Genomic DNA, 136568 nt, shown 5'->3' on the forward strand with positions numbered 1-136568 from the left:
CACTCAGCACCCAGTGCCAGTGCTCCCCCCCTCTGCAGCAGACCTGGCTGAGGCAGTCGGGGCTCTGGGAATCTGAGAACGTGTTGGGAAGATCACAGCTGTGTTACTGACACAGCCCCACTCTGCTTTGAGACACTGAAGCACCACGAGGGCAACTTTGATTATAAAGTGTTTCAAGCATCAGACATCCCCGTAATCACGGCAAGCAAAGCTTGACGTGACCTGAAGAGATTGATCATTCACCCTCTGCTTCCAGATATTGTTCCCAATGGATGAGAGCCTGATCTGTTCCCAAAGGTTTACAGACATGGAAATGCTGTTGAACTTCCCAGTGAACGCCTTGCAGGGTTCTGCTGTAACATCTCACTTTCAGTGGTGTTATTGACACCTCTGTCCCACTCTCAGTGGATGTGGGGAGCAGGATTTTCCCTTTATCTCTATAGCAGAGCTGTTCAGGTGCTGTTCTGTGTGGCAGCAGAGAAGGCATCTACCACAGGGGAAGGATTTCAGGTGTTGCACATACTGCATGAAAACACTGCTCCTTTTCACATCGGGATGATCTGAGATTGCTGCTTGTATCCAGCTGCCATTGATCACCATCAGCATCTGCTCTACTCCCCACAGGGGCAGATGGAAGATTTTGGGTCCTTTTTTTCCCCTCCCTAAAATCATAAGCATTGAAATTGTTTTCAAACTCTGCTCCTGTGTTGGGACTGATTCTGTTCCTATCTCACCTTTCCTGTGGTCAAAGGCAGAGAGACTCAGAGCTTTGGTTGGTGTCTTCTTTCTCCCCCTAAAACACCAGCAATGATGTTCGCAGGGGATGTAACTCTTACATGCTTTATTGTTCATCCTCCAACTGCATCTCAGCAGCTCTAAATATCAGTTTCAGTCTCCAACCCCACTGCCCAGGTTTGGCTTCTATCTCTCCTCTCTAGTGCTATTCCTGGACAGAACTCTGCCATTCTGTGAGCAGTGAGGCTTTCCCTGGCTCCTCATCCATCCCTGCTGCTTAAACCCACACAGTGTTCCCATATACCTACACATGGGACACCACTGATGTTCTGCCTGATGATCCTAACAGAGGATCTTCTGAGTGATGAGCATCACTTTATCCTCTCTTCTTGGTTCCAGCCTTTCTCCCTCTCTGGGCTTGCAGGAGTGGAACAGGTTTGTTCACCGTAGCAAAATGCCAGATATGTTTTTAAATGCCAGTAGACACATTTAACTGCAAAAAAAACACCACCCCAAACCCTGGGGCCTTTGCAAGCTCTTTGTGATCTTGATTAACGCAGCTCAGCAGTGTGGCTGTCTCTGCTGCTTTGTGACTGCCATTATGGGAAAATCAAAAGCTTAAACTAAGAAAAAACCCCCAAACAACACCCAAATCAATGAGAACCACGAGACGTGGGGCAAACTCTCTTTTACATTCCCACTTCTGTGTTTCTTTTATCTCAGGTGCTTATTCTGCACCCCAGGAGAAGAGAGCTATGGGATAGTGTAGCAAAAAGCTAATGGAACATCAGCGCATGAAAGGTTTGTTTGGAGCATAGAGCAATCTGGATAGAAATCCCTCAATTTCGCCTCTTGCCTCCGTGTAACTGTTTCAAATGGATGGATCTGAAACTGGCGCAGCATTAAAGCTACCTGTGCTCATCCTCGTTGAGCTGTGCCTTGTGGCAGCTCCATGAAACCCACCCTTAACCCATCTCAAAGCAAAGACAGAGCCGGAACCGAACAGCTGGAGAGATTAGAGTGGTGGAAACACAGGAAAGGAGAGGAAATAATCAGTCCCGATAAATCCCAGCTATAGAGCAGCAGGACGAGAAACGAGACGGCAAAGTCCCGGCACGGCGCCTGCCCAAGTGGCCGGTTCAGTAGCGTGAAATTATTTCCATCTTGTGCCCTTTTTGCTCCCTACCAGCACCTTTCCAGCAGCCCAGCAGTACTGGTGCCCCAGCACAAGCGGTGGGGAGCAGTTCAAGGTTTGGATTGTGAAATGACCTCTAGTTTTTAAAGTGACCCACAATAGAAACGGTCGCCGCGCGGTTCCCCACCTCCAGGGCTAAACTTGTTTTGGGTCTGAAGAATGAAGGGGAAATGGGATGGTGGTAGTGCTGAGCTTTTCATTGCCTCCTGCTTCAGCGAGCTGAGAAAGCAGAAGGGCAAAGAGCAGCAGCATTGGAGAGCAGCACTGGAGAGCCCTCCTTTATTAGGGGATTTAAATGGTGCATCAAAACATACAAGACCCCTGAATCTGTGCTCGTGTAGCACAAATCTGATATAAATGTATTTAGTTCGGATAGGAGGAAATCTGATACAAATACCTACCAGGAAAACTTTTTGATCCGTGCTTTATATGTGCTGCAAACACTTGGAGGGGGGTTAAAAAGATCAGCTCCTGCTTGGAATAAGGTCAGGGGGAGTTCAGCAACGGCAGGATCCATCTCCCACGATGCCTTCTGGGCTCCGTTTATCATTGCACCAACAGCAAAACTTCCCACCACCTTCACAGCCATGGATCTTTGCAGCCATCCGGAGGGGGGGGAATGGCTGCTCCAGATATCAGTCCCACAGCTTGCAACGATTTTGAGGAGGTAAAATAACAATTGGTCAAGTTAGGGAGGTCTGCTGGAAAGAAGTGGGGGTGTATCTGAAAGCTGCATTGAAAGGGGGGGGGGGGAATGAAAAATTAAAGGGACTCTTTGAACAGCACAATTTCAGGGCTCCTTCCAATCAGCATTTCCCACTTCCTTGCATTTGGGATTTACCTCTTAGCCAAAGCAAAAGGGCACGAAGCACCCAAACGAAACCAAATCATTTCCATCGTGGGGGAGAAAAAAGACAATTAAAAATGATTTAAAAGAATTACAGAGAAAGAAATCGATGCAAAGCAGCTTTGTTTTGCTGAAGTCTGAACAGCTTTCGGAACGTTTGCAAAGTCCCAGTGGAGAATTCAGGTTGCTGCTGCAAAAAATGCAAGTGTAGAGCACCCTGCCCTGCAGTGAGAGCAAAAGCAGCTCCCAGGCAGATGGGGGGGGGGGGGGGAAGAAAATAAGAGTTTGGTTGTGGTTTGCTGTTGTTTGGAAGGAGCCCCATCTTTCAGCAGCAGAACAAAAGGATTTTTTCACAATGAGAGCTGATGCTGCAGCCTGAGTTGATCGCAGTGCTTTGCTTTGCTTTTTGTCGGCAGTGTCCAGCAATGGGAGCCATCCCCACCCTCAATACTGCCCCCTGGGACCCCCCACACCCGCACAGCCCCCAACCCCAATCAGGGCAAAGGGGGCGTTTTCCCCCCGGGGCAGGATGCAGGGCAGCAAGCAGCCCTCGGGGATCAGAGCTGTGTCCAGAACACACAGAGAATCAGGATATTATTAATAATCGATGCCAAGCTGGAAATTTTGTTTTAAATCCAATTAGTGATTCGGCAGCAACTTGGATTCTCGACTGATTTGCGCGCTCCAGTTTTAATCAATGGGATCGAGCTCACGGAGAGGAGATTCCTTTTCCATTCACAAATGTTTTCCTCCTAATAGCAAATGAATAAAAGATGGTTTGAATTGGGATCTCGTGTAAGAGAGAGGAAATATTCCCCAACTGCACCCTCACGGCTCTCATTCAGCTCAGTTCTCACCTGTGTTTCAGGGACAGCCTTGCTCTGTGTTGGGCTTATTTCTGATGGCTGAGGTTTGTTTGTAACAGATTCTGCATGAATCAAATTGTGATTTTTTCCCCCCCTTTTCTATGATAGTGCTTCTATAAAATCCTTCAGCCCTTATTTATTTGATTGGAACTTAACCTATCCATGAAAGCTCAGGGAAATGAGCGTCGTTCAGAGCTTCAGGTGTTCCCCTGTGTTAACCAATTGGAAATGGAGCACCATCACCGGGCATTTAAAACCAAAAAGCAACCAAACCGAACCAAAAAAGGATCTAAACAAATTAAACCAAAATCAAATGGCAACTGCCAGAAAAGATACCAGGATGTGAACGTCTCCATTTCCCCACTTCTCTGCCACAGAGATCATTTCTGGTTTAATTTTCCTCTGCCTCAGAACAACAACAGTACTTCACCAATGGGCAGGAATTGCACCTTTCCATATCGAACCCTTGCACCCATGGGTGCATCATCCACCGTTCAGCTCCCACCTTTTGGGTTTTGTTTTGTTTTTTTTTAACCTTAATATGAAGTTCCCCCTAAACTCCTGTGTGACAACAGGGGTTGTTTGGTGTTGTAAAGTGATAATAAAAAGTCATGAAGGAGTTTCTCTGCTTTATTCCAAGGTGGAAATCTTCTATCAAAACAACGACAACAAATCAACCGTGCAACTCCCTCCCCCCCCAAAAAAAAGAAAACCCCCACACACCAAACAACCCCAACAGCTTTTAGCCTGGGTCACGTTTGGGGTATAAAATCACACGCAGCCTCACGTGGCTGCAGAGCATGGAGGGACCCATTGGAACGTGGTGTAAACTGCACAAAGAAATCCGCTCTTCAGAGGGAGCTCAAAGCAGCAGGGAAGTGCTGGGGGAGGAACGAGGCCACGCTACTGTTGGAAGTTGACAGCGCTCAGCTCCACGTATCCCACTGGATTATCGCTGCCGTTCCTGGGGAGGTTGAGCCCTTTTCCCCTTCTGGGGGGTTTTATAGAGCTTTGCCCTCCATGGGGCAGCTGGAACTGCAGGGCAGCTGCCCCTCCTCCTACCCAGGGCTGAGAGCAGCCCTATCACCCAGCAGCAGATCAATGATTTGGGCTCTGCTGTTTGCATTCCCTAAATACCTTACAACTGGAATGCTCCACCGAGGGAAGGAGGTTGACTGATAGCCTTCCTCGTTGTGGGTCTAAACGGAAGCCTTCTCTCTTTTCGTCAGGGCTTTTTGTTGTTGTGGTTGTTATTTTGGGCTTGGTTTCTTTCATTTCATTATTTAAGGGATGTGTTACACGGGGAAGGTGCTCTGTAAACCAACAACAACTATTCGGGTGTAGATTAGAGCTTGGATATGAAGCAGGCAGCAGTTGTGCCTGCTGTGTCCGTGGGTGAACACTCCACTTCCCAGCCACTTTGGGAGCTGCAGGAGATTTATTCCCAAATTTCATTGCTTGCTTCTTTCCACCTGTGAATGTAGACCTGAGCTTACAGCAAACTCCTCCGAAACACACACACAGACACAGCAGTTCCATCCAAAACCCCCTTTGGTGGATTCACTTTGTTGCTCTGAGCGATGCAGTTGGAAGGATGGCACCAAAGCGCCCACTGTGAACAGCATCTCTGTGTTTGCAAAGCTCAAACCCCAGGACAGCAGAATGCATCAGAGGAGGGAGAGCTGAAGGCTCTTCACTTTAAATTTCCCTGATCTTTATACGAGTTTCCTACAGTGAAACACCCCTGGGTAGATGCTCCTATTTCTAAAGCTTTACACACTCGACTTATACCACCAAATTTATTTACTAACAAATTCTCCACGTGGCTCTTCCTCCCAGCTTTGCTACAGAGGAGAGATGGACGATGAGAACCCGAAGAACAGCTCAGCACTGCGGGAAGGGAGGGAGGGGGGGTTCGTCCCGACCGCACTGCAGCGCTGTGCCACCCCCGGGTTGGGTACGGGGAGTGGGGGGGGGGGGGGGCGCAATGCTTGTATATCGCTCGGGTTAAACGCGCCCGGAACGCTTTTTTCTATAGAAGAAAAATTATTATTTAAATCGGGAAATTCTTTTTTCAATATATTTTTTTAATTTTTTTTTTTTTCTATTTTATTTTATTTTATTTTTTGATCGGGGGGACGGGGAGAACGGAACCTCCGGCCCGGCGGGTAAGGCAGGCAGGAGCGCGTTACATTTAATTGCAGGCACGGAGGGGCCGGCCCGTGCCTCTACATGCACGGGAGGGAGTCACGGCCGCCCCCGCCCCTCACCCGGCAGCCGCCTGCGCCGAGCCCCCGGCGCACCGGGGTCCCCCGCCCGCCCCGTCGGGGGAGGCAGCAGGAAGGCGGCCGGGTGGGTGGTGCTGGTGGTGGTGATGGTGGGGGGGGGTCGCTGCTATTTTCAATCCATCTCGAGCCTAAAAATAAAAAGCCTCCAGAAAAGGCGAAGAGGGAAAGAGGAGGGAGGGTTTCTAGGGACGGGGGGATGGGGGGCTGCTTCTCTCTGCCGACGGGACGCGTCGTCTCCCCCCCTCCCAACCCCCCCTACCCCGTGTCCCGGGGGGAGCGATCCCGCTGCACCGTGGGGCCCTTTTGTGCCAGGAGGAGCCTTCCCCCTTCCCCGAAGGCTTCCGCAGGGCTGCACATGAAGGGCTTAAAACAATACCGGGGACAATAGCCCTCCCCGGGGGCTCCTCCGCTCACCCCGCCGGGTCGGGCCGTTCCCCTGCAGCCCCGCTCCCCTGGCGCCAGGGGACCTCCCGGCCCCTTTGATGCTGAAGTTGGGGTTTTTTTTTAATTTTCTTTTTTTTTTCTTTCTTTTTTATTTTCTTTTTTTTTTTTCTCATTTTTTTTTTTTTCTTTTCTTTTTTTTTTTTTACACCCAGAAAAATCCCATTCAGGCACCGGGGGAAGAGGGGTGGGGGAGGGGAGAGATGGGGGGGGGGGGAGGGGCGCGATGGGGGCTGGAGGCTGCACAGATGGGAAAGTGCCTCCGACGGGACGGGACGGGCGGGGCCCGAAGGGTGGAGTGGGGGGTGATGAGGGTGGGGGGCGGGGGGGTGGTGTGAGGGGAACGCGGAGTAGGTGCGCTCCCCGTTCCGAAGAGGGGTGTGTGTATGTGTGGAGGTAAATAACGTAGTATTTAAATTAAAATAAATAATTAAGTGAAGGCTGCCCCCTCCCCCCCCACCCACCCACCCTCCTCCACTCCCCCGTCCGGCCCCTCCCCCCCGGGGGCCGGACCCTCCTGCATCACCACGTGGCTTCCTCCCGCAAACATTTTCACTCATTTTCCAGGTCGGTTTTATTTAGAGGCGGTGCCCGGCTGCCGAAAGGCGTCCGGTGACACTCCGGTGCCGCTCCGCCGCTTTGGGAGCCCCGCAGCCGGCGCCGCCACCGCCTCCTCCGCCGCCCTCCCCCATTACAGCCACCCCCCTCCCCTTCTTTAAGACCCCCCACCCCCAACAGCAGCAGCAGCCGCCGCCGCACCCCTCTGCGAGGAAAACTCCACCAAACGACCAAAAAAAAAAGAGAAAAAAACCAAAAAAAAAAACCCCACCCCGAAACAAACAAAAAAAAGGCAAAGGAGGGGGGAGGGAGTGTGCAAAGAAAAGGACCACCGAGCCTCAACCCCGGCTGTGGGGTGGCAGACGGCGGCCGCTGTCCGACGGTGCGGGCGTACGGTGGGAGCCCCTCCGGCAGCCGCGCTCCGAGCCCCGGCGCGCCGCCACCGCCCGCCCGCCGCCCCCCGCCGGCAGCCACCATGAACAAGCTGTATATCGGGAACCTAAATGAGAGCGTGACTCCGGCCGACTTGGAGAAAGTCTTCAACGACCACAAGATTTCCTTCAGCGGGCAGTTTTTGGTCAAGTCCGGTTATGCCTTTGTGGACTGCCCCGACGAGCAATGGGCCATGAAAGCCATCGAAACTTTTTCGGGTAAGCGGTGTCCTCCGACCCCTTTCGATTGGAGAACTGCGGGACCCCGTCGGGGTTCGGGTGGGGATTAAGGGGGGGGTTCGGGCCGTTACGCTCCGTCGGGGTTTGCATCAGCGAACGGGGCAGACCCCACTTCTCCCCTCGTAACTGCGAGCACTTGGGGGGGGGGGAGAGACGGAGAGGGGCCCCCGCAGCTCCCCACGGTTCCCCACGGCTTTAGGGGGGCTGCACGGTGCCCGTCCCGGCGGTGCTCGGCGCGGGGGTCCCGTCGCGACAGTGGCGGTGGGGTGGGACTTTGGGCCATTTTGATTTCAAACTGGGTTTCCTGGGGCATGTGATGCGCGGAGGAGCGCGAAGGTCGCCATGCTGCTCGCAAGACGGAGAGGGGGGGGTGGTGGGAAGAGAAGGAGGGGGGGGGTGGAAAGAAAAGCTCCCCGGGAAACAGTGAATTTTTGAAAACGTTGGAATATTTTCCCTTCGCTTAAAGCTGCTCCCTCCGGGTTCTCCCCATTGCTGCTCCCTTCTTCTTTTCCCTTCCCTCCCCCCCCAATTAATATATAAACCGGCGGTGTGGAAATCCGCCCCGTTTTCCAAGAGAAATCCATTCGTAGCGTGGAGTTAAACAATTTTTTGAGCCCCTTTTAATGGGGAAGTGGAATGATCTGGCCGGAGTTGTTGTGCACGACTCAAAAACGTGGAATTCGAGGAGGGGGGGGGAAAAATTGATCTCAAAATATTCTGCCTCGTTTTCTTTTCGCTCGGAGCGGAGCTGAATGAAGGACAGGATTAAATATTCCTAAGGAACGTTGTTCAGAACTCACCGCTCCGCATTAGAAGTCAGCCTTATATTTAATATAGCACACACTTATGATCACACACACGCACGAAAAAGCAGTTTTTTTTTTAATGGCAGCTTGTAGTGATTGGAATGAAATGGGAAGTTGCACATGATAGAATGTTACCCAAAGCTTTCTGACCACCCCCGCCCAGATCATACAAAACAGCCACATTTTGTTTTTAGGGAAAGTGGAGCTGCATGGAAAACAGCTAGAGATTGAACACTCAGTACCTAAAAAGCAAAGGTAATACGGTGTTTTAATTACTTTTTCTTTATGTTTTAATTTTTTTGGAGGGGGAGGAGGGGGGAAATAATAACGTAAGAGGAAGGAGGCAAAAAAAATTATATCCAAATATGTGCATGTGGAAGGAGATATGGTGGTGGTTTGGCTTTGGGTATGGCCCAGCGAGGTGAGGAACGGCTCTGAGGATCAGTTTTCCCTTTCTTATCTTTAGTGTATTTTTAAAGGAAACTTTTCTTTAGGATTATGTTTTACTTCAGTTTGTTTGTTAGGAAAAATAAAGACCAACAAACCCCAAAAAACAACCCTGGGGTCCCGACGTTTCGCCTTCCATTCACCCAAGTGATGAATGGCGTTTGGGGTTGGGATTTTCAAACTTGTGGCACTGGAAGAATTTCCCAGCGTTGCTCTATGAGAAGTTTCCCAAAACCTTTTGTTATTTCCACAGAACAGCCAAGTTTTTAAACACCCTCTTTGCTTATTTTGTCGTTTACGGGTGAAATTTACCCGGGATGGAGGGCCAGGGTTTAAAAACGAACATCAATAATTAAATAAAAATGGGGCTGTTTGCGTGTTGGTGTGTGGTTTTCAGCCCGGCTGTGTGGGGGTGCTGGTTTAGCTCCTACTTGCCCCCCAACTTGTTGTTTTTTGGGGCTGGAACCCCATTTCTTCATGCTTTTCCCAGGCGTCGCGGCCCAGCTCGGCCTACCCAGCCCTCCCCATCTTCTTGGCCCTTTGTTGCTGAGGGCGCGCGGGACGCTGGGCCTGGAGGGCCCTGAGGGTGCAGGCAGTGAACTGTTGGGCCCAGAGGGGGTTCACTGTTGTGTGTGGGGGTCTTTGGGATGATCCTGATCCCTTCCCCAGAGCTGGGTGAGCTCTCTTCAAGGCCTGGTGCCCGCGCTGGGCCATGCAGCCGCTCCGCCACGTGATGGAGTGGCCGCCCCGGCGCTCAACGTGGTGGAGAAGGAAACTCTTCCTTCCCAAACTCTGGGGTTTTTCTGCTGGCTGAGGACCCCTTTGGGGAGCCTGTGTAGACCCGGCCCCACTGGGAGGCTGTGGGGTTTGGCAGCAATCCTTTCCTCGCAGGGGGCCATGCCCCGCGGTGGAGCCGACCCTAAAGGCAGAACTCCATTTAATAATGTCCCCTGTAGGGTTTTCCATACCCTCCTCATGAAATGGGGATCGATATCAGTCGTTACAACGCTCGGAGTCTCCCTTTGGCTCCAGTATCAATGAATCGAAGTGTGTTATTGGAAAGGCAATTACCCTACGAAGGGTAATGTAATAATGCTCAAAAATAAATCAGAAAAAATAAAAAGGGGAGGGGGATGCGCCACGATTTCATAATTATTTGGAGTCCTTTTGGTGATCAATGGGTTGGGGGAACAGAGAAGATCTCAGAGTATTTCCTTGCTCCCCTCTTTTCCCCCCTCTGACTTTTGCTAAGAGCACTCCGGGAGAAATTCAATGGAAATGTAAATATTTCTTTGGCGTCTGTAATTCAAAGAAATGCTGGGTGAAACTTTACAATGGGTGGAAGCAAAGGGGGAAGGTTCGTTAGCGTGGTTTAATGAGAACCAGGAGAAGTGCAGTTCATTACGTCTGGTTGCTAAATCCTGGGCTGGGGGCGAGAGGGGGCTTTGGTTTGAGCCCCATAGCCCCCATCCGCCGCCTTTAAAGCTGCAGGAGCCATTTTTGCTGTTGACTTTCTTCATGTGCTTTGCTGGAAATCACTTCGTGATGGGGTGGCTGGATGCTTGGCGGGGCGGTTGCTACAGTTTCTTTGCCTCAGTTTTGGGATGTGAGTTTGTGTTTCTGGATCAGCGAAGGCAACTGTGGCACAGCTGTAAACTCTGCAGGTTGTTGGTGGACTTTCCTGCCTGCTTTGCTTTCCTCTTCTCTCCCTGGATCAAGGCTGAAATGATGGCACCCTTCTCCGTTTTGAAGTTGCCTTTTTTTTTCCTTCTTACTGCTTGTTTTTAAGACTGGATTTTCCAGTTTAAAGGCACATAGAGCAGGATATGGTTAATTAAGTGTGAGCAGAGAGGACAAAATCAGATGGGTTTTGGTGCGATCTAAAACAACCCACCTCCCCCACCCCCCCCTAAACCTCGTGTTTAGGTTTGCTTATTTTAGTGTAGGAACGTGGGAAAGAAAGCGATGGTCAATGATGTGCTTTGCAGATCACTAATAAAATAAAACTCAGCTTTATGGTTGTGTTTCTTCTCTCGATGAAATTGCAAATGCTGAAGTTTAGGAGCCGGGTTGAAATGCATACGATGAAATTACATGTTGTAAATAAATCTCCCCTGTTGGTGTATTTTCTTCATTAAGACCCCTCTTGTCTTTAAATGCTGCAGCAGAAATGGGTTAAAAAAGCAGAGGATTTGTTAATGTGGTGTGAGGGAGTGATCGGTGCATGCACCAAAATGCACAAGAAGGATAAACTGATTTAGAGCTGTTTAATTACAGATTTTTTTTCCCCCCTTAAATAACACTCAAAGCTGCAACTTATCTTAGTAATCATTGGGAGCTATATTGGGGAAAAAAGACAACAACAAAGCCTTAAAAAATCACTGTTAAAAAAGAGGGTCGTTGCTGTTAAATATGTTGTTTCGTTACCAACTCTTGAGTTTAAATAAGTTTAACCATTATTTGTTGCTGTTTTGGAGTTGTTTTTTTCCCTGTGACTTTGCTGTTGGAAAAATGTGGGGAAAGCTAAAAAAAGGTGGTTTCCAGAGTGTGGAAAAAATGGTTCCTGTTTGTTCTTTGGGAGGTTAAAAAGAATGAAAATAACGTGTTTTTAAGACAAAAAAGTTTGGTTTTTTCGAAGTTGAGATTAAAAGGAAAGTCAGTCTGGGGGTAGAGGTGGGAGCTTCAAACCTGAAAAGAGCTCAGTAGAGAGCATTAGAAAGAATGAATGAAGGAAGGAAGGAGGAGGGGCGAGGGGGGGAGAAAAAAAAGTGAATCCATCAAGCAGACATTCCAAATATGAGGAATGTGGAAGTGAGTCGACCAGAGAGAATGAAACCGAGTAATTGGGGGGGAAGAGGGAGTTGGGTTGATAAGAGGCAGTAGGCTTAAAGCTAGGCGGGTTTTGCTCGGGGTGTTCTGAATTAGAGGTCGTTCCTGAATCACTCGTGTTTCAGAAGGGTCAGCGAGTGGAGGTGGGAGTTATGAAATGGTGTTAAGGACGTGAAGGTGCACGGAGTTGGATGGAGAAACCCTAAAGCTGCGTTTTCTTTTAGTCCTCGTTTGAAATCTGTTTTGCTTGTTGGAGATGCGCCGCGTGCAATTAATCGGGATGGAAAAATGTGAGAGTTTTGATAGCGGCTTGCGTGCTCTCTTTGTTTGTAAATAGCAATCGGAAGATGTGCCTTTCTCCCCCTGTTTTACTTTAATGGTGTGGAAATTGAACGGGATGGGGGGAGGTGGGGTGGAAAAAAAGTTTGGTCGTTCTTCGTGACAAACAAAGGCGTTCTCTGGAATATCGAGACAAAAAAAACCCACATTCTTAATCCATTCCTAAGATAATTCCCTTTAAAACAGGTCTGTTTTACAAGTTACAGCCTTATTAAAAAATAATTAGGAACACCCTTCTGCACAGCAATGTTTGGAAATGGCGAGGCAGGAGGAGTGCTCCTTTCCAAGGATGTTTTAACGTGGTTCAGTTTGTTCCTATCTCTCTTGGTTTCCCCAAAAGGGTGGTGGTAATATTGAGTTCTTTAATTTAATCCGAATGCCCATTTTTTTTTTGAGCCGGGAGCTCCACGGTACTGAATTTGGATTGCTGAGATTGTTTGGAAATTAATCCCTTTTAACAATTTCCAGGTAGAAAAAAAAACTAGAAATAATTTGTAATTCAATTAGGGATTAATAATTTGTCAGCAAGTTTCGTCAATTAGGTTCAGAGCTGGGGTAATTGAACCAATTTTAACATACTGGGGAAAGAGGAATGTATTTAACAGTTAGCAGCCTGAAGTTAAAGAAATCCTCCTTGCTTCCCCCTTTCCAAGCAGGAGCAAGGACAAGAGATTGCAATTTAGCCACAAGTTCTGCAAGCCTCAAGTTTAGAACCCATTGAAGACGGGGTTTATCCTGCCCAGATGCCCTTTAAGTAGTTGAGTTTTTAGGAATTCAGAAGAATACATTTAGTGGCAGTGAAACGGAGCTGCCACATCGGTGGCGATTCTAAGGGCTGAGTTCCCATCTCCAGTTTAACCTGCGTTTCTGTCTTTGCCTTTTAGGTTAAAAAACAAGCAAACAGAGCTCAGAGATACGGGATAAGGGAAGTGGGGTTAAAGTACTTGCTTTGAAAACTGAGACCTTTCAGAATTAAACATAAATAAATAAATAAATGAGAGGATTTTTTTTGCCCCCCTCCTTTCCCAGCCCCTAGAAATGTTAACGTTTTCCAGAGTCAGCAGTAGGTTTGGGGGGGGGGGGTGGTTTAGGAGGATGGGGTTGGCCCAGGGCTCTGCAGTTTGGGGGGGAGGGGAGAGAGGGGGAGCAGGAGGAACCGCCTGCAGCCCCTTCCCCTCCACAGCACGTGCCTTGTTTCCAAATGTGCTGAATTTAGAAGTTGGGGATGTCTGCTTGCTGCTTCAAGGCAGCTAGGAAGGATTTCTTTTTTCTTTCCTAACCATGCTGCTGGTTTTATCGAGCAGCTGATTTGGAAGAGCTCTGTGGAGGTGGTGCTGTACCTGTGTGGCATGGGGAGAAACGGGAGCCTGAAGTGTAGCAAAGCACTGGGAGACACCAGATCTTCCTCCAGAAGTGAGGAAGGGACAAGAGATGAGCAGGAGAAAGGAGTTGTAGACCTGAGTTTGCAGTTTTCTTTTGAGGAAATGCATTTTGGAGGAGTTGCAGAGCCTTTTTTTGGAGGGTAAAAGGGGGGTTTGATTCAGCAGAGAAAGAAAAATGATCAAATGTTGTAGGTGAAAACTGTCATTTTTTCAGCATACCTGGAAGCACTGATAGCTTAAAGTGAAGGCGTGAGCTCCTAAGTCACCCTCCTGAACTGTATGAATCTTCCTGTTTGTGGGGGAGGGTTTCCCAGCCACCAAACAGACTGGGCAGAAAGAAGGGATATTTGGGGGGGTGGGGAGGGGAGAGGAACAGCACAAATGCAGTTGTGCAAGATTCATCCTTCCTCCTCCCTGCCAGGACCTGTGGGGCTGAGCCTTTTGTATCTTTAAGTCCTTATTCTGCCCAGTTTGGTGTGTTTGGAGAAGCTGGAGGGGGAAAAAAGAACCCAATGGGGGATGGGTGCAGGAAGGAGAATCCCTGAGTCCCTCCCACTTGGGTCCCTGAGCCCCGTTGTGGAACTGGTGGAGATGCTCCAGACCAAAGCGGGAGGGTTTGTACCACTCAGACATTGGTCCAGCCCCCAGGAAAAGGAATGTGTTCTTCCCTTGTGAAGTCTCAGGTGTGTTGTTTAAAGCTGGTGGTCTTAATGCCTAGGGTGCATCGTCTTTCTGATTTTAATCACCTACTGAATGGGAGAGGAAACTGCTTTGCCATCTGTTTGTGTTCAGCATCCCTTGCGCGCTCCTGAAGATGCTGGAGGGATCTTAGCAATTTTCAATTGAGAGATTAAAGTGAAAAAAATCGGGCTTTAATTGAAGCCCGCTCGTTTCTTTTTCCCCTGTGCAGAGCCAGCAACAAATGGGGGGGGGGGGGTGGCATTGTGGAAAGGGTCTTGCAGGGGCACCAGCTCTCTTCTGAGCCCTCTCTTAGCTTGATGCCTCTGTGTTGCCTCCTGCCAGCCCTCCCCATAGGTGACACTGCACAGCCCTGTCCCATCCCCTGGTGTCTGACTTCATTTGGAGAGCATGGGGTTTGGTGCTGGCACGCAGAGAGGAGGCTTTGTGGGCTCTGCAGGTGGATGCTTCTTCTCAGGAGCTGCAAGAAGAGGCAGAGGGGTGTTTCTAGAGCTTCTTGCTGGAGGAGATGTGCCAAGAGTTGGCGGGGCTCAAGGGGAGGGGTGTTGCTGGGGACAGCAGCCAGAAGGGCGCTGCCAAGGCAGTGGTACAGGAGCGAGAGCATCCCAAGCTGCTGCAGCCCTTAATGCCAAAGAGCAGAGGAGAGCAGCCTTTCTGCCAGAAAAAGAGAAAATAAACAAGCGGAGAAATCTGTCCGTCCGCTCGTCTCAGAGGAGCCCTCGCAATCCATCAGGAAATGGGTCATTTATTTTATTGTAACTGACACTTGGGAGCTCTGACATGGTCGGAGCTGAAATTTCACACTTTTCTGCCTGCTTTAATTGCCCGATCTGTGTAGAGGAAAGCAATAGAAAGGAACAAAACCGAATCCATGAGCAGCCCCGGAAGAATCAGGTTTGCAGTTTCCACGAGCGATCCGCCAGGTTGAGCTCCCCGTGCTGCAGTGCAACCATAATAAAAGCAGCAGCAAGCGGTGCAGCAGGAGCGTGTGTGCAGCTGGCAGGGCTCCATGCATGGAGCAGATCCTGCACCATCCAGTGGCACCACGGCGCAGTGTAAACAGCGCTGGAGATTACAGTGAAATTGATTTGCACTAAAAGAAGCAAGTTTGACTCGGATGAAGGTCCCACGTGGCAGCTTGCTGTTGTAAGTTGGAAGCGTAGCTCCTCGGGGAGCAGGCTCCTTGTTGGAGTATAGGACAGGTGGGGGAATGGAAATCCAGAGCCAAATGAAAGGGGTTGGGGGGGGGGGGGGGAATGCACTCAGGGCTGGATTTGTATTTGCATGTAGAGTCAGATGTTCCAAGCTGTGTTTAAGCATCTCAGGACAAGCTGGGTTTTCAGAAGTGATTAGCACCTGATGTATTGAGCACTCCTGAAAAACCTACCTGTTGTGGATCCCCCAGGTGATGGCCAGAAGGATCAAGCAGTGTTCTCTCTCTCTGTTGCTAGTACTCCAGAGGGTGCAGCTGCATTAGAGCCACTGAGGTGTGTGATGAATGCCCTGGGTTCAGGCTTTTGGATCCAGAAAAGTTGCTTGTCCCACTGCTTTTGTGCTTTTAGCTGCACTGAAAGCCATTGCACATAGTGCTTGGGCTGTAAGGCTTGTCGGATGAGGCATTTGGGAAGCATAGATCCTCCTGGTGAGCAAGCATTGAGAAGAGATCAGCATTCAGGGATTAAATATGATCTAGAGAGCACTGAGTTGCGCAGAGTTGGGGATGGAGTGGTACAAGAGTTCTGCTCTCACTTCTGTCTCTGTTTTCTCTGCCGTGTGTCACCTGCAAAGCAACTGCCTTTACTTACACTTGTGAGATTCAGGGCTGTGGGGTCAGACTTTCTGGGTAGGTTGTGTGCAGAGAAGCACCTGTAAGTAACTGAGATCCGTATTAAGATACCCCCCAAAATACCTGTAAGGTGTTGGGAAATGCTGTATCTTTAACAGGAAACCTTAAGGGATGGGATGAGCTCTGGTGTCCTGCCTTATATCCATGGATGTCAATATTATCCAGTTTATTTCTTGTTTAATACTGGTTGTGTCTAAGCAGACTTGGGCACCAGAGAGAGTAGCGTCTGTGTATACACACGTATATAAACATTTGCGAGTGTGTGTTTTCTTGTCTCTGGTTCAAGCCTCAGGCATAAAAGTATTTACAAACAAATCGATGGAATGATTAAAGAATAAAAGAAAGTTGTGATGTTCTCTGTAGGGAAGAAGCTGTGGCTGCTGCATGTGCTCTTATGGAGCTGTTTGCTGGGGAGTAATTGCAGAAGAAGCCAATGCCCTCAAATGAGTTTTGTGCTTTTAGATTCAGCTTCACAAGTCTCCAAAGGATGCGCTTTGAAATGGGGAAGTCGCCCTTTCAAAGTTGTTGCTCTTGTTTCAGTGCCGTAATGGGACATGTGCTGAAGTTGAGCCCAAGCACACAGCATTAGGTGGATGTCATGCAGTCACTGATGAGCATTTGGTTACAGCAGGACAAATAACCACCCTATTTCCCCCCCAACATCTGCAGCCCTTTGCCTATTAGCTTTCCATGTTCCCTGTGCCAAAGTCTTGGTGGGCTTTCAATGGCTTTGCTGAGGTGCTTCTATATGGGATGGGTGGCAGCAAAGTAGAAGAGCCCCAATCCTTGTGGTTTCCCAGCTGCTCTGTCTTATCCAAACTTCAGCTTTTTCTCCTCTTCATCCCAACCCTCTTGTTATAAATGCATGTCAAACAAAATGCAAAATGAAATAGACAAGTGTGAGATAGTTTTCCCTACATCTCTTCAGCTGCTCACCCAGCTTTGGTGTGGAGAATGAGGAGACCAGGGAGATCTGAGCACCCCTTGTGAGTCACCTTGTACCAAACACTGGGGACTGAAGGAATTTGTGCTGCAAATGGAAGAGGAAAAAGCCCCACTTTTTAATCTCATTTTTTGGTTCTCCTTGCCTTCCCTTAGGAGACACACAGAAGCATTTTGATGTCATTTATCAGTGGGGAAAAAAAGTGTAGTACTTTTAACCCGGTTTGGACTCAACCACAGATTTGGTCATGACACCAAACCCACCCTGTGGGATATGATGAGAAATGGGATAGGTGATGCCATGAGGGATGCAATGGGCAATGCTGTGTATGGTGGGCAATGCAGTGTGTGATGCCATGCTGGATGTGATGAGGGATGCAATGGGAGATGCCATGTGGGGTGCTTGCAGCTGTCTCACCCTCTGCAGGTTGTTGGAGGGCTGAAAAGCCTTGTGACACCTCATTGCCCAAACTGGGGTGACTGGCAGATCTGAGGATGGCAGTTTGGGTTTCAACGTGAGTTTTGGTGGAAGGGTCTCTGACTACTTGGATCATTGGGGGCTTGTCTGCATGCAGTGATTGTGCTGTTTTAACCTGATTTGGGTTGAAAACTGATTCAGTGCACAGCCCTGTGTGGTGACCAACTCATTGCCTTTGGACCCAGTTTTATCTGACAGATCTGTACCTACCAGGTAATGAGGGTTGCTGTCACACCTGAAGTTGGTGGGGACCTGAATCTGTGCAGCTCCCCTAAGCTTTAGTAGAATCCTTCCCATCTCCCCTGCTCAAACATCTGAGCTTGTGTTGTTTGTAGGGTCTCTGAGCCAATGCCCCACTGAAAATACAGAAGAAAAAGATGGTCCTGATCACTTGCTCTAAGCAAACTATGTGCAATGTGGTGTCACCTGTCAATCACCTGGTAGAGATACTTGAATATTAACAAATCAAAGTGGCTTAAGACCCATCATAGAGCATGTGGTGGTGGGTTTTGGGGTCCCCACTGGTATCAGCTACTTTGCAGTGCCTGAACTCGCTTTGAAGCAGCCCCAGTCCCACAGCACCATCAGAGCCACTGGAAACCAGTTAGAAAGGCTTTTTGGGAACTGGAAGAGGGCAGAAGTGCCCTCTGGTGGCAAAGAGGAGTGGGTGCCACCAGCTGAAACCATCTCCAGCATCCTAAAAGGGGGTGGTGACAAAGGGACGAGGGGTTGGGATGACCATGCTGTGGGTTTCGCACCATATCAGCTTTTATTTAATGCATTGTTGGGTTTAAAGGGAGGACAGCGGGAAACCTGGAGGGCTGGCATCTATTGTGCTGGTGGTTCCTGGAGGTGTGTGTGGGTGGGAGAGAATCCATGAATTGCACCTTTAGGGTCTTTTCAGCTCAAAATCAGTCATGGTGGGTGAAGGGCAGCACTCTGAATGTGGTCATAGTAAATCAGAAGTCAACAAAGAATGACACAAACCTTTAGGAGCTGGAAGTGCTGGCTTTGATGCTTGGAGGATGAGCAGATACTGCTGCAAGTTCCCTTGTCCCATTGCTTTAGTTATGCTGAGCTGCTCTCCAGGATGATGGTTTCAGACGTGCTTTGAGATATGCAAATGACAGGTGAGATGAGGGACAAGTCATCGTTCTTCTTTTCTACTCTGTGTGTAATATCTGCAGGAAAACTGCCTCAAAGCATTTTGTATGTTCCCACATTTGTTGTCCAGTCCGTGCTTGACTGCAGCCAGCACCAGCTCAAGGGTCAGATTGGATGAAGGTCAACTTATTTACAGTTTTAGGCCTTCTTAAGGGTTGAAAATCTCTTAACTTGTGTTACTGGCATCTCAATAGGAGTGGGTGTGAGCTGTAGTGGCTGGAGTTTGCCAGGAAGGAACTGGTGCATCCCAGTTGGATTTGGAACTGGTTTGTGGGATCCCACCAAGTGTAATTGGGTTTGGCTGTGGGATGTGTCCTGAGCACCAGAAAAAGTCTCTTTCAATAAAGGGCAACCTGCCAGCAAATTAGAACGGAAAGATAATGGGTGCATTGTATAAAACCCATCAGTCTTTCCTCTCTATTACTTACTATTCAATTTGTCCTGTCTGCAGATACTTGATGTATTGATTTGGCAAGGACTAACAGCAGAGGTCTGGGAGATCATTAGGATTCCTCTGGGTTTGCTGAAGATCAAGGTTTTGTGAGGCTTGTTTGAGATTTCTTGTGTCTTCAGAGGTGTGAGATGTTGGCCTTCAGCTGGGTTGACACGAGCTCCGTGGCAGCATCATCTACCTGGAGTCAGTGGGGGGATGGAATGAGGTGGCACAGCAGGCTCGTAAAAGAGGGAATATGGGATAGAATGTCTTATAGCTCTGGGCACTGACCAGTCCTTCCCTTTGGGCATCAACCACTCCTTCCCTCTATGCCTGAGCTGTAGCACTCCTTTCAAAAATGAGTTCTCCAGGCCTTTTGTGGGGTGTTCATGGACAACTTCTCATTCTTGGCATCTCCGTGAAAAATCTCATCAGTCATTAAGTGTGATTCCAAAAAAGAGCTAATGGGGAGAGGCCAATTAGACAGATTTATTAGTCCAAGATCAAATTCTGGTTGCTGGGATGATTGATGGGAAGGATTAATCATGTTGTGCATGCTTGCCAGAGATAACTGGCAGCCAGGGCGAGTGGGACCGTGTGAGGCTGTTGCACAGAGGATGCGTTCCTCTAAAACCCCAGGGCTGATTTACTTCTGTGCTTCTCCAGCTACTAGAGGCTGAGTGTCTTTGTTAACTTCCTAAGGGTATGATCTCAAGAGGGTTCTTTTCTGGATTAAATCTGCAAGGGATGAGCTTGAAAGAACACAAGATCTAGAATGAGGGGTGCAATAAGAGCCGTGTGTATCACAGTGGAGGATATTGCACTAAGTTGCTTTGCTGCTCCAGTTGCATTAAACTGAGGTCTAAAAGCGTCGTGGTTTTGCACAGGAGACCTGCAGTGCTGTTAAGTGATGGCTCCAAATCTCAGAGCTCTGCTTTGTGTACAAGTTTAGGAGAAGATTTTCCTGTGGTTCCTCCTCATGCCCACATTGAGGCCTTTTTTCTTACCAAACCACAAAGGCTACAAAAACCAAACCTGAACCTGCAGCACTTCTGGGAGGAGCAGAGGTTTGCGTTCAGAAGAAAGTTGGAAGGGACAGTGAAAATCAAAGGCAAAGTGGCTGAAGCCTGGGACAGATCCTGCCTGGGACAGCCCTGCTGGTGCTGGGCTGTGCTCAGAGGTGAGAGGTGTGATGTGTTGCTTCTCTCTCTGTGCTCTTATCTCACTGTCAATAAGTTGAGTACAGGGATGATGATATTCCCACCTCGCAGAGATGCTGGAAAATTGAAAGTATATCAATATATAAGGGGAAAAAACTCATGATTTCAGCTGCAACTTTTCTCTTGAGTCCCCCAGCAACGTTTGTGTCTTAGCAACCACATTTTCCTATTTAGAAGTGTTTAAAACATTAAGAACCACTACCAACAACACATTAAGCACGGGATTAAGTGCTTTCCTGAATCAAAGCTTAACTAGATAAATGAAATGCTGTTAATTGAATCAGGGATGTGCTGTTGTTTTTTTTTTTTCACCCCCTAAATTTGCATAACATTTGCATTTGATTGAATATCCATCGTGGATGTTGTTCAGTTCTAGTGGCTCTCCCCGTGTCTCTCCAGCTTTAGCCATTCTCTTGTTGCCCCCAGGAGCTCCAGAAATGGTTTTGGGAGGAGAAGGGATGCGGTTGGTGCCTGGCTGTGCTTTGCTGGAAGTGCTTGGTGCCCTGGTGCTCTCAATCACCTTTTGCTTTGAGGAAGCTGTGGTAGGGGGTGGAGAAAGGTCTGGGAGGGATTGGATGTAAGGGAGCATCCTACAGAAGCCTTGTGTTGTGTATGTGCAGCTCTGGTGCATCTTTGCAGCTTGACCCACCATTGCTGATGCTGTAACACAGGATGGGCTATGGCTGCTTATGGTACTTTGGTCTGGAACTTTCTCCAGCAGGAATTCACTAAACAGGCTTTGTGTTTTGGGACTAAAGTTAAATCAAATTGTCAGGATAAAATCTGGATCAATGGTCCCTTTCTCAACTCAAATCAGTTTGTAAGCTTTGGGGTCCCCTCCATCCCAAGCCATTCTGTGACTCCATGAAAAGCAGCATGACTGCATGTTCACTGCTGTGCTGGTGGGATGCCACCTCCAAGCACTTTCTGGAAGGAAGCACATCTGTAAGGTGAGGTGGAATGGGACGCACCTGAGTTTCATCCCAGCTGCTGCTACTTTGCCGTAGGTGCGATGATGCTCTTCTCCAAGCACCCAGCTCTTCCCCTGGCAATGCAGCAAGTAGCATCTCTACCTTTTAGAGCATGACCTGGAAAACATTCCTTGGAGCTTTTGCAAAAGGAAAGAGAAACCTTGAGCAAGAAGAGGCTGCCCTGATGGTGCTCTGCCATTGCTTGTGGCAGCCAGCCCCCATCCTGCTGGCTCCCAGCCTGGCTTGGAGCAGGTCAGTGCCCCCTGCATGGGTCCCTGTTGCTGCTTCTGTGCCAGTCCTGGGGGGAATGCCAGCAGTTTCTTAATGAAGGGCTCTGGCAACTCTCCTCGATGTGAAAGGAGATCCCAACAGCTGAATCTATTGTTGGGGTATTTCCCAATGAGATTGAAAAATTGAAAACAAACAAACAAAACCAGACCTAATTTGGGGTTGTCGCTGAGGGTTCTGCTTGTCTGTGTGACATACAGAACTGTGTGCCCAGTGGGATGGGCAGCTCTGAGTGTGCAGCTGCTGCTGAGGCACTGACAGCGATGCTGGGAGGGCTTTGGCTGCACTGGGATGCAATGAGAGTGGTCTCATCTTGGGTTCAGGGCTGTTGGGGAGCAGCAGAGGGCATTTTGTCAATGGATGGGGCTGGTTCTTCAAATAAGCAGCTTTGCTTTGGTTTGTGTGCTCTGGAAAAGAAGCTGTTGCTGGTATGCTTTTCTCATGAGCCATGTGCTCTGATGGACACAGGAAGGGAGGGCAAGAAGTCTCCATTGGATTGGCACTGGATAGATGAGGATACCTCCTCCATCCCCTGGAATCTCCAGATTGCTCTATAGCATTTTGTTCCATCAGTTTGAATGTTTTATCTTTCCAGCATGTCCTGGCTGGAGCTGGGCAGGGTTTGCTGAGAGCATCAGGCTGCTCAGTTCTTGATTTCCAAGGTGTCAGCTCCTAAGAAGAGCCAGGATGTCTGCATGGGGCTGCTGGGCAGCTCTGCAGGTCTGTCAGCGCTGTAAGACTGTGCCACAGTTGGCTGCTAACATCCCGTGGTCACAAAGAGCAGTGTGGGCATGAAGGTGACACAGAGATTCATTCCTACAACCTGCATTCACAACCGTTCCAGCTGCTCTCCCCTTTTTCCCCTGTGTGCAGACCCCCATCCGTTCACTCCCAGCTCGCATCTGAGGTCGTGTGCTGGGTTTGCAAGTGATGAGAGGAGCTCCAGCTCTGGCACATGGTGAATAAAAAGCTGGGAATCAGTGATGAGCGGAGTTATTTATTTGGAGTAAAGCCTTGTGCGGGGCAGAGGTCGGAGGCAGCAGAACTGGGCTGCTCCAAAGAGCGGCACTTCACGACAAGGGTTTAAATCCAGTCGGACCTGCTTACAAGCAAAGCAAATAGATGGGTTTATTTATTCATGACTTCCTCTGTAATTCTAACCACAGGGCTCCGAAGGAGCCAAAGCTGAGCAGGGGCTGCACTTCGGGAGGAAGATTTCCATGCGCTGCAGGGAACTGAGCCGGACCTCAGGGTTGAGTGATGCTGGTTCCAGTTGGGATGCTGCCCCATAGGGTGGCATGCAGCCCTTCTGCAGGACAGGCACTGATGGAGATGGGCAGTGAGCGCTCAGGGTGCTGGTTCTTCAGAGGGGCTTTTTCTTTTTCCTTTTTAAGGGGGGAGAAAATGAGATGCCACCAGCAGAATGACGGTGCGGGGACATAAATGGCTCTTTTCTCTCCGTGGTGCATTTCATTCTGGTCACGTATGTGAAGAACACATGCTCTGCCTGTGCGGATGCTTGGAGCTATCTGGAGAAGTTTCTGGGGCAGGGGGTGGGTGGTTGGAGACGTGGTTTCCTCCATCAGTTCAGATCTTTGTGACCCTCCCTGGACTGTGGCATTCTTTGCATTCTGAATTTCTTAATCTCTCTCTCCCATTCATTTTGGGATGTGGATTAGCATGTAAACAAGGGATCTGGTTTCATAGCGTGCTCCCCTCCCCCCTTTCTCCCTTCATCCCTCCTGATGTGATGCAGTTTTAAGGGTTCAGGACTTTTTTTTTTCCCCATCCACCCAGTTTGCCTTCATAGCAGTAACAAAATTTGGTGTTTTGGAGACTCCCCAATGGCACAATGGCACAAATATTTTGGATTTGAAACCCAGGTCCATGATGAGTGCAAGTCCAGAGGTGTTATCCTGAGAAGTGCTAATAGTGTTGAGCTGTGTTTGATGGTCATAGCATTCCATCTCCCTTTCCTTTAGGGATCTTGGAGTTCCGCACTCATTGAGCTTGCAGGCAGATACCATCTCCCACTGTGCTTAGATGCTCAGTTCAGGTTGGGCCTTAAATCAGATGCTGAGATTTAGATGGCTGGAATTAGAGGCAGCGATCACGGAGGGCATTTTGCAGTGACATTAGCTGGAGGGCAGAGGTTTAACCAAAGGGAATTGTGCTGATGTTTGTCCACACAAAGCTGCTGTCCTCCAAGGGTGTCCCTGGGTGTTTTTGCTGCAGGGTGAGTTGCTCTTGGGTGGCAGCAATGTGGCTGTGTGTGGTTGCTGGAGCTGCCCCAGAGACCCATAGCAATCCATGGCAGCACCTCCTGGGTCAATTTGGCATCAAGAAATCCACCCCAGAAATCCTATTTTAGGGGAAATTAGGTTTGAAAAAGCTAAAAATGTGTGTGGAGAAGTGACCAGAGACCATGTGGGATGCTGGAGCCAAGCTTCCAGGTGCCATGGGCATCCTCATGGTCTCCCTTTCGTGCTCCAGATTTGCTTTCAGGGTTAAATGACTGCATGGCTCCTTTCTTTTGCTTCCTAATCCTTGTAATCAATCTGGCAGAACTCAGTATTGGTAGCTGTGCCCATGCAGGAAGGTTGGTGGATCTTTGGGCATCTTGCTCACAGTGATGCTTGCAGTATAAATGTAGCGCCTAGTAGGGTGTAATTAATGGAGAGCCATCAGAAACCCTGGGAGCATGTGGGAATGTAAAGCTTGATTAGGTACATCAATGAGGAGCGGTTCAGTGTGAGATGGAGCCGTTGCTGACACCAAATCTGGCTTTTAATTGCTTTTCATTTCTTTCAGGAGCCGGAAAATTCAAATCAGAAATATCCCACCCCAGCTACGATGGGAGGTAAGGGGGTGAGGGAGCAGGGCATGAGCCTGAGATGCAAGGACTTACACTGGGAAGTGTGGGGCACATTTAAGGACTGACTCCCCTATGGGTTTCTGCACTTGGGTTTACAGTTGGTTCATCCTTTTCTCTGTTTTTAACTGGGTCTAATGGTGCTGTACCCTTGCATCCACGCAGCTATTTGTCTTCTATGCAGGATTCAATTCAGCTGGTGGAAGCAATGCAAGATCCACCAACAAAATCCCCATTAATAACAGCATTATATGATTTATCTATTATAGGAGCAATGCAGATCCTTCCTTCCAGCTGTTGGGACTTCTCCCTTTTCTTGCTGCTCTCCCGGCTCCGGGGCCTGTTGACCCAACATCCTGGGGCACACAGCAGCTTTGCTCATCTAATTGCTTGTGAAATCTGAATGACCAGAAAGTTTCCTTTATTGACTGACTGTGTTTCCTGGGTCTGTCCCGATTGTTGCAGTATAATGGGCTTTTTCTCTGTGTTCCCAGGTTCTGGATGGCTTGCTAGCACAATATGGCACTGTAGAAAACTGTGAGCAAGGTAAGACTGAAAGAAGGAGCCAACTTGGTGTTGTTTGAATGTTTTCTACCCTAGCTATTTGGGGCTGGAGGAGGAAGAGGACAGACACGTTGTTCTATGTCAGAGATACCCATGGCTAAAGACTGGGTCCTCTTGTTGCTTGGCCAAAACAAGACATCCCTGTGATAAAGCAGCATGGGCTGTACAGACATAGGCACTGTCCAATGGCCAAAGATCATGCATGATGGCCCAGGCTGCTCACGCTGGCTCTAATTTCTGCCTCTTTTCTTGCAGTGAACACAGACAGTGAGACTGCTGTGGTTAATGTCACCTACACAAACCGGGAGCAGACCAGGCAGTAAGTACCCCATAGCCACCCCATGGGCCACCATGGGAACAGAAAATGTGGGTGTGTTTTTGCTCTCAGGTCTGCAGCCTTTCTGTCCTTCTTTTTCTGCTTTACAAAGCATCTTTGGACCCTTTGCATCCTGCAGGGATGGGGTTATTTGTCTCTCTGTTCCGCTGTGGGGCATTGTAGCCCAAAACGGAGTCACTGAGCTCTTTCTGGAGACCTGCAGTTTGACTTCTCTCAGTAGAAGTCAGGAGAGCCGTGCAGAGCTGTGGCTTTTCTCTTGCTTTTCTCTTGCTGCCAGCCCCATCTATCGACAGCTTTCTGCTCTTGCAGCTGAAATACCCACCAATATATTGCAAGGCAGAGGAGAGCTGGGGATCATTCCCTGTTGGCAGCCACTGTTCCCATCCCCTTCCCAGGGCTGGTTGCTTGGAGGTTCCCCCCTTAAAGCAGTTTGATCCATCTGGACTGGGTGGGAAGTCCTGTCAGGTCCCCATGGCACTGATGAAGTCTTTGTGCCCCATTCCCAGTGCTTTCCCAATGGATGTTACATCCAGGCTTGACCCGTTTTGGGTAGATTTTGTCCCATTTTGGATGGGCTGGTGCTGATATGAAGTATAAAGGTAGGAAACCCCCTCACCCCAACCCTTTCTCTCCTTGCTCCAGAGCCATCATGAAGCTGAATGGGCACCAGCTGGAGAACCACGTGCTGAAAGTCTCCTACATCCCTGATGAGCAGTCTGTGCAGGGCCCAGAAAATGGGCGGCGGGGTGGCTTTGGGGCACGGGGTGCCCCCCGGCAGGGCTCCCCTGTCACTGCAGGGGCTCCAGTCAAGCAGCAGCCCGTGGACATCCCACTCCGTCTGCTGGTGCCCACACAGTATGTGGGTGCCATCATTGGCAAGGAAGGGGCCACCATCAGGAACATTACCAAGCAGACACAGTCCAAGTGAGTCCGTTCCCCTTCAATCTGCAGGGATGCTGGGGGAGCAGAGCAGCCAGCACATGCTGTGAAGCTGCAAAGCCTCTGCCCTGTGTCCCACTCCAGCATCGATGCTGTGCTTGCAGGATTGATGTGCACCGTAAGGAGAATGCAGGAGCTGCAGAAAAAGCCATCAGCATCCACTCCACCCCTGAGGGCTGCTCCGCTGCCTGCAAAATGATCTTGGAGATCATGCAGAAGGAGGCAAAGGACACGAAGACGTAAGGTTTTTCCCTACCCCTTCTGTGCATGTAGGTTGTATCCAGAGCTCCTTGCTGGGCTGTTACCATCCCAGCACTCAGAGCTCCAGTTTAGATGTGGGGAACCTTGCCTTGGGAGAACTGGGGGACTCTGAGCAAGGGGACGTGGTCTTCCCTTGTCACTCTGCACCCAATCCCTCTTCTCCCTGCTGTAACCTTTAATTTTGTTGTTTTCCCTTTCCTCTCTCAAGAGCTGATGAAGTGCCTCTAAAAATCTTGGCCCATAACAACTTTGTGGGGCGCCTGATTGGCAAAGAAGGGCGAAACTTGAAGAAAGTGGAGCAGGATACGGAGACAAAAATCACCATTTCATCGTAAGGCTCTTTTGCTGTCTTTGGTCTTTCCCAACCTGGGGTGGATGGAACTGGGAAGGCAGATATGGGGGATGTGAGGAAAGCAAAGAGATTCCTGCCAACCAGCTGGGAAAGCCAGACTGTGGCATGAGTGCTTTGATCCCCAAAGCTGTCTTGATATACCTTAGCATTATGTTTATTGAATGCTCCTCCTCTTCCCTTTGGAACTGTGCTGTGGTGCAGGCAGAACTGGGGTTCTATTCTTTAAGCATGTTTTTAGGGAAGGCAGCAAACCATGATGCTGCTCCTGCTCTGGCCAGCACTGGTGTAACTCTGGCTTCCCATCAGCTTGCAGGACCTGACCCTGTACAACCCTGAAAGAACAATCACAGTGAAGGGCTCCATTGAGAACTGCTGCAAAGCAGAGCAGGAGATCATGAAGAAAGTGAGAGAAGCCTATGAGAACGATGTCGCAGCCATGAGCGTGAGTGCGGCTCAGCTTCGGGACGGCAGCTCTGCCAGGCAGGGTTCCTGCCCTACCTCCCCTCCAGTGTGCTCTAAGAGGATGCCCTGGTACAAGCAATGAGCGTTTCTCTCCTCTCTCTTTCAGTTGCAATCTCATCTCATCCCTGGCCTCAACCTGGCTGCTGTTGGCCTTTTCCCTGCCTCCTCCAACGCAGTACCTCCTCCTCCCAGCAGTGTCTCTGGGGCTGCTCCATACAGCTCTTTCATGGTAGGTGCACAGCTGAGGATCCTTGTGCTTTCAGCATGGTCACATCCATTTGTGTGCAGGATTTGTGCTCTTCACCTGTTGCAAATGCAGTTGAGGGGGTGCTTGGCCAGTACCTATGATATGGGTGACGCTGCTGGGGGGATCTGGGGCATGGATCCTTGTGGTGAGCTCTGAGCAGTGGTTCTGTGCCCTCAGCCTCCAGAGCAGGAGACCGTACACGTCTTCATCCCTGCCCAAGCAGTTGGTGCCATCATTGGCAAGAAGGGCCAGCACATCAAGCAGCTCTCCCGGTTCGCAAGTGCCTCTATTAAGGTAGTGTCACCTCATTAAGGAGCAGCGTCCTGCCAGCACCCCTTGCTGAGCTGGGTGCCTTTCTGTTGCTGAAATCACCCTACAAACCTGGGTGATATGGCTGGGTGCTTCAGTGACTGTTTCTCTTCCCCCCTTCCAGATTGCACCCCCAGAGACGCCGGACTCCAAAGTGCGCATGGTGGTCATCACGGGCCCTCCAGAAGCTCAGTTCAAGGTCCCCCCCCACTTTCTTGCCATCATTGTGGGGTGTCAGGGTCACCTGGTGCTCCCTCCACCATCTCCTTCCATCCAGAGCAGGGTGGGGAGAAGCAGCACAGTCAGCCCTCCCCAGTGTGACACTGAGACCTGTCTTAACTCAGCACCAGCCCTCGTGGGGCTGAGATGGTTTAAAGCTCTAAGGAGCCAAGATTTGGGGAGGGAATCTGTTGTCCCTGGGTTGGAGGTATGTGGGAACAGAGTGCCTTGATGCTGCTCCTTCCCCTCTGCAGGCACAAGGCAGGATTTATGGGAAGCTGAAGGAGGAGAACTTCTTTGGGCCGAAGGAAGAAGTGAAGCTGGAGACGCACATCCGTGTCCCTGCCTCGGCTGCAGGGAGGGTTATTGGCAAAGGGGGCAAAACCGTAAGCAAAGCTGTGCTTGGAAGGGGTTTGGGAGCATTTGGGATGGGGGTCTTTCCCACACTGGGTGGTGATGTTGGTCTCTGTCCCTTCCCTGCAGGTCAATGAGCTGCAGAACCTGACGGCTGCAGAGGTGGTGGTTCCACGGGATCAGACCCCCGATGAGAACGAGCAGGTCATTGTGAAGATCATCGGGCACTTCTATGCCAGCCAGGTATGGTCCCAGCAGCTCGGTTCTGGTGGAGTCTCTGATGGCTCATACAGGGTTGTGTTCAGTGCTGCTTCCTCCTATGGGAGTGTTTTATGTGCTTTGCTGCTGCTGTTTGCTGTCCTCTTTGTGTGTTGATGTGGATTGGTGGGGGCAGGAGGGAGAGCTGGGTGAGGGGTACATGCACATGTATTCAGCATCTTCATCAGTGACCCCAGGGAAGGGGTAGAATGCACCCTCAACAAGCGTGATGATGGTGCAAAGCCGGGAGGAGTGGCTGACACAGAAGGCTGCAATGCTGTTTAGTGAGACCTGGACAAGCTGAGAGTTGGGCAGAGAGTAATGCGATGAGATTTAACAAGGACATGTGCAGGCTCTATGTCTGGGGAGGAATAACTGCAGCATTAGTACAGGATGGGGGCTGAGATGCTGGAAAGGAGCTCTGGTAGGAAGGACGTGGGGGTCCTGATGGCCAACAGGATGACCCTGGCTGACCAATGGTTTCCCATCCAGCCATATCTCTCGTGGCATTCAAGTACTGTTTTCCCTGCATTTCCCCTTTTGCTCCTTTCATCCACAGATGGCACAGCGTAAAATCCGGGACATCCTGGCCCAGGTGAAGCAGCAGCACCAGAAGGGACAGAGCGGCCAGCTGCAAGCGAGGAGGAAATGAGAGCAGCACTGACACCAATGTGAAAAGTGGAACAAGCCAATGCCAGGCTTAAGAGTGGCTGGGAATCAGTTACCATAGACAGATGCAATTGTTTTCATTAACTGGTCGACACTAAAAGGCAGTTTTGATTGGCTTTCAAGGCAAGAGGGATGGGGCTAAAGAACCAGACCCGCACCGTCTGACCCCTTTTTAGCTCCATATGCTGACACTGTACTGAACTGAAGCGGGAGGTGCTGCAGGGCTGGGGGATGGAGCCCAACACCAGGCACTGCACTCAGCCCCTGCAGGCACTGCCTGCCCTCATCTCAGGGCCTCTGGGGCTCCCCCCACCCCAGCTCTACCTCCCCATCCCTCCCTCAGTCCCTTCCCTGTGGCTGATGGATGTTCCCAGAGTGATGTTAAACCTTTGGGATCTGCTTTTTTTTTCCCTAATTCTTTTTGGGGTTTTTATTTTTCTCCCCCCCCCCCTTTTTTTTTTTTAATTTTCAATATTTTTTTTTTTTCCTTTTTTTCTTTTAATTTTTAAGATATTCCAGTGGACCATCACCAACCTCCCCCCCCCCCCTCTCCACTGGTAACAAGATCCATTGTCAGGGACTGAAGGAGGGAAGGGGGAAGGAAAACCCCATAGCACCAATTGGATTTGGATCCCCTGGGAGCTCTGCAACCTTCCATGCCAGCAGCACCCAAGGGTGGGCAGAAGGAGAGCTTTCCTCTCCCCTGTGCTGTGTGTGCAGTGCAGTGCTGTGCCTTCTGAAGCCTTAGGAACCAAGACAGGACCTCAGTTCTTTTTTTTCCAGGACAACTCTTTAGTTTTTCATTTGGTTGAATGTTTCTTTATGTTACATTGAATTACTTGAAAAGAGTTGATTTTTTTGGGGGGAGTTTTGGGCTTGTTTTCCCTTTTTTTTTTGGCCTTTGTGGGTTTTTTGCTTGTTTTGTTTTTGGCCTATGAACTAATGGCAGAATGGGATGCAGAGCTTTAACTGCAGAGGTGCTGGGAATGTACAAGGGAAGTGCTTTGCTTTTTTTTTTCCCCCCCTCCCTCTGAACAACAGCAATAAAACATAGGAACAAAGCACAACCCGTTTGGTAGGAAGCGTGAATGAACGTCCATCCTTCAGTAATCCATTTATGGGGAAATGAGAGCTAAAAAAAGATCTGGGGTTCAGAACCAAAAGGGATTTGGGGCTTTGCTGGGACTGGGGCTCAGCTTTCCCTCCCAGTACACATATGAGCCCTGAAATCCCATTGGTATCTCTTGTGTGTGGCTGAGCCCACTAAGTGAATCTTTTCTTTCCTAGGAGGGGGGGGGGAAAGCACTCAGGGGAATGGAGTATTTTCATTAGCAAAGCTGGGGGATGCTGGTTGGTGTTAACCCTCATGGGGCTGTTTGTGGTATATCCCAACCTCCCCCACCCCCGGCTGCCCCAAATCTCTCCAGATTGGGGCAAAACAAAACCCCACATTCTTTGAAATTTGGCATATCTGAAGATATATATATATTTTTTCTTCTTCTTTTTAAAACGAAGCCCACAATCACCACCACCCTCTTCTTTCTACAGCAGGAACAGCCCCCTCTTACACGACCGTACCAAATAGATCCGTCAAAAGAATGTAAGGTGGTTCCTGATTCCCGTCACTCTTAGGAGGATTTTATATTTTAGATATATTTTAATGGTTTGTTTTTAATATTTTGAGTATTGGGAAGGGACAGTAACTGCTGCGACCGCCCCATGTAGGGCCGGGTCTTGTCTCTATGGGGCTGTGTGTGCACCGTGCTGCCCTTATACCCGGCCCCATTGGGGGCTCAGTGCTGGTGCTGTCTCACAAACTGGGGAGCAAGGGGAGAAAGCAAAAAAAGCTCTGATCACATTGGGGACAGCGGGGCGAGCCCCGAAGGAGATGATAAGGAGGGAGGTGAGGGTGGGGGTTGGGGGGGAACGAACCTCGCACTGATTTCTGTACTATTTCTTCTTCAAGCCAGACTGATCCCATTGAGCTGAGATGGGACACAGCAGCGGTTACTGTCCCTGAGGGGGCACTGCAGCAGTGGGGTGAGGCCAGGAGTTGGGGTGAGGTATAGCCGTGTGTTTTGAGCAACAAGAGAGGGGAAAAAAAGACAAAACAAAGAGGGAAAAAAAAAGAAAGAAAAGGATAAAAAAAAAAAGCTACCTCAAGGTATGACGTTACCTCAGCAGTTGAATTTTTTTTTTGTTGTTTTTTTGGGGTTTTTTTTTTGGTTTTTTTTTGGTTTTTTTTTGTGGGGGGCTTGCTGGTATTTTATATATAAAAAAAAAAGGAAAAAAAAAAGCTGATAGTCTTGAATATTTTATTTTTTTAATGAAAAAGAGAAGTTAAGTTGTTGGTGATTTCTTGTGAGCCAGGAGAGCTGCGCCCGGGGTCCCCAGGTGTCATTGATGATGATGATGATGATGATGAGCTCTCTATGGAGAACGACAGAAATCTCAGCCATAGTGGAAATGATGGCAGCACGGATGGTGTTGGCCTTTCCCAAAGCCAGGCAGGAATGCCAACACAACATGCAAGCTGTTGGATGTCGCAGCTCTTTGAGACCTTGGACTAATGGGAGCCCGCTGATGTTTTTCAATTGCAAAGACTTTCTTTCTTTCTTTCTTCTTCTTTTTTTTCCCCCCCACGTGTGAAAACAAAGGAAGAGGAAACAAAACCAACAGCAAAACCACTGGATGACACAAAAGGTCCATCCAACTCCATTGGGAAACCAAACAGCTGAAGAGCTTGGGATTGGTAATCTTCCACTGTGGGCAATGAGGATGGAGTTGCCTCCACGAAGCACTCTTGGAACGGAGCTCAGCACCATATGGGGCACACTGAGCCACCCCAACCACCCAAGGTGGTGTCCTGCAGCCATATAGACCACCATAAAGCAAACCCATATGGAGCTCCATAAACCAAACCCATACGGAACTCCCCAGCGGTGCTGCCATGGAGGCAACGGCCGCCCGTCTTCTCCATGATGATGCTGGTAAACTCATTGCAGAGATTTGCCTCAGTTTTACCGAGGATAAAGCGAGTAAAAAAAAATAAGAAAAGGAAAAAAACAACAACAACAAAAAAAAGGGGGTGGGGGGGGAAAGGGCAGATAAATGGAAACCAACTTTTCTTCTACAAACGCACACGGAGGAGAGAGAGAGAAAGATAGAACGACCCTCACGAATAACAGGCACGGACCTCACCCTACATGCTTGAAAAGGTTCTTCTTCTCTTTACGTGCCATCTTGCTGTTATTATCACCGTCCCTGCAGGAAAACGACCCATTTTGCATTGGATGAGAACGTGGAAATGGAGGTGCATGGGGACGTGGGTGATCCCTTGCAGTGGGCGGTGGGCTGCCTATGGTCCCAGCTGGGGCTGCCATTGTGTCCTATAGGGAGATGGTTTCTCACTTGTGTTAATCTCTGGCTCTCTACTTCTTACAGCTCAGTGTTATTCAGACATCGGTGATGATAAGAACTGTATTGTTTGTTTTTTTTTCCCCACAGCAAGCTTTTTTGTTAGTTTGTTTTTGGTTTGGTTTTGATAACTGGTGCAAAGTGTATCATTGAGGAGAAAAAAAAGACCCATTTTCCCCCTCCCTCCCCCCCCTGTCCTGTTCCTCTGGTTGTTGCATGGATAAGATCCAGATCCAGACACGTAACCTAAACCTGATGGTGACTCAGGGAAACCTGTGATGCTTTCCCCCCATTGCTGTGCTGCCATCCCAGTGCCACCCCACGCTGCTCCCATTGCCATCCCCTTGTGGGAGCTGTGCTTTATGGTGCTGTCCCAAGGGCTGGGAGGTTCTCTAGGGGCTGCTTTGTTTTCCTAAGGGTGGCTGCTAGGAAGGGGCAAGGCTGCCTTTGGTGGTATCCCTTCAATCCCTGTTTAAATTCCTGCTGATGTCCCATGGAGTTCAATAGGACTCGTGCCTTTCTCCTGCCTGGATGCAGCAGGGATCCCTGCCCCAGGTCCCAGGGAAGGAGATGTGAGCTTTGAATCAGGGATGCCCATGAGCAGGAAGGGAGAAGGAACCCCGCTGCCTGTTAGCTGCTTACTTTGCACTGGGGAAGGGGGGTTGGGAAGCAGCTTAGGGGAAACCACCCCACTTTGAAAGCAAGAATATCACCCCCCCCCCCCACCTACTGAATGATAAAAATCTGATAGCAGCAGGGATCGGGCAGGTGCTCACTCATGGCACAGCTTTGCTAAGGACCAGAAGGGCAGCAGCATCCTCAGCTTCTGCCCCCTGAACCGCCCTTTGCTTTCCCTCCAGAAATCCTTTTGGGTTTATATATTTAATTTCTTTTGCATTGAGAAAAGCAGCAAGCCCAACCCTACCCTACTGTGGACTGTGAGTTTGGGGTGTTCCTCCCCTTGGGGGGGCTGAGCTTTGACTTGAGGATGTGGGGAACATCTAGGATATAGGAGAGAAAGGGGGGAATGGGAGCACGCTGGTGTTCTGCTCCCCAGGGCTGAGGAATTCCCATTGGTGCTGAGGGTGGAAAGGAAGCAAAAATAATGAGGAGAATTCCTCTGTGCCTCGGTTTCTCCTCGCTGGGGCTCATGCTGCTCACCTACCTCACAGGGTACTGCCCACAGCCCCCCGTGCCCCCCAAAGCACTTTGTGGTCCTCAGTGCCACGCACCGGGCAAAGTGATGCTGCGTGGGTGATGGGGTTTGTATTCATGCTGTCAGGATGTTGTGTTGTCTTTCAGCTGGAGGCAAATTAAAAACAAAACCAAATAAACCCCACCAAAAAAAAATAAATCAATCGATCCGATTTTGTTTGGTCCTTCCAAGCTCTGCCCGCTTTCTCAGTCCTCAGTGTGTGTCTGAGGCAATGGGGCTTCAGCAGCACTGGGTTTTACGGAGTCTTTTCTTTCTCTTTCCCTATTTTTATTTTAATTCTATTTTATTTTTCTCTGCTGTAGCTTCTGTTTCATTTGGATGAAGTCAGTGCGAGCCTGTAAAGAGTGCAGGTTCCTATAAGCATCCCTTGAGCCACCATCCTTTCAGCATCCCAGTAACGCTCTTGCTGTTAATGTTCCAGCCTGACCGTGGGCTGTGCGGATGAAGAGGTGAAGGATTTGGGCTGCGGGTTTGCTTTGGGAGCAGTGGTTGGCAGTGATTTTGTTCAGGAGGCTTCCATTCCATCTTGTTGGAAAGGGGGAGGATGATGCTGGGTGCCAGCAGGTGGAAGGGTCCAAGTGGGGGGGCAGAGCTGGGGGTCAGCATTGAGCTGAGTGATGCTTCAGCTCCTATCAGAGGTGTGAGCTTTGGTGGTGCTGAGTAGGAAGGGGAAAAACAGAGCCTGGCTCAGTGGACTCGGCCTTCCTTCATCATTTTGGTGGGTTTCTATTACTTTTTCCCCTTTTTCTTTGCAATATTTGTGATTCTGGATAAGCCCCAAAGGGAAACCAGAAGGCAGAGAAGCTCTTTGATGGTGAATTTTAGAGGACATGCACATGCTGCAGACGCACACATGCAAACTACCTCAGGGCTGAGCATTGGGCACAGGGGGGCTTTGGGCTCAGTTCACCCCCCAGACTCCAGGGCCATCCCAGAGGAGAACTGATGGGGAAGGCTGCTGGTTTGGTCACTGGGCAGTACATTGGGCCCATTGGAAATGAACCCATTGTTGCATTATGGAGCTTTGGGTACAGGGATGCTCCCATCAGGGATGCTGTGTTGGGCCATGGTGGCAAAGCAGTGGGTTACGAACTAGAAAGCATCAATGTGAGCTAATGATGAGAAGGGATATTTTTGCTTGGGGAGGTGGGGGAGGGAAATAACCAGCACCAAATTTGAGGCCTGTGTGACAGCTGTAGTGCAGAACCAAAGCCATTTTATTCTGACCCATTTGGGAAATGGTCTCTGTAAAGCAGCACAGGCTGTTATCCATAGGGATGCAGTGCTTGGGGCAGGGCATCCCGCAGGGCCCCATCCTTCCCATGTCACCCCCTCACTGCCAGTGGGGTCCCCCCTAGAAACCAGATAGGATTGTTTGGAATCAGAATGGAAACTGTGAGAATCACTGGAAGGGGTCAAAGTGTCCATTACCCAGCAGGTTCATTTGACACACATCTGGATTCAGTGCTGACATCAAACTTTGGTTGACTTCAGGAGGCAAAATCCAGTCCTCAGACCCAACATGTGCCTTCCCCTTCCCCTGATGCTGCCTTGGACCCAGCTTTGGGTGGCTGCATTGGAACCCAATGACTTCTGGGGTCACCCTACATAAGGCAAAGCCCCCGAGGAAGCCCTGAGGCCGGGGGTCTGCCTGCTCCACCACATCAGCCCTGTGGTGTGACCTCCTATATAGAACCAAGTCATTTTTTGTTTATCTACCTCTTAGTGACAATAGATTCAAACTAGATAGTGGCAACTCCACATGCTGTAGTTTAGAGGGGGAGATAGGGGAGGGGGGGAGGGATGAACTTACTCTTTTTCCAAAGAAAAGATGTTCTTTCAACATAGCATTTATGGGCTTGCTTTTCACTTTAAAGTGGTTGTTAGTTGTAAAAGCTTCAGACCTCAGCAGTCCGAACTCTTGGCTTGTGACTGATTTTTAATTGTATTTTGTTGTTTTTTTTAATGCTCCGACATCCGTTAACGTTTGTTTTGGTCTTTTCTTTTTTCCTTCCCCCTTTTGAACGTTGATGTTTTCTTCTCTCAACAGTAGAACTCCAGCAGCTCCCCAGCATTCCCTATCATGAATGGGTGGGAGATGCTTGGGCCAGCAGTCAATAGGGGTGGGTGGTACCAGATTGATGTCATCAGGTTGGTGGCACCGAGTTGGCTCTGAATTGGTGCCACCAACCCAGTCCAACCCAAGATGGTGGCATCAGACTGATGGCTCCCTGATGGTACCAGGTTGGTGGCGCTAAGTTCATGGAACCAGGTTGATGGGTGGCACCAAGTTGGCTCTGAATAGGTCCCACCAACCTGGATCAACCCAAGTTGGTGGCATCAGGCTAATGGCTCCCTGGTGGGTACCAGGTTGGTTATACCAGGTTGGTGACACTAAGTTGGTGGCATTGGGTTGGTGCCACTGGGCTGGTGACAACACGAGCACTGCCCTGAGCCTCCAGCCATACAATCTGATCCAACAGAGCCAGCTCTGGGCTCCCATTCACCCCACCTTCAAGAGCCACGGGACAAGCTGGCACCCGAGGGTGCTCACCACACCAATGGCCAAAGCACCATCTCCCAGTAGCCCCCCCTCAATGCCATTTCAGGCTGTTCTTCCGGACCATTGTACTATATGGGGCCAATGCTGGTATTCCTCCTCTTGGCTGTTTCTTTCTACCTTTCCCTTTGCCTGTCCCACCCCCCATCCTTCCCACGCTTGAGGCAGTTGCTTTGGGTGTGGAGGTAATAAGGATGGCGGATGGACCTCGGGCTTTATTTCTCTCCCAGTGAGGTTTGGCCACGAGCTGCTTTATTCCACTGCTTCATTAAGAAATAATAAATAATAATAAAAAAATTGAATAAAAAAAAAAAGGGGGGGGAAAAAAATACACAAAAAAAACCCCAATGCTGTTTTTTATCTATTTGGGAAGGGGGTAAAGAAGAAATAGAAGTGGGGGGGGGGGCGAGGGTTTGGGGTTGTCCCATAGCGGTGGTGGAACCCAACCCCATGTCACGATTCAATGGCGTTTAGAGGACGCTGGAATGCCATTTTCTCGCCGCTGGGTGGGGGGGTGACGGAGTCCCGGTTTAAAGGGGGAAAAGCAGCTTGGGGGGGGTGAAAGGGGAGGCGGCAATAGGGCCGTACGAAGCGGACCCCATTGGGACCGGCATTAGGGTCGGGGTCGGCTCGGACGCCCCGCGGCAGCGAGTAGAGCCTGAAGGCGCCGTGGCGCAACTCGTATGCCGTGGTCCCATGGTGTAATGGTTAGCACTCTGGACTTTGAATCCAGCGATCCGAGTTCAAATCTCGGTGGGACCTCCCGTATCTTTTTGCTTCTCGGCGTGGAGCTGGAGCGGCGGGAGAGCGGCGGTGATGCGGGGAGCGTTGCGGGATCGCCCCGCACTCACCTCCCCACCATCCCCCCCCCCCCCCCAACCCGCACCGGCGCCGCGCACCTCCCGGCCTCCATTTTGTGCGGGGGCGCCGGCGCTGTGATGCGCATGCGCGGGGGGGGGGGGGGGGGGGCGGTGTTAAATGAGTGGGTGGGAGCTAATCCAGGAGCTGGCTCCGATTGGGCGGGCGGGGCGACACTCACGACTTCGAGCGCTGCTATTGGCTGGGAGCTTCCCCCCTCCCTCCCTCTGCTATCGGGGGGGGGGTTCATTGATAAAGGCTGAGATGCGAGTGGGGGCGTTCAGAGCGGGTCGGGCTGGGGGTGATGCGGGATGTCCCGCATCCAGAGCCCTTTGCGGGGCTTCAGCCGGCTGCCTTCGATGAGCTCAGGGGATGCGGAGCTCTATGGGACCTCAACCGGGATGAGCGGCCGGGATGGGAGGTGTTGGCCCGGAGATGATGTTTATGGAGGCACAAGAAAAACAGAGAGACCGTGTTTGGAACCGAGTGGATTTATTCAGTATTTCCACCAGAGGAAGAACAAAACCTTTATTTCTCCCCTTTTCTTTGTGCCCCCCCCCCCACCCCCCCCCATCCCATCCCATCCCTGTGCCCCAATCTGCCCCGGTTTCTGTGCCATCCTTAAATAGAACCGTCCCGGTTCCGAGTCGATGATCCCTATCGATGGTGTCACATTGAGACTTTACAGCATCTCTGCTTTTCCTCCGGCTGCACGGAGCGGATGGTGAAACCGAAGCAGCACCTGGAGCAGCAGAACCGGACAGCAAAGCTCCGGGCTTTGATCAATTGTGGTTCCCCGAGTTGGACCCGGAGTCAGGTTGAGCTTTTTGATGGAGGTTTTGCTCCTTCCAGTGCCTCGTTTGGGTTATTTGGACCCCCCCTCCCCTTCAATAGCGCCTGTAGACGCATTGCGGGTGGGAGGTGCGATCTGTGAGCAGCGATGGCCCCGAGTTACGATGGAGGAGATGAAAGCATCAGACCCCTGGGGAGCCTCAGGGCAGCAGAGTGTGTTTGTCTGCCTGTGCCAGATGGGGAATGGAGGCACTGATAGGAGATAACGGGAGCGAGATGCCACCGGGGTGATTCTCTGCAGTAAAAGGGCTCAGCTCAGGGCTTCGGAACCTGCTTTGCTGCTCGGCTGCCAGGAGTTGGAGTCTATTTACAGCCCCACTTGTTTCAATACAGCCCTACACCCCCCACCCCCCGTACCAATAGGTAACAGCCGTACCCATTCCTATAGCCCTACCTGTGCCATTAAAGCCCACTTTGCTGCTGCCTGCTGCAAACCAACCCTGAGTCAGTGATGGGAGCACACAGACACGCTCTGCTCCATCCGCTGCACCTCATCTCTGGGATCAGAGGGGTGATATTTCTTCCTTTTCTTTTTTCCCCCCTCTATATTTTTTTCTGCTGCTACTTCAGATGCAACTACATTTTGTTTCGGTTCCCCTCGGTGCTGAGGTCAGACTATAGGGAAAGCAGGTTTCTGACAGTCTTGGCTTGAATATGGGAACGGCTCTGTGCCCAAAGCAGGGCGGTGCAGGAGGAGGAAGGATGTCAGCTTATCGTACAGCCACCCTTCTCTTTAAAGGGGTTCTTGTCCTCAGGGACACCTTTTAAAAGCGGGTCCTCTCCCGCCATGGATTCTATGTACTCCTTGAGCTCTTTGCCAGTCTTGGAGACCTGCAAGGAAGGAAGGAAGGAGACGCCCAATGTGGGTTATGGGAACAAGCAGCAGCTGCAGAGCTGCTCTTTTGCTCATCGTCTGCCTACAAATCCATGTGAGCCTCTGGGAGAGGGACCCACAGAGCTGCCCTTGGCTGTGGTGTGTCCCATCAGCATCCTCAGGGTGCCAAAGTTACCCCCAGTGTTGCGTTTTGGGGCAATACTCACCATTTGCCTCTCATTCTTCACCTCCTTCTTCAGCTGATCCAATTCCATTTTCAACAGTTCCTTCTCTGTCATATCCTGAGCCATTCTGCCCTGTAACCAACAGAGATGGCACGTGCTTGAAGTATAGTCAGGCTTGTCCTAAGGCACGTTAGGGACTGTTGCTTTTACCCTAATGCTACTGCAAATAACAGCTGATAACAGCCCTCCACTCCTTGTGCCAGCCCTGCAAGTGAGAGGTTGTGTTAACTGTGTCCCTTCACTGCCGTTACCTCTGTGTGCACAGAGACCTTCCATGCTGGGAGTTGAAAAAGCCCATCTTGTTTTTAACAAAGGTGCATCCGAGGGTTATAAGAGAGACTTGGAGAGTTGGCTTGTGCTGCTCCCATATTAAACCTCTTAAATCATAAAGAGGAATGCGATTAAGCAGCAACGTGTCTTGTCCCTGCTTTGGAAGGCATCGAGCTTCTGTTCCCCAAACCCTGCTGGTTTTGTGTGGCTGTTTTCATGGCATACATGCCCAGTGCTCCTCTCCCCATCAATGCTTATGGTGGATCCCGAGGAGATGAAAGATGCGGCTCAGCTGTGCTATCAGCTCATGGGGCTGATGGTAGCACCTGCAATGCCTTTGTGCCTGGAGGAAGCAGAGCCACTTACCTGTATGGATGAGGGGCTGCCCCTCTCACTGCTGGAGGTGTTCAGAAACCCATCGAGCTGCTGTCCTCTGTGCCTGCACTGTTCTGATTGAAGACTCCTTCAGATCTCCCAGCCTGCAGCAAGGAGCAGATGTCTTTGGTCCCTAAGCTGATAATAGACTCAGAAGAATAAGCTGGTCAGGTGTTGGGCATTAGCCTCAAAGCTCGGGGTAATCAGTGGTGGGGCCATAGGGGAGGGTGAGGGAGGAAGGGCAAGGTTGGAGATGAGCTTTATGGGGCACTCAACAGCCCCTGAGCTCCCACTGTGTGTGTTTGAGCCTATGCAGGCCCGGGGCCTGGCTGGGGGAGCAAAGGGAGCATCCCCTATGGGATGGAATGGAGAGGATGGGAGCTGGCATGAGGGGACTGGAGGGGGCCAGGAGGCAGCTGGGGTGGCTCTTGGCCATTAAGGGTGTGAGAAGCAGATCTGGTTCATCATTTCCCTCATCCACAGCATTAATTGCTGTGGGCAATTATGGACATTTGGCTCTTGCTTTGCCCATGTGAAGCACTGAAGCTGAGGACAGAGCTCAGGAGGCCCCGAGGAAGCATGAGGAGGAGGAGGAGGTGGTGGAGGGGGATTCCCAGCATGAGGGACCCTCCCAGTGCTGGGAAGTGAGAGTTTCCTGCCCTTGACCACGGCCTCTTGCACTGTCCGGTGCGGATGGGAAAAGCCATTAGCAAAGCACAAGGAGGGACGTGTTGTCCCAGCACACGGAGCCAAGCAGAAACTGATGGCTGCACCCAGCCTGAGAAGATGAGCTGGCAATGGAAGCACCACCCTGGGGCTAGATCTCCTCCTGCCAGTCCCATAAAGGCAAGGGGAAGGGTTAGGGTTAGGGTGCTGCCCACCGGGCTCCATCAGAGGATGAAGGTGCAAGCTCCAAGATACCAAATTTGGGCTGTCAGGAGCCAAACTGCAGCACTGTCCTGCAAATGGTGTCCTGCCCGTGGCCATGCTGCCTTCAGCCTCATGAAGAAGCCATGCCCCCTTGATGGGGCTGGTTGAATTAGGAGGGTGGGGGTGAGTAGCGAAGTGAAGAGCAGGTTGCATCACTCCAAGAGCTTTCAGGTTCCACCTGCAGGCCCCTCCGTGCCACCAAGCGGAGATGGGAGAGGTGACACAACCCACGGAGCATCCGCAAAGCGCTGCGTCAGCATCACCGCGAGCTTCAAAACGCGGCGCCTGAAAGGCTGGGGAGGAAGTGGGCTCCGGTCCCAGCGACTATGGCGGAGCCTCTGCAGCCCTGCGATGTCCCCGCAGCACGGCAGGGACTGCGTGATAACCACAGCAACCTGCAGCGTGTGGCCGAGTACTGCGAGAGCAACTACCTGCAGGTGGGGGGTGGGGATGTGTGTGGGGCTGGGGGGTGGATGGGATATGGGGAGGGGGTCTGTGGTGGTGGTGGTGATGGGGAGGATGGTGTGGGGGTGAAGGCTTTGCTGTTCCCATTCATTTCCTGCCCATCATTGAGAGCGCTCAGTGCTTCTCTTGTGCCTCAGTTTCCCCTCTGCTCAACCATCAGGGTTATGTGTGGGACGTGGGGGGGGTCTTCTGGGGCTTTTGGTGCAGGAGGGGAGCAGGGATGGCAGCTCAGGGTTTGGGAGATGCTGACAGTGCTCACTCCTTCCCAGCATAGGGTGGGCACTGGGCTCTGTGCTGTCCTCCTGCCCCCTATCCCTGTGACCTGCTGAGGGGTTGGCAAAGGGTTGGTTTGGCCCTATTGGACAGTGCCCTGACTGGGGGTCTCCTGGGTGCTTTAAGGACCCTACCTTGGTAGCCCCACTCCCCCATGGCAGACCCAAGGGGGTGCTGATGGTTGTGCCCCCACCCCATCTGGGGCTGTGACCCTGCACTCCCCGTCCCATGGCTGGGCATTGCTGCTGCCTCAGTTAAGCATCATCTACAGGACGGGGTTGTTTTGTCATGCTGAAGCTTCTGGCTGGTTCACAGCCCCCAGCTGCATCTCTGAAGGGGAAGCATGCAAAACAGTTCAGAGAACCGAGACTGCTCCCCCAGCTGCTGACGGCGGGGCTGGAACAGTCCCCAACAGCACAGACCCTCCTGATCCCCTCTATGCTTCTCCCACTGCACCCTGATGGTGCTGAGCATCGCTGAGTCCCGCTGCCTGAGCTGGAGGAACTGTGATGCATTTGGAAAGCAGAAGGAAGCCCCTATTGCTCCCTTGTGACCCTGGTGTGGATATGGTGGCGGCGGCACTTTGTGCTCTCAGTCACTTTGTGTTCACAGCTCATCACAGCTGTGTTTCACCCTCCAGGCAAGCGACAAGAGGAAGGCTCTGGAGGAGACGATGGCGTTCAGCACACAGTCCTTGGCCAGCGTGGCTTACCAAGTCAGCAGCCTGGCCACCACCTTCCTGCAGCTGCTGGACCTGCAGGCAGCCGAGCTGCAAAAGCTGGAGGCCAATGTCAGCTGTGTAGCCCAGGTGGGTTTGACCTCAGCCACTGCCATGGGTCTGTAGTGCTGTGGGGTTTGGGCCCTGAGAAAAGAGCAGCTCACAGTCCCTACTGGAGACCATCCTTTCCTGTGGTTTTAATGGCCTGTCAGCCCCCGCAGCACTTTGGTCACCCAAGAAGCTAAAGGACAAGTCTATCGAGGGGTGGGAAACTGTTCTTGAGGGGTTGTCTTGGTCTGGGTGCTTGGGGACCATGGCAGCCTCTGGGGAAGCCCCCAAGGAGCCACTGTGCAGCAGTCACATGGGCTCAGATGCTGTTATCTCCCCTTGGTGGACACTGGCCTTGTCCCCTTGGAGAACTGGGGACATTGATGCAGAGCCCTGCAGCCACTCGCCTTCTTCCTGACATTTGAAGGCTTCTTAGAGCCTTTCCTGCCACCTCCGCAGAGTGTTGACATGCACAAGGAGAAAGTGTCTCGTCGGGAGATCGGCGCTCTGACCGTCAGCAAGAGGTTCCCATCCCACCAGAAGATCACGTCCCCCCCCAACCCACCCTCCCTGGAGCCCTACTACAGGAAACCCCTCAACTTCAGCATCCTGGATGACATTGGTCACGGCATAAAGGTCAGCGTGGAGGGTGTCCCATGGGTAGATGGGGGCTTAGATGGGCCTTCTGTGACCTGATGGGGGCACAAACCCCTCCTGGATGGAGCAGGGGGGTCTGTCCATGCTTCCCCCAGCTCACTCCAGGACTTGTCCCAGCGGGGCTCATCTTGGGGCAGGAGGGGAATGGGACACTGTCAATGTCACAAAGGAACACAGTCCCAGAGTTGCTTGGCTAAGTCTGAGGCTGGGCTGCTGTGCTCCCCTGCCCCTGTAAGCTACCCCCCCTCACCGGAAGGCGTCTGTGGGTTTTCAGCAGCATCAGAGCCACGTGCACAGTGTGAAACCACTAAGGAGTCGGAGGGGAAGTGGCAGTGCTGGGGCTGCAGTTCCCACGGTGGCAATGCCAGACAGCAGCACCAATGTCTGCTTCTATCAGCTGGGGCAGCTCCCCACCGCCCCCCCCCCCCCCTCCATCCTTTTGAGAAGGGTTCAGCAAAGGCCTTGGGGGTGCTGTAAGGGTATGGTAGGCATGGGGTGCAATGAGCTTGTCATGTGTATGTGTTTTCTCCTGCCTGCAGGATCACAGTACCCAGCTGTCCAGGACAGGCACACTGTCTCGGAAAGGGATCAAGATAACCACACAGTCTGCAGGCACCATGGGGTGAGACCTCTGGGATGGTGTGCAGTAGGGAATCTTTAGCTCGGGTGGTCACTGAGCAGGGACAGAGCCATGGGGTGCACTGCCCAATGCAGCTGCCCTCTGTGTCCTGTCCTCATGCCAAGCCACCACCTGTCAGCATGGGCTCAGTGCCTGCTCTGTTGGCAGGAGGAGCACTCGTGTCCCTGAGCCCATCCAGCCCCCTGTGGTTCCCGAGGGAAAGCTCTCTGCAGCTTCATCTGCTTCCTCTCTGACATCAGTCAGGTACCAGCCTGGGCCAGGGGGGTGTCTGGAATACCCAGGGAGGGTTAATCAGTGGGTCTAGGGCAGCTGTGGTTACCCCCAGTGCATCTATTTGCAGAGAGGTTTTGATAAGCAATATCGTTTTAGAGAGCAGGAAATTCACTGTGTGTATCTAGAGCAAAATAACAGAGGTGGTTCCCAAGGGGGAAACTTAAGGCACAGGATGGGGAAATGGCTTTGAACACGGATGCTGGGGTGCCCTGCCCACGGTGACAGCACTGGGTGTCACCCTGTCCTAGCACAGGGCAGACAGTGTTCAAAGATGGGAGGGCTGAGACATGCCTTCCCCCTCCCACCCCCCCACATACACCCCTTTACCCTGACTCTGAATCCCCAGCTCTAGTGGAGGAGCCCCTGGGGAAGTCATCCCAGCACCACCCCCACCTCCACCCCTCCCGGGACCATCACCCACCCCAGCCGCAGTCACCATCCCACCACCTCCACCTCTCCCTGGGGATCTGCTCCCACCACCACCAGGGGACCTGGCTGTGCCCCCACTAGACTTCAGCCTTCCAGGTGAGTGCTGCAGTGTCTGGGGGGGGGTGTGCTCATTTCAAACACGAATGCTGTGCTCTGCTCCACATGGAGCCCCTTGACCCTCACTGAATTTCTTTTACAGCCCCCAATGACCCGGAGCCACCGCTGCCACCACCACCAGTATTGCCCAACTTTGAGGATTTCACCCCCCCGCCACCACCACCGGCTGCAGAGGAACCTCCCTGTGTCCCTCAGAGCTACTTGGATAAAGGTACAGCAGCTCCAGGGTCAGATCTGCTGGGATCCACCAGATTCTTTGGCCCTGGATGTGGTCACAGCACTGAGGATGTGACTGTCCCACTACAGGGCAGTGCAGAGGCTCAGCCCTTCTCTCCTGCCCATCTCAGCTGTCCCCACTCTGCTCCATGGCCTCTCTCCCCTTCTTTGCACAGTGCTGACCATCTACCCGTACACACGGCAGAAGGACAACGAGCTCTCCTTCGAGCCTGGTGCCCTCATCTATGTCACACGGAGGTACTCTGATGGATGGTGTGAAGGCATCCTGGGCGAGGAGGCAGGTTTCTTCCCTGGCAATTATGTGGAGCCCTTCTGAACATCAGGAGCAACCCGACCCCTCATCGCCCACCCAGCTCAGCTGTGTGCAGGAGGCGAGGGCTCCGCTTTGACTTTTGGCTTTGCACAGCTGCTGTTTTGCACAGCTCAGCCCTTTTGCTGCAGCCATGACACGGCCTCATGCCAGATGCTGCTGCCTGCACCCCACACATCCCCCTGCCTGCTCCCTGCACCTCTCCCACCCTTTATCTTTCTTTTAATGACACCAGCAATCGATGGTGATGATGATGCTGTGAAGGTTTAGCACTGAGGCAACTCCCCTCCCTGGCCCTCAAGCTGTTGGAAACGGGAGGGCAGCAAGCTCTGAAATCCCTTGGGTTGGCCCTGGTGCTGCTCCTAGACCCCTAGAACTGATGGTAGAGCAGGACCAAAGCTCAGTAATCACAAACGAGCACGAGGGGTAGAGCAGCTCTGGGGCAATAACCACAGATATTAATAACCCCTGCCCACAGCTGCTTGAGAGGAGGGTGAGCCAGGTCTAAATCTTGCACCAAAGGGGCTCCTGTAGGGTCCTGCAGAGCACTGCTCATAACCCAATCCCACCCTGCAGCTCCCAAGGCTTCCTGCCTCCTCCTGCAGCCTGAGGAAGAGAAACACCACGTGTGTGCACTTCAGAGCCATCTCACTCTCAGGTTTATGTTCTGGATACAAATAACTTGTGTATCTGTAATATATAGATATATCTATCTATATACATCTATATGTATATATATATATTTAATTCCATGGCTTTAAGTTCCACACAGTTGAACAGTGTCCAGAAGAGGAAGAACGAAGAAAAAGGAGGAAAGAAAAAATGAAATAAAGGAGGATCATCTCAGGGCTACTTTGGTTATTTCCTTACTGCTCTGATTTGTTGCCAGGGTTCCTATGCTTTGGAGTAGTTACAAGCCACTCTCAGGGGTCATTTAAGGCTGTGGATAAATCCAGGAAGAGCCAACGCCAGAGAGCAAAATACTGCAAGTCCCCGTCTACAGAGTGCAATCAGAATGGGCAGTTAACACTGTGGTGGGGTGAGAGGGTTTAACCTCTGGGGAGCTGATACCACAAGTGCTAAAGCACCTTCTATCTGCAGCTGGGAGAGGGGGGGGGGGATTTTAGCACCTCTGGACCAGGGCAGGTGCTCACAGGGCAGTCAATGCAACCCAGCAAAGATATGAACTGGGGATGAACAAGGGGGGCTGCTGCCCCAGAAGGGGAAGCAACAGGGGGAGGGAAGAGGAAGGTGAAATCAGGTCTTCTTCCTCAAGCAGGATGCAGCCATTCAGCCTCTGCCCCCCCCCCCCCAAACAATGGGGTGAGGGCAATGGGAGCTAAAGGAGGGTTGCTTTGTATTTCTTCAAGGTGTACCAACCTTCCAAAAGGTTTCTTTGATTTCTTATGACTTTTTTTTTTGTGTGTGTGTTCAGAAAATAAAGTCTGAAGGGATGATAAACTCCTTTGTGAGGCTCATCTGCTGAGCAAGGAATGGGGTGAATGGTGAACTGGGGAACCTGGGCAACACAAACTGCCCAGATTGAATTTACTTGTGGCTTCCTGGAGAGGCAAGGAGCCCTTGGAGCATTGGGTTGAAGGCAACAGCATGCAGCTCCTGCATGGAGAGGGGAGACGGGCAGGAGGTGAGAAGTCAAGAGGAAGCACGTGCAGGGCTCAGCCTGCAGGAGAGCTGGCTTCAGGATAGTAAAGAACTGCTCTTGAGGAGTCAAAAAGGGTAAAAACAACCCATACCATTAGTGTTGCCAACCACCAACAGCAGAGAAGCCATCTAAGCTGCATAGAGAAGACTTCATCTCAACGTGGCAGAGGGAAGAGAAAGGGGATGTGGGGGGAGAGAAAGTGCTTCAATCACTGGGGAGAGAGCTTAGAAGGCAGGAAAGCAGTCCAAGAATCAAAGTCCAAGTGAGCAGTGCCAAATAAACATGGGGTGCAGGACGTGACCTCCCAGCCTTCTCCCTTCCCAGCTGCTTATCATAAACAAGCCCATCCATCCTCAGCACTTCTTCTTGAGGAGCTCCTGCAGATAGCGGGCAACTTCAGTAGCTGATTCCCAGGGAACAACGGTGGCCTGGAAAGTTCCAGGCTGCTTCTTCTCCATCTCCTGGGTCATCTGGTGCATGGGGTAACCCTTCCGGGGGAAAGCAACATCAGCTGAAGTCAAAGTCACCGAAGGGCAGAAGTCATTGGCACCATCCCCAACGTAAAATACCCTCTCGAACTCCACCTCTTCCTGCGCCCTCTCGGCCAGGTACTCCGTTAGGATTTTGCGCTTGCACATATTGGCTGGGCAGTCAAGGCACTTGTGGCTGTGGTAGGGCCCCAAGGTGAAGTAACCCCTCTTGTCAAAGCTGGATGGGTTGCTGAAGATTTTACGGAAGAGGGAGTAAAAACCGGCCGCTCTCAGTTTGCATTCAATCCCAAACATGTTGGCATCGGAGATGAGGATGATCTCAAAGAGCTCGTGGTTCTTGGAGAGGAACTGGAAGAGGTCAGACATGCCTGGAGACAGGGGAATGTTCTCATAGACGGCCTTGAAGTCCCCCATCTTGACGCCCTGGTCCCCCATATAGGCCAGGACACGCTGCATGTACTCATTGTAGAAGCCCTCGCGGAAGCTCTGCCGTATGTGCTCAGGCAATGCCTGCCCCGGTGCTGCCCGCACGATGGAGTCATCACTGTTCTCATTGATGATGGTCTCATCAAAATCAAAGACCAGGAGGTACTTGGGAGGCCGGGAGCTGGCCATACCAACACCCTGCGGGGGGGGAGAAGAGCGCCCACAGTGAGCTGAGCATTTGGCTTTGGAGCCAAAGGCAACAAACACAAGAGGCTGCCAGCGTTGCAACGCAGCGTTTCTCTGCCAAATTATCCCTGCCCACGTTTTGCCATGCAGCTCATTAACCCAGCTGGGGGGCTTGGGGGTAATCCCCTGCTGACATACCTCAGCCCTGACCCTGGAGTGTTTATCCTTCTTATAAAGAGATCACTTTGCCACTGCTAATCCCTGTACTGCAGTCAAGGTGGTCAGTGTGCCAAGGACTGACACACGTCCTCCCGAGGGACATGGGGACAGCATTGGTGTGTTTCCATGGCTCCTGGGGAAGGGGCAAGGCAGACTTTGCTCCCCATCCCACTCCCATCACCCCCATGCAAAAGGATTTGTGTACCTGCAAACAAACCCCTCTTGCTGCCATCCTTGCAAGGACAAGAATGACTTTTTCCTTGGAAAAGACAAGACTTCTCAGGTTAATTTTTGCGCTGTCACCTGGATGTGGTTTCTCTTTGGGTTGGGCTCAGAGCTGAGGTCTGCCCTTCTCCCCAAAGTAAAACCACATTGCTGACAACGCACAGAGCTGGACAGCCTCAGCCCAGGCCCAGTGCCAAACCCAGCAGCCCCCGCTCACCGCCTGCCACCAATCAGACATGCAGGACAGGGACCTCACTTGTGTTCCCTGACCTTGAGGAAGAGACAGAGAGGTGAAAACATAGAGAATCACACTGACCTTAAACAGGCATGGCAGCCCAACACCCTCACAGCACCTTTTCATTTTAAGACCATCACTTTCCAAGCATCACTTTGCTGAAGGTTCTGTTTAGGGCTTTCTGCGTTGGGCTCCTCACTGCAAACCATAAGGGTAATGCTGGTTAATGGCTGCCATTTGCAGAGACGTGCAGCACGCTACGTGCCTGTGTCCTGCACTGAACTTCCAAGCTCATGACCTTTTGTACCAAGAGCTGAAGAATTAAATGACTCCGTAGGGAGCAATGTGAGTGGGCAGGGACCACTTAATGCGTCTGATCCCTCTTAGCTCTCCCAAGCACTCAGGCTTTGCCACACACGAATAACCCAACCCGGCAAACAACTTCCCGTTCCAAAAAAAATCGTCCCGATTTTCTTGCAGTCTAATTAGTTTGGGCTGCTCTTTTAAATGGAGCAATTATCTTGGAAGGAAAAGAAGGGAGCAGGCAGCTCTTGGTAGAGCCGTGCCAACCCGTTGCCTGCAGTGCAGGCACAGCCCCGGATCCGCGATCGTGCCGACCTCTTGTGGTGCTCGGGGAGAAAAACAGAGCGACAGAAAACCTCAGGATGCCAAAACTCCGAGTTCAGCCTGGTGGGAGACCAGGGCAGGAGGAATAACACACCAGGACGTGGGCAATTCCATGCTTTGCTGACTGAACGGAGGAGGATTTCAATGGTTTATGGGGTTTTTTTATATGTCAGCATCACTTTATGAAGAGTTTTTCTTTGTCTGTAGGGGATTTGTTTGGGAATCGAGTGGTTTTAAGGCCAGCACCGGGTTAGAAGGGCTTGAGTTGGAAAGGAATTGAGGATTATCCAGTTGCTTTGCCACGGGCTGGTTCTCCCACAACCTCAGGTTGTCCAAACCGACTTCAGTTTATAAGTACCCACCAAAAGATGGTGCGTATTCACAGGCATCGTTCATTTAAAACCAAATCAAGCCACAGCCAGCCTGGGGCTGAAATTCACCACTATGATTTTCAGGCCCAGAATCAAAGGGAAAAGAATAAACAGCACGGAAGATTAATTGTGACTTTGCATTTCTTTCTTTATATTCTAAATTGGTGCCAAAATCGTTTTGGTCTGAGCTTGAAGGACACAAAGAAAGAGCCCTGGAACAGCTGCATAAAGCCCCACGGAAACCAGCTTACAGGCAGCTCTAAAAGCTGAAGTCCCGGAGTTATGCTGTGCATAAAGAGCCGGGATTTCCTAAGCAATGGATGCTCTCTTTTTCCATCTAAAGAGAAGCATTGCACCCCTTTGCTCTGCAAGCAGCAAACTGCAACACCGCTCCCACCAGTGCTATTTATACGTGGAGATGACTCACCGGGCAGCTGCTTCCTGGGAGAGTGTCCTTCCACCTTCTGCAAAAGAAAAGGAGTCCTTCCAAACTGAAACGAAAGCGGCCGTGCTTCCTAACATTATTCAGAGCCTACAGGCTGGAACTGGAAAACAAATCAGACATTGGTTCATTAATGAGACTTGAATGCAAAAAAGGGTTAAACAAACTCAGTTCGGGACGAGGGTGAAAATGTCCCCAATAAAAGCAGGGAGATGTTGGTGTCACGCATAGATGAATCTCTCCGGGTCATTTATACTCCAAATCTCGATGTTTTCTATCCCTCCCATCCCCCTCAAGCATCCTCCCTCCCCCCATAGGAGCCCAGCGACATTTGCCACCTTCGTTATCTCCCCCGGAGCAGTCAGCGCTGTGTATCCCAGTGGAACTCTGCCCGGCCGTGGGATTTACAGCTTAATCCCATGATTTCGGGTTCAGAGCAGGACACGGCGCCGGGTTAGAGCAGCTCAGTGCTGCACCCACCCAACCCAGCGCTGCTGCAGGACCTGCTGGGCAATGGGGGCATCTCCCATCTGCCCAAGCACACTTCCATCACCCTGCTTACCCCACACCTCCGTTTTTGGTGGTTTTTAAGCTTAGTTGGTGTTTCTGGAGCAAACAATACGTCCTTTTCTAAACCCCAAACCCAACAGCTGACCTTCACCAAATCTCTTTGCCCACCCCATAGAGCTGCACTGAAGGAAAAGCAGAAGACAAAATGCCCCAAAAGCAAAAGGAGGGGAAAGCACCCCCCGTTGGTGGATGGGGAACCGTCCATAGGAACGATCCATTTTAGACACTTGTATTTTTCTCCCTGTCCGACAGCAAGAGGACGACGCAGTTCAAAGCGCCGCGATTAAAGCCTTGCTCTCTGCAAAAAGAAACCCCAACAAGCAACAAACCCGAAGCAGGCTGTTTCGGCCCCAAAATGCTACACCTGGATGGCAGACAGCCCCAAATCAGCTCCCGGACTGCGGTTCGCTCCCTGGGGATGGAGCTGCAGAGAGGCGCACGAAGAGGAGCGGCACCGGGAGCTGCCAGGACCGAACCACCGGGCACACAGAGCTGGGCCGGTGCTGGATGATGCGTGTTCGCTCCCCGGGTCCTGCCGGTATACGGGTGACAGCCGCAATGGGGCTGGCTCACGCATGATCGGTGCCTGAAGGCTTCTGCTCTATAGCAGTACCTCCCGGTACCGGCACCAGCCCTAACAGATTGACATCTCCCTGCACCGGCAGCACCAGCCATTGGAAACTATCACGGACTGGGCACCTCCTGGTACCGGTACCCTCCCTGCCGGTTCGGCATCTCCCGGTACCGGCTCCAGTCGCCCCCGTGCAGCGCTCCTCACAGCCTCCTACCGGAGTCGGCGTCTCTCGGTACCGGCAGCAGCCGTGCCGGTGTCGACTCATGTCTGAGCAGCCCCCAGGGCTTCCTTACCGGGTCGGAACCTCACGGGAGCGCACGGTTCACGCCGCAGAGCGGCGGAGCAGGGCCAGACACCGGCGGCTGGGGAGCGGCGCGGGGCCGGCGCCGCTGCCGGGGCTGCCGCGAGCGCGGCCCCTTTAAGGCGACGCAAACGAAGCCCCGGCGCGGCGCCACGGGACAACCGCAGTGCGAGTACGTCATCGCCCGCGCAGCCAATAGCAACCCGTCCTTAGCGCAGCCAGGAGGCGGGACTTACAGAAGTCCCGCCCCTTTCCCGTCGGGAGGGGGCGCAGGGAGCTGCGTTCCCCTCCCCAAATAAACGTCGGGGACGCGCACCCGCAGACAAGGGAGCGCGTCCGTAGCGTGACTTTGCCCCTAAAAAGTTACAGCAAAAATCAGCAATAAAGCGACAAGAACCTATTTCGCTTCTTTTTTTGGTCCCCGAGAAGCTTCGCCTTTTCGCTCTGCTTTGCAAAAAAAAAAACCAAACCAACAGGGGAGGCTCGGACCCAAAAATGCGACAATTCGCCCCAAACGACACCCGGGCGGGGTGAGGGCTCAGCCCTTCGGCGTTACCCTAAATGTCCCTTTTATCCACGGCGGGACCCCAAAATAGCCCTTTTTCTGGCCGGGCGCCGCCCGCAGCAAGGCTAATTTTGGGTGCTGGCTCCGCCGCAGGACATCGGATTGCAGAGTGCTGCAAAGCGAACCCACGCCCCGAATTCCACCCCCCCCCCCCCTTCCCGTGCCAGCAGGGCGGGGGGAGCCGTATCTGTGGTTGTGCAGGACGTGTAATTGGGGCCAGGACGTGTCATTGGGGCCGGGATCGCCAGTGATTACGGGGTGGGGGGGGGGGGGGGGAAAGCAAAGCGCTGCTTGTTCAAAGTCTGCACCGAGGGCGTGCGCAGGGAGGGGACGCAACAGCGTGGCATTGAAAAACACGCAGCCAAGTGGCTGCCAGAGGATGGGTTTTGTCCTGCTTTCTAATTTACGGCGGCTAAAGAAAGACGGGAGCCGCACAAATAGGGTAGTTCTGCGGTGCCAGCTGTGCTGCCGAGCGCTCCCTGCCCGCAGCCACAGGCGTAGCCCCGTCAATTCCCCCCCATTACTCTAAAATTCAGCCCCAGCCCGGAGCGTTCCTGCAGTCAAAGCATTGCTATTTTGAGCTCTAAAGGACTTTGCTTCTAATAGTTAAAGCACGCTGACCTCTATGCAGTGAGAGCTGCCTGCGGGCACCCCCGTCTTCCCCTCTGAAAGAATCCTGGTTTATCAAGGAACTGGTTTTATCATCTATTTAGTCTGAGACATCGGGGCTGTTGCAGCCCCCTGGGGTCACATCACCTCCCAAATACGCAGCAGGCTGCGTTCGAGTGACCATCAGTAGGTCCAAGGCAATGGGAAAGCCAACAAGGGTGTGTTGAACCCTTCATGCTGTCTCCTTCCCACTGAGCAGCACCGGGGCGAAGATCATTCCAGAAACATCACAGGGAGAGGAGTTTGGCAAGGGTGATCCTGTATGCCAGTGATTTTCCACTGCTAAAAATCCAGGAGAGCAAGTGAGGACGGCATGGCTCTGCATTGGGCTGCTCTGGTTCCTGGCAACCCCTGAACGGGAAGGCAACCCTCTTATGAACACACAATTTCCCCACAATGGGTGTAACATCCCTATGCTGAAGGACATTCACTGCTGTACGCTTCTCTCCAAGCCCGTCGTCCTGTTTTCTAACCAACAAGTGGATTGCATCAGCAAACCAGCAAGCCTACAACCACACACAACTGCCAGCCGCCCCATTGCTAACCATGGCCCTCCAGCAACACACAGCAGCACTCAGGTGAAGCCCAGAGCCCATGGGATCCATCTGGTTACTTGTCTCAGAGTCCTGCTCTCCTTGGATTACACCTTTTGGGGAACATGGAAGTAAAATTGCAGCTTTTCTCTATCCAGGTGGGGAACTCGGTTGTCTTTAAGGTACACAGACAAGGAACTGTCACCTTGTGCTATCTCCTTTCCAACACCGTCGTCTTACACGTTTCTTCCATAGCCATAAACATTTGCTGAGCAAATAACAAAAGCCCAACAAAGCACCACCAAAAAAACAAACCATCAAGGAGAGCAAAACTCCATTCCTTGCTTTTCACTGCAATGGGATGACCTCGCCATGCATCCAAATCTGCAACCCCTCCCCCCCCCCCCCACTGCAGCAGCTGGGACACGACACAGAGCTGGCAGCTGTGCTCACAGTTCAGGCTATTCCAGGTCTCCTGAGGTTCCTCCAACACAGGCTTCAATTTTGTACTGGTAATAAGCCCTAAAAAAGACTCGCCAGAGTGGCCAGGTAACACCAACCAGCAGGAGACAGGAATCCCACACCTTTTCCATCTTGTAAATGTTGTTTTTTATGGAAATAAGTTATTAAATGAGGCAAATAAAACAGCCACGCTCTTTAAGTCCCCACAGTCACCTTACTTGTACTCGTGTGGTCAAGGGATGAATATGACTCCAATTTCTTTTTAAAGCAAAGTCAATCAACCATCTAACTGGGCAAGCTCTTCACCCACCGGCCTTACAGGTGACTTACATCTCCCCTCGTCCCCACTAAATATGCACATTTCCCCTCCTCTTCCCCAATAAATATGCACATTTTCCCCTTCTTCACCTAGACAGAACTGTCATGTAGTTCAGACAACCTGAAAACCAACAACTCCCACTCAGAACTACTTCACCAACAGCTCCTTTCTGTCTCCAGTTAAGCATCTTGAGGAAGAAGCTTTATAAGACTCGTAATTAAGAGCATTTAGAAGCCTAATCACCATTTATGATTCGCATTACAAGCTGCCACGATATAAAGGTACAACAGGGGATTAAAAAGAAACACCAAACTGGAACTGTGCAGCTCCACGTAAAACAGAGCACGCAATGCATTCTGTTCTATGTAATACTTAGAAATCAGGAAACATAGGCAACAAGACAGGGCTTCTTTTATCAGGTGGGATAAGCTTCTGCTGAAGCAGTGTAAGAGAGACACTGATAGCGCTATCTCTGCACACTACAGGTCAGCAGAATCTGCTGCTTTAACTGCTCTCATGCTGCCAGCCTGGTGAGCAGAGCAACACGTTCCTCTCAGTAACTGCAGTCCTGTCGAATACATTTCACTCATTCGGCTGGAATTCCTCATCTTTCACGTGGAAGTCATTCCAACCTCCGTGTGTTTCATAATAAACCAAGCCTAAAAATACTGGAGAGGAGAACTTTCTGGGAGTTGGTACAGCAGGAGGAAGGGACACCATCCAAAGAGACCCCAACAGGTTTGAGAAGTGGGCTGCGGGAGCTGTGCTCGTTCAGCCTGGAGAAGGTTGCGGGGAGACCTCATTGTGCTCTTCCAATACTTAAAGGGAGCTCATAAAAAACACGGAGAGCATCTTTTTTACTCAGTGATAGGACAAGGGGGAATGGCTTTAAAGTAGAAGAGGGGAAATGTTTTTGGAGGAAAATCTGGTGAGGCCATGGCTGCCCAGTGCTGGGGGTGCCCATGGCTGTGGATGGCACAGCCTGAGCTGTTGGAGGGCACCCAGCCCATGGCAGGAGTGGAACTGGATGGGCTTCAAGGCCCTTTCCAACCCAACCATGCTGTGATTCTAGGATTGTGAACCTGCAACTGGAATGGACAGTTAGATGACGTGCTTCCTTGACGCTTGTGCACCTGTTCTTTTTCTCCCCTCCCTGGGAACAAGGTCATCTTGCAGCCCATATAAAATTCAACCTCAAATTCAACCTCTTTGTTGAAATACAATGCGTTTTCCTTTATCACTCCCCAGAACCTGTTGTGAAAGAGAGCTGCAGGATGCCTTAACCTATTGAAATCACAGCCACTATGTAAGAACCAGAGCCATTACCACACCAGAGTTCAAACAGGTCCCCGTCATTCATTTTAGGTGTCCCGAGACCTTCAGACTATTAATGATATCTACCAGAAAACTGATATCTTCATGCTCATGGCTGTCTTGGAAAGTATCAGTTTTCAGTCTGAACTAATTTTGTTTATCATTACTCTGAGACATTGCCCATTGAAATACAGGCTGTGCTCTGTTCCACGCTTACCTTAAGCAATCAGGAACACCCTGTGAGTTGGGTCAAATTCCTGAGCTGCTGTTTTTCCTGTTGACAATCTTCTGTCTGTACACAGTAGCTACCATAGAACCACAAAGGAGCGGACTCTTATCTCCCTTATTGTAATATACTCCATCTACTGCCTGAAAAACCTTGTGGAGGAAATTAGGCAGAAAACCTAAGAAGGACTGCAAAGGGAAATGGTGATCCTGTGGTTAGGGCAGTAGTCTGGATCAGAAATAACTCAGAGCTCTGTCCCCAGCTGTCATTTGCTTACATAATGTCAGTCTCTCAGTTCCACATCTGCAGAACACGGATATTTACTCATCTGACAGCAATACACTAAATTTTAAGCACGCAGGCTGCTCAAGTAAACACCAAAGGAAACCTTTAGATAAATGCTTCTGTTTGACAACAATTCTCTTTTAACACACTTGCTAATTTTAACACAGCTGATGGAAAAAGTCATCTTCCTGGTAAAGGAATTAAGAAATGTTTGCAGTGTGCAGAAGGAAGGCTGAGAGTTTTAAGCATTGAGATGAAAGCCCCCAGGTATCTTGATATGGAAAGCAAGCAGACAGCAGTTCATTGCCTGGCATTGCAGGCTGGAATCCTGTCTGAGAGCAAAACTGGCAGCAGTTTTGTAACACGCTTTCTCAGTCTTGCATTTTGCAAGCTCTCAGATAGGCCAACACATGGTTGCAGTGTTATTTTGCAGCTCACAAGTCAGATGTGAACGCACCGGCCTTTAGTTTTAACTCACAGATCCCTCTCCAATGTGCAGCACATGGTAGCAGCGCATGTGAAAGACAGAGCATGACATTTACTGAGCTCATTGTCAGCTGCCCTTTGATCGTTCCCCTCAGACAATAGGCAAAACAGAGCTAAGGCAATCTGAAGATGAAATTGCAAAATTAAGATGGCAAACATAAACAACACTTAGTCAAAACACACTCAGTTACCTTCAGGCCACACAAGCAAGGAGTGTGGAGTAACCAACAAGCACAGATCCTTACTGTTTGTCAGCTCAAGGTCACTGCAGGGCTGTCAGTCGTTTGGTGGCCATGCTGCAGCATTCTCCTGACTTCTCTTTGTGGATCTCTTTTACTCCTTTTGCTAAGCATCAGCTATCACTTGCAATCTCAATGCAGGAACTGTAATAGGGGTTCAGGAGAAGCAGAGTCAGAACACTTTAGCTTCCTATATGCTCATCTCTCTTACTATGTTAAATAACTTTTCAGTTGGGGAAAACTCATTACTGTGCTTTTTCTACAGCTGCAGCTTTTGAACAGAGCAACAACTCTTTCATCACCTTTCCATCAAGACATTGTTCCAAAGCAGCAATGGTGCAAACACACATCAGTTTCTCCAACATCTTCCTACAACGGATACTGGAATTTAAGGTTGAAGAATGAAAGGTGCTACATCACTACGACCATCTTGCCACACGGGCTGCAACCTCAACTGTACCCACTAAGAGCATCAAACGTTACCAATGGCAGCTGGAAAAATTAAACCAGACCTTTTTGCAAAAAATACAGTTACAAATTAAGTTTATTTTTCGAGTTTCAGTTGTGTTAGGGGAGAAAAAAAAACAGAGACAGTTCTGTTTGGAAAAGCTCAAATGCCTTTTGGAACACGGTCTGCTGTTTGTTCCAGCTGAGCTATAGCAAACCTCAAGGGGATACAAAAACCTTTGTTCTTGCAATGGTTTCCTTCCTATACCTTCCAATCTAAGACATGAGAAAATGCAATTCACCTGCAGCTTACCCAAAGAACCTTCTGCTTTCTTACCAACAAGAATTCCTGTCTCATCATTGTGCTCCTGCAATTCATAGCAAGAATGGAGAAGTCCCCCCAAAGTGAGAAACCACCTGCGTTATTCAGCAACACAATTTGTCCCAGTACCTCTAATAAACAGTCCAGCGAGATTAATTGGCTTTAGAGGTAATCATTTAAAGTTAAATCTGAACAGACGTGTGCATCTTTGAACTGCATATTAGACTTCAGCTCTTGTCCTTGATGCCTCTCCTTACCTTAGGAAAGTTCATTAGTACAGCAGCTTATCAGAAAATCAACCGACCTCACCAGTCCATGAGAACTGTAGGGGTGTTTTCCCACCAGCCTTTATGTCTGGGTTCTGTACCTGGTCAATGGAGCTTGAAAGGCTTCAATGACCCTTTAGGAAACCAGACACCTAGCTCAGGAAAATTTTGATGTGCAGGTTATTGAAAAGACATCCTCTGCTGCTTACTGTGAATGTGGTTACAAATGTCACCTTCGTGCAGAATCAAGATAAAAATATATATATCAGGGAACCCTGCTGTTGTCATATGGGTTGATTAAAAAGAAAAACCAACGGCAATGTTCAGAGTTCTCCAAGCAAAAGATAATAATTAACGTTAATAGATCACTCCAGCAAGGGACTTCTGCTCTATCTCCACCTGGGCAGGTTTTTGAGAGCAGGGAATTCAAACACAAACCAAACCCCAGCATCATTTCCTTTCTGGTGCAAAATATTCTTATCGTTTCTCCATTTTAGACATGTTTGAAGTTCGTACCATAAGGCTGTTTCTGCTGAAGTACAGGATGTAGGGCTTCAGTTTGTGGAAATCAGCATGAAAACTGGGAGTGCAAGCATGTACTACGCAAATCTACCTCCATGCCAAATGAAAAGGATGAAGGAACTACTTAGCAATATGATGAAACAGACTGTGAACACCTACACCCTCTGCTGCTCCCAGGGAAGCTCCATTTGACTACAGTGTTTGCGTACATGAATTCTCAGTATACAAAGAGGCCGGCAGTGCAAGAATGCACTTTGTACGCACATGGGCCGTGACTGAGTACAAAGGCAATTCCCAACATCCAGCAAAATTTCATCAGAAGATGTATTTGCTGATTCCTATCTGTAAAAGCAGCAACAGATCAAGGCAGCAGGAGGATTAATTTGCAAAAAAACAAGAGGAGGGCAGGCCAATTTTTTAAATGGAGAAAGAATAAAAGCCTTCAAATCCTTCCCATCTTTATCCTCATTTGGAAAAGGCACAGCTCTGCCCGAATTTGTGAGAGCAGAGGGCGCCCTCTGTGATCCACAGAGAACTTCTGCACCAAAACCAATGGGAATGGCTCAGCTCAGGCTGAAATTGTCGTGGATACAAAATCAGAATCACGGCATCATCTCATCTCTCATTCAGATTTATATTAGAAGCTTAAAAGCTGCAACCATTCTGTTGCTGCTAGGAGAACCAGCTTTTATTACCAACACGTGGATGCTAAGGCAGACTGTATCTACACAAGATGCAAGTGCTTGCCTTCCCATTGAATGTCTCTTTCCTTTGCAGTGGGTTTTTTCTGCCATGCCTCCAATACACCTAAAATATAAGGTAGTATTTGTTTTTCAGCGCCACTGATGGTGCTTAAATCCAAACATGAACTAATTTAAACCTTCTCTGGTCAGCAAGACAACACTAATTAGTGCCAGGCTACTTCAAATTTCCTTCTCTTTCTATCTGTTAGTAAAGTTGAATTAAATTCCAGTGATGAAAATCACTGTTTCAATCTTACCACGCATGTCAAAAACTCGCACGGCGACACTTCTGCTTTCAAAGTTGAACTGTAGAAGAATGACACCATTGAAAAGCCATTAATTTTCACAGTACCTCTTTTTTTTTCTACTTCAGATTTGCTCTATGGTCTAGAGAGGGGATTTGTCTGTTTTGGACTGATGAGCTTGTAGCTGATGGTGGTTATTTACAAGTGAGATATTCCTCAGTAGCAGGTAAAAGAAAAATCCTCTTGAGTCACACTTCATGGTGGTGGGTTTCCTTTTTTAATACTGCTAGTTAATAGAAATAGGAAAGCATGAAACAATTACTGAAACATTTTACAACCCTGAGGTCAAATCCCAAGAGAAAAAGGAAAAAGAAGTTTGACATTATTTAGTGTTCTCCAGTGCTGTATTTGCACGTTGCTTATTCTTTTATTGTTTTCTCAAAGGCCTACTCTGTAATTCATAATCAAACCAGAATGTGTCAATGCAACGCTACCTCTGCAAGAATAGAGACAGCTCTGCATAAGACTCTCCACCTCCTAACAAAACGGTACTCAGTCCCGTAATGGTCACACCATAGGCCACTATAGTGCAAAGAAATAGGCAATCAGGAAATAAATTACAAGAATAGCAATCTTTTCAGCTCAGAGAGAAACCCGGTCTTTCAGTTAACTTGTTGAAAACAGACCAAAAGTATCAAAGGGAAGCACTATCTTTAAACTGCATACCTGTGAGTTTTGCCTTTTCCTCTCCAGTAAACTGAAAATTGCTATTACATGCTCAAGAGATGCAATGGGGCAAAGGCAGAAACATCCAAAGGGATTGCAGTGCTGAGATACAACTAATCTCCCAGTGATAAAAGCCCACATTCAAAGCACTCTTTCAAAAGCCCATAATTTGAGATGTGGCTGGGAACATAAGGCGGGTGACAGTAGCTTTTGATGTGCACAGCAATACAAATTAGATCATCTACCAAGCATCTATGCTGTGTACATAGGAGAGCCAATAACTCAGACAGGCAAGTCAATACAAAACAGATAATCACCACACCTTCATCTAGGAAGGTAAATGAGCCTGAGATAATACACCGAATAAACAAGCCCACACAGCCAGTGCCCTTAGTAAGAATAAGACACTGTCTGCAGGACTAGCAGCTTGAACTTCTTTAGAAAAGACACTGTCCATTAAACAGCCAATCTCCCCATTTCAATATTAATCCCATTGAATTCTTCCTCTTCAAATGTAATTTCAAATATTGAGTAGAAGTTCCCCTTAGGCTGTAGGATGCCTTGAAAAACGAACAAAGAAGTCAGTCTCACCTTCCAAAAACGTTCAAATCAAACCTGAAATTGGGGTTACCCGTCTTTGCTCTTGTTGAAGAAAGCACTTTAGTAACACAAACCAAGCTCAGGTGCTAACCAAACGTAATAAAGCTCACAGGAAATATTATTCTCAGCTTGTTAACATATGCAAAAAGTAGTAAATGCAATTGAATACATTCCTTAGTGTTGCCCAAATTCTGTAGGTGTGCATACTTATGCAAATTGAAGCAGGAGCGAAGAACCCCAGCAAACCTTACCCTTTAATTTCCAGGCTTTTGTAACACCCACTTTCCTTTTATGGCAAAAGATGTACTTTATGAAATCCCACATTGCAACACTCCCTAGACCAGTCTGTCAGCTTTCACTACTGTCTGTCCCAGACTATTAGGAGGATCCGCTGATATTATGACAGACTGTGATACTGGTTAGAAAGATTAACCTTATTAACCAGAAGGGAATTCCTATGTTAAAGTCTTGGGGTAAAAATAAAACACAGATATAGGGGGAAAATAACATAAATGTGTTCTAAATTTCAGAATTCTGAATAGCAGCCGAATAGGGTAAATTTATTAAGATCATTTGGAAAAAAGGGAATACAACTGATTCTTAGCATTTAAAAATCATTTAATAATGGGCCTGACCGTAAAATAGTGGCACAACAGAAATGCAGGGTGCAAACGTGACATGGAATGCATAGAACCTCTGGGGCGGACCAGCCACAGTAAATACAACAGTTGTCATCACGAGTGTAAATTCACTTTCATTACTGGCTTTTTTTTTGCCTAGAAGATAAGAGAGTGCATATAAATACTGTAGAGAAAACATTTAAAAAACACATTGTTTTATTATTATTATTTTTTTTTCAGAAATGCTGGAAGGGGTTTCAGCTCAGCCAAAAAACGAATAGATTTATAGGGCCAAAATTGCCCTTCCTGGTTCCTACAGTTTGCTATGCGTGTTATGAAAAAAAATATTAATGATTAGATGGTAGAAAATGGTGAAAAACATCAACTAAGGAGCTAATTCTCAACAGACAGAGGACATAGTGTTTCAAAACACAGTGCTTAAAAGCATCGACTTTGAGGAAGTAACAGGAAGAATTTCCACCATTTCTGCTATCTTGAAGACTGAAAAAAACAATGAATCCTATCAGCCACAAAAACCCAGTTCATTAGAAAGCAGAATGGAAAGTTAGACATTGCCTAGAGGGTCTCTGGATCTACAGTTTGGTGGGGATTTAATTTAAGAAGCAGCTCAGAAGAGTACAGATTTGAAAGGAATGAGAACTTACAGTGCGTTGCCTTGAGCATCTGTCTTCGTTGAAGGTGGCAACGATTTACTAGATTGCATAATGCTGCTATGCTTACTTTTAGTTGAAGAGAAATACAAACCTGAAAAATTAACAGCTACTCGATGGTTAAAACACACACATTCGGCATTCCAGCCCACCATCCCTGCACTACTTGTCATTTCTTCCTCATTGCCTCCCAGGATTATGGAACAGTGACATGCCTACAGTTCAAAGCTTCCTATCCTACAACTGAAGAACTTAGATTTGCCAAACGAATGACTAAAATACCTAGAAATCATCCCATATTTTTATGCATGTTATAGATACGGGATGGAGCTTCTCATGGCACGTACACTGCTGTCAGTGTTTTCTTAACAATGCAACTGAAACACCATTGTCTCATCCAAACTTCTCACTCTTACAACCAACCAGTCAGAAACACTGCATTTATGATTTCACTTAATTCACCCCCTCCTAACTCCAGGAATTCCAAGAAGCAATCTGAAGAGCAGCATTTGATAGGATCCCCCGCTTAAAATCATACCATGAAAAGCCATTAGAACAGGCTCTCCTACATAAAGATGCTGGCTGACTTGAGATACTCCCTCTCCAGCCCATTTCACAGCTGACTCCAGTTGAACTTAATGAAATCTGAGGAGGGAGAATCCAGTATCTCAAGGTCCTTCTCCATAAACTCTTAACAGAAACCATGGAAAGGGAAACTTAAGGTAGAAAAAACAAAACAAAACAAAACGAAAAACCCCACCAACCTACTAAAATAAATTACATAAAGTTCTGAAATCAACATCAGTTTTTGAGGCAACCTTTCCAGAGACCTCTGGGATTCCTTTCTTCTCTGAAGCACCTTTTGTTGTTTTAAGTTGTACGGTTGTAAGAATAACTTTAACTATAGAAGCTATATGCATCTTTTAAGAATCACATTTTGATGATTATAAAAATTTATCTATTATACAACATAGGTCCAGCTACACTGAAAAAATTACACCGCTTATTGAAATACATTTCATTTTAGAAACTGACTACTAAATAGGTCTATACAAAAAACTCTAAAATAATTTCTGTAGTAAAATAAAGAGTGTGTTAGGAGAGCTACACAAACAAGAAATTTTTTTGTCTTTCTTTATAATGCTCAAATATACCGTGATACGTGGCTGGCTCACTCCATAGCCGGCACCAAAAGCTGAAAAGAATCCATTACGATACACAGTGATACAATTAATGCTCTGTATTAATCTCACAGCCTTTCCGATTAGTACAAAGAAAACCAGGCCTCTCTCCTCTTTGAGGAGAAGTCCAGGATATAAAAGCAAGCATACCTCATCAGCTGATATGAAATTATAAAATTCCACAAGTCTCAGTATCCGAAATTTATAAAAGTCACCAAGAAAACACAAGCAAATTGGGGTTAAGTCCTGTTGGTTCCCAGGTTCAAATGAGCACTGCTGATCCAAAACAGGATTTCCTTGTTTGCTAACTGATTCAAAGGAAAAAATCGGGACCATCTGCCGGGGCTCTGAGAGAGACGAAAGTCCTCATCAACTAACCCTCTGAACTTCCATGAGGGCACGTTTCCATGTGCATAAAATGGGAAAATAGCTGGCAGGAAGCAAAGACGTTAGTGGTGCTGTGCTGAACTGTTTTTTTCTGCCAGGTGTCGCAAAAAGCTGTCCTCACTCTGACCCCTGTGATTTAAAGGCTCACTCTTAAAAAGAGCGGGAGGAGGAGGTAAATGGGGGACAGGGGGGACTGGAAGATGATGTGGATGGTGAGGATGAGGATGTAGGTGAAGATGTGAATACGGATGGGGAATGGGGCGTGGAGGAAGCGTGCTCACTGGGTTCAGGTTGATTGGCGGGGTTGGGGCGGTAGGTGTGTTCACTACAGCAGGAACTGTGGTGGCAGAAGTTGTGGACAGTGGGATCTGAACAGCAGATGACACGTTAACGGGGCTGGTAACACGGAAGCACTTCTCCTTATGTGCCTTGAGCATGTTGGAGAAGCGAAATCGCTGGCCACACACATCACATGGGTAGGGCTTCTCCCCTGTGTGAGTTCGGCGATGTCTCTTCATGTTTGGGCGGCTGGTGAAGCTTTTCCCACAGATTTCACAGATAAAGGGCTTCTCTCCTGACAAATATGGATATGGCAGTTGATTAGACATTGAACATTTGCTAACACTTACTTCAGCATGCTTATACAAATTGCAGACTACAAATGCTATTCTGACTGCTACCTTCAGTAAATACAGTCATCTGTTTCACAGGAGCCCCCAGTCTTCATTACATCCTCTCTCACCTTCGGATTATGATGGCCCAAGAAAATCATTTGTAAGGCCTAACCTCTCAGTTCCCCAAGCAGTGAATCACTGCTATAAACAGTGATTTTCATATTTACAAGCTATAAGCAGTTCTTTTCATTTAACAGGAAGTTATCCTATTACCCTCTCCCTTCTGATTTTCTATGTTGGCTAACAGCTCTGATCCCAATTTCCAAGGGAGGGAATACAGGCAAAAAGTGTAGGAATGTTTCTGTCCTGCAGGTACCTGTACTTGTCTCTGCTAAGTTCTTACCAGTGTGTGTCTTCATGTGCTCATCGAAGTACTGTTTCATATTGAAGTCCTTGCCACACCACTGGCACATGAACTGTTTGTGCCCGATGTGGATGCTCATGTGAGAACGCAGCTGATACTTGTACTGAAACCTCTCATCACAGTTCTGCAACAGAAGGACAGCAACCATGATATTCAGGCATCACACATCAAGGTAATAATAGGATAGCACTCAAACACACTAAGTGAAGAGGAAAGAATTTATCAACTAGCACAAACACAGACCCTAATGTCCTACAAATGCAGGACTTAAGTTACTTAATGACAGAAGAATCTGGCCTGTACTAAAAGGTCTGCTACCACAATATGTCTTAGCAAAGAGCATGGAATGGTTGCAGCCTTTATTTGACATAGCTGTTGGTAAAAGTCTGGGAGAGATGTAGTTATGGCACAGTTATGGCAACAGAAAAGTGCTTCTGTTCACTTATTGTACCAGTTGGAGACTCTGAAGCTTTGCCAGCTGTAGCTGTTGGACTACAGCATGCCTCCACTAGAGGACTCTGCTCACACAGCAAAACCGAAAGCAGCACACGAAGGTTTGTGTTTCAGAGAGACAGATCAGTTTCCCAGCCATTATTTATTGGCATGAGGTAATTTATTTTCCTACAAGTTCTCCAAGTCTGTGTGGCTGCAGTACTGCCATTAATACTACACAGGCTGCTGGAGTTTTTCTACACTTTGTGGACAAGGGGAGGCACTGGACCTGACCTGGAAGCAGGAAGTGCTCTGCACCAGGGCCTGCCTCCATCATGTGATATCCACAAGCATCCCCATCACATGATCGAGACATTATCTGCACTAGACATATGACTGGCTCAGTCTATCCCATACAGACCTCATTCCTGAAGGCAGGCAAAGAACTACAGATCACAAATACGCATGAATGCATTACTGAGATCCTGCTTCCAACACACACACAGTTTAGGAAACGCTAATTTAGAGAACAGTCTCCTATCTCAACTGTTTGCAGTGAGGCCCAGAGGTTTTCCTCATAAGTGAAAATTGAGCTGTGAATTATTTTCATTGTTGCCACCTCTGTATCAGGTCAGTGGGCAGGATGAGCAGGAATATAGTCATTTACATTACTCAACTGCTTTACTATGAACACTGGGGGGAAACTGGTGCTCAAAGTACGTTTTCATTGAGAAAAACATGACAGTGAACCTAAAAGCAAACTAAATACCTCTCAGCTTGAATTGCTGTTAGATGTGCTCTGCCTGTGCTCTTCAAATGGAGAATAATTTTCTCCAAATTCCTATGGAACTGTACCTCATTTACAACTCAGCCAAGTCTATTTTCACCTACTGACAGCGTTATTCATCTTGTCTTAAGCTACCACATCTCAACACACTCATAATGACAGGCTCACCTCACATCTGAAAGGCTTCTCTCCAGAATGCTGTAGGGAATGTACCTTGAGCGACATACTGCGTTTGAATGATTTCCCACAGGTTTCACATGTGAAAGGCATGTCCTTTGTGTGTGCTGCAACATAACAGTACGGTACAGATGGTCACTAAAATGCAAACAGTTCTTGAATCAAATTTCTTCTCCAGCACTGAGCAGGAAGATGATTAGTATTATACAGCTTGCAAATACATATACATATAGTATGTACACACACATGTATTTCTTGATTGTTGTTAATGTTACAGACTTGATCTTTTAGCTATGGATAATGCTTGGACAACTGCATTTGCCTTATTTTTTGTCTCTGAGTGACAAACAACAAAGACATTCTGGGGTAGAACCAATAGAAGCACCGATCAATAACTCACCAACCATATGTTTCCGCACATGGGCCATGGTGTAGAACTTCTTTTCACAAATCTCACATGAGAATTTCTTTTCTGCGTATCCATGGACAATCTTGATGTGCTCATGGAGGGACCAGAGTTTCTTGAATGACTTATTACAGGAAACACACTGAATGAATAGGATAAATACAAGGAAGTTTACATTAGAAAGATTCAACCTTGCAGAATTAAACCGTGTGTCCTCCTCTCATGTTGCAAAAGGAAACCCAGAAGAAGGCAAAATACTGCATACCTTCTCAGACTGCACTTCGGAATACTTTCACTGTTTCATAGCTGAAACAAATGCACTAAGAAAAGCCTGCTATTTTAATTAAGCAGGATTAGAGAGGGTGTTAACACACCGCATTTTGGTGCTAGCCAAAGAGGATGACAGCCTCTGTGTTTATTTCCAAAACACATACATAGCTGGATGCAGCCTCCAGGGAACAGAGCTGCGAGTCCTAACAGAGACTACAACCTCACAGGCTCTGATACTGCTGGTAATCTAAACCCCAGTGTGGGAAGAAGCCAACAAAGGAGCCTATAGCCATCCAGCTGTTAAGCCTTTCTGTCCACTTAGCCAGGCTTTAGGAACACCGTGACTCCTGAGATTGCAGGTCTACTAATCCCTGAACTAGTCAAAGCACTCTCACTTTTAGCTCTGTAGAGAAGACAGCTTCCATCTTGCAACTACTGATCATGCAAAGAACCTGGCACACAGCTGGCACAGCACGTTGTCATTGCCATGTTATATATTCTAACTCTTCACTTAGATACACTAGTAGTGCTGAAGGTCTAAAATGACTACGTGCAAGCAGTGTTTTAAATCTCTTCCCATAACTACTGCGAAACATCCATTAAGTCAACGATGAGCAGGATCAACAGGCTTTTATGTGTCTTCTTCCCAACGGTTCTTGCTAAAGACTTCATAAAAATCCTTGCACAATTTTGAAAATTCCATAATAATCTGAGTTTTGAAACTTGACAGCAGCCATACACATGAGGATACCAAGTCAGCTTCATCTTTCAAGTGAAGAGGGAAGGAACTGTAGGTTGTTGGTTTTGATAGCTGTTGGGGTGTTCGGGGTTTCCAGTACATCAATTACCCTTCTCCCCCAAAGCTGGAACAGCTGTATGCTCTGCACTGAAGAACTAACAAATATTATGCCTCCTGTCAGCTTGAGTTGTTTCTTCTTTGCATAAGCAAGTAATGCTGCTTCCACAGTACTTGAATCTCTTCAGGCCTGGAAAATTGGGCACAGCACTCACCACGCTGACTGCAAGGAGATCCTTTATCTCAGAAAGTACCTACATGGAGGCATGTCAGGAACAAACTGTAGTGCAGGAGACCCTGGGGGAGAACACAGAGTGGAACGGGACCCCGGAGAGCAAAGCAATGCTAAGAAATGATGAGAAATCCAAGCTGTTGAGGCAGTCAATCTACAACTTCACTGATGATCAGCAGCAAGCAAATCGGATCACTAACATTTACATTTACTACACAGACTCTAAGATGACAATGACAGTTCTGTGAAGGTGCTCATTTTGCAAGGATAAAAACAGAAATCATCTGGAAAAACAGACATATTCCATCTCTTGGATGAAAAGATACAGAGAATAGTCAGTCGTATTTATCAGTTCAATCACCTCTTACATAATGTAGCCATTTGCATTTAGATAATTGTATCTCCCTTGACACATTAAACCCTACATTAATGTAACACTTTCACATCCCTTTACTCCTTTTGCCAAGTGTAATAAAAACAAATTTGCAGGCAGCTGTGAAACACATTCCAAATGTTAAGCCTAACAAAAATCACTGCTGAATATATAGCAAAAAGGTGAAGATGTGTAGCACTGCCTCCACCACTAGGAATAACTGGGAAGCTTCTTGGAACTGATTCTTCTGGTACTGGATATAAAACGATTTCTACAACTTCTTTTTCTATTCTTTTGGACAAAGGAATGTTAACCCCTCAAAGGCCCACGGTTGTGTGGATTATGGGATGCTTTTCTATACTACACATTCAAATTACTCATGAATTCTTGCTTAGAGTCAAAAGATTTTGTGCTGTGAATGAGCCATCTGGATGACGGAGTATTCCTGCAACTTAAGTGCTCTCTGCCACACCAAACTTCACAACAGTTTATAAACTCAAAAGAACATACTGAGCTGTCTATGCATTTTACTAACTATGCTCAAGACTCATTTATATTATATTCCTTCCTTCAGTCTTCCTCCTATGAGCTGAAATATAAGGAAAAAATAGCATCGTGTTATACAGATCTGCATTTGAGTCGTAGAGCAAAGAGAAATTGCAACATATATTTCACTGAGTCTCCTACACAGTGGGAACTGAATAACAATTCAGTTTAGCATTTAGCAAATAAACAAACTAAAAACATGTCTGGTAAAACTCACTGGACAGACCAAAAAAAAAACAACAGCCCTTGTTGCCCTACAAACTCCAGACATTTCAGCTGCACAGAAACTGAACCCAAGTTGCTTCAGTCTGGTCATGGAAGTATTTCAACGAGGCAACACCATGCCAAGTTTAGCAAGGCAAAAAACCACGTTCAAATCTCCAGATAAAACAACATTGCCCCCAGTTACATGAGAACACAGATGCCTATGAGCAAAGTACAAACCACAGATGAATAAGAAACTAAAGCTCTTTCCACAACTTTAACTTTAAAACGGTTCTATTACAACACAGGCTTCCATTGTTGTATAAAGTCATACACTGCAAATCTTCTGGTGAGTAAGACCAGACATCTTTGTATTATCAGTAAGATTTATTTGCACTGAGAACAGGGCAGGCTCATGAACAGGTTTAGTCACTGAATTCATACATTTCCCTGTGAATACATGAGCTATATGCAATGCTGTAAATTACTTATATATGATTATCTCAGTAGGATTTGAAGAAGTTACACTTTAACACAACTCCAAATCCTGACTTCACTAGTTTCTTTCTCACCTGCTTGCCTCTCCAGTACTGTAAAATTTTCTGCTTATAACACCACTTCTGTGTTATAATTTCATTCTCCCCCAAAACCTTAGCTGGACATACTATGTGGCTGAGTTTCAGGACAACAAAACATGAAAGCTAGTGACAGCTGCAGGTGCTCAGCACCTGAAGAAGTTGGTTCTACTCTGTCAAATGCACTTGTTTCCAAGCCAGTTACTCTAGAGTTTGACCTCTGTTAAAGTGGCTTTGCATTTTCCCCAACATACAGTTAAATACTAGAGTAACTGCTAAATCAGACGACGCTTGCACATTTTGTTCCCTGCCATTTACTCCTTTTGGAAGACACCAAGCGTTGATAAGCAGAGACAAGGCCTTGTTCAGAACCTGGTCTGCACAAAAGATTTCCCCCTCTGAAGTGTCCACTAGCTGTATCCAGGGCACGACAGAAGGTATGGAAATCTGGCAAGCAGGTGAGCAAACCTACCTGGATATTTTTTTCACAGTCTGTTTGCTGGTGAAGGGACAGCTCACTTTCTAGAACAAATTTCTTCCCACATTTGTCGCAGATCTGCATGCGCCTGTGAGTGACGTTCATGTGCTTCTCCAGGTACCAGCGTGTGTTAAACACCCTGGGGCACTTCTCACAGGTTAAAGTCTCCTTCTCTTCACACTTTGATTTCTGCACAGGTGCCTTGGGCTCCTTTGCAGCTTTCTTCTTACGCTTGGGGGGCTCCACACTCTTTCTACGACCCCTTGTAGTTCTGGGTGATGGGGAAGTTGTGGCTGCTGCAGCAGATGCAGCTCTCCTTGTTCTCCTTTGTGCAACACTAACTTTTTCCACTCTTTTCTCTTTTTTCTTCTGCCTCTCATTTTCCTCATAATCATTACTGTCTTCAGTGGCCTCTTCCCCACTGTCACCCTCCTCTTCCTCACTGCTGGTCTTAAGAACAGCAGTCTCTTTGGACTGGGAGGGGACACCCTTCTCCCCTTTTGATACATTTAATGTTTGGTTGTTAAGGTTTACCTCTACTATAATCTGCTCCCTTTTGTAAGTCACTTCATCTTCCTCCTCTTCCTCCTCCTCAGAGTCGTCAGAGTTTTCTCTATCTTCTTTCACAGCTCGGACTTCTCCTACAGATCTGTTCTCCCTGAAATATGGCTGCTCCTCTCTTTCATGGAGATGTGGTTTGCTCATTTTGCTGTCCACCAACACTGGGTAAGGACTTCCTGACTCTCTCTTGTACACTTTGGTGGACAGATCGAGTTCCTGGCTGGCACCATGATAAAATGTGGGTGGCACTTGACCACGGCGACTGTCCTCTTGTGCCATACCTGCTACATGCACAGCACAGTTTTCAACCAACTGTTGGCAAGAATTGGCTGTTTGACTCATCTGGGGGGGCCTGATTCATTAAGCACCTTTAATCCCAGAAAACCAAGCAAGCAGCTTTAAATCAGGATGGGTTCTCATGACCGATGCCTGTTCCATCTACACAGAAGGAACAAACCAGGATTCTCTGCTGATGTTTAGCACGGATGTGTAGGTCACAGAACTCGGATATTATGGCAAGAGCAGAGCAGTGGTAATTATTCTTCTGAAGAAAGTTGCCAACGAACTGTTGAACATTTTATCTATAAAAGACAACAGAGAAGACAAGGTCAATCAAAAAATATCACTAAAATATTCACCAAATTGAGTTTGTACAACTGAGGTAAAGCCCAGCATATACCACCTGTGAGCTGTATCTCCTGCAGGGGGACTGCCCTACAGCAGGAGATACAGCAAAAGTGGGAGTCAGAGACAAATACAAGCACCCTTACGTGAGCCAGAACTAGAATTAAGACTTTTGAGGAACTGAAACCAAAGCACACTATTAATCTCCAGATGAATGCTCTCTACCTGCTGAAGATCACTACCACTGCCTCAAAGCTGAGTCAATATGCTGATCTGTGTTTCTGCTGGTCACTGGAGGACAGATGGTCCTTGAAGACTTTATTTCGCCTAATACACAACAGGTCCTGAGACAATGCACTGCTCCCACATGCCTCTCCATCAAATGAGGTATACACCTACATAGAAACACCTCTTCTCCATCAGAACCCCACCAGAGAGCCCATTCTTACCCAGAAAGTGGGCATATGAAGTTTTTATATCAAACAACGTTCCATTAGTGTAGATACGCATGAAGAATTTCAATGGAAACATTTCCAACTGGCAGCACTGACTCAGGTTCAGAACAGCGTGTCCCCTACTTGTTTCCACCTCAGAAATCCCTCACAGCCTCTTGATTTAAGATACCTCATTCTTTTGTTTCACTCTCCCTTCCCCCAGCTATTTATTCCTCGCCGCAGTAGCCAAGTGATATTACATTTGCCCATCTAAATTTCAGTTGTGTTATCCAAGTTGGAATTTGACCAGGACACCATTACTTCCTCTTGCAAAAATTATCACGTGATCCCTAATGAATACAAGTAATCAAGCTCTCTCATTTATTTTTTACCAGGACAATTACATTTCAGCAGCACAGTACTAACAATACCAAGCCAAGATTTTTGGTTGTGTGGATCAAGTCAGAAATGCATCAGAGCTTCTCATGCAAACAGGACTTGCAACTACAGGATGCAGAGGTTAATGAAGAGACGTTAATGATCGCTTATGTTTTCTTTTAGAGACCTTTAAGTATGAATAAAACAAGATCCCTATTACCAGGGCCTGAAAATCTAATTGAGTTTCATGTTAGAAACCTCAGACAGCAGATGGAAATAAAACATCCACACTTGCAGACTCATACCCTGGTTTTTATTATTATTTTTGGTGCAATGATGAAAAACAACCAATACAGATGTGGATTTCTATGACAAATTTCCTTCTACTTCATTCTGAGTTACCCTCCACACAACAAATGCAGTAACTTCCTTCCAAACACGTTCTGACATAATTTTTTATACACTGTAGTCTCACGCTTACTGTTCCAACAGAAATTTCCACCTTCTAAATGAATATAACTGAACAGGAAATAAACCCACCAATGGTCTCAGTCGTTTGAATAATAAAAAAGACTGAACCTTGCCCTAATCTTTGTGAAATAACACACTAGGGAAAGTGACTTACCAACAAGCAGTCGCTTGATTACAAGCCTGCAGTTAGTTAAACAGATTCTTGAACAGCTCTTGGTATTTCCAAATGCACTCAACAGGAACCCTGCGGGCAGCCTCACAAGCACCACAGCAGCAGGGTCTGTTCCTGCTGCTGCATGCTCTCCCTATCCCAGCAGGGATCCAGTTGCAGCTTCCCAGCTGCAGAGGTGAGAGGGAGGAGGAGGACAGCCAAGCTCCAGCTGGGCCAGGAAATACGTGGAGATGGGGCTGTTAACATTGGCTTGTGATCACAACTAAAGTTCGGATGGAAATGCTAGTAAATAATCAAATAAGCTGGCTGTGATTGCAAGCCAGAATTAACAACCCTATGCCCAGGAAGGTGCTTAAAAGCAGCGGTCACAACACAATCCGCTGTTCAGTTTTTCTTTGACAACATTTAATAAATTATTCAGCTGCTCCCCCCCAAAAAATCACTGTGTTGCATAGAAAACCATACCCGATTACTTCCTGGGCACATTAAGCATTCCTCACAAACTGCATGAGGAGTTGAAGAAGGCTACCAGAATTCTGCCGCTACACAGCCAGAAAAAGCAAAATCTCATTGTGAGAAGGAAGCTTTAATTTCACCCTCCCCCCCCATTACTGAATGCTGAAATATACTTCTGCCATCGTTTCATCTGTGCCTATTTACAGAACATTCAATACAATAAACCGCTTGCTCTGAACGTCACCACCTCAAAAAACAGTTGTTAAATAAGGGCAGATTATGAGTTATCAAAGTTTCTGGGTCTGAAAACCACTTTACTCTGCAGTCACCGTAACCTACTTTCACTTTCAATGCACTGCTTGCCACCCTCGAGGGACCCACAACTTTCGAACAAAATTATTTAGCAGCCAAACAGCTGGCAAAGCAAAGCCCTCCTCATACATCAAACACAAACAATGCACTATTGGCTGGCTGACCGTCCTGAGAGGCAGCAGTTCAAATACCATGAAAAAATCTTACAGCAGAACTTTTCCTTTTCTAATCGCAAACATAAGAGATCTCATAACGGGAATCCATTTCTTTTTCAAAGCTGCTGAACAACTTGGGCTCTCTGAATGAATTTCAGCCATACTATAAATGAGAGCAATGAATGTTCTCATTAAAATATAGACAGGGTCAGAGAATCATAGAATGGCCTGGGTTGCAAAGGACCACAGTGCTCATCCAGTTCCAACCCCCTGCTATGTGCAGGGTCACCAACCAGCAGCCCAGGATGCCCAGAGCCACATCCAGCCTGGCCTTGAATGCCTGCAGGGATGGGGCATCCACAGCCTCCTTGGGCAACCTGTTCCAGTGTGTCACCACCCTCAGTCTAAAGCTTCAAAGTTGACTTTTTGGTGAGTCAAGACATTAAAAAAAACCCACAAGGAATGACCATTCTGAGCACAGAATGAGCTGAGGAGGTGAGCGCAACGTTTGGTAATCGAAGATCACATGAGAAATATTTGCAAGCCTACGAATATCAAAGCTCACACCCAGAAAGAAAGTACACACACACACACACACACGTGGGTGGAGGAAGCACTGTATATGTGGGAATAACACTTCACACAACGCTTTTGCTGCTTCTGAAGAAAAACACATTTCTTCGTGCTCTCTGGACTAAAAATAGAACAGTTTATAACAGAGAACACTGCCTGCCTCAACTTTGACTCAGCTGATGCCTTGAAATCAGTGCAGACCAAGTTCAGTATTCAGAGGGGTTAATGAATTTAAATTGCATGTCCTACAGGGCAGAGGGAGGCCTCTGAAAGTGGCCAGCTTGGAAGGCTGGATATCTCAGATTTTAGTCCAACGTGCATCCAGGTTGTATGATTTGTGTGCTGGCGAGCATCCACCAAAAGCAGACATTGATGTAAAGAGAAATACTGCTCATCCACCCTTCCTAGTAAGTGAAGTGGTAGCACAGCCATTCTTGCATATCAAGACTCCCTGGAAGCTCCTGACCCCTGCGTGGCCTACAGCTGTTTGCCTGAGGTCAGAAATAGGCTGCCAGCTCCATGGATGTACACTGAACTGCTCATTCTTTCTGCCTGCACTGTTTCTGCTGGCTCCCAGAAGGGGAATGGAAAGGCTCTTTGGAGCACCCCACATCCAGCAACGACCCACTCTCCTTTTAAGAACCAGTTTCAATGCTGCCCACTGAGTTATCAGTATTATACCTCAAAACTGGCAGACTCTGCTCTAATTTATTTTGTTGTAGGTTGGCAAGTCTAGGAGAAGCAGTACATACACACAAGGCTCTGAGTAAAATGCTCCATGCACATTTCAATACGCCACACAGTTTGAAGAACAGGTGCACAAAACAGCAGTGCACAGGCACAGCAATTCCCAGTTAATGGTACAACACATCTGGTACAAGTTACATCGTGTCAGCAGAGGGTAATCAGGACTATAGGACAAGAGGGAACTATTTACACTGTCATACAATCGCTCCTTTCTTGTGCATCTCAGCTGCTTTATTTGCAAAAGAAATGGAAACGTTCTTGACTTGTAAATTCCATCTCAAGGCAGCACAGTGCTGCTGTTCCTACACTGCCTCTGCCCACCTAAGTTCAGAATAAAAGAAGAAATGCAATTGTTTCACCATCAGTCATACCCACCTAAGTAAGAGATGGCCAACAGGTTGAGCACTTGGGAAAAGCTACCAGGGCAAGCAGAGACGAGCAATCCTTTCTGCTGTATCAGAACGTTAAGTTTGCACTTTGGGATATATGGTTAACGTGGAGAGAGGATGTTTAGAAGCAGCGTTTCACAAAGGAACTGCTGGGACTGCACTGTGAAAACAAAAATCCTAACTCTCCTCACTTGAAGCAGATTTTCCCATCAACTCATATGTAAGCCGAGATACAAAACATGTGCAGCACCGTGGTTTGTATTTTTGGTGAAATTAAAGCTGTTCAGACATTATTAAAACAACAACAACAAAAAAAATAATCCAACGAAACACAACAGGGCTGGCAGTAACTGGAAATACTGCAGGGAGTCTTGGCAAGGAAACAAAAGACTGGAGAGTGAGTAAATAATGCCCAGCTCTCCAAGCAGAGGTTGGGCACAAGTATGCTTGGCAGGATGGTGTATGAAAGGCAGAGATGAAGTTCAACATCCAAACAGTCTCATCTCCCACTTTTTGGTTTCTTTTTTCCCAACTGTTCCTAAAATAATCCGTGATAGGTATCTTGCTAACACAGCAGGCAATGTATTTTCACTGTATGGAACTATCTTTACGCCTCTAAATGTTTAACAACACGATGGAAACAATAAAAAGAGGCAGAGTGTGTCTCCTTCCATAATTCTATAATATCCCACAGCTAAAACACAACAGTGAGTATAAAAATCCTCCAGAATGTTTCTGTTTCTGAAGATGAAATACTTTGGCTGGATTTAGAAATCTGCTTTGGAGGACAAAGGCTTTCCAAAGCAGCGATTTCCAGAATCTAGAATATTTTCAAGCATTATCTGCACAGCAAATAGTTGAAGAATTTGCCATTTCAGAACTCAGCAGCATTATAATCCCTCAGATTTTGCTGCAAGCTGAAGGCTTTCTGTTGGGAAGGAGCTACTTTTAGACTAATAACCATGAATCTCAACACTCTTCTTTTTCTAGGCAAAAGTATCTTGGTAGATGTTCTGTAAAGCACAACCTATGTTAAGATTAAAGGTCTTAGCACTTCCTGCTGTCTTTAATACATCAAAATTAAACACTTATGGTTAAGAACTTCCTTGTATTCAAATCTATTCTGACCAGTTTTATTTCTTTCAATGCAAAAAACAGAAAGCGAGATAAAAACAAAACCAGGTAGTTACTTAACCATAGTCATTCATGTATACATGCCTAGCTTTCATGCTAATCACTTTTCTGTAATAACTGTAATTATGGAAAGATTATCTGTCCTTTTGAATGTGTATATTCCTCAAAGTATGTGCCCAAATCCCTAGAACTGCCATGACACTGAAAGGCAATTGTTTCAGCCATTAGTCTGGCCTTTGTTCCAAACCACTCCGTTTTTGGCCTGGTTTTCTTCTTGTTCAGTAGCAGGATTCCTTTCTGCTTCAGAAACTCTCCCCTCCTCATTATCTGTTTGCATATCTTGAAAACTAATAAAAACTCCACCAACGTTTTAAACTGTTCATTTGTTTTCATAGATGCCCAGTGATGATATTACTTATTAAACAGCACCGACAAGACTGCAAATAATTGCCCTAACAATATAGGCTACACAAGCTGGCATATGAAGTCTAACAGGAAAATCTATCCTCAAGATCTGTACTTTTTTTGTTTCCCTAAGCTAACATTTTTCCTCCCTGAGGAGTGACAGAAGTGGCAGTAGATTTGCAGCTGTGCCTTTCAATGGAGATCAGTGGAGAGAGCTTAATATAAGTAATAGTAAACAGTCTGTCCACAAAGTAAAGTTGACAAGAATAACTTCCACCTGGACATATATTCAAGAGGAAAGGTGTTCTTCCTCAGTTTAAACTAACAGCAATAACTTGGTGAGAAATAATAAACCTTAAGGAATACCTGCACTCTGAATTAAACCCAGAACAGCTGTAACTCATAGCTTAGTGAGCCCTACAGGAGACATTTGCAGTGTGTAGAATGGAGAAAACCATCCGCTTTAAATGGAACCTTTCTGTATGGAGTACAAGGAAGCTGACAGACAGGTTCACTAACACCACTGTTTGCCAACACATTTTCTGTTCATCAGTCCATACTGCACATCACAGCACATCACGTCTTCCTGCACCATTTATCTTTCAGGGGGATGTTTAAAATGATTCCACCTCAGCTGAAAGCGTGATGTTACAATACAAACTTTACAGAATCCCTGTTTAATCTCCATTTATTAAGAAAAAAAGAAGGAAAGCTTCACTTGCAGCTCACCAAAAATCTGCTAAATATTTTGGAACGTAGCTGAGAATGGTATGTGATGGGGAATAAAGGTTTCAACAGCAAAACCTTTGGCTTCATGGAAGTGTGAATTTGTTTAAACTAAAGGTTGTTCTTCTTACAGCACTGGAACATACAGCTAAGATTTGTGTTCCCATTTTATAACTTCCAGCAGCATTTTAACTACTGAGTTGCCAAAGACTACTTGAACCTACTCTGTTTGACCTCATGGTTCATGAAGAGAAGTGTGTTCATGCAAGCGTAACGACCAGAACTGCCAACCTGGAATGATTGCTGTGACATTTAGGCAAGCTAGACAAAAAAAAAATGTCAGTACTAAAACCGTACCACTATATGTGCTTCTCCTTGCACAATGTCACAATGCTCCTCTAAATTCCGAGTAACTGTTTGATATTGTATCTTATATTACCAATTACTGTCTTGTTTTGGGCTACTGAATCTTCTGAGACACGGTGCACTGTTTTAGATGCACAATGTAAATGTTTGGAAAAACATACAGTCTTGCTTTTAAAATATTTATGTTACTTCAAGTACATTTAGCAACACACAATTTTATCAGTGTTCAACAAATGCTAACCAGGGAACAGAAATCCCTACTTGCAGAAGCTCTACCTTTGCAAGCAGAAATGACATTAAGTGCAACAGTTACCAGAGTCAGACATGGAGACAGAAAGCCTTCAGCAAGTCTACATTCATCTGGCATGATGGAAACACACAGTGCACCATGGAACACTCAATTACAAGCTTCACATTTGGCAGGTGCAGCTCTCAGACATAAGTACTCCCTCCACTGATACAGCAGCTTTGATTTCCAGTTCTTCCTCTACTTCCTCCTTCAGCTACATACACCTTATCTCCACTCTGTGATAAATTTCCTTCTGGGTGAAGTGAGGACAATAATCAAGTTAAGGTCAAAGTTACTTGGTTATTTTAATCTGATCTAAGTCTGTGTGACGGCCAGAGGAGGCAGCATGCTCTTTTTGCAGTTCTATGCCAGCAGTGGCATTCTTATGGCTGCACAGAGAGATGTCTTGGGAAATTAGTCCAAAACATCATCATTCTTTAGGAGCTGTTTTCAGCTGGACCAGTGAACCAGCTCACTCTGCACCTACATGAATGCTACCACCACACATTGCCAGATTTTGCTTCCTGAAACCACCCTTTTGTTCTATAGGTGCAACCTGGCTGCAACAACAATCTGAGGATGATGCTTAATAATTTATGCTGAAAAAAACAATACTTTTTCAAGAGCCTGTAGCAAATAAGATTTTTTCTCCAATGACTTCAGCCCTCGTGTAGTTCAAGTTCCCACTTAAAAATGAATTCCAAGGCCCCGCAATGCTACCATGTTCACCAACAGAGATGTTGCCTTTAAAGCAGCTAACAAGTTTCAGGGCGAGAACAGTTAGAAGGGGCAGTAGAAAACACTGCAGTAAAGAAAGAGCAGGGAGAGGAGACACCAAACATGGGCACATTATGGAGTGAGTTTAGAATGATACAACTAACAGCAAAGTGTAACAAGGTATGTGTTAAAACTGCCAAGAAAAAAGATGCCATTAAATTCAGTGCCTAAGTTTCCTCAGACTCTCAAACTGCAATCAGAGTGCCATATTACTCCAAGAGATTTTGCCCTGCAGTTATGAAGTGTGAAATGAATTATTCAAGATATGCACACTACAATAAGGCTAACTAGAGCTCCCCAGCAAACATTTTTACTACTGTGTGATGTGGGTGATAAAGATGTATAAGGACACATTTCTGTCCCTGTTAAAAGTCTTCTGAAATCACATCTTTGCGACACAAGTTGTATTTTCATGTCACTGATGTCACAGTGCATGTCATACCTCTTCCAACTTAAGTCCCTCAAAGTGATGTGCAGCCAAAATGTGAAATCTAAGTGCAGAGCGTGTGATTTAACAGGGAAGGTATAGAACTTACTGCAGGGAGAAAGCCATACAAAGTAGAGGAATGGCAATATATCTGACCCCATCATTTCTATGAGAAATGCCTCAAATTCGCTAGCCTGTGAGGGAAAAAAACAATGAGAAATTATAAGAATGAAGAAAAGAGCTCCATCACTGTATGAAACAGTACAGTAGAAAGGACAGAACCAGAAAACCTACACAAGTGTGAGCAGAAGAACTGCTTCTTTAAAATATATTCAGCTAACAAGAGCTCTATCACTCACAAATCATAAACACTGTTCAGCCAATGTCCAAAAACACTAGAGCCAGTACCTACTACACATTAGAAGAAGCCTTATCCCTGCCATCATAGAATGGCCTGGGTTAAAAAAGACCACAATGTTCACCCAGTTCCAACCCCCTGCTGTGTGCAGGGTCACCAGCCACCAGCCCAGGCTGCCCAGAGCCACATCCAGCCTGGCCCTGAATGCCTCCAGGAATGGGGTATTCACAGCCTCCTTGAGCAACCTGTTCCAGTGCATCACCACCCTCTGGGTGAAAAACTTCCTCCTAAGATCCAACGTAAACCTCCCTGTCTCAGTTTAAAACCATTTCCCCTTGTCCTATCACTAACCATCCTCATGAGCAGCTGTTCCCCCTCCTGTTTATACGCTCCCTTCAAGTATTGGAAGGCCACAATGAGGTTTTCCCGGAGCCTTCTCCAAGCTAAACAAGCCCAGTTCCCTCAACCTTTCCTCATAGGAGAGGTGCTCCAGCCTTCTGATCATCAGACACCATACACTAACAGCAACCAGGCCTTCAGTTAGAAATAGCTGCCTTCTACCACCAAAACATACACTTGTCACCATACGTAATTCGTATTCACACAGCACAATTAAGAAATATTCTATGAATCCCCTTCCATCCCATTAGGACTAACAAAGTTTAAATAACCGTGACTTCCAAAGAACTGTAAAACTCAGAACAGATTTTCAGACCTCCATCAGACTTGACAGCCATAGGAAAAGCAGTTCTGCTCCACATTCTGCACCTGCAAGACTCAGCTGTGCTCCAACTCAAATATTTGCAACTTTTTGTGTACCGAATTCCCACCAAAGAACGCACATCGATCAATGGATGCTTGTCTGCAAATTCCCATCTGTAAAACTTTCTGCTTGTAAAAATAAATACAATTAGGAAAGCTTCACAAGATTTACTTCTACGCTAACCTACCAGGTCATCTGATTGCACAGTGGCACCACAAATATATATCTAACATTCCAGCTGAAAAGCTTTCTGTTTGGTAATATTTAGTACCCCAGAAAGGAGATTGGCCTAACAGGTTTTGTCTCAAAGGTCTCAATATGGATCCTAGCCGTAACCTACCAGCAAGCAGGCCAGCTTTCTATTTCCACATCACATTTCTAAAATCAATTTTCTATGAAAAGAATCAGGTTTCAAAACTTAGATATACACAAATGAGAGAATATAAGTGCTGGAAGCTGCTTAGCATAGCAAAACGTTTCTCTTGAGTGAAAACTACTAGTCTGAAACCTCCTCAGGGAAGGGTGTCTTAAAGTGTCAAGGAAACTCATGCAAGCTGCTTGCCTTAATGAGTTTAAGCTGCTGGCACCAGAGCTACTGCCAGAGTTTCGTTCCCCATGCAATTGTTTTGCAGGAGGGAGGAGCAATTAAAGAAAAAAAAATCATCAATTTAAATTCATTTGGAAAACTAAGTATTTGCAAAAGTAACTGGGAAATCGTGGACTGGAAGTTTAGGTTATAGGTGTGCTTCAAGTGAACTTGGAAAGTCTGTTCCTTGTGCTTCTAATGTTTGACCTCCATCAGTTTCAATTCAGAGCTATAAGCAAAGTGAACCCAACTGCAGACAGCATCTGCTACATTGATTTGCATTCATATTGAAAGGGTATAAGTGCATGATAACAAAATGACCTCCACGAAAGAATCCAGTTTTCCTGCTTGCTGTGGGGTCTCATCCTTCCCTGTACTATGAGATTCTGAAAAGAGAGCAAAGATACAGCAAAACATAAAGTAAGAACGTTTAAAGGAACTGCATGCCCTTAAAATTTGCTTAATCTTCCATTTAGAAGGCAAAAATCTGAATCTTGCTCAGAGGGGGTTGTTTTACTGCATTCAAAGCTCAGCTGTTACGTACCGTAGGAATTTAACCAACAAAGAGAAGGTTATAAAGGATCTTAATACAACAATAATCCACAGCATCAGGCTGAGGAGAACAGATCAATCTTCTCAGTGGGTTGGCACTTTCTTCCAATTGTCTTTTTCTGTTTACTGAGTTAGAAAGAAGTTTATTCTTTGATAAGGCATGTTACGTTGTGTCACAGAAATAGGTCACTGATGACATGTAGTTTTGTAATCACTGTAAATATGCATATGTGCATCTCAGATATGCTGTTGGTACACCACTCTGCCATTAAGGCACTGATAAATACAGCATATGGTATCAAGAATGGAAGATGCAATCTTGTTTACCGAAAATATGGATTTAATGCAGTTGTAAACACTCAAAGGACTCAAGTACTTCCTATAGGGATACCTTATGCTCTAGGTGGGACTGCATGAGACAGTTTCCAACCTATAAACAGTTCTTTGTGCACACAACAACTTCTTATCTCTAGATGAAACTGCACCTCTCAGTCTGAAATCTTCACCTCCTATTATTTTAACAACGAGAGCTAAACCACAATGTCCCAATACCCTGCACTCACAAGAGAACCTCACAGCTCTTTACATTGAGCTCCTATATGTAACATTCATACCAAACTTCTAAAGAAACGAGGCTCCAAAAAAACATCAGCCAAAGGTTTTCTGGAACAGCATTAAGAAATAATATGATCAACGATGTCCTTTAAGCCAAATGAATAAGTCTCTAATGACAAAATCTCTTTGATCACGTAAATATGTGGAAGTTTGTTTCTTTATAGGGTACTACAAATGCTAAGCCACAAAATACTTTATCTCACCAAGTATCTGATCTATTACTGCAAGTAAATGCTGAGGTTCCCATGAATACTTAAACTCCCCAAACACTGGATAGCATTATAAATAAAACCCTGAGTCTCAGGCAGACTGTTACATACAATTGCTTGGTTAGAAAAACAAAAAGCCTTCACGATTTGACATTCCCCTTTCAAGCACATACACTCTGAAAGCACTTCCAAAATCTCTATCCTTCAACTGTAAATTCACACTGTTAGTTTCTATCTCAGCCTTATTATCAGTATCTACAATTGAGCGTTGGCTGCCAGGGGCAAGGACTGAGTTCATAGAGCAAGCCAACCATACTGCAAGCGCTGGATTCACCTCTAAAAATGCAGGTGGAAAGAGAGAGAAAAGGTACCAATGATAGCAGCAGGTCCATGCAAAGGAAATCAATTATATGCAATAGTTTCTTTCTATCTGAGATTTTAAAGCTGGTGTTTTTAGCCACATAAGTTGCATAGAGTTATGCATCTGTAGCATGCACGTTGTCCAGCTATCCCAACAGAAGGAGTACACAGCTTCTGCAGGTGAAGCTGCAGTCAGTGCAGTGACAGACCAATGTGCACCTCCACACATCGCTGCTCAAACCCCAGCTCCTGCATTCAGTCCACACTCATCCCCACCACCATCCCCTCGATTCACCGCATCCACCACTGTCAGCAGAGCATGTGCCAGTTGCCATTCCCAGAACAATACAGCTCCAGCCATCCCCTGGAAAAGATAAATCTCACGTTCCTCACATGTTTTGTGTGCAGAACACTTCCTTCTCCTTCACTTCAATCACTTCCACAGCACGGCGTGACAAAACTCAGCGATGACTACTGAACACACTGACACGACACCATTAAAACACTACCTCAAAGAATCTATTTTTTCACCCTAACAATACCCGTCACCGAAACGTTTGCAGAACTGCGAGCTGAAAAGCAAACCAGAACCCACAACGCGGGGACACACATCCTAACAACCGATGTTCTGAGAGCAGCGGGGAGGGGAAAACACCGTAGCAAAGAGCTGAGGAAGAGGAAAACCATCTGTTTTCTCCCTACCTGCACCTACACAACAGTGGGCTTCTGCAGGAGCCACCTCCTCACCTGCACGCTGACACCTCCAGGCCGGGAAGGAGCTCGTTTAATCACGTTCAGCTCCCCCCCCCCCATATCCCCAGTCCTCACAGTGGTCGCGGTGGGGGCACACGCAGAGGCTCGGAGGAGGCAGAGCGCCCCGCAACTCCGCACCGCCCCCCGGGAGGAGGCACAAAGCCGGGGAGGGGGGCGGCCGCCTCCAGGTGTGGGGGCTGCGATCTCCCCTCTCTCCCCCGCCCCTCCCGGCAGGTGGCAACCTCCCCCCCACCCCCCCCTTCCCAGAGCCGCCCCCTCCCCGCACCGGGCCCTGAGGCGGTTCTGCCCCGCTCCCTCCGCCCCCCCACCCGCGGCCGGGCCTAGCGCTGCCGCCAGGCCTGAGAGAAGAGGGGAAGGGGGAGCCCGGCCGAGCGGGCGGCCCGCACTCACTCACTCACTCACCCAGGCCGATCCCCTCAGGGCCGCCCCCGCCGCCTTCCATGCCGGGCGGCGAGGGGAGGAGGGGGGCACGGGCGAGGCGGCGGAGGGCGGGTGGAGGAGGCGAGGCGGGAGGGCGGAGGGCAGGGCGGCCGGGGCCCTCCCTCCCCTCCTTCCCTCCCTCCGCTCGGCCCCCTCAGCCGCCTCCGAGGCGCTCCGAGCGGCCACCGCCTGGGGCTGAAGGTCCGGGCTCCGCCAGCGGACGCGGCTCCCGCTCGGACTCCGGTTCCGCGCTCCCCTCCGCCGCCGCCGCAGCGCTACGTGGCCGCCCGCAGCCAGTCTCGCGACTCCGCCGCGCGCACGCGCGGGCACGCGCCGAGGAGGTGGTTGCCGCGGGCGCGCGCGGGGGGGAGACACCCATAGGCTGAGGGGAGGGCGAGCGGCGCCAGGCGCATGCGCGGCTGCCTTTCCTTCCCCCCCCCCCTTCCTCTATATGCGGTGGAGGGGACGCGGAGCGCAGGTGAGCGCACGTTGGGTGGGAGCTGTGCGCATGCGTGGCGTCCGGCGGGGGTTCAGGTGAGGCGCGCGCGCGCGCGGCGGAAGGAGGGGCCGAGCGGCGGCTGCTGCCCCCGGCCGGGCCGACCGTTACTCCGCTGAGGTAATGAAAGAGGCCGCCGTAATTGCAGTCAGCTGAGCTGGGCGAGCTGCGGCTTCGTTCCGGCCCACGCCTCCTTCCTGCGGGCACCTCCGTGGCTCTACTGAAGGTAGGAGGAGAAGGATGAAGGTAACGCTTCAACCGAGAGGCTGGAAGGGGCCGTGCGGGTCTCCTAAGGCCGCCCCTCAGGAGCCAGGTAAGGCCTCCAGGAGAGAGGCCCCACCGGACCGACGATCCTATTATTAGACCAAAGCCCGGTTTCCACTTGTTCCAACCCTTCTCTTGCCTTAAAACGTTAATAACCACTTAACTCTGGCCTGTGGTTTCTTGATTGCACCCACCTGCAGGGCCTGTGTGATGTGTGAGAGAGATATACGACAAGAAATGGAGTTTGCAGGTAGAACTCTCAGCTTGGGGCAGGTATGGGGCTTGTGAAGGGCTGTGAAGGTGGGTCAGGGCCCAGCAGCAGTCCCAGCTCCCCCCCAGGAAGCAGCAGTGCCTCTTCCATAGCCCTGAAAACCACTTCTGAGTGCTGTGTAGGAGGGAAGAGAACTGCTGTGGTTTAGGTTTGGCGGCAGCAGAAGGACAGACAAGAGTAGCAGAAACAGGAAAAGGGGGCAGGGCATGGCACAGCCTTTTTGGTGGTGTTAGCTGCATCGCAGGACTTGAGGAATCTTGTGCTGTGTAGCTTTGATTCCTTCCTGCCTGATTTCAGACCCGTGTCCCTTCCATAGACCCCTTTTAAAATCATTTATTCCCTTCCTTTTACCTGTGGTTTGTTTCCTGTTTGAGCTTCCTATGGAGAGCAGGGATTGGGGCTCTCAAAGTTTGCAATCAAATAAAAGGGACAGTGTGTGCTTGGGAAGCCCTACGGTAAGATCAGAGTAGTGTTTATAGAATCACAGGTTGGCTTGGGTTGGAAAGATCATTTTGTTCCAGCTGTTTGCTAGCTTCCTTCTTTGCCCCAGCAACTCCTGCTGTTTGAGCACAGGAAAGGAGTAAAGCACAACATACTTTGCTCAGGTCAGCCCTGTTGGAGACATTACTAGCAGGCTGAGTTCAGAGCAGGCCCCAGGCTGTTCTCATCTCTGCAGAGACTGTGTGTAGCTGGAGGGGAGAGAGTAGTTAGGGGAGACCCAGGTTTTGAGAGCATGTTGTTGCCCCTGCTCAGCCCCAAACCCTTATGCAATGCTGCTCTTCAAAGAAAAAATGGAGAGGCCGTGTAATTAAATTTCAAACCTTGAAAAGAGTAAGAAGAAAAGCTCTGGAGACCTTTTTTCTTGACAGATAAATGAACAAGAAAGCAGTGGGTCACAGAGATGCTATTTCAAATGTGGATTTCTATCAGAGGGATAACTGTGTCTACTGCTTGCCGGTGTCCCATTTGGCTCCAGAGGAGTGCAGGTGAGAAGTGAAGCCAACAACTATTTCCATTTCTGTATAAAGGCACAGCCACAGCTAATGTCTGATCATGGAACAAGAGCAGGCAGGTGCCTTGATGAGTTTTTTCTCCAGTATGTGGGGATAGCACTCAGTCTCCCAATTTGTTTTGCTCTACTCTCCTTCCCTGATGCTGTGTCTGGTTTTCTAGCCTGGCTTCCTTACCCTGAACCTGTAGCATGAGGCCCTCTTACTTTAAAATAGCTACTGGAGGACTGCAGAAGCCTTTCCTGTAGAAGATGCTTTGTGTCTTCTGTTTCAGGTAGTGATTTTGCTCCCCCCAAGTACAAGTTGTACAGAAGTTAAAAGGAAATGTTAAGTCCCTCTTCCTCAGCAGACACCAAGGACTCTGCAGAGGAGTTAAGGGACCGTGTGTATGTATTCTTGAACTGTCAGATTTCCAACTTGACAACAGAGCACTTGTTCTTATCTCTCTGCTTTGTCACTTCTGCATCTGTGTTGGGGAAGAGGCTGCTGCAGAGGAGACTGACTCTTCTAAGCCTTGCTGTGTGATTTGGCTCCTGAATGCCCAGGGCACCCTGCAGTTGCATGCTTTCTTCCCTGGCTGTTTTATTAATGGAAGTTGACATCCTCATGCTGGCTCCCAGGGAGGGATCCATCTGAGTCATTGGCTGTAACACAGCCCTTTTCCCACAAAGGGCTCCCTTCAGCTATTTACATCCCTGTCTTTGATCTAACTTTTGACATGAAAAGACATGTCAGCCAGGTAAAGGGAAACAAACAAAATGCAGGAACAGTCCCACATCTCTGCTTGCACATGATCCGCTCCCTAGCACACGCCTGCCTTACAGCCACTGATCCTTATCAGCCTTCTGATTTCCTTGCTATCATCTGTCTTCTCTTCATGCTGTTAACTTCTAGGGGCAAATATGTGCATCTTGTTCACTGCTCAGTAAGATGCTGTGGCACGTTTGCCTACACTCTCTGGTATTTCCCTTCTATCTATAGTATAACTAGTATGGGAAATGCCCTCACACATCCTCCTCACTGCATGCAGTGCCAGGAACAGGTGATACAGATCTTCATTTCCTGCCTTAAACTGCTGCAGTGTTTCAGCAAGCAGCTGTTTGCAGCTCACTCCAGCAGTAGCAGCAATGCAACTGTAGGTGAATTCCTTTGTGGAAACCAGATCTTTCAGAGTTTAAAAAAAAAACCCAAAACCTAAATATTATGCAAATTCAAATTAGATGCACCAGAACACAGTTATCACCCACCTGTGTTTTTTCTATAGGAATGGGTGTTCTAGAATTGCTGAGAAAGCAAACCTGATGGATAATAACATTGTTGAGATGCAGCTAACTCTTTGGAGATGACTGCTAATGCCAGGTGCAGGATAGTGTGGGAAGGAGAAAAATTGAACAGAGCTTAGTTCCTACCTTTATCGGCAGTTAATTTTTTTGTGGCATTGGCCAGCTTGTTGGGTTTGCACAGCTTGGTGCTCTTGGGCAATCTCTGAGCTGATTGGTCTGGTTATTTTATGTCTTCCAGGTAGTAAACCGTTGCTGGAGTGCTCTTGCAAGGGTGATGTCTGCCTGGTCCAGGGCCTGCAGTCCTATTTAAGCTGTGCTGCTGTGGGATGTGGCTCCATTGGTGAGGGTTCTCTACTTTACCCAAGCAGCGACAGTTCTCTGCTTCACCTGGACTTGTGTTATGATGATTTCTTGGGAAACTCTCAGCAGCCAGTAAAAAAATTCTCCTAGTATTCTTTCTTCCTGCAGTCAACAGGAAGGTGGGCTGCCTTCCTTCTGTCCTACTCTCTGTTCCCACAGGTGAATCTTCATGGCTTGTGCTGTTTCAGGGTTGGCACCAAGCATAGCAGGGTGCTGTTTGACTGAGGCCTCCACATCACAACAGTTCTTTAGGAACAGCCTGAACTCAGCATTGAGGGCCTGGTGAGAATGCAGTTGTAAGTGGGAGTCCTTCTCCTTCCCCAAAGGGGAAACGCCCTCAGGGTTAGATGTTGCTCAAGGATGCTGCAGTGAACAGGCTCTGAGTGAGAAGCGAAACTTAAGCATGGACAGGAGCACTGATGTCTTGCTGTAACCCAACCAGTTGCTTTTTGGACTATAATTTTAGGTATTGTGCTACGTCTTGCAGGATTCAGGATCTTCTCAAGCAGTGGGAAAGGAAGCAAAAGGGAAACAAAGGGCTTTTCCTGCCAGCTCTTGTCACAGGAAGTCCTACTCTTGGAGGGAACCACCCCCTTGAGTGTTGGGCTTTGAGACTGTATCAGCACAGAGAAGATCAGACAGAGGAAATTCCTGTTCCCACTCTCCCTTCTCCTTTGTTAGCTCAGTGTAAGGCCACAGTTAGATTATCTGCCTCCAAATAGTGCAGAGTTAACACCCACCAGCATCTCTCTTCATACCCTTGGTTAGACCTTGAGAGCAGCAGGATACAGGCTGAGTGGCCATAAGAGATTGAGTAAACTCCTGACTCCACACCTGAAAATTAAACCATATGTCTAAGCTTGTACAGACACTTCTTGAACTAAGGCAGTCTTGGTGCTGTGACTGCTACATAAGCTTTAACACTTGTGATGAAGTAATTAAGTGTGAGTTTCACCTTATGAGGCTGTTGAGACACTTGTGTTCTTTTCTTAAGAACACTTTTACTCTGATCAGCATCAACTTCCTACCAGAGCTATGAGTGTAGGTCCATTATACAATGGCTAGTGAGGAGCAAAGTGACTAAACTGTGGTCCGTTCCACTCATATCCAATATTCTAGCCCAGCTTCTTATGTAAAAACACCTCTATGGATTTGAGAATCACCCATTAAAAGCCATGTTTGAGTGGAAGCAATTGCTTCAATAGAGCAATATTTACTAGCTTTGCAGAAGAGGCACAGTGAGACTCACCCCTATGAAAGTCATGTTGTGTTAATGTCTCTAGGATGGGCTTACCTTGTTCGGGCTTAATCTTTGCTTCCTTCCTGTCCTTCCATCTGCTGTGTATTTTTAACCTACTGCTTCAGAGGCATCCTGCACACATTCTTCCCTAGCCTCCTTTTGCCCTTCCTGTCTCATTTTGTCTACCAGCTTGGGGGACAGGAGCGTGTCTTGCAGCTGGCATCTCACACTGTTCACTTTCTGCACTGCCCTCCTGCAGCTGGGATGCGCTGTCCCAGACTTAGGCACAGGTATGGCCTGTCAGAGATCAGGGGTAACTCACTGCAGGTTTCTGATGTGGTCCAGATCAATGTTGTATGCAGATCTAGTGTAGGGAATCTCAGTTGCTGTTTTCACAGCAGCAGTAGAGCTAAGACTCAGAGGGGACTCTCTGCCCCCTGTGCTGCCTAGTGTCATGCAAGGAATAATTAAGCCAGCCAAGCTCCAGCTTGGCTTAGGCAATTATTCACTTCCTACCTACTTCCACAAGTGCTTCCCCCCATTCTCTGCATTTTGGGACTGGCTTTTTCTGCTTGATCCACAGTACAAAAGAAGCAATAAGGAAACTCCTCCCTATTCCTTATTCTAACCACTTTAGATGCTGCCAGTTTGCTGCAGGGTACAAATTAACATAAGCTCAGGGAGCTCCCTTACCTAGAGAGGTTTCAGCAGTTTTGGTATGCTAGCAACTATCAGGGTAGATGCCCATTCCTCTGCAACAAGCATTCTGCAAAGGACAGCTGCTCCAGAGTACTTGTCCATGTGGTTTCTTTTGCTCTCCTCTCAACTCAGGTAGGCTGATTATCTGTTAAATAGGAAGAAATTGGGTGAACGCAGAGGAAATCAAACAGTTTCCTATTTGTTTATCCTGGCCAAAAGCTTGTTTGGCTGGTGTGCATATTGCTAGCGGGCTAGCCCAGCTGCTGTGGTTAGTGCAAAGCTGAGCTCTTCCACTAGCATGAAGGGAAAAAGTAGTAAAGCCAAGTCTCTGGGGGGGAAGGGAGTAGAGTGCCCCCCCCAACACCCTTCTTTGGAAGTTTGCAGGCAAGGCAGAGCAGGGTGGGCTGGGAGATTTCACTATGGGTTGTAAGGCTTTGATGTATGAAGGTGGCAACCAAATGCTGCTCTTTGGTCTAAAGCAGGAGATGCATTCTGGCACCTCTGCCAACACAGAGGGTTACATTCCTCCTAGTACAGGGCCCTGCAACAACCCCCCCCCCAGCAGGTCTCTTATGTTGCTCACAAACAGCAGACCTTACCCAAAGCCATCAGTCCCTATAGCTTAATTTTTGGCCTGCTTTCAGGGAATTACCAGTGATGAGTCTTTGCTACCATTACTGTAATTACTATGGTGCCAAGTAACTATGGGGCTTCAGACTGAAGAAAAACCAATCTTTACCAGCACTGGGGTCTTCCAGTGTGAATTAGACACACTAGTGGTCTGGATCCAAAAATCTCAATTTTATTTCCTAATGTCAAGCTAAACAATTTGAACCCTGAAGTCACACCTAGATAACTTTGTTACTCCTGTCCACCCTGTTAGTGCTATGGAGGGCCTTTAGGATTGAAGGTAGCACAGGAGGAATAGTAGAAGGGCTGCATGGAGACACTATGAAGCAAAGCCACTTTGGGACCAAGGTTAGAAGGTGACAGGCATTTGTACAGTTCAGTATTTTCTGTATTTTAAAGGGGATAAAACCTGCAGATGGTCTGGAAACACTCAATAGTCAACTGGTTATCAGTTTTACTAGTGCAGCCTGGCACAGGGAATAAATACTTCAGCCTGCTTTCCAGAGCAGCGCTGCCTGTTAGCTTTTATACCGGCCTTTTTTCTCCCTTGGCTGGGCAGCGTGCTACTGTGTGCGCTCTTCTCCAAGTCTGCCCTGTGCATCCTCTGCCCAGGACCTCTTCTCCGGGCAGGCTGAGGCACAGCTTGGTCCCCACCACGTGCACATAGAAGAATAGCTGCTGCCACCATCTGGTGGGAGAGCAGCATAACTGCCGACCCCATCCCCTCTTCAGTTTGCATTCGTTTTGCTTTCTGAAAAAGCTAACCTCACGTGCACTCTTTTTCAGAGTGCAACTGTCACATCCACTGACCTTGGTGGAAGAAACAAAGCTACACAACAGAAGTGGCAGGGAATAAATCAGGATGCAGCAAAGGCAATACCCAGCATGCACGTAAAAAGTGATTCCTGCAGAAGTATCTTTTCCTCTATGCCTGAGATCCACACACTGCATTAAGTGAACCTCTGCTCTGTCTCTCCAGCTGTCACTGGCATGATTCATAAATAGCAAAGCCACTACACAGCTAAGGTATCCTCCTGCTCTTAGCTAACACCTGAGAAAACACAGGCTTGACTGAAGAGCCACTCCTCCTCAGCATCTGTTCTACAGTTCAAGGATCTGCAACTTTGTAACAGCCCTCATTCAGTCAGCATAGAGGCACTGAACACTGGAGCAATGCACGGTACAAGCACTGTGATGTTCTGAGGTCACTGGGCCACCTCTATGTGCCAGGCAACCAACAGAAGAAAACTCTTTTACACCAACTTTTCAGGAAGATTGAGTTCTCAAACCTAGCTTAATTAATTGGTCAGTGAAGCCACTACTCTGACAATACATGGAAGGCACACAGGTTTGTTCTGAAGCATGTTCAGTTTTATTTAAGAATCCTAAATCAGTTGAATTTTCACTTTCTCTGCTTTACCCAATCAGGAAAATGCAATGATTTTTCTACAAAGAGCTGATCTGGAAGGTAAAGGTGATCAGGTTAGATGTGGCTGCAGAGCCGGGTTCACTGTGGCAACTGGAGGAGTACAGACTGTCCAGAGGGCAAGTAGGTGATGTTGCGAGACCTTGAGAGCTGGTAAGCAATATCTTCAGCTGCCTCCAGCTTGCGTAGCTCAATTAAGCCATCACCTGCAGTGGCTAGTGAGTTGGCAATCAGCTCAGCTGCTTTGGAGTCTCCCTCAGCTGAGATAACAGCTGCTTTCTTCTGCTGTTCAGCCTGCAAGAAAACAGGTGAGAAGAAAAATGATCAGAAAAGAAAACAGAAGGAAGATGCTACTATCAAGCTTTAAGGATAAATTTCCCCTTCACCACCCTATTGTTCTTTCCTTCACAAGACTTGAGAGCTAAACCAGGTGGTTGTATGTTAAAGCTGTATATATACACATATATGCACACACATATTTGCCTACTGTGGAGGGGATGTTTAAAAATCAACTTGAAATTCTCTTATCTTAACCTCATGAAAGAGCAACTAACCTAAGGGCACTCCTGGTGGATAGCTGTCTAGAGAAGATCTGAGCACTGAACTATGTTAGCATTATGATTCTGAGTGACCTGTCATGTACCTGCCTGGTTTCCTGGGCAGGTAACTGAAACATTCATTGTGAGAAGAAATGACAGAGATACCAGGAACTATTTCCAAGCTAAAGTTTCTCAAAAGGATAAAGTACCTTTTCCACAATGAACCTGGCTCGCTCTGCTTCTTGCTGGGCCACTTGCTTCATTTCAACTGCTTCGGTGAATTCCTTACCAAAGGTCAGATGGGTCTGCAAGGCAGAAATCACAGTCCACAACATCATTTACAGCAACACTGCTAACAACAGCACATGTCTAAGGCAGGAGGCAATTTGCCTTTATCAGAGAAGATGGAAAGCCGGTATCGCTAAAGAAAAACAAGAATGCAGTGTAACAGAAACTAAGCCTAGCAAGCTTTCCCTCCTTTTAAAAGCAAAGTCTCAAGGAAGACGCCATAAACACAATTTCATTCCAGCAGATGGGTTAATGCAAGTATCTTGAGAGACAGACCACACTCTCCTACCATTTCTTGCTTAGGGATTAGGAACCTGCAGTCTGCCGAGCATTCCTGTTCTCTTCATTCTCAACTATGCACTGTTGTGCCCTCCCTGAGCTGTTCTGTACATATACAGACTATTTGGATGTTACAGGGGAAGTGTGAGTTTCCTGAATAAGACTTAAAAATCACAAAGCCACATTCCTGCAAATGCTTCCTGTGTGTTCAAAGCCAGATGAAAATGCTTATTTCCCTTTTCTCTAGGCAGGATTTTGGAAGGAAATCCCAGAAGAGAGAGATGCACGTATAGGTCAGTCTGACAAAGATTTACTCTACAAAGCTTCTAGGGAGGAAGGAGTGCTCACTCCCTGAATAGTCTCAGAAGACACCAGAATAGGGAGAAAGCTGTATAATTAATAGGGAAAAAAAAAAAGATGCTATGTCTCAGGGTACTTGTGGAACAGCAGGCTTCTCTATAGCATCTGCAGACTGATCAGTCATCCACAAAATCATTTACTTCTCATTTTAACTACACAAGCCCTTTAATAATGGAGTCTGTTGATAAGCTAGTGCAGCAACACCTGCAAGAACTTTCTCAAGGACATAGGAGGCCAGTGACACAACCAACTGCTTTGACTTGAACTGTAAACCACTGCATCATGTGCAACTGCAAACAAACAGGGTCCACATACACAAGCTTTCACACCCCTTTTCTCTGATCCTCTACCAATTTTCTTCCCTATTTGCACAGAGAGAAAAACTGAAAGAGAACTCTTACCAAGGATACATCATCCAGAATGAGGCCAAAAGTTGCTGCTCTCTCTGTGAGGTCTTCACTCACTTGCCTGGAGACCAGTTCTCTTTGAGTGATCAATTCTCCAGCATCAAAGCGAGCCTGAAGTCAGGATAGACAACAGTGAGAGGAAAGCTCTCACATGCTCTGCTTGTCACCCAACTTGATGAAAATAAAGCCAAGTAGTTAAAATGACAGTGAAGCAATCAGCATAGATACAGTTTTAACTCTTCTGGATTGCTCATTAGAGCCAAAGGGTATAAAGAGAAGCCTCATTTTGGAGCTTCATATTTTCCACAATTCATCAGGTCTCATCAGTGCTAAAACAAAAGAAAAGTGACGGGTTGAACCCAGCAGCATTTGTGCTGTTCTTACCACAACAGACTTGAGGATTTCAGTTGTGATGGAGGGCAGGACACGCTCATCATAGTCCTCTCCAATACTTGTGAAAATCCGGGGTAGCTGCGCAGTCACCGGCCTGAACAGGATACGCAGCGTGATGTTCACATTCTGTAGATCTGCAGAAACAGTCACAAATTTAGCAGCAAACCTCATGGGCAGGAGATATCCTGAAGTTGTTCTCTTCGGAGGAAAGCAAAATAAGACAAAATAAACATTCAGACTTCTAACCAAAGGAAAGGTTTTTAGTATTTCTTTCACCAAGGACTGCTTTTCACCTAGGGATCCAAATCCTCCTTACAGATTAAACTGAAGCTTCAGTTTGTCTGTAATGCAGGGAGTTACCCTACAGTAAACACAAGAACTTTTTATTTAAGGGATAAGTATCAAACTACTCCTGACTGCTAAACTCTACACTCATACAATCTCTGTGTTCAGGAATAACCCCTCATGCCTATAGTCCTCTAGCACTTAATGATCATAAATGTCTTGATTTTGGGAAAGCTTTTTCTCATGCCTCTGCTCACCCAGCTGCAAAGCAGCAGAAGAGTGAGACACACACACAGAGCACATCAGAGTGCCTGAATCTTGTAGAGCTGCCCAGTCCCAAACCTCACCTTTGCTGCCAGTAATGACAGGTATGTTACGTGGGCGAGAACGGCAGTCAAAAATGATTGGTTTCTGTACCCAAGGGATGAGGAAGTGAGTGCCTTCTCCTACCACTGTATCCTGGACTCCGCGGAATCGATCAAAGATAACGGCTCTGTGTCCTGCATCAACTGGAAAAGAAAACAACATAGTTTCAGTATTGTTACACAGCACCGAAACTTCCATAGGAACAGTCTATGGGGGTTAGTTAAGGCCTTTTGCTTAGTGAAAATGGCAAAGATACTAATATTCTTAGGAGTAACAAATCAAAAGAGAATACTCATCCATTACCCTTGACCCCTCAGCCTGCTCACAATAGAGTTCTATTGAGAAAGCCTGCAGTCCTCCTACTTATGCAATGCACGAGGTACAAAACAGCCCTGAAAGGCTTTATGACTGTTTTCCCCAGATGCCACAAGCAATAAAAGTACAGAGCAGCCAAAAGCCTGATAAAAAAAAGGATATAAAGAGGAACTGGAAGCGCTCAGCCTGTCCCACTCACCGTTATAGAGAGCAGAATTGACAACTCCACCTGCAACAGCCAGCCCCAGGCCGAACTTCCCAATGCTTTCAAACACTTTGGCAGCCATTTCACACGTGCAATTCCAACCCCTTTAACAAGTACCTCCTGCAAAAAAAAATAATCCACAACTTCGGTTAAAACGATACAAAACGAGAAAGCCAGGCAGCCCTGCACGCGTGTACCTACAGAGCCGAGATGGAACCCTCCAAAAAGCCCACCATGAAGTGAGAGCATCCATCACAACAGCTCTTTCTTTCCCCCCCTCAGCAGCCACACAGGCCTCTCTTTCTCCCCCCCTCCCCACCACCACGCTGCTTCTCCTTGGACTCTGAGCCCATTAGCTCACCTTTACCCCTCCATACCCCCACTCCCCTCGATGAACCCCACACCTCAAACCCACTTTAATTACCTCTCACGTCCCCGTTCTCCCCACCACCCTCCTCCCATCCACGTTTCCCGAGGACCCTCAGGACAGAGGCCTGGTGGGGGGAGGCCTCGCTCCTACCCTCAAACCGCAGCGCAGCTCCCAACAACCCGAGACCCTCCGCCCCCTCCCACCCCGCTCTCCTTCCGCAGCGCCCCTGACCTCCACATGAATCCGCGGCCGCCCACCCTACCGCGCCTGCGTGCAACATCAAGACTCCCTCTCCCTATTGGCCCACGCTTCCTCAAGGCATTCTGGGACTTGTAGTTCTTCGTTGCTATTTCAGCTACCGGGCGGGACACAACTCCCGGCGAGCTCCGCGGCGGCCCCTCATGCCGAGTAAGACTGCTTCCTATTGGCTGTTTCTCCCGTTGCTCTCTGCTGCCGCCCGCTGATAGATGGCAGCCCCATGGAGAGAACAGGGTACGACCCGACCAGAGTGAGTAAGGATTTAGGAGAGCATTCAATGCTTAACAGAGACTGTTCGCTTTGAGGCGCAGTGCTGTTTTATTTAGCTGTTAGCTTTAGCTAGTTGCTGACACGGCCCCTTGTGCTGTACACAGGCGGTGCTGGGTTTGTTCTGCTTGTGGTGGTGGTGTCTGTGGTCCTCACCATTGCTGCATGTATTGGACAGCCTAAAGATGCAAAGGGAAATTACTTTGTCTCTTCTTTTACCGCACAAAGTATAACTGGAAAGCCACGAATCTAAACGTGTCCTGCGTGGCTCCAGGGCTCTAACGTGCATTTCAGGGCTTTGAGGAGCTCCTTACCGAGAAGCGATTGGGCAGCTTGGCACTTGGGTTCGAGGCATGATGACACGGGCAGCAGCAACGGCAGGGCTGAGTCTCTGTGATAGGAACAGTCCTAAGCAGGGCTGAGGCCGGATCTCGGCCCCTCTATCAACCCCGGGACCGCGGGGCCGCTTTCTGCTCACCGGGAGGCAAGGCCTGCGTCGGGCCGTTATCGGTACCGTGCCTGCTATCCATCCTGGAGCTGCCCGTGGCCTGCAAAGTACGGATGATGCTATGAGGGCCGCCCCAGCTCCGTATCCCGGCCCCGCCCTACACGCACCCGTAGTAACGCGGCCTTGCGCCGCTCCAGCGCCGCCTGTCTGCGCCTCGCCTCCCAGTGGTAGGCCGACATGGCGGCGGCACGCGTCGCCTAGCAACGGGCACTTCCTGCGCCCCGCCTGCGCTGATTGGATCCGGAGCGAGCCGTTCTAGCACACCCAACATCCTCTCTATGATCAGCCCGACTTCCGGTGCCTCCCGGATGCGGAAGTAGCCCCGGGTGTGCGGGGGGGGGAAACCATGGCGGACTTGGCGGCTTTAGAAGAGCTTGCCAAGCTCGAGTACTTGTCGCTGGTCTCCAAGGTCTGCACCGAGCTCGACAACCACCTGGGCATCAACGACAAGGATCTGGGTGAGTGAGGCGGGGCCGGCAGCTGTGGGGAGGGCGGTTGTAACCGGGCCTGACGACCACGACGCCTTCAGCGAAAAGGCCTTTGGAATTGGGAAGAATAAAATCTATCTCCAAAGGAAATATTGTGGGGAAGCGTTTAGATGGGAGCTGCTAGAAGGGGATGCCGCTGCCCTGCAGGTAGATGGATCTAACTGGGTGTTGCCCTCGCTCTATTTGATTCACTTTGTGCTCTTTCTTTGTAGCCGAGTTTGTGATCAGCCTCGCCGAGAAAAACACGACGTTTGACACGTTTAAAGCCGTTCTATTAAAGAATGGGGCTGAGTTCACCGTAAGTGAGACCTGAATGCTTTCCGTGTGCTCCCGTATCAAAGAGAGCTGTGGGGATTTTGATTCTCTTCAACTGCAGAGCTGTGCAACATTCAGCTTTTCAATCTTCTTTGCTGTTCTTTACCTCCATATTGTGCTTTGTAATAAAGAACAAAAGCGATGCTAGTACTTCTTAGATCTAAACCTTCTATTCTGTTTTCAGGATTCCCTTATCAGTAACTTGTTGCGTCTCATACAAACGATGCGGCCTCCATCAAAACCATCTACGAGTAAAGGTGAGTGAAGCCTTTTCCCTTCCATCAGTTCAGTTAAAAAGAAACAAAACCGACCAAACTGTGCTCTCAAGTCCTTTGCAGTTTTTGTCTCGTGTTTGGTGAGGGCAATATATTTAATATTCTGAAATCTATAAGATCTGTATTAACTTTTGTATTCGGCTGAGAGTTTAACATTCAATTTCAGAAAGGCTGAGGAGAAATCATTTTGACTCTTATAAACTCTTTTATTTGTTTGTTTTGTTCATTTCCAAATCAGAGGCCGTTACCAAACCCAAATCAGAGAAGGAAAGGTTGAAGGAATTATTTCCAGCCCTTTGCAGGCCAGACAATCCCAACATTAGAGTAAGTTCATCATTTCAGTTTCCTCTCATGAGGGTGTGAAAATGTAGTTTGTGGCTCTTTTGATGTCTCTATTTCAGGTTTTTCTTCATGTTAGCATTTATATCTCCAGCCAAAGCATGGATAAGAGCAGACTGAAAAATAAAACATAGGCTGATATTATTGGATGTAATCCTTAGGAATAGCTGTTACCAACAGTTGCTTCTACAGACTTATATTTTGTAACTCAGTAGTAATTTGAGGTGTTGAGATGAAGGTGTCTTTTATGTAGAAGCAGAATTGGCGCACTATTGTGGTAAAATAGCTTTGTTATACTTGATATTTGTTCTTATCATGTATTCTGCCTGATCTTTTTTTTTTTAAGCTTGTGTACTTTTTGAATAGAAATGCATGAGGTGATTTTTTATGTAGGTGAATTCTCTGTGATGGATCTTTATCTCAGCTGTCTCATAGGATGATTCTCTGTTTTTGCAGACTATGCTGGATGAAGATGATGTGAAAGTGGCAGCAGATGCACTTAAAGAACTTGAAGCTCTGATGCCTAGTGCAGACAGGCAAAGCAAACAAAGGAACAGTGACCACCGGTATGTTATTAGTTCATTTTTAAGGGACTAGATATTGGCAGTTAATGTTGCCTGCTTGCTCTGTGGAATTTCAGTGTGAATATATTTTGTTTTGTTTGTTAAGGGCAAAGAAAAAGAGGAGAAGCCGAAGCAGGAGCAGGGACAGGAAACGAAGGCACAGATCTCGCTCTAGGTCTCGTTCCAGGACTCGGGATAGGAACAGAGGTAAATCCAGATACTACTCGAGGAGCAGGAGTCGAAGTAGGGACCGTAGGGATCGAGACAAGTATGTTGAGAAGAGCAATGAGAGATGGAGAGACAAGCATGTAGACCGTCCGCCGCCTGAGGAGCCTTCCATTGGAGACATTTACAATGGGAAAGTCACCAGTATAATGCAGTTTGGGTGCTTCGTGCAGCTGGAAGGACTGAGGTATGTTATAATGTTTACAACAAGTCTGGTACTGTTGTATCTCTACTTTTGTCTGTTGGGGTCTTAAAGAGGTTGTGATGCTACAGCAGAGAATGGTAACTATTTTTACAAAAAACAGTGAACATACACAGACAATCAGTTCACAACAAAATATTTTAATGCAGACTCTGATCTGAAGGACCATCTGAGTAATAATGTTCAACGTCTCATGTTTCACCTACAGGAAGCGTTGGGAGGGCTTGGTCCACATCTCAGAGCTTCGAAGAGAAGGACGTGTTGCCAATGTTGCTGATGTTGTGAGCAAAGGACAAAGAGTGAAGGTCAAAGTGTTATCCTTTACTGGATCCAAAACGAGCTTGAGCATGAAGGTATGGAATTGTCACATCCAACAGGATGTGGAATCCATTGTGTGGGGCTTAGTGTAGAAATTATGGGATGCTAAGATGTTTGAAGTTTACATTTCTTTTTGTTATCTTGTTACTGAACTCTAACATGTAACCCTTCAAGTCAGATACAACTGTAACTCATTTTTAAAGTGACCCATTATCTTCACTGTATTCATTTTCTTTAGGTTCTTTTGTGTGTGTTTCTGATGTAATAATCCAAATAGGTGTTTTGGACTTGATGCTCATCTGAAAGACTAGAGAAACTTTAAGCTGTTGCTTTGCTTGCCCAGATGCAACATAGATAGAACTGACTAATTAATCTATCTGATGTAGGATGTTGATCAAGACACTGGGGAAGACTTGAATCCAAACCGGAGGAGAAACTTGGTTGGAGAAACCAATGAGGAAACCTCTATGAGAAACCCAGACAGACCCAGTCACCTGTCCTTGGTGAATGCTCCGGAGGTGGAGGATGATACCCTGGAAAGGAAACGCCTCACCCGAATTTCAGACCCAGAGAAATGGGAAATAAAGCAGGTGTGTTTTGTCTTGATTGAATTAGGGTGTCACTCAGTAAAACTGCTAAGGTTTTGTGGTCTAAAATACAGTACCTAGTTTAATTTATACCTTGACTCTAAATTGCTGCTTTCTCGTGGGACTTTTTGGCCAGCTGTCCCATGCTGATGTTAGGCAGAATGACAGAAGGACTGTTCTGAGGCTGGATGATATGGGGAGATGTGTTCCAGAATGTGGGAATGTCCCCAACAAAAGGGGTGGTCTTTTGTTTTGAAACTGGAACATTCCTTTGTTACTGGCTTACAAGTCTGACAGTATCACTAGAACTGAGGACTCGTGGGTGTAAGCTGTGTTCATTCATGTTGTATTCATTCTCTTACCAGATGATTGCAGCTAATGTGCTTTCCAAGGAAGAGTTTCCTGACTTTGATGAGGAGACTGGGATACTTCCTAAAGTTGATGATGAAGAAGGTAGTATTTCTAAGTAGTCTTGTGGTTCTTAATTCCTTATGTTTCTGGACATGTTTTGATGCAAAATGAATGTGAAACATGCTACGATTTCCTTAAACACGTAGAACTTTCTATTAAAATTGCCACTTCTTGATTTTAGATGAAGATCTCGAGATTGAGTTAGTTGAAGAGGAACCACCATTCCTTCGAGGTCATACTAAACAGAGCATGGATATGAGTCCTATAAAAATAGTAAAGGTAAGAAGAGATTTCTAGGGTTAAAGATGCTTTATTTAATTGATTTAATTGAGAACACTCGAAATCTTAATGTTTTTTCCTTGCTTTTCAGAATCCTGATGGTTCATTGTCCCAGGCTGCAATGATGCAGAGTGCTTTAGCTAAAGAAAGAAGAGAACTTAAACAAGCCCAAAGAGAAGCAGAGATGGATTCTATCCCCATGGGACTCAACACACATTGGGTGGATCCTCTCCCTGATGGTATGCAATTGTGAACTGTGCATTTTTTGTGGCAGCTGAGGATGTGTTACTAAACAGCAAGTTGGATGGTTTTTAGCCTGGAAATGAATGTAAGAGAGGGGTTATATGTGTAGGAACTTCCAAAATACAAAAATACACAAGGAAAAGTATAGAAGGTGTGGATGATGAAGTGACAGGAGGATAATTATTGGAATCTGTGTTGCATGAACTTAAGTGTGATAATGGAATTATTTCTTTCCTAGTGGATGGAAGACAAATAGCTGCAAATATGCGCGGTATTGGGATGATGCCCAATGACATCCCAGAGTGGAAGAAACATGCATTTGGTGGCAACAAAGCCTCTTATGGTAAGAAGACACAGCTTTCTATCATTGAGCAGAGAGAGAGTCTCCCAATCTTCAGACTGAAGGAGCAGCTGATACAAGTAAGACTCTTGATGTGGTGTTTGAAGAAGGAGTAATTTAATATAAATCTTATTGTAGCTTGTTAGTAGGTGGATAACCATTTAATAAATGCAGAACTGTAGCGCAGATTAATTATTTTTATTTACAAATGTATATATATTAGTAAATCAGAATTGAAACTAGAATCACATGGGCAAAGAATTTTGTCAGCTATGTGGTTGAGAAGTTAGCAGACTCTCAGTCAGAGTATATCACTTTTGGTCTGGGTCAGCTGGAGCAAGAGAAGTAGGTCCTCAGTCTAGTCCTAACCATACTATGTTTATTTTTTCTTGTTCTCATGTTTGAAACTGTTAATGTATGTATTTTTAATGATCTTTTCTAGGCTGTGCACGACAACCAGATTCTGATTGTTATTGGAGAGACAGGATCTGGGAAAACGACACAGATTACCCAATACCTGGCTGAGGCAGGTTATACGTCAAGAGGAAAGATTGGATGCACTCAGCCTCGCAGAGTGGCTGCAATGTCTGTTGCAAAGAGAGTGTCAGAAGAATTTGGTTGCTGTTTGGGACAAGAGGTGAATTTCAGAGTTGAATGATGTGCCAGACTAATCCTGGAGAAAAGAATAAGAAATCAATACTGGAACTGGTTATTTTTCCTTGTGTACATGTGTGTGTTCCCTTGTAAGCTGTAAAATTGGCTGGCAGAATAATCAAACTAGGAATTAATGGTGGTAATTATTTCTTTTGGGTGCAGATTCAGTTTTAATGTAAAAATGATGTGTTTTCTATTCAACTCTTCCTTCTAGGTTGGCTACACCATTCGGTTTGAAGACTGCACTAGTCCTGAAACTGTCATCAAGTACATGACGGATGGTATGTTACTGAGAGAGTGCTTGATAGATCCTGATCTGACCCAGTATGCCATTATTATGCTGGATGAAGCCCATGAGAGGACAATTCACACAGATGTGCTCTTTGGACTCCTGAAGAAGGTAATGTCACATCTGATGTTTATTGCTCTGATGTCCTTTGTGTGCTATATGCAGGTAGGAGCCCACTGGTAAGCAAGACAAGTCAAGTTCATTCCAGTACTGAGTTTCTTAGGAAGCAAAGCAATGTTCCTTATAATTTGTAGTCCACGTTTTTCTCTGTGTGAAGATAAAGCAAGCAAAATTCAACAGAAAGAAAAAGCTTTAGCTCTCCAAGGTGTTCTTAATGTTGGATGAGCAGAGGAATGCTATTGCATTGCTCTTCCTTCTCTGACCAAAGCTTTCTGGGATGGGTGCTGCCAAGAGAGGTTTGAAATGGGACCTTTGTGGCTGATTATTTGAAATTCTCAGTGCTGCAATCAGCAGCATTATTTGTCAATCTGCCTGTGACAGCTAGTCCTGTTTCTTTTTAAATATGAAATATTTCTTTGACTGAAGTCAATTGCAAGGTATCAGTCATCCCAAAGGCAATAAATGACCTGAGAACTTTCTTCCATGCCACAGACTGTGCAGAAACGGCAGGATATGAAGTTGATAGTGACCTCAGCAACACTGGATGCTGTGAAGTTCTCTCAGTATTTCTACGAGGCTCCAATCTTCACAATTCCTGGCAGAACATACCCAGTTGAAATTCTGTACACGAAAGAGCCAGAGACAGATTATTTGGATGCTAGTCTGATTACAGTAATGCAGATCCACTTAACTGAACCACCAGGTGAGTGGGGGGTTGTGATTCATGGATGGTGAATGTGGGTGGCAGGTGACTGAGGGACTGTAACCTATGAGCAATATCTTTGTGACTCGTGGAATGTGATTGGTAACAGGAGCAGAGCAGTGCCCTTGGCACTATTGTCTGTTGTTTGCAAATACAGTAAATAAAATGCTGAAGATGTTGGGTGAAAGACAAAGTGTGTTGCTTCTGGCTGAGAGGGTTAGCAAAAGTGGGGCTCTCTGCTTCAGATGGAAAGCTGTCATGTGGAAATCTGGTAATACAGGGGCTGTACTGAGCATAGTTGATTCTATGCATATTTTATGTCCTTTGTAGGCGATATTTTGGTGTTTCTAACTGGTCAGGAGGAGATTGACACAGCCTGTGAGATCCTTTATGAAAGGATGAAATCTCTAGGACCTGATGTTCCAGAGCTGATTATCCTTCCAGTGTATTCAGCCTTACCCAGTGAAATGCAAACCAGGATCTTTGACCCAGCCCCACCAGGGAGTAGAAAGGTAATTTCAGCTAAGTGTGACTTCATTTTCTGCTGGTATATTTTAATAGTTTTGTTGCATATGTGCCTATACAAATTGGTTACTGAAGCAAGCTCTTGTGTTATTAGGTTGTTATTGCCACTAACATTGCTGAGACATCACTTACTATTGATGGAATATATTATGTGGTCGATCCTGGCTTTGTGAAGCAGAAGGTATACAACTCCAAGACCGGCATTGACCAGCTGGTTGTTACACCAATCTCACAGGTAGGCATTCTGTACTCAGTGTTCTTATTTCCTGCTGTTAACATGCATTTAAATGGTATGGAATCCAAGCACGTGGAAGCAAAGTAATGATAAAACTACATTTTTGGAAACTCCTTGAGACTCTATGCTAAGGAAAAGATAACTTTCCTGGGATGTAATGGAAATCTTTTTTTCTATTACTGCAAATAAAACGGTGAATAATCACTTTATCTCACATTTTTTAATGGCACCCATTTTACACCTCCTCACTGACATGCTTGTTTACCTTTAGGCTCAAGCAAAACAGCGAGCAGGAAGAGCTGGGAGAACAGGACCTGGGAAATGCTATAGGCTGTACACAGAGCGTGCTTATCGAGATGAAATGCTAACGACCAACGTGCCTGAAATCCAGAGAACAAATTTAGCCAGTACAGTACTCTCCCTGAAGGTGGGTATTTCTCTGGCTTTTAGCAAGTCGGCCTGATCATAAACTTTGCAGTGAATTAGATTCTGCCTCAGCCCTTTCCGTGGAGGTTCAGTCAGTTAAATTAGTGTTTTGTTTTGATGCTTATATATCTCTGGCTGGAGTTTGGTGTCTTCTTTCTCCTCCTTGTTCTAACTTGCCTCTTCTCCACTCCCTCTGCTCAGGCTATGGGCATCAATGATCTGCTGTCCTTCGACTTTATGGATGCTCCCCCAATGGAAACTCTCATCACTGCCATGGAGCAGCTGTACACCCTGGGAGCTCTGGACGATGAGGGATTACTCACTCGACTTGGGCGCAGGGTAGGCTAAATAAAACACTTGGTTCTGTCTGGTTTGCCAGTGTTTAGAGGGTGACATGGAGCAGTTCTCTGCTTTTTAAGGAGCAGCTGTTATTTCTGCTTATTCATAAGGTTACTTATATGAATATCGGAAATAATCTCCTGTAAGTGCTGAGATATCCTTGTGAGTGTGTGTATATAGACAAATAATTTACTGTTGAGTTTAATTATTCTGGGTAATACATGCAGTTTTGATGACAAAAATAGAAGAAAGAGCTTTTCTCTATTCCACTGAGGGAAATCAAGATTTTTTGAGGCTTTTCAGGTACTCTGAAACAATTCTTTTGCAGATGGCAGAATTCCCCTTGGAGCCCATGTTGTGTAAGATGCTGATCATGTCTGTACATCTGGGATGCAGCGAGGAAATGTTGACAATAGTCTCCATGCTGTCTGTTCAGAATGTGTTCTACAGGCCGAAGGTAAGGCTTTGTCATTTTTGCATATGTGGAATCTGTTTCTTCAGAACAAACCATTGATGATTGCTTTTAAGTCAGCAAGCAGCAGGCTGTGCTGTGGTAGGATTCCTTCGTAGTAAACTCCTTTTGAAACCATTGATTCTTTGTTATGATGGCCTGCTGCAACTTAGACCGAAATTGGAGTTAACAGACTATGTAATACAGTGTCTAATTAATGACTTATGAGCAGATTGGAGAAGTGGGGAGGGGTTGGAAGAGCAGCAGAGTCGAAACCACTGCTTCAGTACCTCTGGTAAGAAGTAAGTGATGGATGCATACTTTATGTGTTAGGATAAACAAGCACTTGCTGATCAGAAGAAAGCCAAGTTCCATCAGACAGAAGGTGACCACCTCACTCTGCTGGCTGTGTACAATTCCTGGAAGAACAATAAGTTTTCCAATCCTTGGTGCTATGAAAACTTTATCCAAGCCCGCTCCTTACGCAGGGCACAGGACATCCGCAAGCAGATGTTGGGCATTATGGACAGGTGAGCATCTGCAGAGGAACAGGTACTCAGTTTGTAATGTTCCTGTACTGTAGTAGCTGAACAAAACTTGTTCATCTGATGTTAATGGTTCTACTTGGAAATGGAGAACTACAGTTTTTTTGTCTCCTTAACTCTTTCCTGGCAGGCACAAGCTGGATGTGGTGTCCTGTGGCAAGGCAACAGTTCGAGTCCAAAAGGCCATTTGCAGTGGCTTCTTCCGAAATGCAGCAAAGAAGGATCCCCAGGAGGGCTATCGAACACTCATTGATCAGCAAGTAGTCTATATTCACCCATCCAGTGCTCTCTTCAACAGGCAGCCGGAATGGTAAGGTGTCATGGTTTTATGATTCCTTTTTTGTTGTCTAATTGACATAAGGAAAGGGAAATCGTGTAATTTCCTCTTTCAATTCAGGCTTCATAACTTTAAAAGACTGTAGTGCGCTCTATTTGTAGATTACAGGTTGAAATGTAGGCTTCTGACTTTCAGCAGTGAGTGGAGTAAGAGAAGTTTCAAGTCTGCTTTTGGCTCTTTCTACTGTTAGAGTTTGTGCCTCTGCAGACATGAGACTTTCATTTAGAACCAAAGCTGGGACTGAAGTAGTGGTAGTTCTGTGTTCCTGGTGCATGGAATCGAGATTGAACACTGAGTGAGAGAATGAATTGTTTCAAACTGAATAGAGCAGTTTTGTGTTGAGAGATAGGAGAGGAAAAAGAAGTTTGGAAGGTTCTTTTGGAGTATTATGCTGAATGAGGGTAGAATCAAAGATAAAGTGCAGCCCTCGATGTGCCTCTTGTTTGGAGATCTCAGCATCTCACGTTGCTGTCTCTTTTCACAGGGTGGTGTATCACGAACTGGTGCTGACCACCAAGGAATACATGCGTGAAGTGACAACCATCGATCCCCGCTGGCTGGTGGAATTTGCACCAGCATTCTTCAAGGTTTCAGATCCAACCAAACTGAGCAAACAGAAGAAGCAGCAGCGGCTTGAACCTCTCTACAACCGCTATGAGGAGCCCAACGCCTGGAGAATATCACGTGCGTTCAGGCGCCGATAACCTCCTTGTCCTCCTCCCACTGACTGCTTTGCCACGTGAGTTTGGACTGTTGAGTGTCCCTGCTTTTAGAACACTTGCAATTTGACCTACGAAGTTGACAGAAAAGAGGTGTTTTCAGAGCAAAAACACAAGGGGGTGGTGCTTGCTGATGTCAGCTGCTCTTCAGACTTCCACAGCAGCGTGACCGATGTCTTCTGTGTATTGCATCACTTCAGAAACGGTCCTTGAAACACTTTTTGAGTCATTCCCTTTTGTTTTCGTTTTAGAGACAAAACCTTAAAGCTCAGAAATCTGAGCAGAGCAACAATAAAAAGGCAGCGATTGGGAAATAGCTGCTAACCAGCCTCACTGTTTGGAATGGCCAGATTTGTTTCTTTACTCTGCTAAGGGACTTATTTCAACTTACATTCTCAGACAGTGGCTGTTTTGGGGGAGCTGCTTATTCTGCTTCTTTCCTGTTCACTTTAACTATTTGTCCCTTCTGCAATGAGCCATTTAATATCTGTGGCTTTGGAATAACGCAGGAAAGATCCCTTGAAACTCGGTTAGAATGTCTGTTATACTTGGATAATGGCACAGGTCAGACTGCAAGTCTTATCCTTCCTCACCATCTCCTATGTGCTGAAGGCTAGGATATCAAATGGTAATTAACCACATCCACTCTGTAGCACAGCTCTGTCTGTGAGCGTAACTGCTTGCAGATGTTTGGACTTTCTCTACAACGTGTCATGTGTTTTATTTCCACTTACAACACTTGGTGACATCACAAGCGTTGGGTTTTTTTTTTCAATGGAATATTCTCTTACAGCTGCAACGTCTGTAAAACGTGGTGTAACAGTTCCCTGTGTAAGAGCAGATCTGACTATCCCGTGTGCACTATGTCATGCTGAAGGTATCTGTAAATTGTTTTCTTCTGTTGCAAACAGATGAAACTTATTTGGTGCCATAGATGGGAGACCCCCCTCAACATCTTTATTTTCCCCAAACCTGGGATGTTTGCTAAAGTTGTTGAAATGAGTAGAAAGAACTTGGCTGGTTGTTCTATACCCAGCTATCCAGAAGAACACTGCACTCTGAAAACAAGATATGTTGTATCTATGTACAAAAGCGGGCAGGGATTTTGTATATACTGTTTTATTATGTTATGTAAATACCCTGAGCTCTTCTCTGCTGTTACATCTTTACAGAGGTAAATAGAATTAGAAACTTTTTTACGTTTGGAGGCCTTTTATTTTCCTTGTGTTGCTGCGCAGATACAGTTGTCCTATTGAATCCTCTTCGGAGCCATTTCCCTTCTGCCTGCTGGCAGAGAACGAACCTTGCAGTGAATTAACTACAAGTGAAGGGGGAAAGGATACAAGGAGTGAGTAACTGGGCACGAATGAACTGGAGGGTTGCAATGAGTGCCATTCCCGAATGGCTGGCAGGCAGACTGCCCCTTGCCTCCTGCTTATGCTTATAAACATGATTTGACATGTTATTTTGTATGTCTTATTTCTTCCTAGAAGTCCAACCTTTTGCCCTTTATGCAAGAAAAGATAAATGTGGTTTTTATAGCCGCTCTCACATGTACTCCATCTGCTATAGTAACTACCTTAAGCTCATTAATGGGCTCGTTACCAGAGCCAGTGTGACAGCAAAGTGCTCCTTACACAACAGGGGCTTTGTTTGTAGTAACTCAGTTTCCATGAGCTTTCTGTGACAATTGCATTCATGAATGTATTGTTCTCTTCAAGCCAGCTGGGAATACAGTGAGTACCCATTTTTTAGCACACGTGTTTTGTGTGTGCATTTTCTGTCACCTGCGTAAATCCTTGGGTTGGTGTCTCTGTGCTGGAGGTGCTGGGTTGTGCTGCTTGGTCTGGGCTGAAGCTCTGCCCTCCAAGTGTCTGCTGGAGCCCTGGGGTCCTCATGCAGTGCTCTGAGCACAGAGCTCTGACCTTCTTACACACCAAGCCCAGGGAAACCTCTCAAGGATCAGAGCTGGGGAGACCCTTGCTGCTGCTTTGCTCTCCCACCTTCATCAATCCAGGATGGACACAAGGGTGGTTATTAATGCCTGAAGCTGCTGTGGGCAGCTCTGCTCCCCCTGCCCTGCATTCAGCACACTGCAGGCACTCCCCTTCTGCTGTTGTGTGGATGTCTCAGCCATCAGGGCACAGGAAGATCGATATTCATTGCGCCCAATGGCCTTCAACAAGTGCGGTGGATACAGTTACTGTGATTCAAGGAGGGGGGTGGGAGGGGAGATGTGCAGAGATGGCATTAGGGCTGATGTATTTAGCAGAGCAAATCTCTTGATCAGCAAAGTCATTGCCAGCGTCCTTTTCAGGAGTGTTACAGCTCCATAAAACACTGCAGGAATTGGGATGTCCTGGTATTAGTGTCCCTGGGGTTGTGCTCACCCACGGTGTGTGATGGCATGGCATGCACTGCCCAGCATTCTGCTTCTGGGACAGGACCAAAGCAGTGGGGCAGTGCCTGCTGCACTCTGTGCTGGATCAGGGTGTTTGCATTGTGCTAACAATCCCCAATCAGCTGAGTTTTCTGTTGCCTTTTTTTCCATGATGGCCATTCAGCCTTATGGCAAATCCAGTGGTAGAATGTTTCCTGCACCAACCTCCACTCAGAAAATCCTATAGACGTGGTCTCAAGAGAGTTCAGCTCCACTTGGCAACCTGTTAGGGCTCATTCCTTTGTCCCAGACAGCACACGCTTAAAGGTACATCTGGGAACATGCTGTAATGTTGCACGTTAATTATTTACTATGACCAGAAAGGAACTTTGCATTGTGTTCTGTGTGAGATTTACGATGCATCCTGCTGGGCTCTGGGCTGTTACTGGAGGCAGAGATAGCAAGGCCATGGCAACAGGAGCAACACGCTGAACAGGCGTGCTAGGAAAAGGTAAGACTGGAAAGCAATGAGTGCTGAGGGTTTATTTCCTGCTGGTCCCAAAGCACCTGAGGAATAAGCCAGGAGGATAAACCTTAAATAGGGTGAGAAAACAATAGTAAAAGGTGTGAGAATATCAGGTGTACGTGCATGCAGGTGGCAGAGTGTTGTCAAGAGCAGAAATTGCCTTTGGGGGGGGGCTTTTCCATGAAGAGCAATGGCATGAGTTGTCCTTCCTCCTTATCCTACCCGCTGAGTATGGAACAGAGCTGGGCTGGGGGAAAGGGACAGTGCTGTGGAGGAGCACTGCATTGGCTGTACTGGCACAAGCCCTTGCACCCATGGATGTGCCACAAGGTACAGGTTGGAGAAAGGCAGCACTGTGGGAGTTTTGGTGTTTGAGTGCTGCAGCCTCCCATGCAGGGTGGGATGTTGATGGCATCTCCAGGAGCAGCACAAGGAGTGATGGCACTTGGCACCCCAACAGCCTTGGTCTGGCTGAACTGGGGCTGCAGAGTGCATTCATCAGCTCCCATTCTGATGTGGGTATTGTAAATCTCTGCCCTTTAGAGGTCACCCGCCCCCCCCTTCCCCTCTCAGTTATGAGAACCTGATCTTGCTGATTCCCAGAACTGCTCCGTGCAGCATTGATCTGCACACTGACAACTCCGAGTGAAAGATGGGGCTGCAATGTCATCCAACTGAGAATCAGCTCCCTCCTCCTTTCTGGAAGGAAGCTCGAATGGGCTCAAGTGTAGCCCAAAGAACTCCAGAAAACAAACTGCTTGAGGTAGCCTGCAGCTTTGAGGCATTGAGTCAAAGCAAGCTGATAGAAGAGCAGTCAGGGGATAAAAGGAAGGGACAGCAGCCAAAGACATAGACCAATTTATTAATTATAGTATTTTTTTTTTACACTCATAAATAGTAAAGGCAGATTATACCAACAGCAGGGTCCCCCTTTGCCATCACTTTGGGACAGTGGAGGCACTCGGTAGAGTGGGATGAGGCAGCAGGGCTGGGAACCCAGGGCTGAGAATGGGAAGGTAGCAGCAGAGGGAGCTGCTCCTGAGACCCCCAGGAGGGGCTGCTATCAGTCCTGCAGGGCTGAAGCACAGAGGGAATGAGGCTTTCAGTCAAGGAGGAAAGAGGCTGTTTTAGTACAGATTCACTATGCTGCTCCTCCCCCCCGTAGGCACTGGGCTGGAGCAGCTAATTAGGAAGCACAGCACCTGTCCATGGGGAAGAAGGGAAGGTTGGCCCCGAGGAGGTGAATCTGTACAGGTCTGGGCTGCCCTTATCTAAGGGCAACATACCCAGGGGGTGAACACTGGAGGAGCACAGCCAGCAGCAGCTGTAGCATCCCCAGCTGTGAGCAGGATGGCATCACATCTGCCAAGGGGAGGGATGTTGTAGGTGGGCTCTTGCTGGAGGCAGTGACTACCCGTGATACTGGGAAGCCACAGCTGCCCTGCTCAGGTGATGAGTTGTCCCATCCTGCCAGATATGGGATTAGCACCACCAGCACCCAGCAGCCCCATTAACCCCCTGCTGGTTTTCCATCCACACATCGACCTGATCCCTTCTCCATCCCACAGCAGGTATCATAGTTCCGTGCAGCCCCAGGCTGGTCTGGGAAAACACCTACACAGCTCTGATACTAACCGGACATCTTATATACACGAGCAGGGTGGCACACAGCTCCAGCAGTGCTAGTAGGTGTAGCCTTTGCTGTAGAGCTGAGGGGGGAGGCTCCCAAGGTCAGGCAGGTAAGCAGTGCCTTCATCCAGGTGGGACAGAGGCACTGTGTCCTCCTCACTGATCTGTCGCTCCAGCTCTGCCTTCAGGGCCGGCCGCTGGTTGTCAGGGAAGGCCAGAGAGAACAGAGCCTCAGGCTCACACACAAACTTGTAGACATAGCGTTCCCCTGCCACCTATAGGGAGAGAGAGAGAGCAGAGGATGCTGCCAACCACCTCATTGCCCAGCATGGTGTCACACTCACAGTTATCCCCTCCAATGTCCTGGATCTGGGAGAGAACATCCCACCATACAGGGACAAGCCACATGAAGGTGAATCTCTCTCTTTCACCTTTGGAGCTGCCTAAATTCCAGCTCTTTTTACTACTGATACGAAGGAAAAGAATACAAAGAGGAGCTGTAATTTCTTTACGTCATTCCTGGCTTCAGCTCCTTTGCACCATCCTCATTTACCTGCTGCTGCTCTGTTTATAATGGTGGACAGCAATAGGACTGGAGGAATGGTTTTAAACTGAGACATGGGAGGTTTAGGTTGGATCTGAGGAGGAAGTTTTTCCACCCAGAAGGTGGTGATGCACTAAAACAGGTTGCCCAAGGAGGCTGTGGATGCCCCATCCCTGCAGGCATTCAAGGCCAGGCTGGATGTGGCTCTGGGCAGCCTGGGCTGCTGGTTGGATATCCTGCACACAGCAGGGGGTTGGAACTGGACGATCATTGTGTCCCTTTTCAACTCAGGCCGTTCTATGATTCTATGCTTCTTTGCAAACTCACCTTCTGCATGATGCCTTTCTCGTAATAGTAGCGAAGAGAGCGGCTCAGCTTGTCATAGTTCATGGCTGGCCGGTTCTTCTGGATGCCCCACAGCCTGGCTACCTGCAGGATAAAGCCATAGAGTGCATGAGTGGCCGTGAACACAAACAACATCATCCAGCTGATCATCTTTGGAAAAGGAGGACCATGGCGCAGCAGTCCCAACTGCCTGCAGGACATTAAGAACAGTGAAAAGGTGGCACTGAGAGATGTGGTTGGCAAGGTGGGGGTGGGCTGAGGTTGGATTTGGGGGGGGGGTATCAGAGGTCAGTAGCTGCTCCCCCTGAGCCTGCAGAGAAACAAGAGAGCTTCACCTCTTCTGGCTCAATCAGCTTGAACTCCATCCCTCTTCCAGTCCAGGCAATGAAGTGGGAGTTGGTGGGGTCATCTAATAGAGCCACAAGAAACTGCCAGAGCTGGAGAGATCCCCTCCGCTGATAGGGGGGACCCTCTCGGTACCCTCCAACCTCCTGCTTGATATCACCTGCTGAGAAGGACAAAGAAAGAGCTTCTGAGGGTAAAACACAGCTGCAAAGAGAGCACATCTCACAGGTTTACCCAGAATATTTCAGTTCACGTAAACCAAATTCACCAGCAGCTCTTCTAGAAGCTCTGATGCACTTCCCAATTAAGACACAATCGTTACGACGGTGCTGCTAAAGATGCTCAGGAAACGGGGTGCCAAAGAACTGCTCATGAATCACAGCAAATGCACTATGAGCAATGCAGGCAGTGGCCAAGCTGCTAGCAGAGATGCCGGATAACCCCGCTTAAAGAAGTTCTTCTTTCTCTAACCTTCAAATTTTTCTGGAACAACACAGACATCATCAGCAAAGGGCCTCATCTGCTTGTCGTAGCTGCAGCCTGGAAGGGGAAGGAAGGCACAAAGGAGTCAGAAGCAGATAAGGCAGCACAAGCACAGCTCTTAGCAGCAGCCACTTGGGGTGATTACAAAGGGCAGGTGACAGACAGACCCCACCTTACAGCCCAGCTACCCTGAGCAGCACTGAGATGCTGCTCAGGGTACAAGAGATACTACAGGAGATGTTAGACCAATTCTATAGCAGAAAATGAAGCAGAGGGACAAGCCCCAACTCCAGTTTCTCTGCCCTTGGCAGAACCAACCTCTTGCCTTTAGGGACTCACCCTTGGAATCCAACCAGAATGATCAGCATTACCTGACCAGATAAAAATACATCTAAGAATGCGAGATTCTTGTCCAGACCTCCCAAATGCACCAGGCTGGGCAGGGACCCAAATAGTTTTTAGAGGCCGCAGCCAAGAGAAGCCGGTTTTGGTTCCATTAATGCAAATGAAATCAGTGGTGTTTATTAATGCAGTGATCCAGCCTGGCTGAGACAAGGTGTGGCATTGCACAACCATTCCCAGGTTTTCCATTTCCTACAAACACAGGGCTCCTTTCTCATGCTTTATAGGTTCACTTTGTTGATGAGTGTGACCCCACGTTGCTCTGGAAAGGCTGCGGTGGGGGAATAGAAATCCAGTTCAGACCTCACCAGAGAGTTTGGGATGTAACAATGAACACAACCCTGCTGCTTCTGGAGCAGCTTCACCAGCAAAGAATGGGCAAGGAGAACAATTTAAAGTCAGAACTGGCTTTTCATCCTGTCAAAATCAGCTGTTGTCCAAAAACACTCAACTTCAGCATGAAGCAAGGAAGAAGGTTTGACCTCCTGGGCTGCCAAAATAGCCTTAAGAATAAGCCAAGCTCTACTGGGTTAATCAATGAATTGCAAAGCTTTCTCTATAGGTTGCTTATTCTCTTGCAAAACAACAAGGAGCATGCCTTAAATCTAGTCTGAGTGGGGTTATCTTCACCTTTAAGCTCCTATATCTAGTTTCTAACCTATCAGAAATGCCTTCCTTTAGCATCTTACATAAAGTGAATGCCCTGACCTCCTCTCAGAGGCCCCCAAAAGCCAGAAGTGCTTGCATTTCCCACTACACAACCACATTCCCAGCTCCTGAAGATGCAAAAACACAATTAGAAAGGCCAGGACCCACCAGTGATGGATGTCACCCACAGACTTGGCTCACCCCTGCCAATGCCATGGTCAGAAGGAGCTCCCTTTGCCCACCTGAGTCATACATGTAGTCCACCTGCTCCTGTTTGATGACCACGGCTGCTGGGTACTGGCAGCTGCTGCTCGCCTGCTCATACAGTGGGTCGTGGAACTCCTGCTTGAAGCCCTGTGGGGGGAACTGGAGGCATTGCTCAGATATGGGGCGCTGGTAGGCGATGGGGGCATCCCTGGCCATGCCCTGGGAAGAGGGGAAGGAGTGGCACATCTCCACAGGTGGCTGGTAGGCAGAGCTGTAAGAGAGGAGAGGGCATGGGATGCTTTCCTCGCCTTCTGAGCTGGTGTAGGGCTGCTCGAGGGGACAAATGGCCTCGTGTTGCTTGTTGTGGGGGCTGGAGGAGATGCATGCAGAGTTGGGAAGGGAGCTGACCCTACAGTGGGTTATTTGCAATGACAACAACACAGCCCATCATTTGCAACAACTGATGAGCCTCACGTCAGACTTCCCTTCAAACCCCAGGCAGCAGCTGCAGATGCGAGGTGCTTTAGGTTATGGGGGATTGCTGGAAGCTGAGCACTTGGGTCTGGATCATAGAACAGCTGTATTGCAAGGGATCATAGAAATATCTTGGTTCCACTCCCATGGGCTGGGTGCCCTCCAGCAGCTCAGGCAGCTCAGGGCCCATCCATGGCCATGGGCACCTCCAGGGATGGGCACCCCAAGTTCTGGGCAGCAGTGCCACAACCTCACTGCCCTCTGGGTAAAGAATCCTTACAAACCCAAACAGACAGACCCAACTGCTGGCCACTGCCTCCCATCTGCATCTCACCTGTTTTCAATGAGGTATCCACAGCTGGATGTGGGATGTGATGGCCCTGAAGGGGTCAGGAAGTTCCTGTCCTGTCTGGGAAACTGCTGGAGCGGTGACTGGATTGGGGTTCCTGGGTCAGGGGACTTGATCCCAACTGGTCTGGGTTGATCATAGGCACTGTGGGAGTCAAACAGATATAGGAGCATTACAACCCTATGGTTATAATGCACTCAGTATTGCTCTCATCATCACTAGGGAGGAAAAAAGATGCTGGCCCTGATCTCCCCGTGGCTCTGAGCTGTGCCATGCATTGGAAATAGTGACCCTTGTGTGATCCATACTGCAGGTCCACACCACACTGCCCTCCCTCAGGTAAGGTCATGGCAATAAGAGCTCAGATAGCACAGCAGCACCCAATATCCCCAACAGCCTCTGCGTTACCTGGCATAAAGGCACTGCTCTCCATTGCGGTACTGGAATGGCTGCTTGTGGTTGCAGGACAGCGTGGGATCCGAGGAGGGACTCTGTGGCTCCTTTTTAATCTTTGCAGGAGGACTGTGAAAAGCTACTGAAAGGGAGAGGTGGGAAAAGAAATCGAGCTGAAACTTCTCTCATTTATGGAGAAACTGCTGAGGGGTTGCATGCAGGAATCCTATTTTCCAACAGATGAAAGCAAAGCTTTGGTTTGCATCACTAGGCAGAAGTCTCTTCTGTTGGCATACTCGTTAAACACAACTTATGGGTAACATTATCATGCAACAGTGCATTAAGTTACAATGCAATAACACAGTGCCACAAATCAGGATTTCCTGATTGTATGGTTTGTCCTGCGTGAAAATAATTGCAAGGCTTCTGTAGACAACAAGCTGAGGGCTTTCCCTGGGAAAATAAGATTGCATCCTATTACGTACATTGCATCCTATTACAGTCTGGCGACTGCCTATCTCTCACACAAGAAGCACAACCAACTCGGAACTGGAGGTTCTGTTCTAGAAGAGCTGCATCCCTGCTCACACAGGGCACACAGCAGAAGCTGACATCAGGTCCCTGTTGTCACCAAACCCACCTCCAAGCTGGAAGAGCAGCTTGCAGGTCCTCTCTACAGCCTCCCTCTTAGCCTATAATAGGAGGGCTGGTTAAGGTTTCATGAATAACAAACGTGGGTTGCAGCTCACAGCGTCAGGATGTGGGTAGCGTTACTTTTCATGCTTAATTAAATCCAGCAGGGAACACAACTTCCTTCACCAATTCCTCTGGAATTCTCACCCTGGCTTATGGATGTGGTGAGCATCTTCTGCCTATGGGCACTGCTGCTGCTGGTAGGAGGCTACGGCACTTAGGGAGGAAGAAAGAGTAACCACAAAGAAGTACCCAGCTCTGTTTGTACAAGCAAAGGAGAGGTCAGTGTCCCACATGAGGGCTGAGCCCTTCCCAAGGCTCACTGTGGTCCCTTTGCCAGTTTCCTCCCAGCTCTCTGTGCTGAGACAACCCTGCTTGTGAGGAGTGGGATGCCCAGAGCTGCGATTGTAGCTTGAAGGGTGGAAGGTCGCATCCTAGGCTGCAAATAACTCATTCTGCTGGGTTTGTTTCTTCACTAACCTGTGCCATAGGAGCACCAAGATGTGCCTCACTGCCAGCCTAGCAATTCCTAAGTGTCCCAGCAAGCTGCTATAACAAGAGGGATGGGGAAGGGGCTGCCTCAAACTGCTTTTGGCTCCTGCTCCTCCCTGGGGATGAGGAGATCTCATGGGCAACCCTGAACTCTTCCCAATGCACGGAGTAAAAGGACAGACAGAACCTATCTAAAAAACACTGATGTTTTGGCTGAGCCTGTAGGGGGAAAAAAAAAAACCAAGAGCAAAAAACAAAACACAAATAGAAATGCTCTGCCCAGTACACTGAGCTCCATTGAAACCTCAAGCAGTAAAATGTGCTGGGAGCAGCCCACTCCTTCTGGCCCCTGCTAGCTGGAACAGGCGATCGCATTACAACTGGCTCATTCATTCAGAGCGAAACATGGGACCAACCCTCCTCTCAGTTCTAGGTCAAAGAGAGGAAGAAACAAGCTGCATGACTCAGAGAGAGCGCCCAGAGCCAAGTTGGGAAGGAGGGAGGAGAGAAGCACTTTTTGTTTTGGAGAGGAGAGGAGCGTTTTGTTTTGGTTTTCATGGGGAAAACTGCCCCCCCAAGCAGAGAGGAATAGAGATGGGATATAACAGCACAGCCCAACTGCAGTGGCTGTAAATAAGCTTGCCTGCTCACAGTGAGCTGCCCAGAGGATGGAGTGACTGCTGCGCCATTGGCATTTGGGCAGGAGAGGAGATAGAATTGCTGCACAGCCATGAGCAGAAGCTCCCAGCCCCATGTGGGACCTTCACAGTGCTCACTGCTCTGCAGGATGGATGCAAACGCTGCGCTTTGCACACCCTGGTGCAAACAAAGCTCTTTTCAGCACGTGTTTTCAGTTCCTAAGGGCAGCAGGATGTAATCCCAGCAGCGTGAACTCAGGTGGGTGAGCAGAGCCCCCAAAGCATTCCCCTATGGGACATACAACAGCCAGAATTTCACATGCAGCCCAACTCATTCCAATCTGGGATGAAAGGCAGCACGAATTCTATCTTTGATTATCATATTAACACACTCTATAAGCTCTGCAGGATGCCTGTTCATTCACACACATGCACCACCTCAAACACACCCACTGGATCAGCTCAGCATAAGGGATTGTTGCTCCGTGCACACAGACATCCCTGCATTGCATGAATGGGAACGCTGGGGTGTCGTTGTCACAGCAAAGCAGGACTGAGCAGAGCACTTCAGCCTCCATATCTGTGTCACATCTGCAGAGTCCTTTGGGGGTAAATGGATCCTGTAAACATATCCAGCCCTTCTCCCCTGAGCAGCACAGCCGCCCCGCGTCACTTACGGTTTTCTGAATGGAAGTCAGGCACGAATTGCTCATCGCTGTCTGGAACCTGAGCTGCCAAGGGGGAGGGGGAAGAAAGAGAGAGAAGAATTAGATGTGGCACTTCGTATGGTGTAATTAACAGTAAGGTAGAAATGATTCTACGCTGGAAAGACTTGAGCCTTCTGTGGGGAGGCACTATGGTAATGATGAGCTGCTTCCCTTTGGAAGGGCTGCCCACAGAGCTATGCCTCAGCATCCTGCCCCTTCCCTGGGAGCAAAAAGGGTGACAGCAAGTTTCTTTGCTCCAGGTTCACTTTTCCCAACCCACATCATTTGTGGGGTCTTTTCTAAAGCGTTTAGCGAAGGAAATGCTCTGACCAGCCGCTGGATTTGGAAAGGCTGTGCCGAAGTAGCAAGGAGAGCAGGAAACACCTATATTTTTGTATAGGAAAGATCCTTTCGGCAGCTCCAGCAGCAGGGAATAGCTGCTAGCAGGATAGGAGTCCACTCGTAGATGGGCAGGAAGACAACATTTAAGGGGGGAAAATAACAATACCTGAAAGAAGACACTGCTGAACAACTTCAGCATCTCACTAACAGCGCAGAGTCCTGACTTAATGCCTCCCTCAACCAAAATGAAGAGCCTCGTAGCAGCACAATAGGGGAAGGAGTTTGATTGCAAGGTGCTCAAATGTGTTTTTGACAGATTAACATCCAAAACCAAAAATCAAATGCTTTCATAGTCCAGAGTGCTACTGAACGCTGTTTTGACACCAGAATGCTGGGATATCTGACTGGTGCTGCTTTGTTTGTTGTAGTTACCAGCTCTTGTGATTTCACAGCTGTCAGCCACACGTCTTCCTTCACTTCCTGCATCTCCCATTTGCCAAGAGCAGCATTCCTAACTTTACCCTTGCACATCCACACAGGGAATAACTCCTTTCAATGTTCCAAACACAAACATTATTGAGCCCCATCCTTGGTGATGGGTGTGCTCTGCTTCCCTGGAGCCCACATCCCCACAGCCCTCATTGCACAGCAGCTGAGATCTGGGAGGAATCATCTGGGGGAAGAACCTTCACCACAGCACACGCCTGTTGCAATAATATTTTATAGCTTCCAGCTATATACTTTTATGCCCCTTTAACTGCAGGGAAGGGAAAGCTCGTAGCTTAAGTCACAAAGCCACTCACAAAATATACTGCTGGTTCACTGCAGACCTTACTCTGGATATTGCGGCGTGAATAGAAACCTGCACTTAGCTCTAAAGCAATGCAGTCAGAGGAAAGGGAGATGAGGAATGGAAGCCCACTAATCTCGGTCATGTGAAGCCAAGATAGACAAGACATGCCAAAAATAAACCTCAGGGAATAATCCCATGCTAACAATGGGCAGCGGATTAGAGTGGAACTAGCTGAGCTCTTCTCACTGCAATCACTGCTCCTTAAAATAACCAACGTGGCGGCTAAAGGGAACCATAAGTAACAAAGGGAGGGGAACAGAAACAAACCTGCCCAATTCATTGTACAAACCACCTTCAGAAAGTGACTTTGAAGAAATAATACGATCGCGCCGTCTGAGCCGAGGTTGGGTTTCTCAGCCCAGTGCGCTTCGCTTTGCTGACAGCTTCATTCCAAGATCACTTCTGCACTGTCACCATCTGCCAGCATCACATCAGCACATTCTGACAGATTCTGGATGTGGATGAGCTGGATAAAACCTTCCTCGGTGGTTTTTCTATCACAGGGCATTTTCTCGCAAGCATTTCTTTTGCATTCAGCCTGGAGGTTTCATCTGATAGCAAGGATAAAGGGGATGGAAGATCTGCTTGCTAACAGGCAGCAACAAAACAACCTCCAACAGACTTTTGTTCTCCGCTTCTACTGTAACCTCTCAGAAATAACCCACTGCACAAAGCCACCTCTGAAGCCTCCCATGCTTTAATGGCTGTTATTTCTGGGCTCTCCCCTCTCATTTCATTTCGTCCCCGTTAAAATCTTGTCTTCTCAGCTCCGAAGATTCATTAGTAATTTCAAGAATACTCTGCATGTCCATCAAAGATAAAAGTCATTAGGTTTTACGAGGCACCAAGCTGCAGGCACTGTGCTTTTTGTGACTGCAGCATAAAAATCAGGTAATAGGAAACCCAGAGCCCCATCCCCAGCAAGACTGAGAGGACAGCACATCATTTCTGAGAGCATCGTGAGGAATAATTCATAGAAAGCAGCAAAGTTCCCAAAGTTATTGGAGCAAAAGGCATTTTAAAGCTAAGGAGTATTCATACTTATAAAGAGAGAGAAGGGAGGGATTACGTCTGATAGGATGCAGAGAGCGGAGCTGTTTGCATAACCCAAAGTTCCTTCCATCCTCAGGGCTATTCAAGAGTTCTTCCTCCAAGCAGAAGGAACTCACTAGGAATCATAACACTGCACTGCTGCTTTTCCTCTAAGGTTTGCATTATGAGCAATGAAACACATTAACAACAACGGTTCCCTTATTCCATCCGCTTCTATGAGATCTCGATGCAGCCTCTGCTCCACCTGAGGCACCGACTATGGAACATCTACAGGTAGCAGAGTGGGAATGAATTCACACAAATGGACTCAAATTCTTTGGATTAATGTTTGAAAACGTTATCAGGCATCAGAAAACTCAAAATTGAAAGGGCTGCCAGAATCTGACTGACATCAACACGATTTCAATGGAGAAATCAGTCCCAAGCGAGCGGGTGACTTCATCTGATCCAACAGACGATCTGTGATTAAGAGCTACATTCCTGCTCCAAATTAGCAGCGTTTCAACCCCAGGACAGCCTCAGTTAATTCCTATTGTACCCTTAAACCCTCACTGAGTCCTACCTACCTAAAATTGAAACGTTAACGTATTTCTTTACTTAACAACTATGTAACTGTTAAGAACCGATGTCGCAGTAAGCGCTCTCCTGTTTATCAGGAATCTGTGCTTCAGGAAACCTTTTCATTTCCTCTACAAAAATAGATCACTTTGAGCACTGAAATTAGAACGAGTTCCCTACATCGCTCAGACTAACGGCACTCCCCAGCACTTGAGGTTTTTTCTTCCTTGAAGAGGCAAAACAGTTTAGATAGTAACGTAGTAAGATGAACTCCAGGACGGTACTTGGCAGAGAATTATCTTCCAAAAGAAAAAAGCGTTAGGAAAAGCACCTCGTCTCCCGCATTAAAACAACAGTTCGTTGTTTGTTGAAGAAAATATAAATGTTTTAGTAACTAACAAAGATCAGCGACAAATTAGCATAAAATCGAACCGGTTACAAGTAGAGGCTGAAACAAAAATTGTAACCAGGAAAACGGGCTGGCGGCCAAGTTCCATTCATAAGCAAATACCCAGCACAATGGTGTGATTCATGCTTCTTCATTTACACAGCGCAGAGGTTGGCAAGCCTGAAAAAAATCCTCAGTGTTTGGAGCTGGGCAAACAAAGCAAAGGAACAGTACAAACACCAAAAAGACAAAGAAGCGAAAGACCAAGAAACCAAAACAGAGAGAGGGGAAGGAGCCTACCTTCTGTCAGCCAAGTCTCCTGGAACTGGCTCAAGTCCTGGAAGAGGTCTGCACGAAAAGCGAGAGGTTTCTTCAGCGGAGCGCTGGGGAGGGACAGCGGGATGCTCCAGCAGGGAGATGCCGGGCGGGACGGGGAGGTGGGGGCGGAGGCACAAGGGGAGGACCTGGTCCCTGCCCAGAGCCTTCCCCAGCCTCCCCCTCCAACCCCCCCCCAACTCTTACCTTCCGAATCCTGCGCCGGCAGCAAGCCCGGCTCCATGGGGCTCTTCCCAGCGCCCGGAGTTCGGCATCCGGAGCCCGCATGACCCGGCGGCGGCTGCGGGAGGAGCAGGATCAGCTCAGCGCGGAGCTCAGAGCGAGGGCTGTCCCGGCCATGAGCCCCCTCCCACACCCGATAGAGCCACCACTCACCTGGGGGAAAGTGAACGGCACCTGCTGGTCCACGTACCCCTTCATCCTGCCGCCCGGGCGCTACCTCCGCGGCCGCGGAGCTGCCGGCTCTCGGAGCGCACCTGGGGAAGGTACAGGGAAAGGCTACCAGCGGGCCGGCAGCACCTGCCGAAGGCGGGGGCTACAAGTGGGGCACCCCCCCGGATATAGAGAAATAGAGGGTTGGAAGAACCGGGACCCCAGGGGAGCTCCGAAACCGCTCCTAGAACTTCAGTAAGCGAATGGGACAGAACTCCTCGACCCAAAGAACGAGCCTCCCCCGGTCCCAGAGGCGAACCCCGACCCTCCAGCCCCACGCCTCACCCGGTGGCGGCTCTCGGCCCATGCGGAGCCCCGCTCAGCCCCGCCCGCACGGCAGCTCAGGCCGTTGAGCGCCCGGGGGCGGCCTCCCATTGGCGCATCGCTGTATTCACGAGCTCGGCTCCCTGCTCCTTTGTTTCATTGACTTCGTGAATGAAGCCCTGGGCTGGGGCGCGTCCACCAATCGCAGCTCGCTGAGAGGGAAAGTGGGCGTGGCTTTATCCGTCGGGGCCAATCAGAGCGCGGCGCTCTGGTGTTCATTCAAGGACGGAGAGCCCATTCATAAAAAAACTCTGGAAGTTCATTCATGAGAGGCTGCACAGGAGCTCGAATAGCGCCGACCGAGCACGCTCAGCCTGCGCTTTCAGCCTCCTACCCAGCGCGGCACACGACAGGGCCTGCCAGTTCTCACCCCCACACTGCAGTCATTTTCTAACAGTCTTAAGGTTCTTTTCAGCCCCATTCCGGGGAAGTTCTTCAAGTTCCAACAAGATGTGGGGAAAAAAAAATCTCCTTCATGCATCTGGAGTTGGAATAATTAAAGCCCTAGCAACCAAAACCAGTTTTACTCTTGCTGCACAGGAAGGGATGAGAGCACAAATGACTCTTACTACTGTTTAGAAACCATACATCTTTGTCATGCTTTCTCTACAGCCAATGCAATCAGCACGACATGCTTGTGATGGGAAAGTATTTAGTTTAAATGTATTTTCATCTTTCTGTTGGGAAAAAACAAACAAACAAGGCAGCTCCTGCATTGCCAGGAACCCACTCTGTCAGGTAAACAGCCCCAAGTGCAGTTTTAACCTGTAGATGGGAGCAAAACAAGAACATTCTAACTTATACCGCATCCCCAGATACTGCAAATATGTGGTTAAATGCAGCCCTAGAAATAGAACTTCCCCTGGTTTGAGAAGGGCACCAAAGCATAGGAGTTAATCTCCTGACTTTCTGGTTTTGGTGAATTAGATTCTGCTTGCAGTAAAGCAGTAAACTTCAGTCTAACACTACTGGAAAGCTGCAAGAGAATACGTCCCCCTGTTAGACTGTTGTTAAGCAATTCATACTTTAAGTGTCCTGCAAAGTCTATCAGACACCAGATACCCCTGCTTTGCTTTGCACTTTCTGCTGTACAGGTCACTGCAAAATAGCCCTTTGACTCTTGGTTATTAATGCTGCATTTCCTGGTTAGCATATAATGGAACCTTTGTTATTTCAGATCTGATTTCAGCATATGGCTGTGCTCTGAACCGGATGGGATTTTCCACTGTTATATTTGTTTGCTTTACGATGTTCTAATTTCCCATTCAGTGGGCAATGACAGAACTGGCAGAGGCCTTATGTCTCTGCGTGGTTGTCTTCTCACTTCCCAATCTCTGTAACACAAAAATAACCTTTCCAGCTTTCTTGACTGCTGTCAAGTCCATAGGTGCAGAGACACATTTAGAACAGAGCATAAGCAGACCTGGGGCTTAATAAAAAGTAACAGCTGGGTGAAGAGCTCAGGTTTTGTACCATCAGGAATGAGTTCAGCCATTCTCCAGTGCCCCTTTGTTCTCTGGGTGGGGAGGTTGTGAATACGGTGCTGAGTCCACTCTTTAGCTGTTGATATTAGCATGAAGTTGATGCAATATCTGACAGAACACAAATCCTGACCCAGGAAACACTTTCAAGTGTTTCTGTGTCATCCTAAATCAGCCTCATGAACATCCCAGCACTGTGGATTGCTGTTGTTCCTGCAGCCTTTTACCTTTGCTCTTCTGGTCATGGGAGTCTGCGTCCTTTTGTTTTGCAAACTGCGACATAAAAACAAACTAGAATGAATCCAAGGAACGATATCACCTGATTTCCAAGAGGGATGTTTGGCAGCATCCCCATCATAACTCAGTCTGAGACAGAATAAAGGCCGTGCTGAAGGAAGTCCAAAAGCAAAGCTGGCATAACAGGTCCCTGTTCCTAGAAAAAGGGTGGAGGTGATTGGCAGACACAGGTGACTGACCAAGGTTCAAAGTGCTGCTGGGAAGCTCTTTCTCAAGCACGAATGTTTCAGTTGCAGGGATGACTTTGTTTGGTTTTTCTGCAACCTGCAGGGATGGGTGCATGAGTTATTCACTCATCTGAATGTCACGTCTCAATCTCATGGCGTTCTATGGGAGCAATTCAGCAGGTTTCCACTAACCCATAGAGCTTTGCTTATGTGCACTGCTATACCTCACTTATTTAGGTGACTTCTATAATGTATGCAGTCTCAGTGTGCATGGAAGTGTCTGGGCAGGTTTCTTTCATTCCTGGGGTGGTTTTACACACAACACAGAATCTGGAGACAACACTTTCCTATAAGGTCTTCTGAACAAAATGTCCCTGTTAAGTATTCATGCCAGCTACTTTTTATAATGTTCAGAGTGAGAGAAGACAGCTGAGGCACTTTGTCTGCAGGAAGGAAGCAATTAAATTATTAGCACTTTGAGAAATTAAATGATATAACTTATGGCAGAATAAGTTTAGCAAAAAATGTTATAATGTAAGAAAACAATTAAAAAGAGTTATATAAGGTTGGGTGGCTTCTTTATTGTGATGGAGTGGGCAGCTAATTGATTGTCGTCTTGCTATAATGTAGCAGAGCGGTTGTGACAGCAAATAGAGAAACTTGTGCTCAGGATCTATGGAGGTGGATTGCAGAGGAAGGGGAAAGTGAGCAGCAAGACAGTCTTCATGCCTCCATTCCTTCTCCTTGTATCCTATGGGAAATAAAATAGAGGATTTCCTTGTCCTCTTTTCCAGCTCCCAAGGCCAGGTGCTGCAAGGTCTCACCCAGCTCCTCCTCTTCTAGCAATGCAGGAAGCAGAAATGCTTTAGAACTGAATCCCCCCAAACGAGACAAGCACAGAAGGTGCTTTAGCAGCTCTGGTGGTGATGCTGGTTTCATTGGCTGGGGAATGATTGGAGCTGCTGGAGCACAGTGCCACGTGTGGCAAATGGGAGACTGTCAGCAGCTGAAATGGGAAAGGACAAAAGCAACTGAGCTAGTAAGGAGGTAAAGGAGGTGCTGGTCATTAGCAAGCACTCAATTATTGCAGGAGGGTAGCATAGACTTCAGTGGAGGCTGCACAGAGCTGGGGTAGCACAGCAGACACGCAGCTGTTAGCAGGTACCAGCAACTAGTCCCATTACAGCTGAAGTAACCACCAATAAAACCTAATCAATGAAATCCCTTTTAAGCTAGTTGGATCAGTGACCCAGAAAATAGCTCCCCTGCAGAAAAGGAAATGATAGTCTATAAAGTGAGAAGTCAATGGGAAAAATCTATTAAAGCGACTGAGCTATCAGGAGACCTTTGGTGTTAACCGAAACCTTTTGGAAAGAAGCCACAAAACTTGCAGCAGACTTTTAACCCTCCAGATCCTGTGGTGGCAGAGGAGCCATCCGTCCTGCTGAAGCCCGGTAGAGGGCAACACAGACAACCCGGCTCCCAAATGCTCTCACGTTGGTGGGGCAGTGCCTGTGGGATGGAAGGGGTGCAGAGGGAGCATTGGGCGGTGGGATCAGGCGTTGATTGCACTGAGAAACTGCAGAGTGCCCACCAGTGCGGGCAGTGATGCTGGTGAGCACCGACCCAGTGCCTGGTTCCCTTTGAGGGGCTCTGAGCTCGTTTTCCCTGGTGATCTGCAGCACATCTGCAGCCAGTTTGTGTGCTGATGTTGGTTGGCAGCCCAGCAATCAGCACAGCACCCTCAGCCTGGAGCAGTAAGGAGGATGAATGTGGTGGACCTAAGAGTTTAACAAAGAAAAGTGTCTCTTGGCACCTACATTTAACATGACCCACAAAACTACAGTGGGAAAAAGATATATATATAGATTTGATCATCCACTGAAGTCTTCTTTTGGTCCCAAAATCTTCTCTCCTTTGTCTGGCTTTGGACAGCAGTGATTGTTTGTTAAGGCTGGAAGACAGAAAGCAGAATCTCTGCCTTGCTACTGCCTCTTGTCATGGAACAGCACTCATGTCAGAAAGTAAACAGGGATCCAACAGATGTGGGGGTATGGTTAAATCACAATAGAAGTGGGAAATGCATCTTGAAAGACACAGATATCCTGCAAATCTAATGATTCAGACTATGGCATGCATTAAGTTCCAGCTAAGCTTAATTTGGCTCAAGGAACCTGCAAAGTACTTTGCAGAAAGGTTTAGATCATCCACCATCCCCATTTACTATGTACAAATTCAGTGATGCAAAGTAAGTTGGGAAAATGCATCATCCAGAGCTGTATTGTGATCAGCTCTCAGACTTGATTCTTGCACATGATATGCAGTAAAGAAGCCAGCACATCTGGGTGAAAGCAGAAGTATCAGATCTGCTTCCATATATTCAATTTCAAACCTGTTGGAAGTGCTATAGCAAATCTACCCCTCCAGATGCTCAGCCCTTTTGTTGTCTCCTTAGTTGGTACCTCTGACTTTCCTTTCTGCTTGGGTTTATTGAAAAATAAAGGCTTTTGATCACCAGGAGACGGTGAAAAACCATTTCAAAAGCAGTAAGAAGATCCATAGAATTACAGTGTGAGAAAACATTTCCTAAAGCAACTTCATTGGGGCTGGGATGTCGTAGAGCTGCGGGAGCTGAGGTTCCTTTCTGCCTGCAGTAAGAGTGATATTAAAGCTGCACTTTCTGAAAGAGGCTCCCACTTTATCAGATTTTACCTTGTTTTCTTTATAAACTGTTTAGTCCTGGTGCTTGGCCAAGCTTCCTACTTGCCAGCAAGACTCCGGTGCTCAGTAAGGGGAAGAAGTGAGTCATCCCCTTACAGCACTCCATGTTTTCTGAATGGAGCCCTATGGGACCTGCCTTGTGCTTTGCCAGCCAAATTGGCATGCGGTGCACTGCAAGCCTAAATATACACAAATACAACGCGCCTTATATGAAATTTGTTTTCAATTCACCTTTCCAAAGCTGTTTTGATTCAGTAAGTGGTGTTTAATTCTTTTCGAAGGCTCAGACGAAGGGAAGGGGGAAAAGATTGTTTTGGCTTTATGAGGATTCAATTGAAGATGGGTGTGGATCTGTGCCTGAGAAATGCTGCCAGCTCGCCCACCTCTCATGGATTGGTAGTGGCCTTGAGCATGCCAGCACCGGCACATCTCAGGTGTTCAGCCCAGCAGAGCTGGAGCTCAGAGCTGTTCTGGCTCTCTCCTGCTTTACAGCACCTGTGGTGGTCTGAAAAGTGGTGTTTAAGTGGGCTGTGGAACTCAAGTGTCTGTGATGTCCTCATCTCAGAGTCAGCCTTTGTGCCTTGTAGATGAAGGTATACATTTTAGAGCAGGGAGTTCCAGGTGTGAACCCCTGGATCCCAGGAGCTCCAGCAGCCCACATGTGCCCTCGCTCCCCAGGGAGGAGCAGAGGGAGCTGAACCATGCTCTTTTCAATGCCTGTGTGCTAAGAAACATTTCCAGTCCTTCCCCTGGGCGCAGCATGTGTTGTACCAGGCAAGATGTTGTGTTGGGAGGGACAGAAAGGCACTGCTCAGGCTGCTGCTCATTTCCCATCTCTAAGATAGTAAGGCACGAGTCGCCCCAACTCATTTCCCCCTCATTCCAGAGAGGGACCTTTGTGCTCTTCTATGGGGGTGCCTCTTCCAGCAAACCCCATGCACTGCAGATCCCCCTGTGCAAAGACAACCCCCTGTGGCTCCTCCTGTTTACTCCAGCAAAGAATGAAGTGATTAATGGGACCAGAACATCTCTTTCCTCCCCAGGATCCACAGAGAGGCACAGCTGAATAAATACCCCGTGTTATTGTGGGCTGCTTGGTTGGGAGTTAAACTACAGGTAGCCAGGAGCGTTGCCAAATGTATTTATTGCCACACTGTGCAACCAGTAACAATCCCACAGATGAGAGAAGGTCAGGAAGGTTTATAGGGACAAAGAGACATTCCCAGCTTCCCTGTGTCAGAGCTGGGGATCTCTGGGTGTGGGATGGCTGGATGGGATGCCCTTCTGTTTTCCCAGCAAGTGCCATGAGATGAAGTCTAACACACCCTGAAGCTCCCCCAGTGCTGATCTTTTATGGTGATTTTCTGCTCTTACACAGCATTTTGCACCCCTCTGAAGTGAGAATCCATTTTGCCTAAGAAGTTCTTCACATTTTGGGTTCATAACCCTATGGGACAGTATGAAAAGACCCTATTAGGGCAGAGGCAGGTAAAGGTAAAGGGTTAATACTCTGCACTTAGCCAGTATCTGAGGATGATTGGGTTCAATCAGAAGCACAGATGCTCTTCTGTATCCCCATGAATATGGTGGTTGAAGGAACACTAATGCTCAGCTCCTTACCCCACAAGTTTTTAGGTTTTTCCTAACAGCATCACAGCCCAAATTAATACAAGACTATTTATGTGACACCTCCCAGCCAAAAGGAATGAGATCTGTGTTCTGGATGGAGCAGAAGGGAAGTTTGGTCTCAATCTTTGTTAGTGCTTTTACTGCCCGTGTGTTGTTTCATCTGAATGCCAGCAAAATAATAAAATAAAATGGAGAGATTAAATAAAGAAGAATGAAAGCAAAGCAATGAAAAGGGAACAAACCCAAACCTTCAGGGTGTGTGTGGTGCTTAGGTCTCACAGCAGCACGCTATCAGGAGACGACTGCTTCCTCTCCAGATTGGCTCTCAATGGTTTCGTGCTCAGTGCTCATTGCCAGACCTGCACAGAGTGCACAATGGGTGCATGTAGCTGGCAGTCTTGCACATAGGATGTCAGCTCACTGCCATTTGTAGCTGCCCTAATGACAACGTAGTGCGTTTGCTGAGATGAGGTGCTTGTAGGGTTGGCTGTGGGGCTCCAGCTCCCAGCTGGGCTTTCCAAGCTGGTTGAGACACCTCTTGGTATTGGAGGTGCCCAGTTTGCATTCATCAGTGGTTGCATTGGGCTCAAATGGCTGCATTGCATGCAATGGAGAATGGAACACAGAGTTAGGAAGGGAAGAATGGAGGAGAGGTGTAACTGGGAAGGGATACATCAGTGCTACATATAAAAATATATAAAGGAAATCAGAATAAAGTGGAATCAATTCATTATCTCATTACACATGTTTAACCTCTGAAGGGAGCTTGAGTGCCTTGGGTTTGAAAATAGAGCAGCTTTTCTGTGCTCCCTTTCTCAAGAGAAAACAAGGCTATAGATTAAGGATGCCCAGCAGGAGCACAGGGAACCCACTGCAGGATCCTACAGAGCGGGCTGCACTGCACAACAATCTTAGGATCAAGCTCAAGGTTCCCGAGTGATGGAAAACACATTTGACAGGGCTGCTCTGGGAGCCTGCTGCTAACGGGAGCCAGCTGGGGAGTGCAAACAGAGGCAATGCAACCAGCCCAAATCCCACCTTCCTCTGAAACTTCCAAACCTCTTTTTTCCTGTCGGATTCCAGACAGATGAAATTTTCCTGGCGTGGACCCACTGCTGGCAGCATCTCGGAATCGTGATAAGTCAGGACTCGGGGGCTGATTGACAGTCTGGGAAGAGAAGGTGCAGGCTCTACAGCCCAGATCTGGCCTCATCTGCCCCCATTCCACCTCCTCTTTCAGGTCTCTCTGTGCTATTTCTCATTTTCTGGAAATCCCAGCTTGAATTTGATTCCGAAGCTGGGTTGATACTGTTGTTTGTATGATAGCGTCAGGAGTGAGCGCATTCCTCGGATCATAAATCATCTCCACCTGACCCCAATTAATCGCAGACCCTGCGTTTCATTGCTCTCAGCTCTTGGTAGTCATAACAAATGAGGTCATTGTGTCAGTGAGACACCACAGCCGACACCACAGGGAAAATCATGGGAGACCCCGATCCCGTTGTGAGAGGGAATGGGCCATATCCTCCCATTGCTTCCTAAAGAAGACCCAAGGCTGACTGGCAGCAGTGTTAAAATACATATATCCATATTCTTAATAAGAATGGATGAAAAAACATTTCTCCAAGTTTTATTTCTGTTTTGGAATAGATAGAATGAGAATCTGAGGCAGCCAGGTGACCCATCTTATATGGAATGATCTGGTACACGTGCCCAAGCAATGGTGCAACAGGAAATTCCAGAGACTTTTCTTATAGCTCGGTTTTCTCACTGTTGTTTTTATCAATGCCATTTATCTTGCTTGTTTATTATTGCCATAAAAGCACAGTAATGGTACAACGATGGCAAACAGTCGGAAGTTCCATCTCTGCAGAAGGGCAGTTGGATCCCTTCTTGATGGCCCACCAGCAAAGAGCAATTGCCTTGAAACCTCAGAAGCCTTGTGCTTAAAAGGTCTTTGTGATAAGAGGAAAAGAGATGCTCTAAATTGCCATTGGGAATGACCTGCCATTTAGCCCTGTTGTGTACCGCTGTCTACTTCTGGACGGTGTAACATCGCTTTTTATCTGTGAAAACTCATACCGTTCAATGTGATGAGCTCATCCTATTTCTTGGCATCACCTCATCTCGATTCTGGCACAGACAGAATGAAATTTCAGCAGAGAAGACAGTAATAAGAGAGGTCATTTTTCTCCTAAAAATAATGCGAGTCAAGCTAGCCCTAAAAAACTAAAGGAAAGTGAAAATCCCAGCCAAGTTTCACATTTGAAGCTGTGTACAGATTCCAAATGCAACATTACTACCCTTGTGTTTTCCAAATGGTGAGTTATATTCTTCAGATGTGTAAAAAGCAGTGAAGGAAGGGTGGCTGTTTTTCTCAATGCCAGCATGCTGATCTTCAAGGGATGAGTTTGTGCTTTACAATCTGTGCCCCATACCTGCAGCTTCATCCTCAGCTTCAGGTGCCATTTTCTGCCCTGCTGCTCTCTCTGTTTATTGCTTGTGCCACAGAGGAGCTATCACAGTCATAATTAACAATAAAAAGGAATGGCTGTGTACCATCAGTAGAGAGATGCAGTGGGTTAGGCTGATCTCAAGTAGAGTCGTTGCTTATATCACCATCACATTAAGATGGATGCTGCTGCTGATCCACCACACTGGGGCTCCAGAAGTCCAGGTTCCATTCCCAGTGATCTTCCAGCATCTCATGGTTGGAGGAGGGCACCTGGGGACTGCTCTGTTCTTGAAGTTATCTCTTTAAGTTGGAGCCTCGCAGTGTTCCATGCAGACCTAGCGCTCAGCTGAAGCCTCGTGGTGACACCAAACCCACAACACCAAACACAATGGGTATCATAGGAACACTTTCTGCTCTTTGCTTCCGTTATGTCTGTCTCTGACTTAATGAACACTCTACTAGGACTGAGCAGCTTTTTCTAACAAACCTTGCAGAAGCACAAGAGCAGGAAGATTTTGCTTCTTGCAATAGAATAACTTTTTCCATGCTTCCTTGTCTAGCCTTGGAACAGTTGGAAATGTCTTCTCAGTGTGTGCATTAAAGACTTCCTGCCTGGAGTGTGCAAAGGACTCCGAGCATTCACAGGATATTAAACAGATTTGTAATGGAACCCAACAGTATAAACATGTCTTCAGTGTAGACAGGAATGCCTCAACCCCTTACGTTGTGTAATGTAAAACATTCCCCAGTTGTCTGTCTTCTCCTCTGCAAATAAACAGGGGGAGAGATGTGTTTAAAGTGTTTTCCTGCGAGACAGATAATTTCTCATCTCGCTCTTTCATTCCCTTCTGAAAATATATTTCTTAAGGTGAAACTTGATAGAACTTTATAGCTTTGCTCTAACTCGATCCAGTTAAATTAGGGCTGTTGGAGAGGCTTGATACGGGTCTGTTTTGTTGGCTCTATTAAATGAGAGGTCTTATTTTACAAGTTTTGGCATTCTTCATGGTAGAAGATGCAAGAGAGAGTATAGGGTATGTACAAATATGTTGGGATATACTGAAATGAATGCGGGCCCGTGATTTAGAGTCTATGCTGACTTGGAGAGCTGAAAGGAGGGAATGATCCTTTCCTGATGTCTCTTCCACCTTCAGCTTCACTATAGCACTATTGGGCTGATGCTCAGCTGCTGACTGCTGTGTGTGTGGCAGTACAACTGTGGGGCATTGGTGTCTTCCAATGAATCAAACCCTAAATGCTGCCAGATGGCCTTGGTGCCTATTCAGGTGTTCTTTGTTTCTTACACTAACCCAAGGGCTGCAGTGTGACAGAGGGAGGCTGGAAAAACTTCTATCTTTTTTTTCTTTAAAAAGGAAAGATTGAAACATGACTCAATGCTCCGTGGTATGAAGTCACCACTCTCTCTGTTACTCACTCCCATTATCTCTTTGCAATCTGTTCCCAATGGGGCTTCCGGGCAACCAGCTGCTGACCCTTGTGTAAAAGTTATTAAAACAATAATAATAACAATAAAAATTACAGTATAGAGGGAGGGAGCAGCGGGGTAGGAGTCTGGTGGTGGATGAACACCCTTCCTTTGTGCAGAAATTAAAACAAAGCAGCATTGTGCTGGGGAAGGATGAGGAAAGGAGGGCTCTGCAGACACCTGCCCCAAACAGAGCTGCAATGGAAACTGCCCTGTCGTAATTCACAAATATGGGCTGAAAGGTGATAGCCCAGTGCTGGGATTGTTTTACAGCCACGCCAGGCGAGCTCCACTCAGACAGAAGCCCTTCTACTGTAATCACTGATAGAAAATGGATTTCCTGTCTATCTGCTTAGAAGTGCTGCATGGATCCAGCATTCAGGTCCAGTCTCTAACACAGACATATAGTGTTTCTTGAAGGGGCAGCGTACCATCCCCAGGGGAAGGGGATTACCCAAAATACAAGATAGTGGCTGATGAAACTCAATAGGAGCACTGCTAGAGGATGGGAAGAAAGCAGAACGACAGAAAAAAAATGGTGTGTCTGCTCCATAAGCTGCCCTGATCCACTGTGTGTGCCGGGATCCCTGCAAAGGGAATTGGGCCGGATGCAGAATTTGGATGCTTTGTTCATGTACATTATGACCCATTCACTATCTCTGACTGTAAAGTGATTACTATCATGATTTGTGAGTTTTCCAGACAGAGCAAATGAAGGCTTTGGTTTTTTAGTCACATAGGGGCTGTGCTGTGGGGTTTAGGGGTTCTCCTCGTCATCTCTGATGGTGGGAGCTGGAGGAGAATCCCACTCTTGCACAGCTATCGGGCATCCCATGCATGGTTGGGGTCAGCATGAAGTCTCTGTGTCCCCAAATGGGAGGGAATGAGTCACTTCTTGGAGGCTGGAGGGGATGTGAAGGACTGCTGGAAGCTGCTTGGAAGTGCAGTAATGGGGAGAATGGACAGCGTGTTGTGGGTGCCAATAGCAATGTGACTAAGGGGGTTGGATGGAGCTCTGGCCACTCCAAAGACCTCTGTTTTCATGCTGACAATGATGGTTTTTGTTTCCATTGTTCTTCCTATGAAGGTAAATACGGTGTCCATAGCCTCAGTGAGGGCCTAGATGCTGCCAGCCCAATGCATTCAAATGCTCAGTGGCACTCAGGGACGTGGTTCAGTGTGTGTGGGGGTGGCAGTGGGCTGATGGTTGAACTTGATGATCTCAGTGGTCTTTCCCAACCATAACAACCCTTTGTTGTGCAAATATCATACTGCATGAGACTGGGCAGCTCTAGAGATGCATAAGAAGTGGTTGAGCTTCCAGGGCTTGCATTCAGACCAGATAATTCTGTGTTAAATGCTCAGACCTTCGATGCTTCTGCCCCAGCTCTCTGGCCTGATGCTGATGTTTCCAGCTGAGTGTTTCTGCAGCCTCCCCAGAAACGTGGTTCTCTGCCATCTGGTGTGTGTTAACCTTTGCACTCCTTAGCAAAACATTAGGCTTTGCTGGTCATATGATAAGGTGTATCCAGTGAAAAAAGAGAAATGGCAAGCAAGGTTTTTGCACATTGTATCGGTGGGGATTGTTGCTTCTACAGCACAGCAGCACCTCAGCAGAGGTTAATGCCATGGTATGACTCCTCTACACCCAGGAAGTAATGGATTTAAATGGTAATAGAAGTGAAAAACATAAAATGAATGGGAGAAGCTGAGCTCAAGACTTGGCCTCAAGAAGCAGGAGGAGAGAGCTTCTAAATCCAAAAGAATCCACACAACTTCTGTTGTGATTGGTAAGAAGGAGATGCCAACTATGAGAGCTGCAGGGCGATGCTCTCACATGGCTCTATTGCTACATGTCCATACATCTATATAAGTCAAGTCATATATACCCCCTGCAGTGAGCCCCTTGGAGGGGTTGGAGAAGACATCACAGCTCTTTTGCATTACAAACAGCCAACTCAAACACCTCTGCTGCTGTGCTGCACTGCTCTTCTCCCCACATCTTTTGCCTTTTGTGCTGTCAGGGAAAAGTCCAAGCAGGTGGTTTAAGAAAACATTAGCAAGGATATGTCATAGCCTTAAAAAAGTGTTTGAAGGGAAACGGAGCTGTTGCTTCCAATTTTTCACTTTGCTGCCTCCATGATGAAATACAGCCATCTCCACTTAAGTAATACCTTATGGAAAAGGAAGTGTCGTGTTTTTATTGGATGCCTTTTATGACCAGCCTCGGTGAAAAGTGCACTTGTGAGCACGTCTGTTCTCCTCCAGCCTTTCACCAGCTTGTAATCCCACAGAGGAGGGCTCCTTCCAGGCAGACAGATTTGCAGCAGTGGGAGGTGTGGGGCAGGGAGAGCTGCTCCAGGCACTGTGATTTCCAAAGGCTGATGCCACTGTTTGCATTCTAAGAGCATTTCACTCGGTCAATCTTTCCACCCAGGCTGGGCTGCTCATTGGATGCAACCAAGTTCACATCTAGTTGCAATACCCTGCAGGGCTTCACAGGGATGTGATAAACCAGGAGGAATTTCCCCACCAGGGTTCTAACTCCCAGACAGCACTGCAGGTCACAGCAGTGATTTTAGGATGTGTGGGAAGGATGGGAGCTTGCCTAGGGTCCTGTCTGCTGGATGCCTGCTTGGGTTGGTGTGCTCCATGCTTGGAGGGTGTTGTTTAAAATGCAGTGGTTTCAATCAATCAGTGACCAATAGGAATGGTTTGTTTGTTTGTTTGTTTTGTGGGTTATTTGTTGTTTTTTTCCAATCCAAAACAGAAAAAACCAATGTTGTCAGTCCTTGGCTGCTACTTTGCTGCTGCTGGTGATACGCACGAGGGTTTACTCTGTCTGCCTCAAATGCCAAAGCATTTGGAGTGTTTAAAGATGACCTTTATTGCTCAGTTCTGAGAGCCCCTGGAGGGTTACCAGCTGAGGCCAGCATGAAAGCTGCTATGGAGATCATCATTTGATAGCACAGTCATCTCATTGCTGGGCACAGCCAGGATCAGCTCTGCTGACTGCTAATAACTGCTAGCTGCAAATCTACTTAATAACACCAGTGACTCTTGTAAAGCTTCCCTGACACACCTGGTTGGACGGTGCACTGCATCATCTCCTTGGGAAAACTGTAACATCTGACACTATTTCAACCCAAAAGGATTTGGGAGTCAGAGGCTTTGGTGCCCAATTGCAAAGCAGCCAAGTTGTGGATGGGCAGATGGTTTGGGGTGAAAGCTGCCCAACACAGCACAAGATCTGGGTTGTAGTTATGGGTCAGTATCCAGAGAGCCCCAGCTTCTTCAGCCAAGGTACCACCACTGGTGAGTTTTCCTTTACTTATACCTTCTGTACATTTGCTACCATCTGTATATTAATAACCAGTACAATGGGGTTGGCTTAAGAGCTCATAAGGAGAAGAGGAACCCAATTCCAGCTCTGTGTGCCCACAGAGGTGTTGGGGTAGTACTAAGGTTAGCCACTGAAACAGCTTTATTCAGCCCTTTGATAATCTGTTTTATCATGCAGGTATGCAATTTTACATCCAGCAAACCTGCAGACCAGGTTAAAACCCAAGAGGAATGCATCACAGTGAGGTGGAACAAAGATGTTCCAACTGTGCCATAGCTGCAAATAATGGTTAACTTTCAAGTATTTGAGAATACTGGAAGTCATGTTTAATAGCCATTCTGTGACATGCCAGTGTAGAGTTCTGGTTAAAGTATGGTAAAATTGCATTAGAACACATGAAACAAAAAGACAGAAGATATGGGAACAGACACTATGCTTTCCTAAAACATAATCATTGAGTTATATTACAGGTTGGGGTTGAAAGAGAACCAGTGTGCAAGGGAAGGAGTGTGCAGGTCTGGGTGTTGTGGTCATCCTATGCTAGAAAGCTGCTTTTATGCACTCTTTTAGCTTTGAAAATGGCTTTCAAGTGTCCTGAGATCAGATGGACACTCTCAGAGGTGGAAAAGATCATATGTGGAAGTAAACCAGAATGGAAGGATAGGAATGATGCATGGGCCGTTTGGTAAGGGCTGCTTTGAGGGTGGATGTGAGGAGAAATTTGTTCTCAGGAAGAATAGATGGGTATTGGCACAGCTGCCCTGCAGGTGGCGTGTTCCCATCCCTGGAGGTGTTCCTCCCCATGTGGGGATGTGGCACTTGGGGACACGGTCAGTAGGCACAGTGGGATGTGTTGGGGTTGGAGTTGGGGATCTGAGAGGTCTATTCCAGCCTGAGTGATTCCCAGAGTCCAAGTGAAGGATGGGCAGAGAGGGAAAGGCTGGAGGCGAACAGAGTTGTATGATCACCCTCTGGTCTCTTTCTAACTGATATCTTATATTTTCTGAGCATTTGGGAGCCTAAACAGCATTATTCCTGCTATATATACAGTGGTTTTCTCTTCTGTTTCTCTCTCTTTTTTTTTCCTAAAGGTAACCCTATGGCAGTAAGACAGTTCCATTCACACAAAGCTCAAAGTCCTGCTCTCCTTCGCCTTATTTTGTGCTTTCCATTTTCCTCTACCAGCTCTGGCACTGCGCACTTCTCAGTCCATGCCCCACAGGGCCACCATATGGGGCCGCAGTGTCCTTCTGCAGTGTCACACCCTCTCCAAGCATCTCTTTATGGCACTACTCAGAGCTGGGGGATGTGGTGGAGTCCGCATCTTCTGCATCGGGCTCAGGGGGGGACACTGGTTGCCCACCCTTAACACGCTTCCACTTCATCCTTCTGTTCTGGAACCATACTTTGACCTGGAGGATGAAAAGGACATAATAAGTTCTTGCCTCCAGCAGGCTGATGCCTGTGCATCAGAAAAAAACTGGAGGGGACCTCCCAGGTTTAA

The 136568-nt window shown here is 47.7% G+C and overlaps 9 protein-coding genes and 1 non-coding gene across 19 annotated transcripts in view; 4 read left to right on the plus strand and 6 right to left on the minus strand.

The window, feature by feature from the left end:
• The first annotated feature begins 7014 nt into the window (after positions 1–7014).
• Positions 7015–29618, plus strand: IGF2BP1 (insulin like growth factor 2 mRNA binding protein 1). Its single transcript, XM_072356609.1, has 15 exons — positions 7015–7580; positions 8602–8662; positions 24257–24305; positions 24812–24863; positions 25137–25200; positions 25861–26142; positions 26262–26396; positions 26627–26749; positions 27077–27212; positions 27339–27461; positions 27657–27773; positions 27913–27987; positions 28262–28393; positions 28491–28604; positions 29179–29618. The coding sequence occupies exons 1-15, from the start codon at positions 7406–7408 to the stop codon at positions 29269–29271; spliced, it is 1731 nt and encodes a 576-aa protein (XP_072212710.1). The 5' UTR covers positions 7015–7405; the 3' UTR covers positions 29272–29618.
• A 7553-nt stretch (positions 29619–37171) lies between these two features.
• On the plus strand, positions 37172–37243 carry TRNAQ-UUG (transfer RNA glutamine (anticodon UUG)). Its single transcript has one exon. It is a non-coding gene; the product is annotated as a tRNA-Gln (tRNA).
• Positions 37244–38624: 1381 nt separating this feature from the next.
• Positions 38625–49931, minus strand: GNGT2 (G protein subunit gamma transducin 2). 2 transcript variants are annotated; one of them, XM_072356780.1, is made up of 4 exons: positions 49863–49931; positions 39887–39999; positions 39233–39322; positions 38625–39022 (listed from the first exon to the last, which is right to left on the minus strand). In XM_072356780.1, exons 3-4 carry the CDS (start codon positions 39314–39316, stop codon positions 38897–38899), a joined length of 210 nt encoding a protein of 69 aa, XP_072212881.1. In that variant the 5' UTR covers positions 39317–39322; positions 39887–39999; positions 49863–49931; the 3' UTR covers positions 38625–38896. The 2 variants fall into 2 exon arrangements, with proteins under 2 accessions (XP_072212881.1, XP_072212882.1); XM_072356781.1 differs by lacking the exons at positions 39887–39999; positions 49863–49931 and adding an exon at positions 39520–39771.
• On the plus strand, positions 41052–45506 carry ABI3 (ABI family member 3). The gene is made up of 8 exons (XM_072356783.1): positions 41052–41262; positions 42204–42371; positions 42789–42965; positions 43526–43608; positions 43774–43869; positions 44246–44424; positions 44528–44656; positions 44838–45506. Exons 1-8 carry the CDS (start codon positions 41152–41154, stop codon positions 44996–44998), a joined length of 1104 nt encoding a protein of 367 aa, XP_072212884.1. The 5' UTR covers positions 41052–41151; the 3' UTR covers positions 44999–45506.
• On the minus strand, positions 45503–49985 carry PHOSPHO1 (phosphoethanolamine/phosphocholine phosphatase 1). Its single transcript, XM_072356779.1, has 3 exons — positions 49863–49985; positions 48519–48635; positions 45503–47770 (listed from the first exon to the last, which is right to left on the minus strand). Exons 2-3 carry the CDS (start codon positions 48561–48563, stop codon positions 47009–47011), a joined length of 807 nt encoding a protein of 268 aa, XP_072212880.1. The 5' UTR covers positions 48564–48635; positions 49863–49985; the 3' UTR covers positions 45503–47008.
• Positions 49986–59126: 9141 nt separating this feature from the next.
• Positions 59127–83920, minus strand: ZNF652 (zinc finger protein 652). The gene is made up of 6 exons (XM_072356427.1): positions 83480–83920; positions 69459–70606; positions 65985–66132; positions 65576–65691; positions 64168–64312; positions 59127–63724 (listed from the first exon to the last, which is right to left on the minus strand). The coding sequence occupies exons 2-6, from the start codon at positions 70365–70367 to the stop codon at positions 63213–63215; spliced, it is 1830 nt and encodes a 609-aa protein (XP_072212528.1). The 5' UTR covers positions 70368–70606; positions 83480–83920; the 3' UTR covers positions 59127–63212.
• A 7337-nt stretch (positions 83921–91257) lies between these two features.
• Positions 91258–95358, minus strand: PHB1 (prohibitin 1). 5 transcript variants are annotated; one of them, XM_072356428.1, is made up of 7 exons: positions 95215–95358; positions 94608–94733; positions 94075–94236; positions 93434–93576; positions 93044–93160; positions 91925–92020; positions 91258–91470 (listed from the first exon to the last, which is right to left on the minus strand). In XM_072356428.1, the coding sequence occupies exons 2-7, from the start codon at positions 94693–94695 to the stop codon at positions 91258–91260; spliced, it is 819 nt and encodes a 272-aa protein (XP_072212529.1). In that variant the 5' UTR covers positions 94696–94733; positions 95215–95358. The 5 variants fall into 5 exon arrangements, with proteins under 5 accessions (XP_072212529.1, XP_072212532.1, XP_072212530.1 ...); XM_072356431.1 differs by having other exon boundaries at positions 94608–94730; positions 95215–95239; XM_072356429.1 differs by lacking the exon at positions 95215–95358 and adding an exon at positions 95108–95212.
• A 962-nt stretch (positions 95359–96320) lies between these two features.
• Positions 96321–107139, plus strand: DHX8 (DEAH-box helicase 8). Its single transcript, XM_072356595.1, has 23 exons — positions 96321–96474; positions 96717–96802; positions 97004–97076; positions 97333–97418; positions 97890–97999; positions 98103–98408; positions 98632–98776; positions 99128–99331; positions 99694–99781; positions 99921–100018; positions 100110–100257; positions 100500–100681; positions 101044–101238; positions 101470–101655; positions 102157–102367; positions 102698–102879; positions 102987–103127; positions 103399–103554; positions 103755–103892; positions 104221–104349; positions 104677–104873; positions 105019–105198; positions 105710–107139. Exons 1-23 carry the CDS (start codon positions 96363–96365, stop codon positions 105927–105929), a joined length of 3573 nt encoding a protein of 1190 aa, XP_072212696.1. The 5' UTR covers positions 96321–96362; the 3' UTR covers positions 105930–107139.
• A 2539-nt stretch (positions 107140–109678) lies between these two features.
• ETV4 (ETS variant transcription factor 4) lies at positions 109679–121573 on the minus strand. Of its 5 annotated transcripts, none has more exons than XM_072356549.1 (12): positions 121447–121573; positions 121105–121205; positions 120916–121009; positions 120694–120741; positions 117170–117223; positions 114685–114808; positions 114262–114420; positions 113489–113724; positions 112185–112253; positions 111704–111876; positions 111351–111452; positions 109679–110754 (listed from the first exon to the last, which is right to left on the minus strand). In XM_072356549.1, the coding sequence occupies exons 2-12, from the start codon at positions 121147–121149 to the stop codon at positions 110533–110535; spliced, it is 1326 nt and encodes a 441-aa protein (XP_072212650.1). In that variant the 5' UTR covers positions 121150–121205; positions 121447–121573; the 3' UTR covers positions 109679–110532. The 5 variants fall into 5 exon arrangements, with proteins under 5 accessions (XP_072212650.1, XP_072212648.1, XP_072212651.1 ...); XM_072356547.1 differs by having other exon boundaries at positions 114685–114811; XM_072356548.1 differs by having other exon boundaries at positions 109693–110754; positions 111704–111873; positions 114685–114811.
• A 14780-nt stretch (positions 121574–136353) lies between these two features.
• The window catches only part of MEOX1 (mesenchyme homeobox 1), a 3442-nt gene continuing 3227 nt past the window's right edge, over positions 136354–136568 (minus strand). Inside the window, exon 3 of the mRNA XM_072356804.1 lies at positions 136354–136476. Coding sequence (XP_072212905.1) covers positions 136354–136476 — 123 coding nt within the window. The remainder of the gene's footprint in view (positions 136477–136568) is intronic.

Source organism: Excalfactoria chinensis, chromosome 24, assembly GCF_039878825.1.
Source record: "Excalfactoria chinensis isolate bCotChi1 chromosome 24, bCotChi1.hap2, whole genome shotgun sequence".
Classification (NCBI taxonomy): Eukaryota; Metazoa; Chordata; class Aves; order Galliformes; family Phasianidae; genus Excalfactoria; species Excalfactoria chinensis.

Bases quoted from the DNA above. Each gene is read 5' to 3' on its own strand.
- IGF2BP1 (XM_072356609.1), top strand. From the start codon at position 7,406: ATGAACAAGCTGTATATCGGGAACCTAAATGAGAGCGTGACTCCGGCC. The intron at 8,663-24,256 runs GTAATACGGTGT...CATTTCTTTCAG, and splicing joins TCAGTACCTAAAAAGCAAAG to GAGCCGGAAAATTCAAATCA. The intron at 26,143-26,261 runs GTGAGTCCGTTC...CTGTGCTTGCAG, and splicing joins ACCAAGCAGACACAGTCCAA to GATTGATGTGCACCGTAAGG.
- GNGT2 (XM_072356780.1), bottom strand. From the start codon at position 39,316: ATGGCTCAGGATATGACAGAGAAGGAACTGTTGAAAATGGAATTGGAT. The intron at 39,023-39,232 runs GTGAGTATTGCC...CCTTCCTTGCAG, and splicing joins TGAAGAATGAGAGGCAAATG to GTCTCCAAGACTGGCAAAGA.
- ABI3 (XM_072356783.1), top strand. From the start codon at position 41,152: ATGGCGGAGCCTCTGCAGCCCTGCGATGTCCCCGCAGCACGGCAGGGA. The intron at 42,372-42,788 runs GTGGGTTTGACC...CCACCTCCGCAG, and splicing joins ATGTCAGCTGTGTAGCCCAG to AGTGTTGACATGCACAAGGA. The intron at 44,425-44,527 runs GTGAGTGCTGCA...TTTCTTTTACAG, and splicing joins ACTAGACTTCAGCCTTCCAG to CCCCCAATGACCCGGAGCCA.
- PHOSPHO1 (XM_072356779.1), bottom strand. From the start codon at position 48,563: ATGAAAAGGTGCTGTGAGGGTGTTGGGCTGCCATGCCTGTTTAAG. The intron at 47,771-48,518 runs GTCAGTGTGATT...CCCCCCCCGCAG, and splicing joins GGCTGCCATGCCTGTTTAAG to GGTGTTGGTATGGCCAGCTC.
- ZNF652 (XM_072356427.1), bottom strand. From the start codon at position 70,367: ATGAGTCAAACAGCCAATTCTTGCCAACAGTTGGTTGAAAACTGTGCT. The intron at 65,692-65,984 runs GTGAGTTATTGA...GTTATGTTGCAG, and splicing joins TGTGCGGAAACATATGGTTG to CACACACAAAGGACATGCCT. The intron at 63,725-64,167 runs GTAAGAACTTAG...CATATTTGTCAG, and splicing joins GCACATGAAGACACACACTG to GAGAGAAGCCCTTTATCTGT.
- PHB1 (XM_072356428.1), bottom strand. From the start codon at position 94,695: ATGGCTGCCAAAGTGTTTGAAAGCATTGGGAAGTTCGGCCTGGGGCTG. The intron at 94,237-94,607 runs GTGAGTGGGACA...TTTCTTTTCCAG, and splicing joins CAATTCTGCTCTCTATAACG to TTGATGCAGGACACAGAGCC. The intron at 93,577-94,074 runs GTGAGGTTTGGG...CTGTTTCTGCAG, and splicing joins TGTCATTACTGGCAGCAAAG to ATCTACAGAATGTGAACATC.
- DHX8 (XM_072356595.1), top strand. From the start codon at position 96,363: ATGGCGGACTTGGCGGCTTTAGAAGAGCTTGCCAAGCTCGAGTACTTG. The intron at 98,777-99,127 runs GTATGGAATTGT...TATCTGATGTAG, and splicing joins AAACGAGCTTGAGCATGAAG to GATGTTGATCAAGACACTGG. The intron at 105,199-105,709 runs GTAAGGTGTCAT...CTCTTTTCACAG, and splicing joins TTCAACAGGCAGCCGGAATG to GGTGGTGTATCACGAACTGG.
- ETV4 (XM_072356547.1), bottom strand. From the start codon at position 121,149: ATGAAGGGGTACGTGGACCAGCAGGTGCCGTTCACTTTCCCCCAG. The intron at 120,742-120,915 runs GTAAGAGTTGGG...CTTTTCGTGCAG, and splicing joins GCCGGCGCAGGATTCGGAAG to ACCTCTTCCAGGACTTGAGC. The intron at 110,755-111,350 runs GTGAGTTTGCAA...CTCTCCCTATAG, and splicing joins AGAAAGGCATCATGCAGAAG to GTGGCAGGGGAACGCTATGT.